Here is a 136442-nt window from a genome sequence, read left to right on the forward strand (position 1 = left end):
TGAGGAGGGCTGGGCGTGTGTATGGGCGTGTGTATGGGCGTGTGTAGCACGCACACGCATGTGTGCGTACCTGTGCATAGGTCTTCATATGTGTTTGTTGCATTGCTGTTTGTGCGTGCACATGCGTGTGCTTACACACGTGTGTTTGTGTCGGTACATGTTTGTGTGTGTTGTGTGCGAGCATGTGTTGGGGAGGCCGCGAGGCCCATGCTACGCCCATGGCTGCTGATGCTGCAAGGCTGTCCTCCTGGGGTCCTCTCTCCTCCAGCGCAGCCACCCCTGGGGACCCGGGTCTGAGGCAGACGTGCCAGGCAGGAGCCATCCGTAGGGCAGGAGGGGCAGCGCGCCCGCCACGCTGGCCACGGCAAGCGCAGATGGTGGCACACGGTGCCCACCTGCCTTGAGGCAGTTCCCTGGGGCCGCCACACCTCAGGCTGGGGGGGGGCAAGGCGTGGCTGCCGCAATTCCCTGTTCCGTGCTCAGTTCTTCAGCAGTAACCAAAACAAGAGGGACTCGCCAAGCCCGGTGCCTCTCCCCTGGGCTCCGGAGTCTTGTCAGAGGACAGAGGTCAGCCTGACAGCCTGCTGGCCCTGCACCCTATCCCCTCCCTGGCTCCCATTCAAGAGGCGAAGTATGACCAACAGGACATTTCGAGGCCCAGGAACTCTGGGGCGACATTATGTCCCCCTCGAGCCCACCCTGGGCTACACTGAGGTAGGTAAAGCTGCCCTGGCCACGGCCTGGGTGAGCCCTGGGGGTCCACAGCTAGGGAGGACACATGTCTCTGAAGGCACGCTGTGACCCCAGACTGGGAGCCAGGGAGGGCACTAAGGTCTGTGCGCCTGGAGGGGTCAGCCGGGCTGGGCCGCCCAAGGTGGAGGAAGCTGGCTTCAAGCAGGGACTCCGCCCCGTCCCCGTGGGTCCGAGGGGCTGGAGCGGGCGGGTCAGCGGTAACCGGGGGCAGACCCTGCCCTGGGGTGCCCAGTCCCTGGCGAAGACACAGGTCATTAAGAACCCAGAGTAACCCAAGGGCTCTGGAGGGAGCGGCCCATCATGGACGAGATGGGCAAGTGCCCTGAGGCGGGCACACAGGGCAGGCGCCAGGGGCACCAGGGTCCGCAGGGTCCGCGAGGGGTCCGTGCAGCAGCCCAGGGCCGGCTCCACCCAGTGCCGACCCTTCCAGCGACCATCCCGCTTCCCACTCAGCGCCCACGCCCTCCACAGCCTCCCTCCGGGGCAGGCTCCCCTTCCTCCTGCCGTTGCCGCTCCCCCTGCCGCCACCCCTTCTGCCCTGCGCCCACGTCTCTGTCCCGCCCTCCGGGGCCCGCAGGGAGCCCTTGCTCTGAAAAGCGGACGAGGTCAGGATTGGAGGCGTCCGTGCCTGCTGCTGCTGCGGGGCCAAGAGAGCGCTACCCAAGTCCCATCTTCTGGGGACGGAGTCCCCCACGGGGCAGCCCTCCCGCTCACCACAGCGGCCACCCCGTCGGTAGCCCTGGACGCTGGGGCCCAGCAGTTCCGCCATCTCTGGGGGATGGGTCAGCCCCAGAGCAGGGTGGTCTCGGCTCAGGGGCGCCCCAGGAGTCAGGAGGGCTGTGGGCGGCAGGGAGGCACCCCCCCCCCCGGGGCTGCTGCTTCCTTTTGGAGTCCCCTGCCCTGGGGCCTGCTAGGATCTCTCCAGTCCCCTGAGCTTTCTGCCTGCTGGGCGGGGGGGGGGGGGGGCTCAGAAGCCTGTCCCACCCCAAAGGGGCCTCTGCTGGAGGAAGCAGCCCCCTAGCTCTTGCTTCCGCTTTTCTGAGCCTCCCTCATTCTGCCCCAGCTGGGAGAAGCGCTCCTGGCTGGAGTCCAGGCATTGCTGGGGCAGGAGGGGAGTAGGTATGCGCCGGACACTGGTACTGAGGTTTGCTCAGTAGTAGGCCCGTGGAGGGTGGTCTTCGTGACATTCATCCGTCGTGGTCCCTGAGAGCTTTGCGGGAATGCTGCGATTTAGGGAACAGTAGACCGAAACGCTTCTCTCCCAGAAGCATCTGGCTCAGACAGCCTGCGGGTCATGCTTTTTAGTGAGGGTTAGGCGTGGGGTGTGATGCTGGGGTGAAGCAGGGATCCACAGTGTCCCTGAGGTCAGTTGCCTTCCACAGTAACTTGCTGCTCCCTTCCCTCTGGGATGAAAGGTGGGGGGCATTCATGCGGTAGCGGTTCCAGCCTGCCAAACACCTGTTCCCACCTGAGGACTCCCACCTGCACAGAGGGAAGGAGATGGCAGGAGGGTCCCCAAGGGGTGGGTGTGCAGGCTAGGTGGGTGGAAGGAGGAGGCAGATAATGCAGGACAGATTGGACATTTTGTGCGTATTTCCTGATAAAAGCGCGTTTGGCATGCCTACACTGCATTCCCTTTAGGGGCTGGTGCACCTGTGGGGGTAGCTTTGTGCTGTGGGGCAGGGCGGAAGTGGCTGGGGTGGGGTGCTCCGGGGGGAGCTCAGGAACAAGAAGCCTGCCTGCGCTGCAGGGTGGAGAGGAAAGGGGAAGCTGGGTGTGGGAGAAGGCAGGGGCCGCCAGGGGCTGGGGAGAAGACAGCCCTGCGAAGAGAGAGAAGTCCCTCACAATGGACTCCGGCAGGGACGGTGTCTGACTGTCGAGGCTTGCTTGTGTGCTGAATGTCTGTCGTGGAAATCCTTCGGCTGCCCCAGCCCGGCACCTGGGCAGCCCTCTGGGAAGGAGCACCTTGGGGTGGGGGGAGAGGACCGGCAGAGAGAGGCTGCCGGGAGTGTGGGTGGTCAGCGAGAAGAAAGCGCTGTGGGGGGAGATGGCCACCCAGCAGCCGGCCCAGGATGTGCAGGACAGGGGAGGCCCAGAGATGGGCCGCGACCCTGAAGACCGTTGTTGTGGGAGCGGAGTGTGCCGACGTCTTGACACCAGAGCAGGGCCTGGCACGCTGTAAAGAGCTATAAACAGGCTAAATATTTTTGTCTGGTGTTTTGTCTGTCATTTGAGGGGAATTCCTAAAAATGAAATTACTCAAAAAGTACTCAGGGTCTTGGCACACGTTGCAATTTGCCCTTCAGAAAGGCTCGCCGAAGTCCAGAGCAAGGAGCGTGAGTTTCCACCCCCGAGCCACGCCCCCTCCCGGCCAACAGCCGAAGGCAGATTTGTTTTCATTTTTGCCAATCTGGTGGGAATCAACGAGTTTTGAATGTAACTGTTAAGATCAGTTTTAGTAAGTTAACTGTGACAGCTCTTCCATCCTATTTACGGTTTCTCAACCCTAGCAGACAAATCTCCAAACCCTGCATCCTCTTGGCAAGTGGCTGGGCTCTCCTGTCCACCACCCCAGGACTGGACAGCTTGCCCAGCCGCGGAAGAGAACAGGCTCAGTGCTAGACTCACGAGTCTCGGTTTGTGCTGCGTAAGAAATCACCCCAAACCTTAGTGGTGTAAGCAGCACCTGCTTATTTACTCATAAATACGTGAGGTGCCCTAACTTATGCCATTTAGGCTGGACATCGCTGCTATGGATCATCTCTGCTCCACGGGTGCTGCCTGGGTTCCCAGCTGTGGAGTTAGCTGGCAACGAGTCCTCTCACGTGTCTGGCTGATGGCTGACCGTCAGAAGGGTCAGCGGTATAACTGGACACATGCTGTCCATCCTCCATCCGGCCAACCCTGACTCGTTCACAAGGTGATGGCTGTAGGACTCTCAAGAGAAGTTGCACAGGGCAACTTTTCAAGATCCCTCGTGGGAAATTCCATCTCACGCCTTCTCTGAGAACTCCCCTCCCCTGCCCTCAGAGTTTTGCCAGGGCCTCAGGACCTTACACCACTCCTGATAGATAAGTTACCCTGAGCCTGTCCACACGGCCTCCCTCCTAGGGTTCCTCTAGCTGCTTGTGGGAGAGGAAGAGGGAAAGCTAGTCAGGGTTCAGCCAGGGCAGTGGCAGGGGGAGAGGAGGAGGGTAGGACAGAAGATTGACAGGCCTCGGTGGTACTTGCAGAGGGACCAGAAAGGGCACAGGAAGCAAAGATGGTTCCAGATAGATTGTGTCTCTCCTCGAAGACATCTGGGTTGGGAGGGACGCCCAGCTGGGGCTCTGCCCTGTGTCAGAGCCGGCCGGTGCGGCTGGTCTTCTCACCCTGGCATCCACCAGTACAGAACAGGCCTTCAGAGTGGGCATGGCTGTCTGTGCAGCAGCACTCACCCCTGGGGGGGTTGAGGCGCTAACCTGGGAGGCGGGTCGTGGGTGGCCACCACCGCAAAGCTTCATGAGCTTGCGTCATCCTGGTGCAGGACCGTGCTCACCTCTGCTGCGGTGAGCACTGGTGGTACGGTATCATTGCGGCTATTTACATTCTCACTATTTTTGCTGTTAACTATTTCTTTTGGAGGAGATAAGAAGGGAGAATCAACATTTACTAGCAAATTTCCCACTTCGTGCCCTCTTCATGTCTTTGTTTCCGTGTCACATCTTCTCCCATCGGCCTGAAGAATTTTCCGTAACACTGGCTATTGTGCAGGTCTGTGGCAAACACGTTTTGTCTGTTTCATCTTATTGCGGTAAAAAAAATCACAACATCTAAGTTGTCCTCTGTCTATTTCTAAGTGTCCAATTCAGTGGCGTTAAGTACATTCACAATACTGCAGTCATCATCATTTCTGTCCACACCTTCTCCGCGGCTCCAAGCAGAAACCCTAAGCACTTACTCTCCATTCCTCCTTCCCGCAGCCCCCGGTAACCTCTAATCGGCTTGCTGTCGGTAGAAGTTTGCCTGGTCTGGGTAGTTGGCATGGATGGAGTCGCGCAATAGCTGTCCTTGTGTGACCGGCGTATTTCACTCAGCGTCGCGTGTTTGAGGTTGGTCCCTGGGGTAGCGGGGGTCAGTAAGCAGTGCATCCCTTTCCAAGGCTCACAGTGCGCGGCAGGGGTGGCGCACACGGACAGCGGGGCGAGTGCGAACGGGGCTCCCTGGAACAGGGGCGTGCAAGCGGGACGTGCTCCCTGCTCTCCTCCCTCACTTCTCTCGGGTGCCCGCCCGCAGGGAGACGCTGGGCCATGATACTCCTGCTCCTCACTTTCTGAGGAGCCTCCAGATTGCTTTCCCCAGCAGAGGCGCCCCTTTCCGCCCCCAGCAGTGCTGCAGGGCGTGCGCATCTGCCTGCACACTTGTTTCCACGGATCGACCGAAACCTTTCATGCTTTCGGAGGCTCCCGATCCAGGGACTCCTCGTTCTCGGTCTTCTCCTGTCCTGGCCCGCGGAGCGGCGTTAACAGCGCCACCAGATCGCCCCCGCAGCGCCTCCAGAGCCTAACTCTCCGCGGGTCCAGGGCTCGTCCTACAGAGAACCGCAGGCGCCCCGGGACCCGACCTCCCAGGCTACTGCCGTCGCCCCGCCCCTCGCTCTGCGCGCGCGGGGCCCCGCCTTTCCGCAGGCGTTGCCAGGACGACGGCGCGTCCCTCGCGGCCCAGCCAACGCCCGGGCCTGCCTGCAGTGCGCAGTCTCGGTGCTTCCGCGGGCCCCGCCCCGTCCCCGGCCCGGCCCGGCACGACTCCGCCCCGCCCCGCCCCTCCCCGCCCGCGGGGAAAAACAGTCGCGCGGCGATGACGTCGCGGGGGCCTGGCCGGGCGTCGCGGACTCGGGAGATGGAGGAAAAGGAGCAATTACGGCGACAGATCCGTCTCCTGCAGGGTGGGTCGGGTCGGGCCCGGGTCGGGCCCGGGTCGCGCGTCCGTCTCTTTACCCTAACCTCACGGCGGGCCCCTATCCGCCTCCCCGAAGGGGGTCGCTCTCCGCCTGCGGTGTCGACGGCCCGGTGGGGTCGGGTGGGGAGGGGGTAGGGTCGGGGAGGCCGTGGGGGACCTGGACCGGCATCTGGGCGGGCCAGGGTTAGCCCCTTGCGCGAGTTTCGCCAGACTGGTAGTGCGGGTCCTTCAGGCGCTGCGGCGGGTGGCGGCGGGGCCGTCGCTTAGTAACCGACGGGAGGCGGCCCCCCCCACCCCCACGGGCGGACACTTCCTCGGCGCCCTCTCGCTCCCGGGGCCAGACAGTGGGGCGGAGGGCTTGGCCTTGGTGCGGCGTGGCGGAACCCCTGGACGTCTCGTTTGGCTGCTTCCCTCCGTACACCCACACTTCCCTTGATATTCCAGGCCCCGACTCCCCAGGCCTCAGTTTCTCAACTTTTCCATTTTTAGACCCGACTTGAGGTTTCTATACTTAAAAAATTTCCTGTTTAAAGTTATTCCCATTAATGGGGCGCCTGGGTGGCACAGCGGTTGAGCGTCTGCCTTCGGCTCAGGGCGTGATCCTGGCGTTATGGAATCGAGCCCCACATCGGGCTCCTCTGCTATGAGCCTGCTTCTTCCTCTCCCACTCCCCCTGCTTGTGTTCCCTCTCTCGCTGGCTGTCTCTATCTCTGTTGAATAAATAAATAAAATCTTTAAAAAAAAATTAAGTTATTCCCATTAAGAGAAGACTTAAGGACTTGGAAAGCGTGTATGAGGGAGAGTCCAGGCGGAGGTCGAGCCTGTCCAGAGGCTTCTTGGGCTCCTATCATGTGCGCGCTGCGGTGTTACCGGGTCAGGACATGGCTTTCTTTGGGTCTGGGGACAGGACTTGTGATGGGGGAGTGTTGTAACTGAGGGGCTAGCTACTGGTTTGTTGGTTGAGTTCTAACCCCCTGGGTTCCCGCTGAGGCCTCTACCTCTCCTGCACCAGGACTGCTCTCCAGGAGCTTCCTGGGAAAGCCTGTGGTGGTGGTGGTGTCAGCCCACTGTTGGGGCTCCAGGCAGGCCTCTTCTCCCCTTAGAGGAGGACAGTGTGACATCCTTGTCAATGGTGGATGCGCACAGGTGTCCGTTGTCTTACGTTCATTGTCCCGTGTGCCAGGCAGGGAGATGATTAAGGCGTATTCCTGGCCCCCCCCTCCCCCGTGGGCAAGCCAGAGGGCCCCTGTGGCTGACTGGCTGCCTTGCTGAGACATTATACCATGGGAGCTTGCTGGTTTCTTCGTATCGAGGGACACATCCCCTTAAAGTACCGTGGAACCAGCATGATAATATTCCTGGCAAATTAGGGATATTATGCCACAGGAGTGCATCTTTAGGATAAACAACCAGAAATAGGACTGAAGTAGAACCGGTGGGAAAAGACTCATGGAAAAGATGGGCTGAGGGCATGTCCATGGTTCTCAGGCTCTAGGGGCTGCCTCTTCTGTGCTGCGGCCCGGCACGGACTCAGGAATGAGGTGGGGTCTGTGGGGCGTCTTGTCCGCTGATTCACTTCCTGGGTACTGTTGTTGATTTTCCGTTCACCCTCTGGTTAATTGAGCCTGTGATTCTGCCTTCTCAGGTCTGATCGATGACTACAAAAACCTCCACGGAAATGCGTCTGCCCCAGGCACCTCAGCTGCTTCCCGGTGGCAGCCACCTGCTTACAACAGCAGCAGGGCCTTCAGTGCCTGCTACCCTCGCCCAAGCCGGAGGGGCTTCTCCCCGAACCACGGGCCTGGATGGCGCAAGAAGTACTCCCTTGTGAATCGGCCCCCGGGATCCTCAGACCCCCCCGGTGACTGTGCTGTGCAGCCGCCCCTCGGGGCTGGGGGAAGCCAGGGCCCTGACCCCCAGCAGTATGTCCTGGAGAGGCAGGTGCAGCTTAGTTCAGATCAGAACATGGTCATCAAAGTCAAACCACCTTCAAAACCAGGTTCAGCTAGTGCTGCAGGGGTCCCTCGGGGCTCCTTGGAAGAGTTTGGGCCCCCCCCCTGGAGTGACCACAGGCCTTGGGAGGGTGAGGGCGAGCCTCCTGGTGGGCAGCGGCAACCCTCAAAGCCAGGAAGAGTCAAGGGGAGCTGCGGTGTAGAGGACCCCCTTCTGGTCCGCCAGAAGGAGCCTGGCAAGCCTCGGGTGGTGAAGTCCGTGAGCAGCATGAGTGACAGCCCCTCAGAGCCCCGGCGGACGGTCAGCGAGAGTGCGGTTGCAGTCAAGGCGCGCTTCCCATCGTCCACCCTGCCCCAGCGCAGCGGCACGGCTGTGGGCCGGAAGGTCGGCTCGCACTCTGTGGCCAGCTGTGTCGCCCAGCTCCTTGGAGATGGGAGAGTGAATGCTGGTCACCCAGATCAGCCGGCTTCCTCTGGTGTGGTGGCCGGCCCAGCTAGACCAGCTCCTGGACCCAGGCAGGCCCGAGAATCGTCACTGCTTGTGTCCTGTCGAACCCACAAGTTCCGGAAGAACAACTACAAGTGGGTGGCTGCTTCCGCCAAGAGCCCGCGGGCCGCGCGGAGGGCCCTTAGTCCCAGAGCAGCCTCGGAGAATGTGTGCAAGGCCCCCTTTGGCACTGCGGAGCAAGTGGAGAAGACGCAGCTCAGAGCCGATCCAGATGCCAAGCCCCGGAGGTCGGCTGCATCCTCCACGGCTGGGGCCTCCCCCAGCAAGTACAAGTGGAAAGCGTCCAGCCCCTCAGCCTCCTCCTCCTCCTCTTTCCATTGGCAGTCGGAAGCTGGCAGCAAGGACCATGCCTCCCAGCTCTCTCCAGTCCCATCCCGGTCCCCTCCGGGGGATAGACCAGCAGTGGGACCTAGCAGTTTGAAGCCCCTCCTCAGTGAGCCCCCACTCTCAGCTTACAAAGTGAAGAGCCGCACCAAGATCGTCCGGAGGCGAGGAAGTGCCAGGTAGGTGCCCCCGTCACCACCCCAGGGCTCCGTCTGGGCAGGCACGGGGCAGGCCTGCGCCTCCGCCGGCGTGGAGTGCAGAGCCTGTGCGAAGGCCCACCTGCGGGAGTGTGGGAGGGAGAGAAGCAGCATCCCCTGCTACTGGGTCAGGCCTCGGTGTGTGTGGTGACGTTCCTGTGCCCAGTACGAATGAGGCTGGGGTTCCTGCTCTCCCTTACAGCCGAGTAGTGGGGGCTTGGCCAGTGAGGCAGGTGGAGGCGGGTGCCAACAAGCCTCCCGTCTCTCCTGCTGGGGAGAGACCAGCGGCTGCCGGAGCAGCTTTTGCTCTGGGCCCACAGGGTTTGTGGATGATTGCTTTATACCCAGGCCAGACTTGGGGTGAGGAAACCGAGGGTGCACCAGGGAGGAAGTCTGCCTCCTTGGAGGCCAAGTGACCAGGTGAGTCACTGTCTCACTGAATAGGTGTCACTTCCCTGGCCGTCAACCCTCAAGGAGTGATGGGAGGCTTAAAAATGTCACTGTGGCTCAGTGCTTGGTCTGGGGTCAGGGCCTTAGGGCAGCTGTTAGCTGCGAGGGCAGACAGTCATTCCCGCTGCGAGTCCTGCTCTGGAGCTCTTTCCTGCTGTCTGACCTTGGTCTTTGGCCCTGCTCTCCCAGACAGGTGTGAGGTTACGTGGGCTCCCCCACCTTCTCTGGACAGTGGCCCTCCTCTGTTTCAGCCAGTGTGGAAAGGGTTGCTGTGAGAAGTTGCTCCTCGCGCCGAAATGGCCGGGGAGGCGGGGGGCAGCTCCTGCTCTGCCGTGGCTCCGTAGGGCCTCCCCCAGCCCCACTGGAGAGTTCGTCTGGCCTGGGGAGCCCGAGGAGACCTGGTGCAGATGCACCGGGTGGGGGTCAGCAGTTGGGGCCACTCTCCCACTGCCCTGGCTCCAGGCTCTGCAGGGCGGGAGGGCGACAGCTGTCAGACAGCCTCTGCTGATGAGGTGGGAAGGCTGGGTCCTGCGGGGGCAGGCTGCCTCCTGGGGTGGATTACCTGGTGCCGGGATCCAGGTGGGCAAGGGTGGAAGGGGACAGCCGCCCCACGGGGGGAGCCCATTGGGAGCTGCCTGCTTTTTGTCTCTGCAGCCTTCCTGGGGACAAGAAGAGCAGCCCCCCACCTGCTGCTGCTGCTAAGAGCCAGTTCAGCTTGCGGCGGAGGCAGGCCCTCCGGGGAAAGAGCAGCCCCGTTCTGAAGAAGACCCCCAACAAGGGCCTGATGCAGGTCACCAGGCACCGGCTGTGCTGCCTGCCTCCAGGCCGGGCCCACCTCCCCACCAAGGAAGGTATGACCAGGAGGAGGGGTTCTGGAAAGTTTGCTTAGCCAGGTGTGTGAGTCTCACCTCCCCGAGTCTGTGCTGGCTCTGCTCGCCTGTTAGGAGCCACCTTCGGCCTCCACCTTGTCCTGCCAGTGCTCCAGCCCAAGAACGCTCAGCCTGGTGGGCAGTGGGTGGTTTGGGCAGGAGAGCAGAGGAGAAGGACTGGGCCCTTGCACCCTGCACTCTGGGTGGGGGAGATGCCGCTGGTCAGACGCGTGGTGGCCTTTTTAGCGCATCTCTCCTGTAGACCCAGTCACGTCCTTCTTGGTGAAAGGAGTCAGAAAGTGGATGAGGAGGTGGCAGCCATGCAGGCCTGCAGGGAGAGGAGGGGTGGTTTGTGCTCCTGGGGCTCCCCTACCCTAGGCCTCTGCTACCTGTCCTAGGCCTGCAGGCTGGCAAGACCACGGGTGTACCCTCCTCTCCCTGTTGGTTGCTGCCTTTTCCTCCGGAATCCTGAGGTGGCCTGGGAGGAGTCTGTGTTGCCCGCTTCCTGAGTTGCTGGTGTTTAGTGATGGGTGAAGGGTTGGGGACCGTTGCGGGTTGTGGTCCCCTTCCTGAGAACAGCCTCCACTCTATGGTGATGGCAGCACACAGGGAACTGGCACATGCCGGTGATCTGGGGTGGGGGGTCGGACTCGGAACTTGTGCATTAATGGCTGTTTTGTGCCGGGCGTTTGGGGAGCCCGCCAAGGGGTCAGCAGGGCTTTGGACACATCTCCAGAGGAGGCGGTGCCTGGGCAGAGCCGAGTGCCTGTGTGCAGCTGGTGGTGGGAGAGTGGGGCACTGGGGCCACGAGAAGGTGTGAGGAAGTGAGGCTGGAGGGTGCTGGCCACACCCAGCTGCCACAGCAACTGTGGACCTCTTCCCACGTGGACAGAGCAAAGGGAGCCCCATGGTGTTCCCTGGTGGCCACGGCGAGGGGGCTGGATTGGGGGTTGGGCTTCAGCTGCAGGACTGACTGGGAGCAGACAGAAGGCTGTGGATGAACTGATGGCCAGGCTGTCCCAGGCCTGACAGGGGAGGATGGGTTGAGAACGCTCCTTGCTCTGGGAGGCTGGCAGGGGGTGGCTGAGTCCCCAGGGAGGTTGGGGCAGTCTGGAGAGAGGCCAGGAAGTAGTGCCCGGGGGCATCCGGGCCTTTGCCAGGATTGATGGCTCCCGCTCAGCTCCTGTGTCATAGTGTTGTCACAGCGGGCAGAGAAGTCTGGGTGAGTGGAGAAGGTGCCAGTGGAGATCTGACCCCGCAGGTAAGCGATCACACAGGGACGGCCACCTGTGGGCAGTGACGGCACTCAGGCCTGGCTGTGGCTGGTGGGCGTATCCACGGGCCTCTTTGCATCCTGCCTCAGGTGCTGGGGCTCCAGGAGGCATGAGGCTCTCCTGAGGCCTGCATCCTAGCCCACGGGGCACTTAGATATTTCAGTGGTGACTTGCCACAGGGAGAGTGGGTTGGGGCGGACGGAGACCGGATGGCCGGGCCAGAGCCTCGAGATGGTGGTGTTTCAGTGAGTCTTGGATTACAGGGATGTGGTGAGAGGATGTGGTGTGAGGTGGCTTGGGGAAGAAGTGTCCCCGTTGGAGGCTGCTTGCCCTGGCACCAGGGCGCTCTGGAGTGCCAGCTTCCGGGAGTGCTGCTAGGCATCCACTGGGCACCCGCTGGGCGTCAGGCCTCCTCTCTGGGCCTGGAAGGAAGTATTTGTAGAGGAAGTGCTGAGCCTGGCGTCGCGTGGGACAGGGTTACAGCAGACAGGGCCCGCCAGGGGCTCCTTGTCCTAATGCTGGGGTGGCACCGAGGGGGTTGGTGGGGCATCCCAGGTGGGCACACGGAAGAGGTCAGACTCTTCGGTCTGTGTTCTTGGTGTTGCCACCCTCCAGGAGTTGAGAAGAGCTGCCTTGACTGTGACCTGGCCAGGCCTGTCCTATCCCTGCCCCCCAGGGAACCTGGTTTGGGGGTGGACAGGCCTGAGCCAGACCGTTGCCGTCCTTTAGGGTGGGCGCCTTGGAGGAAGGAGAGCCATTCGTTTGAGGAACTTCTCCTGTCTAGTGTGCCGAGGGCCTGCAGCTGAGGACCCCTCTCCAGATGGGGCAAGAGGTGGACAGCCCCTGAGACCCTCCACACACAGGCGGACTTCTGTGCTCTTCTCACCTGCTCTCAGCAGGAGGGCCCTGGTGGGCCCGGGGCTGGAGTGGGCGCTGCCCGAGGCACGGCTTGCTACAGGAGCCACTGGGGAGAGCAGGGCCCAGGCCGCACGGGCAGCATCCTGGGGCCATGGCCTGGGGCTGGCATCCTCACGCAGTGACACAGGCCAGGATGCTCTAGGACACTCACTGGCCACCAGGTGGACAACGGCATGGAGAGTTAAGGGGCTGGCGGGAATGCTGGGTCTGCAGATCTGGGGGGCCGTGAAAGGCGGTGTGCGTCCGCCCTGGAGCTGTGCCTGCAGGCTCAGGCCCTGCTTGCTTGTGTTCTGTTCTTGTTGGGCCTGGGATGCCTGGTTCTCTTGTGAGCTGTACGGGTCCAGTCCGAAGATGTGCAGGCTGCCTCCTGCTGGTAGGATGGGCGCAGTGCGGGCGCCAGTGCTGAGGGAGCCGGCAAGGTCCCTGCCTTCCTAGTTCTCTCCACTAGGAGGTGAGCCGGTCAGCTCGTAGTTACAGACGGATGTGATAGCCAGGGCACAGAACGCCCTGGGAGGACTGTGGAAAGGTGGGGGAGAGTCCTGTTGGGACAAGGGTTTGGAGAAGGCTGCCACTCATTCATCCACTTGCCCATCCCTCCATCCATCCTCCACCCATCCTTCCATCTATCTGTCCATCCGTCCGTCCACCCTCCATCCACCATTCATTGTACATCTATCCAGCTGTTTATCCGCGTATCCATTCCCCCATCTGTTCTCCCTTTGTCTGTCCTCCGTCCATCTGTCCTCCATCTACCATCCGTCCATCCTCCATCCATCCTCCATTTTTCCTCTGTCCACCGTTCTTACTCCCATCCCCCATCCGTCGCCCCCATCCATCCAACAGGCAGGCGTGGAGTAGGTCTGGTGCAGGAAGGCGTGCTGGCCCCCGTGGGTGCTGTGCGTGCTGCAGCCACGTTGCCGTCATTGACAGCTCCCTGGGTACTTGTAAATAAGCTGAGAAGATACTCTCAGGTGGTAAATGTGCTCAGAGGGAAAGGAAATGGGGTCACGTAGCAGAGAGCTGCGGGGAGTGCGGGCAGTTGGCATTTCTGAGGAGGTGACCTCCCAACTGAGACCTGCGTGAAGGGAAGGAGGAGTGAACGGCACGCCCCTCTGCAGGTGAAGGGCACAGGCGGGGTGAGCTGTGCCGTGTTGCAGGAGCAGAGAGAGGTCCTGTGTGGCAGGCGTGGGGAGGGGCGGTGGCTGAGGCCAGATGGAAGGCGGGACCCGTGTGATGGGAGGGTCCGGTGGGCCGCAGTAAGGGGAAGGGGGTGGTTCTGGATACGTGAGAGGAGGGACCTGGGGGCCGCATGAATGTGCTCAGGGACATGACGTGGCTATGTCGGGGGCCCAGGAGTGTCCAGCAGGCCTGAGTCCTGGCAGTGAGCCAGGAAGAGCCTTCAGTAAGGTCTTGGATGCTGGGCCAAAGAGTGGGGTCCTCGTTCTCAGAAGTGGGCCGGGAGCTCGTGGAAGATGCTTGTGCACAGGCCTGAAATGCTGGGCGGGCGGCTCCAGCCACACCACCTTGAGAGCCTGAGACTGGTGGAGGTGGCAGTGGGGGGGACAGGAGTGAAGACGAGCGTTTCCCTGGGCTGAGGGCTACTAAGGAGTCAGTGGGTGGCTCCCCCAAGCACCTCCTTCTGCCAGGTCCACAGGCTTCCCTCTCCTGTCTCCCTCCTTTCCCTGCTCCACCACCTGGGCAGGCCCCAGCCGACTGCAGCTGCCTCAAACACAAGTTTTCATTTGATGCTGTGGACATTTGGGGTGCAGACCCTGGGCTCCGGGGCTCTGGGCCGGCCACCATGGCCTCCCTGTGGTGGACAGGCTGCTTCGAGGCTTCTCTTACCCGTTTTCCCTGACAGATCATTGACCCAGGTCCAGACTTCTGTGGAAGCTGTGTAGGGGAGGGACCTGAGCCCTGGTGGGCTCCTGCCCAGTGGAGGGAGGGAGGGGGAGGGGTAGGTCCCTTCCCAGCCCCGCGGAGCCGCCAGTGGCCAGCAGAGGGCGCACTGGCCCCTCTTATCTCTCAGTCCACCTCTTTCTGGTAATTGATTGCCTAATTTCCTCTTTATGTGAAAGAAAGCAGATATCCAGTAATTTGCAGCAATAACCTGCTAATGCTAGGCCAGTATCAAAACTCCCCTGTTCATTTCAAGTGGCAGATAAAACACTAATACATAATTATCCTTGCAAATTGGATTGTTTTAAATAACCAAAAGGCTGTGGCCAGGAGAGAGCGATCCCATCTCCCTGGAGTTCCTGTTCCCGTGTAATTGCCCCGCTCAATCAATTTCCCTGGCATTAGAAATTCCATCACAATCAACATTAAGCTTTATTCATTGTGATGGCTAAGAGCCGGGCCATTTCTCCTCTTTTTCTTAACTGGCAAAATTAATCAGGGAAAAGATTTTAAACATTTACCCGTGCGAAAGAGGTCAGCTCTGCCACTATATTGCTCAGCAGATAAGGGGGCTAATAAAAAGAAAATTGAATTACTAATGATCACCAGGAACAGAGTATATAAAACCTGGCAATCGCAGGTTCAGGAAAAGGGAGAATCAATTTTCTTGGGACAAGGTGCGCTCATTTTTTATTTTGGCGCATATTATCAGCAATTTAATTTGAGAGCGCATAAACAGGAGGAAACAGTTAGGGAATAATGAGCCCGGAGGTGTAAAGTGCCGCGGGATATATGCTGTACACAATTTATTTGGCACAACAGATAATCGCTTTAATTGAATTCAAAACTGCATCGTTCAGCAGCCGTGTGGCCGCTGGTGCCTTGCGCCCGGGGACTGAGCATTATGAAGATCTGGCCTGACTCCTCCTCCTGCTTTCCCCTCTCTGCCTCCCCTCCCCAGCTCCCCTGCCCACAGACCCTCCTGCCCAGTTCACCTAGAGTCAGACTTTGGTTGGGAGGTGGGGCAGGTGGCCCCTTGGGGACACCATGTGACCCCACCCCCACCCCTGTGTTCCCCGCCTCTGCCTCTAGCCTTCCTCCCCTGACTTTTCTCCTGGTGGTGAGTCTGTTGGCCGCTGGGGGGATCAAGAGATGACACCCGAGAAAGGGCCCCAGGGAGCTTCGTTTGCTGAGGACTGGTGGGGTTGACTGCATTTTGGCTGCACAGAGACCCTGCTTGATGTGTCTCAGGGTGGACAGACACTGGAGAAAGCGGAGAGAGAAAAGCCTTTTATAGACCTCAAAAATGGTTTCTGATTTACCACCCATGTAATTGTGGCAATTAGTGATCTCAGCTTGTGGTGTTTACAGTGCACACAGCTCACGTTGGCTCGTGCTCCGGTGCAGGGCCTGGCTGTCCTGGGCCTGTTCGGCTTGTCTCCATCCACACGGGGCCCAGTGCCAGGACTCGGGCCACCCTGAGGTAGAAGGCTTCTTATATGCAGAGTGGGTACTTCCCGGAGCATCTCACCTGTGCCCTAGTCTAGGGGGCTTCATAGTGGCCACAGGTCATGGGATTCCTACCTGCCACTTGGAAATGGTGGCCTTTGTGTGCCAAGAAGAAGCTGTGGTTGGGTGGGCAGGTGTCACCTTCCAGACCTCGCTCGGGTGGGAGGGCCCTTCTAGCTTACCTGGCTGGGACGGTGGTAGCCCCCCTCCTCCCCTGTGTCATCTTGAGTCTGGGGCCTGGCCCAGGGTGCCTGAGATGGCACAGCTGAGCAGCTAGTGCGGTGGGTGAAGGTGTGGGTCTGGGAGAGGTCGCTCAGGGCTGCAGGGACAGGACTGGGGGGGCCCAGTTTTCACTTGAGCCGGGCCTTGCATTGCCACTTCGCCTCTGGGTGAGAGCTTACCGCCCATCGCTCAGGCCACCGTATCGGCCATGTGGTCTGGAGAAGCTGCTGTCCCCTCTGTGCAGACAAGAAGCGGACTGTCCACTCACCCTAGGTCACTGGCAGAAAAGGCAGCTGTGGTCTTGGCCCCTTATCTGGGTCTTACCAGGTCTTCACCGTGCAGCTCCCAGTGACAGTCCCTGGTGGTGGTGTCCGGCTAGAAGCACCTCTGGCTGGGATCGCCCAGTCTTGGGGGGCCACCCTGCCGCTCTAGCCAGAATTGGGACACCTAAGGGGGACCCGTCGGCTCAGTTGGTGAAGCGTCTGACTCTTGATTTTGGCTCAGGTCACGATCTTGGGATCGTGGGATTGAGGCCCACACTGGGCTCCGCACTCAGCATGGTATCTGCCTGTTCCTCTCCCTCTGCTCCTCCCCTCAGCGCCCGCATGCGTGTGCTCTATTTCTTTTCTTTAAAATAAATAAATAAATAAAATCTGTTTTTTTTTTTTTTAAGATTTTATTTATTTATTTGAGAGAGAGACACACACGCAGAGAGACAGAAGATGAGCAGGGGTGAGGAGCAGCGGGAGAGGGAGAAGCTGAGCAGGGAGTGGGACAGGGGACTCGATCTCAGGACCCCAGGGTCATGACCTAGGCTGAAGGCAGATTCGTCACCGACTGAGCCACCCAGGTGCCCCTAAATAAAATCTTTAAAACAAAGAAGTAGAACACCCGCTCCCTATGTCCCAGGTTTCTCCAGGGAAGTACTCAGGGAGTTTCTCCCCATGTGAGCTCCTCTCGGACCCCCCTCCACTCCTCCTCCAGTACCTGGGCCCCTCACCAGGTCTCTTGGGTGGCCGTTGTGCCTTCCCCTGGCCCCGGAACAGGGCCACACAGTGCTTGCTCAGCGGTGGATCTCCCCATCTCCCCAGTCCCTGGGTGGAGAGTCTGTGGGCCGTCTTGCTCCTTGCCAACCCCCTCCTGGCTCCTTAGGCAGGTACCCCTGGCCGGCTGTCCTGGGGCTTGAAGGGCCCATGTTGGGGTTGCCCCCTTGTTCCTGGAGAGGTCACAGCAGGCCTCTCAAGAGTTCTGGGCATCAAAGCCTGTCTGGACATGCTCGGTTTGTGCAGGGACATTTGTGGGGTTCTTGCCGAGCAGGCACCAGTGGATGGGGGGCTCGGGCTGCACCCACTTTTGGATCTGTCCTCTAGCTGCCCCTTGAGCAGCTGCCAGGAGGGCCTTTTACGCAGTTCTCACTTGGCTCCCTTCTCTGAGGGCTCCAGGTGCGTGGAAAAGCCCAGCTCTCCCTGCCTGCTGGGCCCCACCCCCTCCAACCAGGCCTGTGCTTCTGACCAGGGTACCCAGTGATGGGCAGGGGGTGAGCCAGGCCACAGCACTGCGGCATCGCTCTCAGGAGGCAGCCTGAGACCCCGCTGCTTGCTGCTCAGCGGGCCCGTGTGAGGCCTGTGATGGCCTCAAGGCTGTGGGCAGGTCGGGGAGCAGAGCAGAGCCTCGGGCCTTGCCCTGGGCCTCCACAGGAAGGGGGCCTATTCTCACCATGGACGTTTGCAGGGTGCTCTCGGATGGCTGGGTGTGGCTGCACCCTGACCCTGCACTGCGGCCAGGCTGCTGGATGGACCCTCTGATCTGGGGGCCTCCCTGGGAGGCTGGCCGTCGTGGAATGCATGCTGCTGGGTAGTGCTCAGACTCCAGCGCACGGTGCCCGGAAGCCTGGGGGTGGGGGTGTCACTGCCTGCCCAGGGCCAGCCTCTGGGGCAGGACACGGTGCTGGCCTCGGGGACCTTCTTGGGCTGGCTAGCTGTCCTCTACTGATTTAGGCAAAGGCCACCGGTTGTAGCCTGTGGGGGAGTGGGAGACTTGCAGGGGACACCAGGGATGCCTCTCTCAGGCCCCATGTTGTGGGCAGGGCTGTGTGGCAGCCCTGGCCGCAGCCCCAGGAGGGTCCTGACTCCCACCACACAGCTGAGAGGAGGATGGAGGGGGCTTCCTGTGTCATCACGGCAGGGGAGGATGCTGGGGAGGGCCAGGGCTGGGTGACTTCCATGAGGCGCGTCCCTCCCGTCCCCCTGGGTGCTGGGATCTTGCTGAGGGGCCCTGGTTAGGAGCCTCACTCGCTTCCAGTTTCCACATCTGCGACGGGGCCAAGGGCCACTTCCGGGGCCGCTGTGCTGACCACAGGAGCCAGGTGGCCAGGGGCTGGGGGCAGGGCTTGGTGGAAGCCAGCCAGGTTGGCTGCCGGGGGTTCCCGCCACGGAGGGCTTTGCCTTCCGTGTGGCTCACTGGTGCGCCTGGCTCTTTAGTCTCACCAGGGCGGACGCGGCAAGAGCAGTTCCATCCGGAGCCCTGCTTCCATACGGGAAGGAGAAGGTGCTGAATTAGGTGCTGCGAAAGGCAGCCACAGTGATCCATGTGAGCCTTGCATGAGTTGTCAGGCGCATCGGAGGCCTCGACTTAGTGATTTAGTGCGTCGTGGCTGTGGTAATGAATTACTCCGCGAGAACCGGGGTGGGAGGGCACGTCTGCGTGCGTGCATGGCGTTCCCGTGGCCCCATGGGCAGGTCAGAGCCTCTAGGGAAGTCGCGGCCACTGCCGAGCTGCGGACTCCCAAGTGGTGTCCTGAAGCTGAAGCCTGCCGGGCCGGGGAACGGGAGCGCCCTCTGGTGGGCTCGGGTCTCCCCTGGTTGGGGACGGCGTGGGCTGCTTCTTGTGTCTGATGATCTGATGATCGGGATGCGCCGAGGGTGGTGCACCCCCAAGTGCAGTTTGAGGGTCCCTCTCAGCCTGGTGGGCTCACGGGTGCCTGCCCGTCAGCAGGCACTGGGGCGCAGGACGAAGGCTCAGCCCTTCCTGTCAGTCCTGCTGTTCCTCCTGCTGCCGCCCGTCGGGTGCTCTGTCCTAGCAGCTTTCTTGGGTCTGACCCCTCCCACCTCTGGGAAGGGGGCCAGCTTCAGTGGCCACCTGGTGAGAGGGTGTGAGTTGGCCTACCTCCTGGAGGTGTGGCCTTCCAGGTCTCTGGAAGTTGGCGCCTTCTCTGCGCGGCTGTCAGAATGTTGCTGGGCACCCTCTCCCAGGCCTGGGGTCCTGTTCCTCCTGCTGGAGTGCCCACCTAACTCCTCTGTACCCTTGCTATGGGCACCTGCCGTGGCACTGGGCCCTTGGTGTGCTCTGTGCTGGGGGATTCCTCCAGGGCAGGGCAGGGCTGCGTGTGGCCAGGGCTTCGCCTGGATATGGGTCCCCATCGGGGTCCCCGTGTTCCCACCTGACCGGCAGTTTCCCGTGGCGCATGTCCGTTGGCATGCTGGGGCGAGGTCCTAGCAGGAAGGAAGTGCCGGTTCCTTTGGCGTCTCCTGCCCCGTGCTGGGCTTGCACGGCAAGGGCAGGGGTTGGCCAGGACGGGGAAGGCCCGTGTGAGAGTTAACAGCTCAGCCGATGCCACCCTGCACGTGGGGCCTGTTGTCTTCTTGCTACTCATTCCTCTATGCCATTTCTGCCCCCGATAAGCAAATGTCACTGAGTGTCACCGAGCCCTAAGCAGTGCTAGGCATGTGGCCCCGGCAAGGCCCAACGGCATAGCGGTGAAAAGAAGTGACGGCAGCCCGGATGTGACTCTGTGGCAGAGAGAAGACAGGGAGGGACTGGCCCGCTGGCAGGGAGTTGGAGGGGGCTCCTGCCTGGGCCGGGCTTTCTAAGGGCCAGAGGGTGGAGAGGAACGTGGGCACGCCACGAGGGGCACTCTGAGCAGAGAGAACGGTGTGCGCTCAGGGCAGGTGGCAGAGCACGGCTGCGGCTTTCTTTCACCTGGACTGGCCTAGAATGAAGGGACACGGGGATGCCCACAGGTGGCAGGAGGGCCCGCAGCGATCTGACACTGCTGCCTCTCCCAGCCCCCGGGAAGGGTGGTCACGAGGTCCTCGAGTGTTAGGGACATCTACCTGCGCCGCGTCTGCTGTCTGCTGCCAGGCTCCTTCTGCCTGGATGGCTGTGCCCAGTGTAGACCAGAGCCATCCTGGGTGCTGGGCTCACAGGGAGGCTACCAAGGGAGGGGACAGAGCCAAGTTAAGTTTGCTGAGTGACGGCTGTCTAGACTGAGCCCGGGGTGACCCAACGCCCAGAGGCAGAAAGTGAGGCTGGGGAGACACTGGACCTTCCCCTCTGTGGGCAGCAGTCTGCACCTGACTGGGCCTGGGCCCCCTTCTGTGGCCTGCAAGCCTCACCTCCAGAACGTGTCAACACTCTGGGCCCCGTGCTAGCTGCAGAGCAGATGCTGGGCCTCCCCACGAGGCGGGGCCAGGGCTGGAGGAAGCTAACGGTCCAGATGGGGTTGGCAGGCACGGGCGTTGCTGTGTGACCAGCGCAGTCCAGCCGGCGGGGAGGGAGGTAGGCCGGGAGAGGATGTGGGGGCGCAATCTGCCCGCCCCCAGCCCTGTTCTTGTCCTCAGGCCCTGCCCTGGGTCCTTGGTAAGAATCTGGTGCAAGCTGATGGCCAGGTTGTGCCAGGATCCTAGTGCAGCGTCCAGGAGCAAAGCGGGCACACTCCTCGTAGGTACAGGCAGATGAGGGCACAGAGGTAGGTGGGTGCGTGGGTGGGTGGCCCCGAGGGGCTTGGGCGTTGGTTTGTCCGGTTCACTGCCAGTGGCCTCTCAGTGCCCTTTTTGTCCTGGGCTCACTGGGGCCAGTGGCAGACTCCTGCCTCGAGGGGTGAGGGGTTATACCTGGCCCTGGGAGGGCTGGGGGCTGTGGACCCTGTGTGCTGTCTGCTGCTCCCTATGGCATTTGGGGCTGGAACCCGGGCACTGGGCTGGGGGGTATGACCCAGCTGTCCCCTTGGCACCTCCTGGCCCGGACATTTTGTGTAACGGAGGAGGAGCAGGAGTGTGACTTTGGAGCTCCCCAGGAGCACTGCCGGACGAGCCCCGTCCCGTCGGGGCCGCTGAGATGCAGAGCGGCATCAGGCTATGGCTCAGGGACAGTAGTTCCAGGGAGTGGTGCTGGGAGCTGCCTGGTGCCTCAGGTGGAATTCTTTCCTGCTGAGGACGGCTGGGCGAAGGAGGAGGACACATGGAGGGACACGATGTCCCCAGGCTGGGTCTTCTGGTCCAGGCCTCTGGGGAGGGGACAGGAGCTGAGTTTGGTGGGGGACAGCAGTCCTGGGGTCTGTCCCCTTCTGGGAACTCTGCAGCTGGAGGATTGTGTCTTTGGTGCTTGGCCCCATGGGAGGAGTGGGGCAAGGCGGCTGTGGCTCCCGAGGACCTGCACAGAGAGCCCCCTCCCCTGCCTACCTCAGCCTGGCCCTGTGCCTACCCAGCAGTGACACGCTGGACTCCACCTGTGAGACTCCGAGAGCCAGCAGTGTGGCCCTGAATCAGGCCTGAGCCGCCCTTCGAGGTTCCTCTGGTTGGCATGGGGCTCCGAGGGGCCAAGGTGGGCATCTCACAAAGGAGGTCTAGAAACATGTCTCTCCTTTGGGGTTCTCTGTTGCCTGGCTTTCCTTACTCCTTGTGCTTTAAAGGGGAAAGAAAAGACCCAGGTGGGGGGGGCGGTTCATTGTCTGGATCCGGCCCATGCCGTGTTGTCCCCTTGGCTTGTGAAGGGTAGGGGAGTGGCTGGAGGCCACAGAGTCCCACCGCCCCTCTGTCTGTCCCGGGCAGTAGCACTGGCTGGCGTGTGTGCCCTCAGGGGAGGGACAGCAAGTGGGGAGCAGAGGCTGGGGGGTGGGGGCTGCTGTCCCAGGTCAGAGCCACTCCCACAGACCACAGCAGGCCTGTGTTTGGATGCAGTGTCCACAGGTGCTTGGATGAGTGGCCCTAGGTCTCTTGTGAAAAACAGGCAATTGTACAGTTATAAATATGTCCTAAGCATAGCCGTATCCCGCAAGTTAATGATCCCGGTTTTCCTCCAATTTTTTTTCTAATTTTTTTTGACTCACGGGTTTTTTAAGAAGGGTATTTTGTTTCATTTCCAAACCTCTCAGCGCTTTGACGGTATTTGTAGTTACTGTTTTCCAGCTTCACCCCACCTTGCATGCAGTGTGTGTGATTTCGGTCCTTCTCGGTGTGCTGACACTTGCCTTATGACCCGGCTTGTGGTCAGTTCTGGTCAGGCTCTCACATGCTCTTGAAGAGGACGGAGTTCCAGCTGCTGGGTGTGGGGCTCTGGAAGGCACGTGGCATTGGCCGTGTGGCTCCCATCTTCTGCGCACTGACCGACGGGGGCAGCAGGGAGGAGGTCTTGCCCCCACCCTGGTCCCTGAGAACGGGTGTTAGAGTCTTCCGCTGTGCTCGTGGTCCCTCGTTTCTCTGTCAGATCTGCCTTAAATAGTTTGAGGCCACTTTGCTGACGGCAAACCAGTTCGGAACCGTTACATCTCCCTGGTGGATGGAATCTTTTGAGGTTACGAAATGTTCTTATTTCCGGTAATGCGCTTTGCCTTAAAGGCTGTTTTCTCTGATTCAAGGGGAGCTGCGTTGGTCTTGTTTCAGCAGGTCCCGTAGAACGTGGGTGCGCACAGGCACGCGCGCCCGGCGGACACGTGAACGTTGTTTGTATCCTACGCAATCATGTATGTACTTTCAGCTTCTCCGTTATGTTTAGATATTTTTTCTATGCAGTAAATAGTTTTAATTGCCGTCTGAAAATGTCTTTCTAAAGAAAGATTTAGTGTGTTCACGCTTACTGTAATTACTAATGTATTTTGGCTTAAAACTCCTGACTTCCTTTTTCTTTCTTCCACTTTTCTGTGCTTTTCTCTCTCATCTGTTTTAAGAAGGCTCCATCCCCAGTGTGGAGCCCAGTGTGGGGCTGGAACTCAGGCCCTGAGACGGAGGTGTGAGCTGAGATCGGGAACCACCCCGGTTCTCCTCTGTTCTTTTTTTTCTGGATTTTTTAATTCCGTTTTTTCCTCAATTAGCTTACTATACATTCCTTTATTTCTTTTTTTAACCCGGAGGTTATAATGTGCGTTTTTTACTTAGTGTTATTGATACTGAGAGATTGACTGAGTGATGGCTTCCCAGGTAGCGTATGCTGCTTGGAGCTTGTGAACTCCTCCCCCTCCCACTTTCTGTGCTAGACCTGATGGGATCTTAGTTCTCCCTGTATTTGAGACTTCACGAGACCATTTATGTACAGTCAGCATTTACCGGAATTTACCTGTGTGTTTTTCTGCCTTTTGTCTTCGTTCCTCTTTCTGATCGAAGAACACCTCTTAACGTTTCCTTTAACGTTGCAGGTCTGCTGAGGACCTTTTCTCTCCACAGATGTCCGTCTGAACAGTCTATGTTTCTGCCTTCATCTCTGAACGGTTTTCATCGTGGAAAGCCATTGGGGCTGGCGGGCGTTCCCTTGCAGGCCAGGCGGCCGTGCTCTTCTGCTCTGGTCATGACTGGGCCCCTCCTCCCTGGTTTTCAGCAGCGGGCCATGGTGTGCTTAGTGTGCTCATTATTATCCTGCTTGGCGTTTGTGATATTTCTTGAATCTGTGGACTGATGGTTTTCATCAATTTGGGAAAATTTTCAACCATCATACCTTCAGTACTGCTTTTGCTCTATTCCTTCTTGCTTTTTGGGGTCTCAGCAACAATTCTACTAAACTTCTTCACCATAGTCTGTGTGTTTCCTCGCTCTTTTTTTTTTTTTTTTTTGAAGATTTTATTTATTTGAGAGAGCGAGAGAGAGCACGAGGAAGATGGAGAAGCAGACCCCCCCACTGAGCAGGGAGCCCGATGTAGGACTCAATCCCAGGACCCTGGGATCATGACCTGAGGTGAAGGCAGACGCTTCTCCGACTGAGCTGCCCAGGCGCCCCCCTATGCTCTTTATTAATCATATTTAAAGTCCAGCTTCTTTGCCGGAAGCTGGTGGGCGGGTGGGTAGGCAGGTGGTGGTGCTTTCCTTGGAGACCCCAGGGCTCTGTCCCTGCAGTCAGCCCCGCTGCCCGTGCCCTCAGAGGACCATGTTGACACAGATGGAGCCCCCTCAAGATGGGCACCAAGGATCGGCCTCCCTTATTCGCTGGGGTCTGCGCTGAAACCCTTTGCTTCTGTCCTGCTGGGATCCTGAGGGTGGCTCTGCCAAGGGAGAGGTGCCTCAGTTGTCATAGAAAGGGTGGTCTTACGTGGCATCCTCCAGAGGGCCATGTCTCTTCAGCTGTCAGAGCTTCTAGACCGGTGGTGTGATCCTGGAAACGGTGCCTGTGTCCGTGGGACCCCTGCTTTCTCATCCCCGTTCTTGGGTCCTTGGGAGGTGGTAGTGGCTTCCCTCAAGACCCGTTGACAATGACCTGTTTACTGTAAGGGCCCTTGCTCCCGGCTGGCACCTTTTCGGGGGTGGTGGCAGGCAGAGCATTTTTCCAGGTGGAGCCCAGGCTGGAAGGGGTTGGGCTGTGAGGGGCCCAAGAGAGCGCCGCAGCTGGGCCTTCTCTGGGGCCTCCTGGGATCGCGCGTGCGGCCTGGGGCTCTCTGTGCTCACACAGGTAGCTTTTCAATGACGAGATTTGGTGTGAATGCACAGAACGGATGGAATTTGCGAAGGAAATCTATAGGCGCACACACGGACCATAAATCCTGCAGTCTCTGGTCACTAAGCGTCCGGTTATTTGTTGGTTTGCCTGAGTGTCTCCCAGGCCTGGCAGGAAGGAGTCCTGGCCTCGGATAAGCCCCAGAGCCCTGTGCCCTTCTGGTGTCTCTGGCCCAGGGGGCCACAGGGGTCTGCATGATGCCAAGGTCTTGTCCCTGGCACACTTGTCCCCTCCCAGCTCATTCAGGTTTTGGGGTGTGGTAGGGACCTAACAGCAGTGTGGCCTCTTCCTGCCCTGCCCGTCTGTGGACCTCCCAGTGCTCTGGGTGCCTCCATCGGAACAGACCAGAGCCGTCCCCCCCCCACCTCGTGGCTGGGCTCCCCCTGGGCCTGGTGGCTGTGGGCACCCCCCCACCCCAGCATTCACTGGCCTGTTTGCTGTCACTCTGCGGGGCTCTGCGCTTTCTAAATTAATTCTGGAGCTGTTGTGCTTCCTTTTCTCTGTGTCTTCCGAGCCGCACGGATCCGTGATGGGCTGTGGCAGCTCCTCTCCTAATTGCCCTTTCCGCATCAGCGGCAGAGCGAGGAGGTGGCAGGGTGCGTGCAGGAGCACGGTGGGGCGCAGCAGCCTCGGGGAGCGCGCTCTCAGTGGTGCGACGTGCTCCCGTGGCCACCGCTCTGCAGCTGGCCCGCAGCAAGGCGGCCGTGGGAAAGGGCTGTGGCCGTGGGGCAGCAAAGGGCCCACCTGAGCTGGGCAGGAGCCGTGGGCCCTCCCCCCCCCCCGGCCCTGTGAGCGCAGAAAGCCTGTGAAGTCCCCACGCTGGGCACATACCAGCATGTGGACAGGGCTCTGGGAGAGGTGTGAGCCTTTTGGGATGTGAGCCTCTTGTAGAGTGAAGGATGGCCTGTTTCACAGGTGCCTCCAGGGCCAAGAGCTGGGCCGTTCCCCTCCCCTCAGGCCAGCTGTTTGCAGCTGAAGCTGAGAGCCTGCTCCCACCTCTCCGGCCCTGTGTCTGGGTGGAGGCGGCCCTGTGCGTGCGTGGGGGGCAACGTGGTAACAAACTTGGTGGCTGGGCTGCTGCTTCCTCTCTTGGGGTGAGGGGGGGCAATGCTGGGTCCTCTTGTATTGGGGGAGATTGCAAGATAGGATGAGGGCAGGGAGTTTGAGTGAGGGGCCGTGTGAACATGAGGCAAAAGACCCCCCAGATTCAGCTGGGCAGGGGCCTGGCGGTGGTGTCTACTCTGGACCTGCTGCCTCCCCGTTTCTCCATCGTGGGGGGTGCCATGTTGGCCAGCAGGGCCTGACGTATCTGGGGGAATGGGCCTTACGTCACAGTGTCTATGAAAGATGGAGAGATGGACCTGGGGCTTTGGAAAACCCCAACCCCCCAGCCCTGGGCCCCACCTCAGAATCTGAGCAAGAGTGGGTAAGGGAAGCTTGCTCTGTGTCTGTGTGTCGCTCAAGTGGGAGGTCTGGGGGAGCTGGGACAGGCCCTGGGCCCTAGCACCTCGCCGTGTGTCTGGGGGTGCCCTGCCGAAGCCTGGGGCAGTTCCGAAGGTTGCTCGTGTCACTGTGCTCCCGTCACCCCCGAGTCCGTGCCCTCGTGGCTGTCTGGCCTGCTGGCAGGGGGCCAGCTGGACCCCTGGCTGCTGCTGCGCTGGGGCTTCCCTGTGGCTCCTGGGACCTGCTCTGCCCCGGCTGGCACGCTGGCACCGAGCAAGGCCACCTGCGCGCTCCTTTAGGACCGTGTCCTGCTTCCCTGTCGCGGTTCTGTGGATTGCTGCTCACAGCTGCCTTGTCCGCAGAGCTGGCCTCCGGGTGCGTGCGCTACCTGCGGGCAAGGTAGGAGGCCTTGCGGGCGCTTCGGGGGAGCAGCAGCCATCGGGGGGCCTCTTTGGGGGCAGCACGCGGTGGGGCATCTGTCAGCCTATCCTTGCAGCTGCCCATGAGGCCGCAATCTGACAGCAGCCCCTGTGCGCTGACGGGGCTCGGCCGCTGCCTGCCCTGCCCACCCAGCCTGCCCCCGCGGGCCCTGTGCCCGCGGGCCCTGTGCCCGCGGCCCCTCCTCCCCTTCCTGCTCCTTCCTTCCTCCCCTGCTCCCCCGTCCTTCCCGCCCACAGAGGGCTGAGGCCTGTGTCTTTAGGAGGAGCCCCCTAAAGTTGCCCCCCCGCCCTTCCGTCGGCTCCTGCAGGGCCTCTGCTGGCCGTGTGCTGGGGAGCCGTCATGGAGGCGGGCAGCGCTGCCGGCTCCGGGGCTTTCGCCAGGTGCTGTGCCCGGAGGGCCCCGGGCAGAGAGGTGGGCCATCTTCGAGCATGACGGGGTGCCACCCGCCAGGCTGGGACCACCAGTGCTAGTCCAGCTAAGGCCAGCCTGGCAGCCTGGGTTTTGTGGGGGGGCATATGGTTTTCTGTGAGCGGTTGCTTGTTCTAGAGGCGTTATTTCCAGGCTCCCCGGCAGGCATCTCTCTTTAGCCCTGACTCTGAGGAAGCAGTGGGGAGGGATGCTGAGACACGGCCCGGCCGTGGTGAGCAGGTCGCTGTGTCCTTGCGAGAGGCCTTGCGCTACTCTGGGAGCTGGGACCGCAGGCCACCCGGCAGCTCCCCAGCTCCCGTGGAGTCTAGCCAGGCCTTGCCCAGGTGAAGTCCGGCTGGAAGAAGGGCCCCCGTGCCTGGGCAGGTGGCCCTCACGAAGCTGCATTTTCCTGGGACGGCTGGAGCCCGGTGCCGGTCATATGCCCGTGGGGCTGTACTGGCCACCCTGCGGGCTGGGTTTCTGTGTCTGCTAGGGCAGCTCGGCCTCTGTGTGCTCCCATCCCTGTGGGAGAGGACTGGGGGTCGGCAGGGGGAGGCACCTTCATGCGCGCCCTTCCTGTCCCGCGGGCAGTGTGTCTCCAGTGGCTTGGCTGTCAGAATCACTGTCGGGAGCCACAGGGAGGACAGGGTGTGCTCTGCACCTTACCTACCGCCTCACCCAGGACAGGCAACTGACTCTTTCCCCATGGATCATGGCTTAGAATGTGGGGTCGTCTGTCTAGGAGTGGTGGGCACTTTCTAGTACTTTCCTGCCCACCCAGAAGTACTCCAGCAGCAGCTACCAGGGTGGGGTAGGTGGGCCAGCCTCTGTCCCTTTAGCTGGACTGGCCCGGCTAGAGTAGCCTTGGTGCTGTTGGTGAGAGTGGACATGGTCCCTCACCTCTCTCTGAGGAACTTGGGACCCCCCCCACATTGCTCCCTGGAGCCTGGTCTCCTGGGGTTTCAGCGTGGCTGAGAGGGAAATGAATGACCTTGTACCTTCCAGGCTGTTTTCCCTGGGCTTCCTGGCCCTGGATGGGCCAGGCCCCCAAATGGAAGGGGATGCAGAGACGACAGAGGACTGGCCATTTTGTGAGGGCAGAGAGCACACACTCACAGGCCCACTGTGCGCTTAGGTGTTGGCTGACACCTGGTCCTGCCTTGGCAGTTAGGGCTGAGGCCTTGGGCCACTGCATTGGGCATGTGAGCCCTAGCCATGGCATAGGCAGGAGGCCTTGGAATGGGACCTTGGCCTGCTCTAGGGCCTCTCCTGCTGGGCTGGCTTCAAGTCCTGTCCCCTGGCAGCTGTACGGAGCCAGGCTGAGCATCGTCCCTAGGGAGGAGGTGCTGGGGTCAGCTCTGTGTTTACCTGCACAGGGGTCCCGGCGGACAGCCCCCAGCTCCGTGCTTGGACCCATCTGGATCACAGGTAGGACAGGCCGCCGGCACTGGGTCCTGCCAGGCAAGGAGACCTGCAGTGGATGGGAGGGAGAGCAGTTGGCATCAGGCAGGCAGGACTGTGGGATCATTTGAGCCCTGTGTCAGGCACAGATTGGGGCTGTCTCGAGAGGAGTTCAGTACTTCCTGTGGTGCTGGTCCCCAGAGCCCCTGCAACTCGGTGGCGGGGGGGAGGCCTTGTATAGGCTGGGCCCTGGCAGGGACCCCATGGGTGCTCAGGATTGGGCTCATAGGTGCTGCCGCTGCCTCTTCTGATGTGTGCCCTGGGGGTCCCTCCCTTCCTGGCAGGGGCTGAGGGGAGGCTCACCTGCCATGGGAGGGATGGGCCCTCTGTGCTCCCTGCCGTTTTCCCAGTGCGTAGTGGGTCTTGCCAAAAATCTGTTGAATGAATGAACGAGCAAGTTCCTTCTAGAACTTTCTGCAGGGACAGGACAGTGTTAGCGCTTCCTGGGGATGGCCTTTCATCAGAGGCTGGTCTGCGTGAGGAGGGGGGAGCCGAGGTCTGCACCTCTGGACAACTTTCCCTGTGCCCAGTCCATTCCTTCTCAACTCTCTTCTCTGGTTTTCAGTTGCCTTTAAAGCTTTGTGTTTTCGGTGTTCTCTTCTGAAGCCTTTTTGTGGCCCTGTCCACTTGGTCCCATGTGAGTAGTACATGGACCTCAGGCCGCAAAAGCAGGGGCTGAGGGTTGCGCTGGCCTGGCTCAGTCTCTGGCTGTGGACGACTGACCCTGAGTACCATGGGCTGAAGAGAATCTGCTGAGTCGGCCTGGGGGCTGGTCCTCGTGCTCCGGGGGCTCCGTGGCGCTGGACCAGAGGGCTGCACGCAGGCAGTAGCAGCTGGCCGGCCTCAGAAGGGTTGTGGGGTCCCCAGAGTCACCAAGGTCAGGGCTGGGCTCTGAGCACAGGAGGGCACAGGCCTGTCCTGTGACCCGGGGCCAAGAGGAGGAGGGGCGTGGGGTGGGTCCCTGGTCATGAGCTCTGCACCGTGATGCTGGAGCCGAGCCCCAGGACCCACCAGGCAGCAGAGTGGATTCCCAAGCTCTGATGGGATCCGGAACACTCCCTGACGTGTGCGTGCCTGCCCCCGCGTGTGCAGCCCAGAGGCGCTCATGCAGACACACCCACATACTCCCCGCCTGCTGTCCTGGGGTGCTGTGGTCCTGCCAGGGCTTGCTGAGCCCGAGGAGGGTCTGTCCTTGGTCCTGTGCGGGACGTGGATTCGAAGTGCTGGAACCTGAGTGGCTGCAGACAGGTTAAGGAATACCTGGTCCCAGGACATCCTGGCCTAGCTGCTCTGACCAAGGTCAGCTGGGGTGCCTCGGGGAGCGAGCTGCCTGGGTCTGCTGGCGGAGGGGTTGAGCAGCGGCCAAGCCTGCACCAAGGCGCTGCGTCATGGTCCCCAGCATGCTTCCCAGCCGTGTTCCTTCTCTGTGAAGGAGGGTCCTTCCCTGTGAAGGAGGGTCCCGGGGTGGGTGAGGCGTCTTCGTCGTGCAGAGCTGCCACCCTCGCTTGGAGTGCCTGGCCTGGAGGTTCGCTCCCTGCCTGGATTCCCCTAGCTGCCTGCCACATGGCCACCTTGACCTTCCTGGTGTGGGGGAGGGGTGCTTCCTGACCTCCCAGGGATGGGTGGGGCTTCCCTGCCCCCTGAGCCCCATGCCCGTGGGTGGGGTGGGTGGTGAGAAGTGCTCACTTTCCCCCTTCCTCTCCACAGCACCACGGTGAAAAGGGGAGGGACGACCCACCCCCATAATCTATAGCAACTGTCATGGAGCAAACTACTCCCATTTCATACAGACGGGTCAGGTGTCGGCACGATCGATGGCTCGCACACAATAATTATAGGAACTAGCGGCTTGTGTTGCTTGAGTGAGTTTGAGAAGAGTAGGGTCTCAATCTTCCCTCTAATAGGGCCCTGACAGTCCATGGCGGCGTTGGCGCCGCGTCTTGGGCTGACGGTGTCGTCATTAAACACCAGGTAGTGTGGGACAGCAGCGAGTGCGGCCCGCTGGGGGACAGGCAGCTGACAGGGGTTGTTTGTCATCAGCGAGCTGCCCACGTTACTCGGGCAGCAGTGCCGCCGGCTGATCGCTGACGTGTGGCCTGTCAGGCTGCCTCTGTGATTTGATAATCGGTAACTGTTGTCAGCAGCCGATCCCCGGCTCGGAGGTGACAGTGCTGCAAGAAGGCTGGTGGCAAGCACCTGCGGGCCACGGGGTGCAGATGGGATGCCAGCGGGGCCGGCCAGGCCGCTACCCATCAGACCCCCTCTCCCAGGTTCTGGGGTCCTCTGCACCTCGGTCCCAGAGGTGTGCGTGCTCAGGTCCGCATGTCCTCCTGGTGCCACCGCATGCTGGTTCTGGCTGGGACGCCCTGCCTGAGGGATTCTGGCAGGGCCTTTCTGCGGGCTGGTCTCTGAGCAGAGGGGAGGCAGAGCCTTCTGGAGAGCTTCCCAAGGAGCCTGTGGTAGCGCTGACCTCCAGTGGCCTTCCGGATGCAGAGCAGGGGCATTCTGGGTACCTGGGAGGGTCTCCAGCCCTCCCGTTTCCTTGTCCGTGGCCACCGCTGAAGACAAGGGCCTGACCATCTCATTGCAGCCTGGCTTTTCTAGGATTCGAAGGTCTGGGAAGCATCAAACACAGGAAAAGTGGAGTGATTTATTAGACTCATAAAAATTCATACTTTGTGATTCTAGTCATCCCACTACTGAAGCTTGTTAGAGCTCCGTCCCTGGCAGCTCCTGCCGTGAGAGCGCGGGGCGGGGCATCCGCCGCCTTCCGCCTGGGCTGCTGTCACGCCTCATTTGGAGAAATGGACGGGCCCCTGCAAGCACACGGATAGCTGTTCACAAGGCGGGGGCTTTGTTATGTTACATCTGTGCTCTCATGGGTGGGAGCACGAGGGCCAAGCCCTGTCACCTGTATGCCCCCTGCACCTGCGGGGCGTGGGCTGGGCCCATCCAGGGACGGATGGACACCAGGCACCACCAGGGGAACAGGGCACCTGTGTGAGAGGACAGGTGAAGGTCTGAAGGCACATTTCTGGCAGTCTTCACGGGATGGAGGGACGTGGGCCTCCCGGGAGCCGTTTTCCTGGCTGGTGTCCGTGGGAGTTGAGCCTCTGTTCTGTCTTTCCTGAGGGACCCTGGGCAGAGGCCCCTTGGCTCCCCGGCCTGGGCTCCTTCCTGCATCCGTGCACCGAGGGGCCGACACGCCCCGTCAGCTCTGCCACGCCCTGGGCATCGTGTGTTCTGTGTGGAGGGGATGAGGGCATAGAGGCTCCCCACTTCTGACAAGGATGTTCCGCCCAAGCTGGCTGCCACCAACCCTGCCTGGGTTCTGCCCTGAGGACAGCAAACGGGGCTGGGAGCTGGGGGGAGACCCTGAGCCTCTCGTGGAAACTCTTGTGTCGGCTTCCATACAGGCAGCAGTGGGCTCCCCGGCACCTGCCAGCGCTCGCCCTCCTGGCTGTGTGGCCGCCTGCCGGCAGTTGACTTCACGCTCCATGCGTGGGAAGTGGTGCTCATCAGTACTAATCTCCCGCGTGCCCCTGCTGCGCCCTGGGGCCGAGCGCGACCCTGGCTGACTCGGGGCAAGGCGGCTGGGAGGCAGCACAGCAGGAGCGTGTCCCCGGCACGCGCGTGTTCCTGCCCGGGGCCTGTTAGAAGAGCAGCTGGGAGCAGCCTGCTGCGGGCCCGCCTGCGCCTGGGGTGCTCTCTAGGCCACCGTGTCTGAGGCAGTGCGGGGGGGGGAGGGGGCAGAGGTTCCCAGAGTCCAGGGGAGGGGTGTGCACTTGTGGGATGGGTGGCAGACACCACGGCTGAGCCTGGCTGCAGAGGGGCCTAGACGGATGGGCAGGGAACGCTGACCAGAATGACAGATGGAGGGAAGCTCCCTGCTTCTTGTCTCTTCACAGAGTAGCGTGCGGACGGGGCTTGGGGAGGCCAGTGCCGCGGGTCCGCTGCTGCTCCGGTGCTGGGGCCGCTGGGTCTGCGGGTCCGGGAGGCCCAGACGGCACCTGGTAGGGCCCGGCGGCACTTGAGAGCGCTGCACGCAGGTGTGGTGAGGTGTGGGTGTGGACTCAGGCGTCCTGCTGGCTGCACAAGTGCGCCGAGCTAGCGCTCAGCTGGAAGGCGAAGCCCGTCCGACCGGAGAGGAGAACGAGACCCAAGCACATGCAGAATTTGAACAGCGGGCCGTGGCGAGGTGGAGAGCAGCGGCTGAAAGAACCGTCCACAGGGAAGCTGCCTCGGGTAGAGGCCACCCTGGAGACGAAGAAGAAGCCCTTCAGCTGGGAGGTCCAGGCCACCAGGAAGAGGTCTCTGCACCGCTTTGCTCCCGGCCCTTCAGCATGCGCGCTCTTGGATGGGTTCCCTCGCCCGTGAGCCCTGGGGGTGCTTGTACAGCTCACCTCTGGGGCAGAGAGACCTGTGGTGGGGCTAGCGTGGGTGCTGCCGTCACCTGTCCAGCACCTGTCTCCTGGGGAACCCCGGACAAGGCTTGGACCCTCAGGGCCGGGAGGCCTTCCCTGTCTGCTGCCCACCCAGCCAAGTCCTCTGGGGAGCTCCCCTTGGGGCCTGCTCTGTTGGCCTGGCCTCCTTGGCAAACGTCTTCTTCAGGAGCTGGCCCCAAATCCGGGGCGGGGTGAGCCCAGGCCGGGTGGAGAGCCCTGTGGTGGGCACAGGCTATGTTTTCTTTCTTCTGGAGGGTTGGCTGCCCAGCAGGCTGAAGAGGCGGAAGTCCCAGGGGCTGTTCCCCGGACGGGAGCTAAGCACAGTCCCGACTCTCCCTCTTGTCATCAGAGCCTACCGCGCCCTGTGGGCACCACATCCGCCCTGTTCCACAGCAGTGGTATCCCTGTCTGAAGGGGACCCAGCTTGGTGGGTCCTGCCTGCGGCTACCATAGTCTCGCTAGGAGCAGGCTGAGCATCCCGGTCTGCAGGAAGAGCCCAGTGGGTTTCCTGGGGTTGAGCTGCCTGCACAACTGCCTGGGGCCCTTTGCTGAATCCTTGCCATGTGGTAGGGCTGGGGGACAGGGAGGGAGAGGGGCAGTCCAGCCCAGGGTGGGGGACATGGCCAGATTGTCCCTCAGGGTCCTGGCAGAATGCTGCTGCTCGCCCCTAGCCAGGGGCAGGTGGTGTTGGCTGTGCCCCTACCTCACCAGCGTCAGTAGAAACCGGGCTGTTGGTGTCTTTCCCCCAGGTCCCAGGGCTGGATCCCATTCTAGCTGCTAATTTCCCAGTAGCATGGAGATGGGACCGTGGCCCATCCATCCTGGAGGTTGTGGCATGAGAGCCCGGGTGGGTCTGCGGGGGGCTGGCAGCCAGGCCACGTGAGCAGGAAATGACCACACATGGTGCGCACACACTGGTGCCGCAGTCAGAGCTGGCCATGCTGGGTGGCGCACTGTCATCAGAGAGGGGGGTGCAGAGTTGCTGAGTAAGCCCCCGGGCCGGCTCTCCCTCGGCAGCTTCCGCAGAGACCGGGGAGAAACTGGCCTGAGCCTCAGCGGGCTGGGGAGTAGGAGGGCGATCCTGGGAACCCCCTCCCTAGCCCCTGAGTACCAGAGCCTGCTCCCCGCAGGGCCTTTGGCCACTTCTGCAAGTGGCACGTATCCACAGAGCCTTTCCTGGCAGCCTCTGAGGCTTGCCCGCCCCTCCGAGGAGTTGCAGGCCCTTTTCACCCCCAGATGCAGCTCCGGTGTCACCGTCTCCAGGACCATGGGGGTCACCGAGGGGACAGCTCAGATGAAGTCCACTATCAGGAATGCCCTGGTGGATGGGCAGTGTCTGGAGAGGAGAGGCACACCTCACCGTTTACTCGGACAGCCCTGCACCCGGACCAGGCCTGCCGTGCCCAGAGGTGCTGCCCGGGCTGCCGCGCCTCCCGGGAGGTGCTCTGGGCCCTAACCCTCGGCCGAGAGGTGCAGGGCGTCTGTGCTCCTGCTGGCAGAGCCTCCCCCACCCAGGGAAGACAACGTCCTGCTGACTCGCTCTCTGGTTCTCCCGGGGTGGGCATGGCGGTCCTGCCAGGCTCCAGGCTCTGCAGACAGCTCAGATGCATGGGAGGGTTTCAGATGGGAGAACACCACTCCCTGTTGAGGGCTTCTCAGAAATGTGTGCTTGCTCTTCTGTTGATGTTTCTGTGGCCGTTTTCCCAAGAGTGCAACTCCACGGTTGTCGGGAGGGGCTGCCCAGCCGAGCCCCAGCCCTGCCCCACCGGGATCCTGCAGGGTTGCTCTGGCACACGGTCTGGGGTCTGCTGTGTGGCCTTCCTGCAGCCAGGGGGAAAATGGTCACGTGGCACCTCCTGCTGCCCAGAAGACCAGGGGCCTCGGGGCCGACCTGCCCCTCACCTGCCCCTGCCCCCGCCCCCCGTCAGATAACATGGGAAGGTAAGGGCCTGGAGGGCTGGGTGATGCATCTTGAGCCAGGTACCAGGAGCCTGCCTGGGCTCAGTCCTCCCACTGGCTCTCTGGGGACCCTTCCCCAGCTCAGGCTCTGTGGGCTCCTTGTTGCCCACCCTCTGTCTGGACCCACCTGTCCTGCTTGGCCCGGCCTGTGCCCACGTCCGTCCCTGTCACTGTCCCTGGGCTGGCGCAGAGTCTGGGAGCAAGGTGAGGCCTTGGCCGCAGGTATGAGCCTTTTGCCAGCCTTGAGGCAGTGCAGGGCGGGCCCAGACCCATGCTAGCCAGCTCCTTCCCAGGTTCCCAGGAGCCCTGGCCAGTCCACCTCCCCACTTGTGCCGGGAGAAGCCAGAGCGCTGCCTCCCTAGAGCCTGTGGCCATGCTGTCCCCTCTCTTTGGACCCCGGTCAGTCCCCTCCTCCTCCTCTCAGGCTGGTGATGTCACTGCTGGGTGTGCTTCCTGTGGGTCCTGCCTGTGGTATGCACCTCTTTGCACACTGATCACCACCCAGCGTCGTCACAGCTGTGAACCGGCGGTTCACCTGAGAGCCTTGCTCTTGCTGGAGGACAGGATTGTGGCCAGGGTCCGCCCTGGAGGCTGTGGGCGCTGACGGAGAGTGCCCGAGGAAGAGGCCTTGCAGAGGAGGGATCTGTGAGCGTGGCCCACCCCATCAGCTTTCAGCTTCCCGCTTCCCGGGCACTCGCAGGGGCCTCCTGCCTGCTTTCTGGGGCGCACCAGCAGCCCCACTGCCAGGTGCTGTCCTGCATCCTTGCCAAGGGGGGCACTGGGCTGGTTCCCATGGCTGGACACCCAGCCTGCTCTGTCCCCTCTTGTCTGCCTGATGCCAGAACTCCCTCTCCCAGGGTCGAGATCACCAGGGCCAGATCCTGGGCTGGGCCAAAGTTGGCACCTCATAAAAACTGCCGTGGAAGAAGGACCTTTCAGACTGCGGGAGAGCAAGTCTGGGGTATGGAGGCTGCCCTGGTCAGGTCGGGGCCCTGGGCCCATCCCTATGAGGGGCTGCGGGCAGGCGGGGGCGCTCCTGGCCGACGGCATGAGGACAGGCCAGATGTGACCTGAGCCGACTGGGAGTGGAGGACGGTTTATGTGGCAGAAGAGCAATCCATGTGGCTTCTGAAACGCTGAGCCACGACGCGGCCTTTTAGAACAGTCTTCAGCCAGCGAAGGGCGTGGGCTGTTTGGAGGTGCTGACATGTCAGCGTTGCCGTTGTGGAGAGCGGACCAGGCAGTATGCACAGGGAGGTGGGTCTTAGCAAATTGTGCACCAGGGAGCTGGGACCAGTGGAAGGCCCTCCCCATCCTCGGTTAGAGGGGTCTCTCTCCCCCACCACGCTGCCGTGGCCCTGAGAGGCTGGGGGTCTGGGGCTTGGCCTGGTGCCCCTCCTTCAGGAGCAGAGCTTGGTTTCTAGGCAGACTGGACGCTCTGTCAACAGGTCTATCCAGTCCTGCTCCGTCAGCACAGGTGTCTTGTGTGGCTGATTCTGGTGAATTCTGTGCTCAGGTACTGGTCACTGGCTTTTTGCTCGGCGGTCCCGTCCTCCAGCTGGGGTGAAGGGCGGGAGGCAGCCATGCCCTTGGGCTGTGCCTCCACCAGCAACACCCCAGTTGCCTCCTCATACTGCCTGGCCCTCGGAGGCTCAGGGGAGAGGCTTCTGGAACAGGGGGTGGGAAGCCCAGCTGTGGATCGACCTGTTACTTTCTTATGGCGTCCTCAGCCTGTTGCTCAGTTGGCCTGTTTCTGGAGGCTCCGGCACCCCCATTTATGGCCTGTTGCTAGAGTGTGGGGGACAGGAAGCTGTGGGACCTGGGACACTTGGTCCCTGCCCTTCCCCACCAGGCCTTTCCCGAGGGAGCCGGACATGGACAGCCGGATACTGCCTGGGACACTCACGTGGCCCTGGGTTGGCTGGGCCCATTTTGGCCGCTCCCTCCCCTGCTGGTCGAATCTTCAGGCAGGTCTTTGCACAGAGCCTTTATCTTCTCCTTATTCATTAAACAATTGTGAAATTAGCAACTCATTTTCTACCTAGTTATTGCCGTTTGAAGTTCCATAAAAATCTGAACTCCACCTCAACTCCTGCTCTGCACTGAAACAGAGAGAGCGCCGGGGCCTCTGATGGGCTCTGTCTCCTGTGCTGGCTTGTCTGAGCAGGGGCTGGGCGAGCTGGGGCCGGGGATTGCTGCAGGCAGGCTGGGCCGTGGCCCTCCCTTCTCTGCTGTCCGCCCAGTGCTCAGCGGCCTTGGGAGGGGCTGGCCAGGCGCCGGCGTGCTCCCCGTTTCCACAGCTGGATCACGGAGGACAGTACACGCCTGGGCTCGGCCACCGGACGGGTCCCAGGTGCTCTGGGCCTTGGTGGCCTCCCTCCCTGACAGCAGGCCTGCCCGTGTGTGTTGCATCTGTGCTCGCGGCACAGGAAGGCCCCTGGTGGCACCGTCGTCTCCCCCACCCCGCGCAGGGCCCCTGAGCATGGGAATGTGGGGAGGCTGGCCCCTGGGCTGACTGCAGGCGCACAGGCTCTGCTGATAGATGGGCTCATATCCCACTCAAATATGATGCCAGCAGTTTTTTTGTAGTTTGTCTTCCATTGCGGTAGTAAAGTTTTTAATTAGGAAAGCTAATGAGATCGATTAGTCATTAGAAGTGACCTCTGCACGGCAGGGCAGGGAGGGCTGTGTGTGTGGGCCTGATAACGCGGCGCCCGGGCCTCGTTGGCAATAAAGGCGCGAAGGGTTTGATTTGAGTGAAATGTGCCACAGGGAATACATCATGCGGAGAAAAAAAATTACAACCCTGGGAGCCTGTAATGAAGGGAATTAAACCCACATCCTATCTAAATAACATGATTATCTACACAAACCCTCCGCCAGCCGGGAGGAATGGCAGGCTGCTGCTGGGGCAGCCTTTCTAGCCACAGGGTCGGGGCATGGCCCAGGCGCCTGCACCACGGGGACAGTGCCTCTCGGCCTGTCTGTGCTGGCCACTCTACCTTTGTGCTGGAGCAGGGCCCTCGCTCCCTCCTGCCCCAGCTTCCTGGTGCCTGGGCGCCAAGCACGACTTCAGGACCCCCGCGCCTGTTGGGCACACCGCCCATCTCTCTCTCTGCGCTCGGCAGGGATGCCCTGGACGGTTCTCTCCTGGGGTCACTGTCATGAGCACTTGCACTGCCTGTGTCCATGCTGCCTGTGGAGGAGAGACAGGGACCAGGAGTGGCCTGCAGGCCACTGTGGGGGCAGAGCTTGGGCTGGTGTGCCCTCCCCTCCCCTCCTCTTCTCGGGACCATGGGGGGTGGAGGCCTAACGGATGGCAATGTGAAGGAACTGGCACCAGTTGGCCTTTTAAGAGGAGGTCTGCTTTATTACTTTGTGTTTTCCTAGAAATGGTAATCGGGTACTAGTAAGTAAAATGTAGTAAGTTCAGCAAAAAATTGACTTCGCAATAGGCCTATACTGTGCAGGAATGTATTATAAATACTGCTGCCTGTTAACTTGAATGCAGAGTCCAGGCCTTTGGGCATGGGGGCTGGGGGCTTCCTGGAGGAGGTGGCAGTGTTGTGCATTTGGAGGAGGGGAGCAGAGTTGGGCCAGGCTCAGGGTTCCCTGTGCTCAGGAGGAAGGGGATGAGGGTGGTGAGGCAGCAGTGCCCCCAGGCAGGAATCTGGGTGCAGAGTCAGGGCTGTGTGGCTCAGGGGGGCAGGGGGGGGCGCGCCACACATTCCGGAGCAGCAGGTGGTGGTTGCCCTGGGAGGCCCTTGAGCCGAGGTCAAGGGCTACAGGCAGGTGTGCTGTCCAGATGCAAGCAAGAGCTGCAGGAGCAGGAAGGCCGTGAGGTTAGCTTGGGGCTTGGGTGACTTAAAGGAAGTCTCTTAGTTGGGAACAAGCTGTTATTGATTTTCTTTGGTCTATCCTTGCTTGTAAGACCTTGAGAATTCAATTCAGCAAACATTTATTTACTGCCGCCCACTGTATGCTAGGCTCTCCCCTGTGTCCCAAGTGCATGTGGGGTGCCCGGAGCTAAAGATCTGCTCACTTTGGCCGCTCAGTAGGACCAGGTGTCCCTGGTGATGACATGTTGCCATTTGCTTTTGCTGAGCTTCTTCGTGCTCCCTGACCCCCCCCGGAGCTGCTGTTTTGGAGAGAGGGAGAATGAAGGGGAGACAGAGAGAGAGAGACAGAGATACGTGGGGGAGGGGGGCCTGTCCTGTTGCTGGGCTGTCTGGCCCGGCCTCAGCTGCATGTGTCGTGGCTCCCTTTGGTGGGCAGCTGCTATGGGTCTCTGCTTCCAGTCTGGGGACCAGAGCTCTGCCCTGTTCCTAGCACTCTGTGGGCCTTGAAGCCCCATGTCCACCCCCTGACAGGTGCAATGGGCTTCCACATCCTCCTTGGTCTGGCAGCAGGGGTAGACCCTCTGGTCTGGGGGCACTCCGGAGGACTCTGAACCACGCTGTGTCCTGGTCTTACCATGTGGGTGGATGGGAGCCCCGGCAGAGTGTGGGAGGACACCTGAAGGGAGGGGCTCGTCTGACATCTGGACCAGGAGGCACGGTGCCAGTTACCAGCCAGCTACTGGCTGTGTGGGTGCAGTGGTGCCTACAGGGTCGGCTGGTCCTGCTTGCCCCCGGCTAGGTGTCCCCTAGGTACAGTGGGCTCTGGCAGGTTGGGCAAGCTTAGAGAGCTCTGTGGGCCAAGGTGCTAATTTGGGGGTCCGGCTGTGGGCGAGAAGTCTGTTGGGTCCAGGGCTCCGGAAGATGATTTTTAGATGCTGTCTGTAGATCCATAATAGCTCCTTGTTGGCAGGTAACGGGGAGGTTCCCAGTCCGGGTCGGGATTTGTAGGTGCTGGAAGGGTGCATCCTTGGGGCTCAGGGGAGCAGGTAGAGGTCACGGAGCCCTGGCCCGTGCTGTCAGAGGGGTGGAGTGGCTGGCACTGGGCAGTTAGCAGGGGGGTCTGTGGGTTTGGGTCCGCCGTGTGCCTGCCCCGCTCCCTCTCCTGGGCCATCCTGGACCCCGGGCACACTTCATCCAAAGGGTCACGGGCCCACCCTGGTGCTGATGCTTGGGCAGCGAAACCACGTGTGTTTTCCTGGTGGCCTCATGTGATGCACCCCCCGCCCACGGCCTGGCCGCCTGGTGGGTGTCTGGGTCAGTTCCTCGTGTGGGTGTCTCTGTGGGTGGGAGCCCTGGGAAACCACCCACTGCTGGGGTCCTGCTGGCAGCCTCCCTTCCGAGCAGAGCTCCTGGGTGCTGTGCAGGCAGGTTGGATGGAGGAGCCCGCAGGGAGCCTGGGTCCAGCGCCCATCCGAGAGGGGAGCTTCCGGAGAGGCTGCTGGCCGTGGGTGCGTCATGAGAGGCTTCAGCGCCTGCGTCCTGCACTGCGTTTGCTTTAATTATCTGGGCAGTTAGAGCTGTATATTATGAGAGCCGGGCAATTAGGTACATTCCTCGAAGCTGTGGAGAAATTGCCGGCTATCAAGTGGAAGGGAACTCGGGCAAAACAGATCCCTGTTAATTGCATGAAACATTCAGCAAGAATAAAAGCTGTGGCATTCATCACCCCGCAAGATGTTATGAAAACAGTGGTGATTAAATACATAAATCTGTGTGAGCATGTTGGGGGGTTGTCCGGAGAGGGAGGTGAGCACTCTGCACCCCTGGCCTCCCGGACCCTCCTGAGGTCCCCTCCTCGCTGCTCACGGGAAGCTCTGGGGACTGGGGCCAGCCCCGAGTCTGGGGGCTTTGATGCTGCCTGCAGAGGGGCGCCAGCCCGTGGTGCTGCTCTCGTCGGCTGGCCTGGGGTGGCTTGGCTGCTGCTTTCCCTGCCTCAGTCACTGTGCGTCCCCAGTGCCCTGCGTGTCCCTGGTGCCCCACGTCTCAGGACTCCAGGCCCGGGCCCAGCTCTCCTGCAGCCCTGGGGATGTGTGTGCACTGCGGGGGGAAGGCCTGGGGGAGGCGAGAGGAGGCCCTGCTGACCTCCACTGACCACCTCTGTGTGGGTTTTCTCTGCAGCATCCAGTCTGCACACCCTGCGGACCCCTTCCACCAGCAAAGTGATCAAGACCCGCTACCGCATCGTCAAGAAGACCCCAGTACCTCCTCTCAGCGCCCCCCAGTTTCCCCTATCCCTGCCCTCCTGGCGGGCACGGCGGCTCTCCCTGTCCAGGTAGGAGGTCACCGTCCAGGCTGCCACGGGCCCAGGGCTTGGTGCGGGCTGAGCTTGCCACATGGAAGTGCTGGGTCCAGTTTGGTGGCTGAGGAACAGGCTCATTTTTCTGTTCCGCAGTCTCTGCACCAGACATACAGCCAGCCTGTGTGGGCCGTGTGCACAGACACATGCGCCCCCCGCCGTTGTCAGGAAACTGTTAGCTGGCAGGAGACGGCCGAGGGGGCAGCCACCGTCCAGACCACTGAGGCCACGACGGGAGCTGCGCCCGGGCATCCTTCACGGAGAAACTTCTGGTTAGAGTCTGGGCTCTGAGCAGCCCTTTGGAAGCAGTGACATACTGATTGTTCAGGGAGGGAGATGAGGCTGTGGCCCTCTCCGTGCCACCCCCACGCAGGTCCCGCCTACACTCCCAGCTCTGCAGCCTTACTCCAGGCTGCTTCTGGCTGACAGCATGCAGGGTGGGGGCAAAAAGAAGGGGTTCTTTTCTGGGTGCCCTGGGCCCAGAAGTGGGAGGGCTATTTGGGGCAGCAGCATTAGGGGACTGAAGTTGGGGGCCCCTCTCATGAGCCTGCTCAGCCTCAGGGCCTCAGGAGACCCGGTGTGGGGGGTGTGGCCCCTTCCTTTGATGGGGTGGGGGAAGGGGTGACTGCTCTGGCTGGTGGGTGGGAACCAGGCAGTGGCAGACCCCCTCCCTCTGTCCTGTTGCCACCCCCTGGGAGCCTGCTTCCTGGGGGAGCAGTGTGGGAGCTCCTTCTTCCAGCGTAGGCCTTCGCCTGGCTGCAGTGGGCACTCTAGGGCATATAACTTCTGTCCAGAGGCTGTGGGGCCAGGGATCGTTGTGTTCCAAGGGCCTGGACCACCTCTAGTCCTGGGCAGAGGCCGTCCTGCTAGCCCACCATGAGCCCCCCCACCGACAGTGGCGGCCGGGCTCAGGGGCTGTGAAAGGTGGTGCCGCCCGCCGGCCAATGGCACGTGCACTGGGCGCCCAGCCCCCCAGGCAGGCAGCAGCACCCACTGCCCTCCTCCCTTACCACGGGGCTGCACTAAACGTGGCCCTGCGGCCGATTTTTCTGGAGGCAATAGCTGGAAGTATATTTTAAATTAATTTTACTGCACTTTTTGTAATATTTTTGTTTTAAATAGATTTATAAGTATCTTGGGGGCTATTTCTACAAATTTATGAAGATAATTTTCACTCTCTCGATAAGGTTAAATTTACACCTGCTATTTCCATATTAATTCACAGTGCTAAGTGGGTCTAATTTTCTTCCGTTCTCCTATCTAGTGAGCATGGCCTTTCCTAATGCAATTTCCCCCTCACTAAATCACTGTGATCGGGAGTCATGATCGAGCTAAATTAACTTAAATTAATTTACTTAATAAGAGCCCCAGATCATCGTGAATGAGGTTCAGATTTATTGATTCTTGCTCCTGCCTCCCCTCCTGCAGTCTGCATTTGGGCCCCACATCCAGCCCCGGCAAGGCCCCACCTCTCCTGGGGGTGTGGCTGGGGGCTGGGGGTAGCTTTTGTCTCAAGTGCCAAGGAAGCCCTGGGTTTGGGTTCAGCGAGGCCAGTGCTGAGCTTGCTGGGCCCTGGGGGGTCATCGAGCAGAGACAGGAACCAGGCCCTGTGGGGCGAGGGCTACTGGGGGGGGGGGCTGGGTGAGCTCCCTAAGCAGTAGCCACTTGGTAACCAGCCAGAATGTCAGGCCCACTGGGGGAGAACAGCCCAGTCAGCGGCAGGACGGGGAATATGCCTTCGCCTCAGTGTGGGAGTTGAGGAGCAGGTGGGGACTGAGAGAGCCTTGTGGGTGGGTATGTGAGCTCTGACCCTGGGTCAGGTAGGTGGGGTGGGCTGTGAGGGGAGGCCAGCCTGGGTCTGTGGATGCTCTAGGCCAGGCCGAGGATGGACTGAGAATGGACAGGCCCAGACCCAGCTGCCAGCCCCGCATGACCACTGTTGCCCACAGGCTCCTCATCCCGGCGAAGACGGCACTGGGCCAGCTGCCTTGCCGTGAGGGCCATGGCTGTCCGGGTGCCCTGCAGAGGCCCACCTGGGGGTCTGGTGGGTGGGAGTAGTTAGGGAGTTGCCCTGGGTGGCTCTGTGCAGCCCTCTCCCAGGCCGTGCTGGGTGCCAGATGGCTCAGGTCCCATAGCCCTGGCTTGTGCTTGGTGGCTGCAGGCTCAGGCCAGGCCCCTGGGTGCCATAGGCCTTAGAGCTCTCACTGTGCATGCAGGCGTGGCTGAGCCCACCCTCAGGATGGCTGCATACTCGCTGAGCCGTGTGTGGAGGCTTTGCTCAGTGGGGTCTCCGTCTGCCCTGACCATTTTACCCCAGGCACAGAGCCCTAATACTTGGGGGGCCAGGCCCCTGGACTTGGTGGGCCTGCAGGCTAGGGTGTGGTGGGTGCTGAGGGCTGACTGGCTCAGGTCCTAGGAAATGTGTCTGCCGGGGGCTGGGCTTCCTTCGCCCAAGGTCACCTAGACCCTGGGGGGCTACCTCCTCAGCAGAGTGGCCGTCCGCCAGCTGCCTGGCCTCGCTGTCGGCTGCCTGCACTTGGGTTTGGCTCGTCAAGGCAGCAGAAAGAGCCTGTCTCCAGGGCCGGCGGTCAGTCTGCTGCCCACCCACCTGCTTCCTTCAGCTCCCTCAGAGCTGGGGGCTGCCTATGTGTGGTCAGTGGGTCCCAGGGAGGCTCTGGCCAACTGGCCTTGGCTGTGGCCTTGACCTCTGCCCTGTGCATCTGCAGGGTCTTCAACTTTTCCCTGGGCAGAAGGAGGGTTGGGCTGGTGCCTGGGCCCAGGCCAGCATGGATCAGGGCTGCAGTGGTGAGCAAGCCAGGCTTCTTGCCAGGTAGCTGGCCTGAGCGCAGGGACCGTGAGCCCTCCTTGGGCCTCCTGAACTGTACCCAGCTCAGAGGGGAACACCCCTGGGGGGTGTGGCAGACAGGCCCCAACAGTCCTAGAAGTTTCAGTCAGCGGTGTTGGGGGCTGGTAAACACAGGTGGGAAATAAGGCAGGTGACCCGATGGCCAAGAGCGCCAGTGTTGGCATGGGGTGGCCCCAGATCTCACCCTCCTGCAGACACTCACTGCAGGGAGGAGGCTGTGTGTGCGTGGAAACACTGCCTTCCTGGGGGAGTCTGCGGAGTGCCAGTGAGTAGCACATGCTGTGTGACCCTGGGCAAGCAGGAAGGCCAGGGCACAGGGCTCTCAGCCTTGGAGTCTCCAGGCATCCGGAGTGGGGCCAGCTCAGAGCCTGGCTCAGCACCGCCCTGCTGCTGATGGCCAGCGGCCTTGGCTAGTGCCTGCCCTCCCTGTCCCGAGGGATGACACCCCTCATTGTGGTGGGGGGATTGCCACACTTGATCCTGTGCCGCAAGGGGCCTGGCATGAGAATGACTGTGGAGGCAGCAGGGTCACTGCCACCTTTGTCCCTGGAGGATGGGACTGGGATCCATGACCCCCTCTCTGCCAGTGGGGTTGAGGAAAAGCAGGCCCCTCCGGGCAAGGACTCTTTTTTTTTTTTTTAAGATTTTATTTATTTATCTGACAGAGATAAAGACAGCCAGTGAGAGGGGGAACACAAGCAGGGGGAGTGGGAGAGGAAGAAGCAGGCTCATAGCGGAGGAGCCTGATGTGGAGCTCGATCCCATAACGCTGGGATCACGCCCTGAGCCGAAGGCAGACGCTTAACCGCTGTGCCACCCAGGCGCCCCCTGGCAAGGACTCTTAACTGCATGGGGGGAGGCTGTGTCCGTGGTGCCAACTGCTACCCCCTGGCTGGCAGGCTTCTGGCCTCGGGCCGCCTGATCTCAGGGGCAGCGGCTGATGGCCCCAGAGGCTGCAGGCCACATCGGTTCGGGGCCCACAGGAGGCCGGGCCGGGCCCCTAGGGCCTTGTGCCACTGGTACCCAGAACTGGCCCCGGGGTGTGGGGTGCCTGGGGGGCGGCAGAGGGTCCCGTGGGCGCCCTGGAGGGCTGAGGCTTGTGCTGAGCTAGGATTTAACATTTTTGTTCTCAGATTTGTGGATCTGCCTGTGCCCTCGGTGGCGGCTTCCAGCAAGGTCATTAATCTGAACTGAAGCTGAAATGTGACTTACATCCCTAAACTGCCCGTCACTTGTTTTCTCTTTCCAAATTCATTGGCTGCGAGCCGCGGAGTGACGGGAGCCGCCGCGCTTCAGGAGCTACGAACGGTGCCGTTGCAGGGGCTGCAGCGTGCGGGGCCGCCTTACTTTATTGTAGTGTGTGCTCGGGTCTGTGCGGTAAACCTGGAGTCATCTCCGGGTGCTTTCGCGAGGTTTGGGCTGCGATTTTGAAGGCTCCGAAGTGCTTTTCCGAAGTGATGTCTCATTAAAGAGGAGTTCAGCCTGAGGATGGGCAGCATCCCTTTGGGTGCGGCTGTGGGGTCTCCCGTGCTCCCCTCACGCCCACCCCTGGGGTGTCGTGAACCAGCCGCAGCCCCGCTCTGCCATCCGCCTGCCCCGAGACCGGGCTTTCGGGCACAGCCCTCAAGCGAGGCGCGCTTAAGCAACAGACGAGTATCCTCTTCGTTCTGCAGGCCGGGCGTCTGAGGTCAGGGTGCCGGCGCAGCGGGCTCCTGTCTGGGCTGCGCAGAGCTGCTTTCTCACCGCGCCCTCGCGCTGCAGAGACAGCGCTCCGGTGTCTTTTCTCTTTTTGTAAGGGCACCAGTCCCATCGTGTGGACCCCATCTTTGTGACTGTCCAACCCTGAGCCCTTCCCAAAGGCCCACCTCCAGACACCATCCCATTGGGGTTAGGGTTTCAACAGAGGAATATGGGGGGCACAACATTTGATCCGTTCAGGGAGTGTCTGCTCATCCCCAGACCTTCCCTGACCAGGCCAGTGGAACTGGGGCTCCCGCAGCCTCCTGACCTGTCCCAAAGGCTGTGGCAGTAAGAGGAGCTCTGCGTGAGCCCTCACGTGAGGGGGCTGCCCCCTCCATGTCACGGCCACACCCCAGGCCCTGCTCTGTGTCTGGCGAGGGCCCTGCTTGGTGATGTGCTCATGGGCCCCTCCTGCTCAGCCCAGGCCAGGACCTGTGATGGGGCTAGTAGAGAGCCTGGTGCTAGGGAGCGGGGCTCCCCACAGATAGAGGGGTGACACCATCCTGTGCCAGGGGTCCACTTTGCCCAGAGTACTCCCCTCCCGGAAGGAGGCAAGCAGATAAGTGAAGCAGGTACCTCCACGAGGTGCTCAGTGCTAGGAAGGGTGGACGGGAGCTCAGGACACCCAGAGAAGGCCACTCTAGGGGTGGGACAGCTGTGGTCAGTGTGGGGCATGCTGCGAGGGCCTTTCTTGGGGGCCTGGGGAGGGAGCCCAGAATGTGTTGCTCAGAAGGCAGAGGCTGCCTGGAGGGTGGTATTGAAGTTGGGACCTGGAGCCCTGCTGCTGGGCTGGCAGGGGTGTGGGGATGCATCAGGGGGGCTACAGCCCTTGCCTGGCAAACCCCCTTCCCAGGCTGTGACCACTGTGTTCGGGCCCAGGGCATGTGCTGTGGCCAACCTTGATCTTGACCTGGCTGGCATGTTCCTGGAGGTGCCCGCCTGCCCCCTGCCTTCCCTCTGACATGGAGCCTGGGAAGCCATTCACCGTGCCCGGCTCCACCTACCCCCATGCCCCCAGCTGCCCCGTGAGGGCAGCCTCTGTCCCAACAGCTTGAGAAGGGTTCCAGGCCAGGCACGGCTCCCACTGTCCATGAATGTGCTGAGTGACTGTGGCCAATGCAGCAGGATTTTGAATGGGTTCTGTTACAAACAAAACTGTCCACTTCAGGTGAAGAGAGCTGTCCGGCTGCTTTCACATGGGAGCCAGCTGGGGCATGGGTGTGGGATGCACACTCCAGGCCTGGCCTGCTCTGTGCAGCGGGCCGTCGGGGCTGTCCTGATTTTCTGTCAGATGCAGGGAAGGCCTGGCCTGGGTGCTTCTGGGGCTCTGCCCTGCTGGGTACGCCCGTGGAAGGGAGAGCGCTTTTTCCAAAGGGTAAGAGCAGCTCGGGAGGAGCCCCCGCTGTGTGCTGCAGGGACTGCTCTCTGCCCCACACGGGCCCTTCCTTGCTGGACTGAGGTGTGGGTATGTGCCTGCGTGTGGCTATCTGGGCTACATGTGTGTGACCCCCAGGAATGGCCTGTCCTGTGGGCCCTGGGCAGGGGCTGCTGCCCACTTTTCTGCTTGACGGTGACTGGAGAGCCCACAGGCCCCTGACCCTCTCCAGCCAGGGAGGATAGGGTGGGGGCATCACCATCCACATCTGGGGTTCCTAGTACTGATGGAGATGGCCAGGCCTGTGTGAGGTGGGGAGCTGCTCCAGGGTCCGAGGGGGGCACCTAGGGCTGAGCCTGGCAGGGTGACCTGCACCACACCAGCCCTCCTGGCCCCTGTTGCTCACCTCTGTGTCCGCAGTCCCCTCAGAGGGCAGTAGGGAGAGTGAGGTGAGAGCCACCCACCTGGTGTGGGCCACACGGGTGGCTTGTTGACGTCCAGGTCAGGAGCTCTGATTACACAGTGATCAGGGGTTCCTGACCACACCGATGGGCTTCTAGGCCCTGCGTGCTGTGGGAGATGGGCCTCGACCCAGGCTGGAACTAGGGGTGGTTTGAGGCCTGGCTCTGAACCGGGTGGTACCTGAGCGGTCTCTCTCCCTGGTTCCTGGGTGTTGAAGTACAGGCCAGTCCCTTGCAGGATGGGGAAGGCCCCCAGGCCGGTGGCTCAGGCAGCTCCTTCTCTGGCCACAATCTGAGGTCTTTGGAGGCTGCCCAGGTCAGGGCCCTGCCTGTCTGGAAGCTGTGGCCCAGGAGGGGACAGACCCTGAGTGGGCAGTCGCAGAACTGTCCCGGAGCCAGAGTGCTGAGACGTCTAGCAGGCCTGGGAGGTGTGCATCTCGCCCAGGCCTGGCTGTAATGGATGGGAGGTGGCCAGGCCTGGGCAGCGGCGGGGGGGGGGGGGGGGTCTCCCCTTGGTGGAGGAAATGGCACGCACAGCATGAAGCCTGAGCAGAGGCAAAGCAGGTCTGTCTCTGGCCAGCCTGGCAGACGCTGTGGCTCAGCTGCGCCTTGCCTGAGGCACATGGGCTCTGTGGCTGGTGGCTGGGTTAGTTTCTTCCGTTTAGTTTTTCTTGGTAACTTCGTTTAGTTTTTCTTGGTAACTTCGTTTCGATATACTTTTGTATGTAGGGAAGAGTTGCAAAAATTGTATTCCTCACCCAAGTTCGCTGACTACTTATACTTTGTCCCATCTGCTGTATCATTTTCCCTCTCCCTTTGTATATGATCGTTTGTGTGGAAATTGGAGACATGATGCCCCTTTACCGGCCCCTGGAGTGTGGTCCCCAGAGTAGGGAGTGCTGCCTGGCAGTGGAGCTGGCTGTGCACTCCCACGGCATTTGGGGGTTGCGTTTTTTCAGAGTCATGGAGTCTGGAAACGGCCCTCAGCCTTGCTCCATCTTTCGTGACCCTGATGATTTGGAGAACGGGGGCCAGGTGCTTCATACAGCCGCCCCTGGGCTTGGAGGCCTCCGTGTGTGTGGAGACTCCGATTCACCATTTCAGCAGGAACGCCGTGGAAGTGCTGGGCGGCCCCTTCCTGCGGCCTGGGGACCCTGGCGTCTGGCTGCCTGGTGGTGGTGTGAGCCCGAGCACCTGGCTGACGGCCCGGGCTGCTCACTCCAGGTGGTTGTGGAGAGGCCTGTCGACCCTGTGCAGAGCACCGCCTTCTTTACTGGGCCTCGCCCACGCCTTCTAGACCCTTCATGATTTCTTTTCTTTTTTTTTTTTTTAAAGATTTTATTTATTTATTTGACAGAGATAGAGACAGCCAGCGAGAGAGGGAACACAAGCAGGGGGAGTGGGAGAGGAAGAAGCAGGCTCATAGCGGAGGAGCCTGATGTGGGGCTCGATCCCATAATGCCGGGATCACGCCCTGAGCCGAAGGCTTAACCACTGTGCCACCCAGGCGCCCCCCCCTTCATGATTTCTGACCCTTTCTCCTTTTGTATTGGCTGGAGGGTGTCCTGCTGGGAACCACTGTCCCTTATCCCCCATTGCTTTGTACATTCGTTTATTTATTTCTAACAGTGCGGACTCTAGATTCTTCCTTTATCTGGTAGGCTATAATCTGTTTTCATCGCGGTTCACTTTGACCTTCCGTTTGTGCCACACGGCCTGGGGGCCCCCTTTGAGCAGCCCGGGTCCTTTCCACGTGGCTCCCTTGTGGCTTCTGGAATTTTCCCTCTCCCCCAGCTCGGAGCCAGCCACCTGTCTGCAGAGCCTGGCTCCCGGTAGTGCAGTGGCTCTCGGCAGCTCTCAGTCCCCCACCGCTGAGGTTCTCATGGCCCTGGGGTGACAGGGGTGCGTGGAAGGCGAGTCCCAACGGGGGCTGTGCATCTCTGCTTCCAGCCTCTCTTGAGTCTGAGTCTTTGCGTCCACGCACACAGCTCTCTCTGGGTTGGAGCCCTGGAATGCCTGCCCATACCGCCGGTTCTAGCTCAGCGCCGCTGCTCCCTTCTGCTTCCCCTGGGGCGTACTTGGGACTCTTCCCGACCGACCGGTGACACATGGTCCCTCATCCTCAGTCTCTGCAGTCACTAGAGCTCCACGTGTGTTTACAGTTCTTTTTTAGGTAAAATTTAGACCCGATGAGATGGATGAATCCAAACGTACGCTGGCTCTTTGAGTTTTGACAAGTGCATGCACCTGTGTGGCTTGGCCCGCCGTCGTGCTCAGGACGTTCGGCCGCGCAGAGCGCTCTCGCGCTGTCCCCGTCACCGGCCCACACCCAGGGTGCCTGTCTGACAGCCTGCCCCACGGGTCCGCAGGGCGTGACCCGGAGCAGCGCGCCCCTCGTGTGCCTTGGCTGCCTGCCTCTCCCGTGCGGCTCGGCCCCGTGGCTCCCGCACGCCCTTGTGCACCGGCACTTCACCTTTTACTGCCGAGTGTCCTCTGGGGTCTGTCCCGCACTCGTTTACTGGCTCTCCTGTCGGTGGGCGTGCGGGTTAGTCCCGCTCTGGAGAACCGTGGGTGAAGGCTGCTGACTGTTCCCACCCGGCCCTGTGGAGGCCAGTGTCCTCACCCCGGTGTGCGCCCAGGAGGGGGGCTGCGGGGACACGAGAAGGTGCGTGTCTGACTTCTTCCCAGAGCGGGGGTGCCCTTTCTGTCCCCATTATGGCGCTTGATGTTAGGGTCTTTCCAATTTTCCTGTTTTCCGTGTGGTGGCATCTCGTCGTGGTTTAATCTACGTTTCCCCGACTGGCCGTGACTGCCGACTGCCAGTCTCAGCCCCTTGTGCAGAGCGCAGAGTTTAGGACACCCCCCCTCCCTGGGGGACTCTATCCTGGCTCTGGTCTCTGTCAGCACTGCTCTGCCCCCATCCCAGAAGTGCCCCCAGGAACCCTGTAGGCTGTGGTGTCCCTGGGGGACCTGGAGCTCCCCGGGGGAAAGCCTGGCCTTTCTAGGCCTCTGTGGTCCTGTGCAGGGCAGCATGGGCTCCTGCTTTGTGCTTTCTGACAGGGCACATTTGCTGGACCCCTCCTCCACCTTCACTCACATACGTCCCTTGCTGGCCCCTGGCCCTGGCCTGGTTAGAGAACAGCCTTTCCTCCACCCATGGGGGACACCCATCGGCTACTGCCTGTCCTGTCCCCTTGCTGGGTCAAGAAATGAGAGCAGGAAGTGGGCCTGGGGGTGACAGAGAGGGTGGTCGCCAACTTGGAGGTGAAGCTCCTCTGGGCCTCCATGCTGATGGGCCCCACCCAGGCAGGGTTCTGGGGGAGAGCCCGTGGGGGTGACCCCCGGGCCCCACCTGCTTCCCCATGTAATGCTGAAGCAGGTCTCCTCCGGCAGGTTTTTTAGAATTTTATTTTATGAGAACAGGCGGTTACGGCTCCCCAAGTGCTGTAAAAGTTAATGTGATGGCCTCCCTGCGCCTCTGCTCATTTTTATAATTTTTTATTTTATGAAACAGGACAGGGAGCTTAGTGACTTATTACTATTCATTTCGTTTCAATGCAGTAAATATTGATTCAGTTGGGGGTTTTCAATTTAAACCACTCGGCGATTATATAAAATATTACTGGCCTCTGAAATTATGCTTACCGATCCCTTCGGCTGCTCATTAAGAAAGGAGTGCAATTGTAGGTCCCTTTGCCTTCATCATTCTAATAAATGGGCTGAGGTGCGTTTCTGCTCGGGAGGCGCCACAGAAACTGCTGGCGGGGGCCTGACAGCAAGGATGCAACTCTTAATTTGGAAGTCAGTTCAAAGCACGCCTGCCTTATTTATTTATTTCTGTGTCTGTTTGAAGCAAGCGGGCCTTTCAGCTGTCAGCAGCCCCGTGGCAGCAGGGCTGAGCATGTCCTCCTGAGGTCGGAGCACCTGCCTGAGCTCCTTGGTGGGGAGGGGAGTGTGGGGAGGAGCGGGGCTTGGGTGGGGACGTGGGCCTTGACCCCTCACCCCCTCGATGGAAGGTAAGGGAGGGGGACCAACCTTGCCACGGCCCCGTCGGCCCCGATGAACACTGTCAGAGACACCTGATCTCCCTCTGGAACCTCATCCAGAAGAGGTGGGCCTTTTCCAGGTGATGCTAGTGCCCAGCCCCTCGCTAGCAGAGCTGGGCCTGGGATGCAGACCCTGAGGAGTGAGGAGAGGGTCCCTGGGTGGGGGGTCTGGCTGGAACACAGGCTGAGATGGGCCCTGCTGCCTTCCTGCCATCTGCGCTCATGGTCAAACACCTGCCCAGTGTCGGGTGGCACATGGAAGCCCCCTCTGGCATCAGGCCCTCAGGACCCCAGCAACAGTCCAGCTGGTCCCTCTGGGTCCAGGGTCTGTTCACACATTTGGTCCCTGTCCCCACCTGTGTGGACACCTCTAGGACGGCCCCATGAAATGATGGAGGATAGTGAGAGGGTCAGGAGTGGGGGTGCGGGGCCTCCAGGGGAGGCTGCGCTTGGCTGGGCCACCAGAGTGCCACGTAGCCCCTGTGCTCCCGGGCAGGGGTGCACCGCAGCCACACTCCCAGCTGCTTCCTCCTTGGCGCTCCCACACATGGGCACTGGCCTCAGTTGGAGGATGTTGGCATGGGGGGGTACAGGTGTCTGGGATGGGGGGCCAGGATGGGGCTGAACTGCCATCTCCCTGTCAGTCTGAGCCTCTGGCCCATCCTCCTTATTGATCACATGGCCCCTGTGACAGTTGCCCCCCTGCCCCCTGCCCATATGGTGTTTGTGTCACTGCTTCCTCCCTGGCTATGGGGACTGCTGGCATCTGGCCTGGGGTAACGGGCATTGTAGCCAGAGTATTTGTGGTGAGACGGTGTCAGAGGTGGCAGCCAGGCTCTGTCTGTGAATGGCATGGGATGGGAGGGGCCCCAGGACAGGCCTGATGCTGAGGCCCTCGTGGGAAGGGAGGGGGCAGACATTAGAGCCTCCTCCCCTTCTTTGCTCCGTCTCAGGCTGGGATCTGCCCATCATGTTGGGCTGGTCACCTCCCTCTCTGGGCCCATGGGGAGCTGGTCCCTGGTATCTCTGTCCCAGAGGTAATGCTGCTAGGTAGGAGACCCTCGTGGGGTCAGAGCCACAAGTGGGAAGGCCTGGGAAGTCCAGTGTGCTGTGCCATGAATCCCTTCTGGGAAGGTCTCTGGCCCTGCCAGCCTCATGTCTGTGGCTGTGTCTCTGACCTGCTAGCTTCTGGCTGCTCTGTTTATTGTCTGCTCTTCCTCTGTCACTGCCTCCACTGTCTGTGTCCTTCCCATTGCTGCTCTCTTTGTCCCTGTTTCTCCACGGACGTGTGTGTCCCCCTGTCTTGCTCCCATTGCCTCGTGCTCTTTGTCTTTTGATGTGGGGCACGGCATCCTGGCACTGTGGGCATGCCGTGGGTTCCAGGAACAGGATTCCCTCCTTTGCCAGGAAGCCAGGACAAGTGGGTACCCTGGGCTGTTGGATCTCTGTTTTGCACACGGACTTTGCGGTGGCTGTGAGGCGGGTTCCAGCCCCTCTGGCATCCTTCCTGCCTCCCCGTTGCTGTACCAGCCCTGATGGGCCTGACTCTCCCCGACCACCTCCCATTCCTGACGTGCGCAGGCCCTGGGCCATATGCCCCTGGACGGCCGTGCTGGCTGGCTTGCTCCCCCTCGCCTGAGCCAGCCTGTCTCGCCTGCTCTGGTGCCATGTCTTGATCCATATGACATACAGATGGCTTCTCTGCCCTTTGGGAGTTGGCTTGAGTGGCAGAGGCCTGCCAGGCAGCTTTCAGGCCAGCCCACCGGGGGAAGCAGTGGGAAAGGGGCCAGGCAGGCAGGCGTCTTGCCCAGGCCTCACCCGTGGGGGCAAACCCCGAGGGGGACAAGACCCTGTGAGAGCTGCCACCGCTGCGACAAAACCACAAGCCATGGTGTGGCCTCCTGGGGGCCGGTGGCTCACAGAGGAAGAGACCCATCGGCCAGGGCTGGAGTTTCAGGACAGAATGAGAGAGAGTGTCCCTTTGGTTTGCTGGACGGAAGCTTCATTCTGTAAATAGCAGGACCGTTAGGAAGGAAGTCTCAGAAGGTCCTGTTAAGTTTCTCCCCATGGAACCCTGGGAAGATGACCCTTAGGCTGTGCCTGGGCCCCCTGGCTGCCACACCTGGCCAGCACCGAGGGCTCTCCTGTGACAGCACCGGTGACCCCTGGTGTCCCTGGAGACAAGGAGCAGAGGAAGCTGAAAATACTGCCTCTGACAGGAAGAAATAAAACGTCCTTGTCACCCAGCAGTACCTAGGTGCCTTACACAATCAAACAGCATTTTAAATACCACTTTTATCCTGGTTTTAGAGGGAGTAGTAAAGCATCGCTCAGATAATCAATATCATATTTAACTCTTTGCATATATCAACCTTTCAGCCTGCTCTTACCCCAAAACATGATTCCCCTCTCAGGGCTGGGCCAGGGACCTCTGAAGGCTGGTGAGGGAGACGTTGCTCTGAGGGTTTCGGGAGCCTCACGGCTGCTGAGGACCGTGGCTAAAGAGCCCCTGCAAGCAAGTGCTCGCTCAGGCCCCACTTTGTGGTACCAGCATCCACCCTGCCCTGTGTCATGGGCAGGTTCTCTGGGCCGGGGCATCCAGAGAGATGGGCCTTGGGACAGGTGTCTTTGCCCTGCCGTGATCCTGGCAGTGAGCCTTAGCCCCCTGCTGCCTACCTTCTTTCTGTACTCACCTCTCTCCCCCAACTGTGTGGCCCTCCATGAGTCCCTCCTAACTGGGGCCTTCCCTCACCCTTAGCTCTTCACCCTTTGCCCTTCGGGGCTCTGACCAGGGTCAGAGCTGCTGAGCCAGGCTGTAGCCCATCCAGTGCTAGGGCCCGTCCACCTCCTCCATCTCTCGCCTGGTACCTTCCAAGGCTGCCAGAGGGCCCCTGCGCCACTTCATGTGCAGACTGGGGACAGTTCAGGAATCTTTTGTTTTAAATGTTATGTCTTGAATGGGTGGGCGCTGCAGTTGCAGAGACCTCCTTGTGTTGGGGACAGGCCCAGTAACCCCTGCCCACAGGGTTGCCGCCGTGGCCGGGGGGCATACCAACCCCAGCTTCCACTGAGCCTGGCTCTTCGGGGCCCCTCTCCCCTATCCGAGAGCCAGCAGGCAGGTGCAAAGTGGTTTGATTTTCCTGTGACTTTCCTCCAAGTCAGCAAGGTTTCCCCGGCTGCCCCGCCCACTCCCCAGAGTAAGGAGCCCTGGTTTAATTTGCGGTTAGATGTCTGTTAAGATTGCGTCCACTTCCCAAGTCAGCACTTAATTGGCAAGGCACTTGATTTAACAGCGTGGGAGCCTCCACCGGAAAAATGGCTTGAATAAATCACCGCCTGACGCCAGAAAATAGATATAATCTCAGCATTAACTACATTAATAGTAGCAGGAGCCGAATTAAGAAAGCCATAAAGCATAGGCGGGGGAGCATAAATTATGGCCCGAGCTCTGTCCCCTAGGCGTGCCTCTGGCCTGGGGGCGGGGCGGGCGGAGAGGCGGTCCAGTCCCGGCCCCGCCCCACCAGCCCTGCCCCGCCCTCTCCCCCGCCCGCCCCGCCCAGCCCGGCTCCCCCGCTCCTGGGCCTGCTCCCCCCGTCCGCCGTGCTCCCCTGTCGGAGTCTGACGCATTGGGCGCCTGGCACAGAACACCCCTCCGCCCCCACTGACACCCCTCCGCCCCCACTCACCCCACCCCTGGCTCCTACCCTCGGGCCTGGCTTTGCCTGCGTACGTGCTACTGGGCGCTGGCCAGGGTGCTAGAGCGAGTCAGGACACGAGTGTTGGAGCAGGGAGTGCGCTCGCCTCCCACCCCCTCACCCCCCCACCCGCCTTTGCCTTCTCCCCCTCCCTGCTGCGGGCCGCGGACTGGAAGGCTTCTTGGAGGAGGCAGACACAACTTGATCACCAGTTCGTACCCCTCAGGCCTGGCAGTTGAAAGTCGCCTCTTCATTGTTGCTGTTCTGTCTTCTCCAGTTCTGGCTGCCGGGGCAGTGGGGGCGGTGTGCCCTGGGTCTCCCCCACCCTTCTCAGGGGGAGTCCCGGCTGCCACAGACGTTTCCACACTTTAGTGGAGGAGGATGCTATCCAGTTTTAATTTTGGTTTTATTCATATTGTTAAGTTCAACATTTTTTATGTTTACTGTTCATTTGCCTCCGGCCTGTTTCTTACAAGTTTGCAAGACTTGTAGGTATTCAGGGGGTCACCCTCTGTTTTCTCAGAGATGATCATTGTTTCTCAGTTTGAGTATTGCCTTCCAGTTTTGTTTATGAGGCTTTTTAGCAGATCTTTTTGCTCTTCTGTGTACTTAGATCTGTCAGTGTCTGAAGACTTAGTGTCTTGATTTGTTTGCAACAGCCTCCCCACCCCAAGGTTATAGGAGTTCAGTTATATTTTCTTCTAGTGCTGTGGTTTCAAGTTGTACATTTAAAACTTTAATCTACCTGGAATTTATTTGGGGTTATGGTGTAAGATGTAAGTTCAAAGTTCATCTTGTTTAATAGTTATCTGGTTGTCTCAAGCCCACTTATTAACTATCAGGCTTTTTCCATTATTTAAAAATGTCGCCTTTATCACGTACAAATGCTTGTTCCCAAACTTGGCTTTTTGCACAGATCTTCCTCTCTGATTTTCCCTTTGTGAAACGTTTGTAGTTTGTATCTTTGGTGGTCAGTTCTGTGAACTTTTCATCCTGCGTACCCACCCCCCAGGTCGGGCAGGGGGTGTGCACTTCCTGCCCGAGCTCCAGGTCTCTCTCGCGCCCCTCCCAGCACCCCACCTCATCCCACTGATGACCACTGCTCTGGCCTTTCTCAGTCTGGATGGGCTCTGCCTTGAGGCTCTCAGTGGACGGAATCATACGGGAGGTACTGTTTGGTGTCTAACTTCATTTGCTCACCATTTGTTACATGAATCGTCCGAACAGACTCATGGGCCGCGGCCCTGACCCCTGTGCGGCTGTGCACGGAGAAGGGGCCTTTGTAGAAGTGGTCAAGGTTAAATGAAGTCACTGGGGTGGGGCCCTAATCTGATAGGATTGGAGTCCTTATAAGTAGAGGAAGAGACCAGAGCTCTCTGTCAGCGTACGGGAAGTCCCATGTGAGGACACAGGGAGAAGGTGAGCACCTGCAAGCCAGGAAAGACACATGCTGGCACCTTGACCTTGGACTTCTGGCCCCCAGAACCATATGAAAATCGGCTTCTGTTGTGTAAGCTGTCCCGTCTGTGGTGCTGGCCATCAGCCCAAGCTGACTGAGACCCTGTTGTTCCCCGGGTCCAGGTGCGCCACTGTGGCTAGTGGTGGTGTGTTCTTTTCCCTCCAGGTGTGTGGACATGCCACAGTTTAGTCACTGTGCTCGATGACACGTTGATGGCATAGTTCTAGTCTTTGCTGCTCCCTTGTCTTGTTGGGCATGTCGCCGACTGACTCAGAGCCCTGGTTTCTGTGGACTTGCTCCGGCAGAGGTGTGGGGTGCCGTGCTGCGGTAGGTAAGGACGGTGCCCTCCCGCTGTGGCTGTCCTCTCCCGCACTCCCTCAGCGGGAGGGCACGCCAGCCTCCTGTGGCCTCGGCAGCACGTGCTGTTCTCTTGTCTTCCCCCTGTAACCATGCCGTGGGAGTGAACTGGCGTCTCACCCAAACCTTCTTTATAGAGGGGGAGCCAGGGCAAGGAGGGGCAGAGGGAGAGGGAGGGTCTCCAGCAGACTTCACGCCCAACGTGGAGCTACTGCAGGGGTCAGAATCAGGACCCTGAGATCACCACCTGAGCTGAAACCAAGAGTCGGACGCTCAACCGACTGAGCCACCCAGGCACCCCAGAGCCATTTATTGAAATGAGCACTCGGCCCTGCCAGTGTCCAGGGACTGGAGGCAGTGCTGTCTCTGCACTCTGTGTCCTTACTGCTGACGGACGTGCCTTCATCTCTCACAAGCATATGTTCTTCCAGGTGAACGTTAGAAACACTGGCTCAGTTTCTCAGCCTTCCCCAGCTGGTCGGCCTCCAGACCAGCCAGCTGATCTTACTCTTCTGCCCCGCCCGCTGCAGGGGGCCTGGCCGGCCGCTGGGCTCCCTCAATATGGAATTCGTGCTGCCTTTGTCCTTACGTCCCAGCCAGGTGTAGCTGGGGTCTTGGAAGGCTGTCGACTCTGCTGTATTTTCATCTTGCAGTTAGCCGCCTGTTCACTTTCCGACGCTTGGGAGCTTTCACTGTTGAGCTCGTGGGCCTTTTCCTGATGTTTGTGTGCCGTCTGCATGGCTCACTGAGGACCCCAGCCCCTTTCCAGGGGAGCCGGGCCTCACTAGCAGTGTGAGCGCCTTTGCAAGGTGGTGATGGGGGCCACCGGGCTCTTCCCTCCCCTCACTTCATGAGTCTCCTTAGGTGGCCCTGATGCATGGGGTCCCCGATGGCCAGGGCTTGTGGCATTCTGTGTGGCTCTTGTTATGTTTTCACTTTGTGACATGCCCGTGGTGTGAGCTGCGCTCCTGTGACCTTCAGCTCGGCTGTGTCCAGATGCTAGGGCCCCTTCCTGACATGTGCATGGGGGTCACCAGAGGGGCGGTGGTGACTCCTGTGGGAGAGCTGGGGGTGGGGAGGGCATGCCGTTGCAGGCGGAAGGAGGCCGTGGTGCTGGAAGTGAGGGGCACCGCACAGATGAAGCTGGAGAGGGGGGGTGCAGGTAGCTAGGGCCCTCTGCCCCGGAACAGAGAGGGAGGGCGGAGTGGCACGGTGGGGCCAGGCCCAGGGCCGGCCCCTCAGCTCGGAGCACGGAGTGTGAGGGTGGAGGCCCTGAGCTGGGTTACCACGCAGGCAAGAGGAGGCCTTGTGAGGGAGGGTGAGGCACCTGCTGCCAGAGGCCAGGACGTCCGGGCTGGTCAATGGGGCCTGGTCCGTGGGGCTTGATCATACCTGTCCCTCGGGGGAGTGTGGCAGGCGTGGGCTGCCAGGGCTCAGCCGGGGCACTCTCCGGCCTGGGTTCCTGCATCCCTGCTGATGCAGGTCAGAGCCACAGACACCAGAGTCTCCTGCGGGGAAGGCACAGGAAAGGGGTCGCTGTGTGGACAGTGTGTAGGCAGCAGGGGTGTTGAGGAGGTCCAGCCCAGCCAGCTCCCGCCAGGGACACAGGCTGGAGGTGGAGGCCGTCTTGGCAGGTCCAGCTTTGAGGGAGCCTGGGGAAGTGTCCCCAGGGTTCAGACGTGCAGAGCTCTGGGTCTGGGGGCTTGGGGGGATATGGAAGGAGGGTAGAGGTTCACCTTGGTTTGAATGTCCCTGTGGGTGTCCTCAGTCCTGGGCTGTTGTCAGGAGGGTGGTGGACAAGATGGGCCATGTGGCTTACACAGGGCTCCCTTGGGGGCTCTCAACCAAGGAGCCATGAGCCAGGTGGGGTCTTGACCCCCCAAGTCTTCCCAGAGAATGCTAAGCAGGAGCTACAATGGATGTGCTGCGGCCTGAGTTCTGCCCCTCTGTTGGCTTGTCCCTTGCATGGAGTTCTGGGGGCAAGGGCCGTTTCAGGGCTGGAGGAATGTTCAGCCGGGACTCGATGTGCATAGTGAACAGGGTGAAGGGGGCAGGTTGGGGGAGGGGGGGCAAGAGGAGACAGAGGGAGGGAGGGAGGGAGAAAGAGGAGAGACACAGAAGGAGCAGGTAGAGAGAGACCTGGGGCGTGGGCAGGAGGGAAACAGAGGAAGGGCCAGCCCTGCCCCTCATCAGCTGTCACGGGCCAAGGCAGTGCTGGGCTGACAACCCAGCCCGGAGGGTGACACCCGGGCGCAGAGGCTGGAGCGCCCTGCCAGGGCCACGCAGCCTAGTGCCCGCCCTCTACCCCTCGCGAGCTGGACGCTGTGCTGCACGGTGGGGCCGCTGCGGCCCGGTACTACGTGGTTTTTGCAGCTAACATACAGAACACCAATAGCCGCAGCTGAAATGGATTTTTAAAAGTGTCATTTTATGGAGAATTTTACTTTCCATCTTGTTGTTTATTAGGCTCTTAAAGGGAAAGCTTGTAATGCATCCATTGATCGAAATACCAATTGAATAGATGTGCGCACATAAAACAGTCCCAGCCCCGCATAATGGGGCCGCGGCATTTGTAATGGGGACGGCACAATTAGTGTTGCCCGCCAGCATGCTGGCTCGCCAGGGGCGCCCTGAATCACTTCTGCTCATTCCTGGGGGGCCACGGGACAGGGGGTCCCTCACGATGCAACAACAGCCTCTGTGCTGAAGCCTTTGGGTGACCCTCCAGGTCAGCCCAGGAGCCGGGGAGTCAGCCCCCCCCCCCAGGACCATGGTCAGGTGCTCAGCCTTCACTGTGGGCCAGCCCCTGTCCAGGCACATCCTGTCCCTGCTGTAAGCCCACCCCTAGGTCACACAGCCCCCCAGGCCTCCGCTCCCACCCAGGCCCGTAGCCCCTCATCTGCTACCAGATGTGCCCTGGAAGGCCGAGCCGTGGGCTGCCCTGGCACCAGGTGGCCTGGGAACGTGTGGCCAGCACCCAGAGCCAGCTGCAGGGTGGATGGCCCCAGCCAGGCATGGAGCCCCAGCCCTGACTCATTGGGAGCCTGGGGTCCTTGGAGCTGGCTGTGTGTGTGTGGAGGAGGGTCTGAGGAGGGCAGGTAGCCACAGGCGTCATGATGCCGGTGCCGTGCACTAGGTCCCTGGCTGCTGAGCCCTGTTTCTGACACCCTTACCTTAGGCCGGCCCTTTGGCCATCCTCTCCCCTTCTGCCCTGCTGGTCCTGCATGGGCCCCTCCCCCCAGAGCTCTCCCCACAGACTGCCCAGCATCACCAGCCCCCCGCCCCCTGCACCGGCTCCAAGCTGGGTCTTGCTCTGGGGGCAGAATGGGCATGGGCTGGGGGGGCTGGGCCCCTTGCACGCATGTAGGGGCGCACTCACACCCTCCGAGCGGAGCTGAGGTGGCGCCCGTCAGCGTTTCCGTGGAAAGCCCACTTAAGCACTTTGCAGCCTGTCACGGTGGCGGCTGAGCCTGACCTACTTGGGATTCGCTGTGCAGAGCCGCCTCCCCCGGGCACTCTGCTTCTGCTGACGGCGCACTCCCTGCTCGCCTCGAAGCTTCACAGAACCGTGCTCCATTTCCTGAAAAATGCTTCCCCGCTTGTTTTCTCTGCTCCCCAGCCAGCTTGCCCACCTCCTGCACTGTCACCACAGGCTTGCATGGACTGACCTAGAGGCTGCTGGGTCCTCGGCCATGCACTGCCCCTGCCCCATACACCGGGGGTTGGAGGTCAAGCTCTGGCCAGGAGCCTGGCTGAGCCCCTCTGCCCTCCACCCATGACCTCTGCCCTCCACCTCCCCCACCTCTGCCTGCCCAGCCCTGGACAGTGGCCGCGGCCTCCCTGCCTCAGTTCACCCACCCACCGTGCTCACGCCCGACGGTCTTTCCGACGGTCCGGGCTCCCGTGTGCTTCCTCCAGCAGCACGGGCTGTGTGTTCAGGCCCCTTTGTTCCCAGAGAGCCTCTGCTGCCTGGTCTCCTTGCCCGTTGTACGTGTCCTCTCTGCATCTGTCACCTGACCTGAACCCCAAGAGGACCAGCGTGTGGGTCCCCAGGCAGCACCCAGCCCCCCTCCTGCTGCCCGTTCTCCCGGCACATGTTCACACAGCCCCCCACAGCAGCGTGGCTCCCAGGTCAAGGGCACTGCGGTGAGCCGCCCCAGGTGCTCCGGGCGCATTACTACACGGTGCCAGGCTGGGGGCCTGTGACAGCGAGCTGTCGGGGGGTCAGGGAAGGCTTCCCGAGGATGTGACGTCTGAGTTTGGTCTCAGGGGTGACCCTGATAACGGGCGTTGGGTGTGCATGGCAGAGGCCCATGCAAGGCCGAGCAGGGCACACACCACACTCACATAGTCCACAGTGCTTTCCAGGAAGCAGAACTGCCCAGTGTGGCTGGAGTCCTGGCTGGTGGGGGCGCGTGTGGGGACAGTGGCCCATGAGGGCCTGACAGCCCAGCCTGCGGGGTCTCCTGACAGAGCTCCCCACGAGGAGAGTCGGGGCCGCTGCAGGGTGTCAGCAGAATGGGGACAGAACCTGGTCAAACATGCTGTTTTCAAACCAGCTGGTGGGATGGGGTGCAGGGACCACACGAGGGAGCTGGAAATCAGGGTGGGGGGCCCCCCAGCCTGCATCTCGGAGCGAGAGAGTGGGCCAGCTTTGGTGAGGTAGGTTTCCTTGCTGACTCTGGTCACTGGCTGAGGGTCCCAGGGAGGGGAGGGGTCTGTGTGAAAGGTGGGGAGCAGACTGTGGGCACATCCAGGGTCCAGGAGCCTTCCCTGAGGGGTAGGGAAGAACCCACCAGCAAAAACGCCTCTGGGTGCCTGGCAAGTTCCTGCCAGCGACTTCTTTGGTCCTGCACATAGATCTGTGCCCAGCCTTCGTGTGGCCCCTTGGCCTAGCCCTGTCCCCAGGAGGAGGGTCTGTCCCACCCTCTCTGGGTCCACGTGGCCTGGGATGGGCTGCCTTAGGGCCACGTATGCTGTGCTGTGTCCTCAGGAAAACCTGAGGACTGAGTGAGTCCGAGTGGGGGCTGGGGTCCGCTCAGTTCCAGTGTGGCTGTGCAGGGCAGCCTGAGGCCGTATTTGTTGAAAGGTGCCGTTGGACCTGGTGAGGAGGCCTGGGCATCTGGACACCGCTCCCAGTTTCGGACTTGCCCTACCGAGGGCCTCCCAGAGGTTGGAGCCACCTCGCTTACCCCTCGTCTATTACACCTGAGTCTGCTCTTGATCAGGAGTGAACCACTCCCTGGGCCGTCACCTGACGTGGCCCAGGCAGGCTGCCCATCCTCACCTGCGGGTCTGGGGTGCAGAGAGCAACACCCACCACGGGGCCTCAGGAGGGGCTGCTGTTTGTCAGCTCCTGCGACCAGGGTGGGCACAGTGCTTTTGCTCTCAGGTGCACCTGTGTTTGGGAGCTGATCTGCCTGCCATGCCTCTCGTTCACACCCATGCCCCTGCTGCCAGGCTGTGTAGCCGACGATGCCTGGGGTGGGCCCTTCTCACCCTGTAGCCTGAGAAGCAGACCCAGTGGGCAGGGGCACCCTGTGTACAGTGTTGGAGGCTGTGGACCTGCCGTGGGCAGTGGCCACGGGACGCTCGCAGAGGAGAGAGTATGGGTGTCCAGGGTTGGCCCTCAAAGCCCTTGGAGGGCGGGGGAGCCCCAGCAGACTGGGTGAGCGGGCCCTGCAGGCCGGCAGGGCACACACCACACTTATCCCTGGCTTCTCAAGGAAAGCCTCCCTTGGTCTGGCCCAGACCCTGACGACCCCTCCTCTTGGGCGCCTTTGCCCTAGGACCGTCAGCACCCGGCATGGCAGAGCACCTTGCCGCCTCGACGGCCGCGGGCTGGTACTCGCCAGCTGCTCCCCAGGCCCAGACCCATGGACAGCTTTTCTTTTTAAACCTACTTTTGTGGTGTGTGTGTCTGTCTCCCCATTACCACTGCTATTCATTTAAAATGTTATCTCCCCCCACCCGTTCTTCTTGCCCCCCGGGGGGGGGGTGAGGGGGCCCAGCCCTCACCCTGGTGTAGTCAAGGTTATGGTGATAAATCCTGGGGCATTGTCACTTCTATTCGGAGTAAATTGGCTGCCCGCTTTCGGGCTGAAGGAAAGATAATTTGCTGTAGTATTTCAAATGGATTAGAAATGGATTTGAAGGGAAAGTTCATGCCTCCCATTACAAAGGCGAGAAAGAAGACTATCTTAAGGCACGGTTCCCTCCCTGGCCTTCATTATCCACGCTTAATACCTTTCCTATTTTCCAGCGTTAATGAAATTTCCTGGCGGCGTGGGCCTGCCGGACGGATGGGAGAAGCCTTTAGATCGGAGGCTCCTGTTGTAGAAAAGGAATTACAGGGCCCTCGCCGCGAGGGCAGGAGCGCTCTCCGGGTCCTTGGCCCGGCTATTATCTCATTAATTTTATCCCCTCTTCTCAATACAGTTGGTTTCCAAAGCCTGTCCTCTCCATTAGGGTAACAATTTACCGGAGTGCCGTGACACCTATGGCACTGAAAAGCTACAAGGCAGCCCCTGGCCCGCCTGGCGCCCGCCTGGCCACAGGTCCCGAGTCAGGGAGCGGGCCCCTCAGGGGTGAGGGAAGGGCAGAGATGGTCTGTGCAGCTGCAGGCTGGGGTCGCTTTCCCTGGGCAGGTGGGCCCTTCTGCAGCCCTGGCTAGCCCTCCCCAAGTTCTGTGGGTATGTCCACCTCCTCCAAATAGCCCCGCAGCACCGCTGGGGGCCACAGCCCCACACCCTCGGACACGCAGGGTCCCTCGGGCATGCGTGTGTGCAGAGGCCGTAAACACTGGGCCAGGGCGTGAGAACAGGAGAGCTGCTAGGCCTCGAAACTGCTCCCGTTCCCCCCCGCCCAGGGGCCAACAATCATCCTGTAATGGCCCTGAAACCCAGGGGGTGGTTTTTGGTGGGAGAGGGGGACAGATCTTTCAGTCCTGTTCTTCCATAAAAATAACTGTGGCGATAATCAACAACATGCAGGGAAAGAGGTGTCGCCTGAAATACGCCTCTTGGCCAAAACTGTAAATCATGAAAGGTGCTTCTCCGAAGAAGGGCATAGGGTATGTCTGGCCCTAGTGCCTAGTCTGGGAGCCAGGAGGGCATCCCTGGGGCTCGCTCTTCAGGGCGCACTGGTAACAGCCCCAGGCTGAGGCTCCTCACCGCACGGAGCTGTGGGATGGGCCTGGATGGGACCACCCTTGGGGCCAGAACATACTCTATGCTGAAGCTCCTAGCTCCTCCTGCACCGAGATCCTGTCTGCCTCCACGTCCACAGGTCCCTCTCTGGGCTCGGCCACCTCTTGCAGCTTCAGCTGTGTGGCTCCCCTGGGAGTGGTGGTCTGTCCCTGTCTGGCCTCAGCCAGCGGCACGTGCCCACGGGTGAGTTTCCTCACCCCTCGGAGGGCTGGGTTTCTGGGGATGTGGGGTCCTGAGACGCTGGGCCGAGGTGGGTAGGTGAGGCGGAGGTCTGGTTGCCCACCTGCCCCTCATGCTTTGTTTCGTTCTGTGGCGCAGATGGGGGGATGGGTAGGGGTGGTGGCCCAGGAGGGAAGGGTCCATGCCCCAAGGGAAGAGGCAGCGAAGAGTGGTGTCCTTGGTCCTGTAAGCGGCTGCTGCATCTTCTCACTGCAGGGCCTGTTGGGAGGTCTGGGGTCTGGCCCTGAGGGGTGAGTGTCTTACGTGCATGGGCTGGGCTTGCTGTCGGTCCATTCAGCCTCCAGGGCTGCAGGAGTGGAGGCTTTGGGTGCTGGCCCTGGCCCACATGCGTGGATGAAGGGGCAGCTGCCTCATCAGCGGTGAGACCCCTGAGGGCTCTGGACACCATGGGGCTGGGCGCTGGGGCTGTAAGGGGCCTGTTGCTTTCCGGCTGAGCGAGCTGAGGTGGCCCCTGGCCCTAGGCTCAGCTCTCAGTTGTGGGGATTAAGACTCGGGCCAAGCTGTGCCATGTGGACAGTGACCACAGCTCCCACAGAGGGCTCACAGGATTCTGCAGCAGGGCCAGAACAGAAGGCGACCCTGCCTGGCCCCACCCTCCTCATACCTTGGCCTGGCCTCTGAGGGAGCCAAGGGGAAAAGGCAGGTGCTCACTGGACACAGATACCCTGGGACCAGCGTGGGTGGAGCTGGAGTCCCAGGGTCTGAGGAAAATCTGGAAGTCTGTCTGCCTCCCCCAGAGGATCCCTACCCACCCCCCTTCCTGCCGAGACGCGCCCTGTGTGGGGGCAGCCGGAGCCTGTAGGGTGTGGACAGCACGAGCCAGGCCGGCTGGGGTCCCTTGGCAGGACTTTTTCCCAAGATTGGTGTTTGTGAACTTGAATTTTAATTAAGGGAAACTGGGTTAAGTGCCGTTGGGCTGCGGCGTCCTCCTCGGCACTCCCCGCCTGGCCTTTGTCCTTACGCCGCAGCTTTGGGTCCCCTGAGCACCCGGCTCACTTGCGCAGAGTATCTCTCTAACGTGCCCTCAGAGGCTCTGCGCTGGCAAGAGCACCCCCAGCTTGCAGAGATACCAAGGCCCGGGGGACCCTGGGGCCGCGGGGTTGGGGTGGTAGCCGCACCTCAGGTCCGGGCAGGCCCGCTGTGGGCAGCCCCCACCAGCAGCAGCCTGTGTGCCAGGATGCCCTGAGGCCTGTCCTGGCCCTGGGTGCCCCGATGGAGATGGGGACCTGTGCGCTGCCTAGGGGGTGGGATGCAGGGCCTTGGGGAGACCCAGAAGGGCAGGTGGCATGGCCCTGCATGGGGCTGATCACCGTCCTGCTTCAGCCAGGTCCCGGTGGCCGGTGGTGGTGCCTGCAGTGAGGATGGCTCTGCTCACGCCGGCCCCTCCTGCTGCTTGGAGGCACCAGCACGCAGAGGCCGGGACTTGCCAGTGGGGCACGGTGTGTACTCTTGGTGGTAATAACATAATGAGCAGAGTCTGAGCTAATATGGAATTAAGGTCAATTTGCATAAACAAATTACTGCTCAAATGCGTCCTGAGGGGGAAAGGCCCCACGCCCTTCTGGAGTCATGAAGCTGGCTAGTCTCCATGCCAGGCACCCTGAGTGGGAGGGCCTTGTCCCCTCGTTTCAGTGGCAGCCTGCCCATGTGACAGCTGGGGGAATGGGTCAGCCAGGACAGCTGCAGGCCCACAGTTGGTGCTGGCATGGCACCCCCAAGCCTGGGGGCCTGCAGCCACAGCCCATTGTAGCTGTGGTGTCTGCAGGGGGATGTTTCTCGAAGCGGGGGCATCTGGGGCCTCCTCCTGACCCCCTCTGCCCTTGGCTTCCTGGTCCTGGATAGGGCCCAGGACCTGGTCAGAGGAGAATTGGGAGGGAGGGAATGGGCAGGCAGCCACCGGGGCTGTCCAGGCACAGGTCTGCCTTCCCTGCCTGGATCATCCACTCAGCTAATCCCAAAGGCTTTCCCAGGCCTCTTCCAGCCCGTGACTTTAAGGCATCTCCAGTCTTTCCCCCAAGCAGCTTGCCTGGATGGGGTCTGTGAGGCTGTCCCTTCCCACTGTCCATGCTGAGTTCCCGTGTGGTGGACAGAGGGGACAGGCAGTAGAGCCCGCTGACCCGAGAGCATCTGCCATCCCAAAGGCCTGGGTGGTGTGCGCTGGGGCAGCATCTGGTGGAAGATGTTCCCGGGCAGTGGTGATGACCAGCAGCTGTGCTGCGGACCCTCAGGGGACTTGCCCGAGCCGTGGAGCTCCCTCAGGATGCCCTGCCAGAAGGCCAGGGCCCGGACGGTCCTGTCTCAGGGGTGTATGTGCTGAAAGGGGGAGGCTTGTCCCCTACCTGTGCCTTTCAGCCCAGCTAGTGGGGTTGGGGGGCCCCCCGTGCCTGGGGGGGTGAGGAGGGGAGGGGACAGACTGGGGGCCCATGAGGCCGGACACACCGGGCTCTCCCTGTCTCCGCAGGTCTCTGGTGTTGAACCGCCTGCGCCCCGCTGCGGGGGGCGGGAAGGCCCAGCCCGGCTCTCCTCGGTGGCGGAACAAAGGCTACCGCTGCATCGGAGGGGTCCTGTACAAGGTGTCGGCCAACAAGCTCTCCAAGACCTATGGCCGGCCCAGTGGCGACGGTGGCAGCAGACCCCTCCTGCGCACAGGTGAGGCTGCTCAGGGTGGGGGCCCTTAACTCCCCAGCGGCATCGTGGACGGCGGCAGAGGCGTGCCGGTGACCTGCGGCAGGCAGGCCTGGGGCTCCTACGGAGCCGATGCGAGTGAGTGCTTCCCACACGGCCCCGTGCCAGGCCGGGAGCTCGTGTTAGGTTCCCTGCTTACAGAGCCGCTGAGGCTGTCCCCGCCAAAGCTGACGGGGTGGCCAGAGCAGGCAGGGCACACACGGGGAGGCCTCGCAGCCTCCACGTCCCCAGGGGAAAGCCCCCCCGAGCGCACCACCTCTCGCTTGGCTGAGCAGCCCTGATTTTCCATGTTTTGCTCCTGGACAAAGGAGATGAGCCAGGTATGGTAAACACGGCCCTGGCGAGTGAACACCTGGGGCCGCGGCGCCCCCTAATCTCATTGGCAATGCCTCCCAACTGTGGAGGCAGCCGCCGCCACTGCACACGCCCCCGCGGCCTGGGGAAACAGGCCGAGGAGAAGGAAATGCTTTGGATTCGCTTATTATACAAATTAACTAGAAAATATTTTGGTTTCAGTCCAATTTTACCCCCATCCTTTTCTATCAAGAAAAAAAGGGTGAGGTTGCAGGCAGTGTGGGGACTGCAGAGGCCCAGCTGCTCCCAGCCCCTGCCCTGCGCACCCAAGGAGGCAGGAGGGAGAAGAGGCCAGGCCCAGGGGAGAGGCGGGGCTCTGGGGCCATCTGTAGGTTGGGGGCCCCTTCCCGGAAGCCCTTGCCCAGCTGTGTCCCCAGGGCCTCTGTCTGTGGGACTGCAGGGAGGGAGGCATGGGTGACTGGCTGCCTTTTTCCAGGCAGGGTGCTAGGCTCCCCAGGAGAGGCAGGAGGGGGCCCGAAAGCCATGGCTCTGCTCTGCCTCTGTGCCTCAGTTTCCCCGTCCCCTTCCTGAGGGATTGGGCTGTGTGATCTAAGGGCCTTTCCACCTTGGCTTCAGCTGGCTCATCTGGTGGAGGAGCAGGTCTGCACTGGCTGGACCTTCTCATGGGGCCCGAGCCTCTGACCCCTGGGCGCAGCAGGCCCACGGCATCGGTGTTCGTGGTCTATGAGGCCCCACACGGAGCTGCTGTTTCTGGCCAGTCCAGTGTGTGGAGTGGACGGAGCCATGGAGGGCTTCCGGGCAGCCTCTCTGCAGAGAGATGTTCTGCGCGGCCCCGACTGATGCGGTCTCTCTGTGGGTCACACGCCCTGGCCCCAGCCTCCCCCAGGCCTTCTTGGTGAAAGGCACCGCCTGGCCTTTCCCATCCATCATCCTCTCTGTGCCCGACTGCCACCCCTGACCCCATAAGCCGACTCAGCAGGCAGGACCCAGGCTCTGTTTCCTGTTGTTCGCCTTTGGGAGCTGGATGGAGCTTACTGGGGGGGGCGTCCATTCTGCTGACATTTTGACGGCCAAGCATGTCACAGAGCCACACCCCCTCGAGCACCCTTCTCTCCTGTTAGCCCCAGCAGTGCTGTTTGCTGCTTATTCATGTCAGGTCTGAGGGACTCCTCCCTGGCCTGGCCAGACATCATTGGCCGTCCTGGCATTCACACTGTCTACATGCAGGGACCCAGAAGTGCATTATGGTTTGGGGCCCCCTGGCCCTTGCTGGGACCCTGCTGCCCGTGTGCTCTGCGCTGCGTGGGGGCCCCTCCACATGGACCCTGATCTCCAGTGGGCTGGATGGGCCCTTGGGGTGGGGTTGTACCCACCACCTGGCTCCTCAGGTCCACGGTGGGAGGAGAAGCACACGGAGATAGAGAGGAAGAGGCAGGTGTGAACCGCTTGGCAGTTGCTTGAGGGGAGGGTAGAGAGTAGAGCCAGAGCTCCTGGGAGAGCCCAGGCTGCCACCGCCTCAGAGCGGTAGAGCAGGCGGTGAAAGGGGCCAGCAGTAGGGGCTGTGGGGCGCTCCCTCCCTCCACAGCCCACGCCTCACCGCACCTGAGCAGGCAGCTGTCCCACGTCTCACTGTGGAGGACACCTCGCCAAGCCCACCCCCTGCGGGTGCTGACCTCCACGCAGTCACGGATTCCCCTAGTGCAGGGCGCGGTGCGCGGAGGGGTGCCCTGCTGTGCACGCTGCCCGGGCCTCCAGCCCCTCCTCCCCCAGCCTCCTGGTCCCAAGCAGTACAGGCAGGACAGAGGCCTCTGGGGCCAGGCGAGTTCCCAGGAGGCCCCGCTCCTCGTCGGCTGAGTCCTGGGGCTCAGCCCTCCCCACTTGAGGGCAGCCAGGGGCAGGTAGGTGGGATTGGGAACACAGACCGTTGGGTGGCCTCTCCCAGGTATGAGGCAGAGCCAGAGCCAGAGACCACCAAGAGACCACCCCCCGCCTCCAGCTGCCTGACCGCCATATGGGCGGCCGACTCCTTGCTGTGAGGAAGGTGGGGTGTTCCCGGCTGTGTGAGTGCCCGCTGACCAGTGGCCTCCTTAGACAAATTATAATTAAAGGAATAAATTTTCTCCTTTGGTGTCAGCACAACTTTGACCTGGGCAGGAAAGCACAGCCTGCCCCTCCTCGAGAGGGGCAGGGGCTCCACCTCCTCTCCCCCTGACTTTTCCTCGGGCTCCTCCTGGCTGCTGGGCTTCTCTGGGACAGTGTCAGCCCCTGTGTGGGGTACGCGAGCCATGGGGAGGTGGGTATCCGGGAGAGAAGAGCAGAGCCTAGTCCCCACCCTCCTCCCCAGGGATCGAGGACTTCCCTCCGGGTCCAAGGTTGGCCCAACCAAAGGGCCCAGCCCTGGGACCTCTCCCGGCGTGCAGCCAGGTACGGGCTGTGACGCGTGCTGCCTGGGGCCGGGAGTCTGTCTCTGTCGCTGCTGTGGAGCAGAAGCCCCAGGTCCATCTGCTAGAGCCATCTCCCCCAGCCCAGGCTCCAGGGCTGGCTCCCAGGCGTGTTCAGAGCCCCAGGCCCTGGAGCGAGGCGGATTTGTGGTAGGCTCCTGCCACTCACTGGCTGTCACACACCCCTGGGCAGGTCACAGGTCCCTGTGCCTCATCTCCTCGTCTGTGACCTGCTGACCCCACCCTGTGTGCTGAGAAGTCACACAGAGTGGCATGAGAGGGATCAAGAGAGGGCTCCCCGCCTCCCGAGCTGTGCGCCCAAGGCCCTACCCTGCTGTCTCCCTCCCTTCCCGATGTCTCTTTCTGGGGCTCCCTCTGCCCAGGGCCATGATTTCCTGGGGAGGAGGAGTCCCGCCAGGGTGCCGTGGGGCTGCAGACCTGCCCGGCTGCTCCCCCTGACCCCAGAGCCCCTGACTTAGGCTCCTGCGCCTGGGAAGGTGAGCCGCTGCCTGGCGGGGCGGGGCGGGGCGGCCGAGCCGAGCTCCCAGTGTCTATTTTGGGAAGGTCCCCGGGCAGCGCAAGCGCTCCGAAGGCTCGCGCCTCCTGCTCCGTGGCTGCTGAGGGTTTTCAGCTGAACCCGGTCGCACCCTCAGCACCTCGCGGCCTCTTTCCCAGCCAGCTACTTGACGCGCATTTTTTAACACTGCACAGCAGTCGAGTGCCGCCTCCCACTGCGAGCCCCACACTGGCAGTGTTTAAGAGCAAAAGGTGGCGAGGGGAGAGGGAAGTAAACCCGCCCCGCCCCCTCAGCAGCCAGGCCAGGGGCCCAAGTCTGACAGGCAGACACATGGTGACCACGGTCCCTGGCGGAAGCAGCTGGCGCCACCGCGGCACCGGCAGCCTGGGTGACAGCCTGGGAAGCCATGCTCACCGGCCGCGATCCGATGACACTGTCAGCCACGGGCTGGCAGGTGTGCGGCACCATGTGCCACCTGGACCGGCCTCCGACGTGGACCCCCGATCGGTGTCCCCAGCTTGGGAGCCAGGACACCCCTGTGGCCTGGGGCTAGCCAGCTGCTCTTCGGCCCACCCCCCACCCCCACACCAAAACCAGCCCTGTTGGTGTTTCAGCCCCCTGGGCCACCGAGCAGAGCACCTCCCTCCCATCGGGGGTCTCGCTGCTCAACCCTGGAGCCACCCCTTCTTCTCAGCTTGAAGACACTGAGGCTCAGAGGGGCGGACACTGGCCAGAGGGCGGCGGCCCGGGAGGGACTCGGCAGCAGGCTGGATGTGGAGAGGAGTGCCTGAAGGTCCAGCCTGGGGGTGTGGGGGAGTTTGGACGTGGACAGGCTGCGTAAGGTGTCAGAATGCTTGTGTGACCAGGTCTGGAACTCATGAGAGGGGACTGAGCTGCCTGGGTCCTGGCAAAGGTCGTCCTGGGGAGGTCGAGGGAGGCGCCTCCAGGTGGCAGGAGGGCCACCTGCCTGGGCCTCCCATGCAGCTCTGATGGGGCGGCTCAGGGCCAGGCAGTTTGGGGACATCCCTTTTTAAGCCTGGAATGCTTTGTCATTGCCTCAGGTCCCTAGAATTTCTGAGTGATGTCACTTCTGCCTCTTACCACCAGATTCATTTCAGCAGCTGCCTGAGGGAAATTGAATCTGGCCTGAGAAGGTTCATGTGTGTGTGTGTGTGTGTGTGTGTGTGTGTGTGTGTGTGTGTGAGAGAGAGAGAGAGAGAGAGAGAGAGGAACCGTGGGCCTTCGTGGCCATCTGAGCAGCCTCTGGCCCCCACCTGCCCACCTTGGCTCTGGGGGGTGGTGACCTTGTGCCTAAAAGGGAGGCAGGGGGCTGTACATCAGTCTGGACTCCCTCCACCTTCTCATGCAGGACAAGCATTGCCCACCTGCCCCTCGTCTGCTACTGCCCTAGCCCCAGCCCCCCCCCCAACCCCAACTGCCCTGTCTGTGGGCATCCTGTCACCTGCTCCCTTCTTGTCACCACTGTCCATCTCATGCACAGCTCCCCCTTGGGCCAGTCAGTGAGCTCAGAGAGCACCTGATTAGTCTTTGTGCTTAGGGTTTTGGGGAATGGGCACCTGCCATGGCCCATGAGGGCCTCAGAGCCAGATGTGCTCGTCCAGGGCCTATGGAGGCTGAGGTCAGCACGGAGGTCCCTGTAGAGCCTGAGAGTGAAGACCTCAGGCTTTGCAGCTACGTACTCACTGTGATGTTTTTGTCGGATAACCCTGTCAATACGTAAGAATCACTACTGGCTCCTACGAAGCCAGGGGGCATTCGTGGACCCCCCCCTCAGGTCCCATATCCCTGGGCCCTGTTCCTGGCAGAGGGACGTGGTGGGGAGCCCCCCCCCCAGCCCACCTGCCGATCCTGGGACCACCTGCCTTGAGACGAGGCCACCAGCCAGCTGCCAGATCTGGTCCCTGGACAGGCCGCCACCCTGCACCGGGTGGGGGTCTGGTAGGGTCCCAGCAGTGTATGCGACCCAGGCTGAAGGGAGCGTAGGCGGTTTCCCTTAGGGGGCAGCAGTGCCTGCACCGAGAGTGGGAACCCTGACAAGGCTGCGCTGAGCAGCTTGGTGGGCAGCGGAGAGCCTGGGGCCCGTGGACCTGCCATGATGTGGCCCTCTTTCCCCACAGGCCGCACGGACCCTACCAGCAGCTGCAGCCGCTCCCTGGCCAGGTACGTCCCTCAGGGTTGGGCCTGGGGCTCACGGGTTGGGTGGGAGGGTCCCTCAGGCTCACAAAGCTCCACCCCCATCCACAGCCGGGCCGTCCAGCGCAGCCTGGCCATCGTCCGGCAGGCAAGGCAGCGGCGGCGGAAGCAGCAGCAGGAATACTGCATGTACTACAACCGGTTCGGCAGGTGCAACCACGGCCAGCACTGCCCCTACATCCACGACCCCGACAAGGTGGCCGTGTGCACCAGGTGCCCTCCGTCCCACCGGGCCGGGGGGGGGGGGGGGCGGCGCAGGGGGCCATGCAGGCGCCCTGCCTCTGGCTTCCCCTGCGCCTCTGACCCTCTTCCCTCCTTTGCACAGGTTTCTCCGGGGCACGTGCAAGAAGACAGATGGGACATGCCCCTTCTCCCACCATGTGTCCAAGGAGAAGGTGAGCTCCCCCAGGCACCCGGCCTCCCTGCAGGCCCCGCCCCACGGTTCACCCCAGGCAGGGCTGCTGGCTGTGTGACCACCCCTACCCCGTGCCCCGGGGTGGCATCCCCCAGCTGCCACCCAAGCTGGGACCCAGCCCAGGCTGGGTGAGAGGTTGGCGGGGTCAGGCAGGGTGTGCTTAGAAGGGCAGCCGAGGACAGGTGGGCGCACTGCGGGGTCCCTCTCTCGCAGGCCCCTCCCCTTAGCCACCGTGAGCATGGGGGACCCCCTCATACAGTGCCCACCGTGGGGGCAGAGCCAGGGCAGTGCTGGGGCCCTGGCAGCAGCATGCCAGGAGCCCTGAGATGGGGGCTTAACGCGGGCTGGGCTGCCTGCCACCCACCCCCACTCTGGGGCCGCAGCAGGGTTAGAGGAGGCGGGATCGGGCCGAGGCTGCCGCTACAACAGCTTTTCCCCTTGAGGAACTTGAAAAGAATCAGCATTTTTCTCCCTAATAGAGCTTCGAAACTCTGTTGTGAGCAATTTGGAAATTCACGTCGAGTTTCAGGTTCATTAGCTCCGGCTCCGAAGCCGGTGCACATTCTGAGCTGTCTAATGTGGACGCCGCACTCGCGCCCTGAATTAATGTTATTGTTATTTGTGTGGACGTGGTGGGTGCAAACAAGGTTAATTGAAATGAGAATGCAGTTTCCTCTCGATAACGGCCGTGCTGACAGCTAGGAGGAGTTCCGTTTGCTGTAAGAGTTGGCTTTATTATCCCTTTTTATTAGGGCTAATTTGGGCTCTATATCAAAAGCCACATTAAGGGAATTGTTTGCAGCCGCACCACCGCAAGCCCCAAACGGGCCAGCCCTTCTCCCCTGTGCGCTGCAGTTAAAAGACAATTAAAAATAAACTCTTCACGTTAAATCACCCTTTGTTTCTTTGCTTTCTCCCTCATTCCCTCCCTGGCCTCCCCCCTGCCCTGCCCTGGAAACCCCTGCATGGGGTTCCTGGCAGGCCGGCCAGAGCTCAGTGTGGAAGTGTGAGGAGCCAAGCCCTGGGGTGCCCACTAGTGGAGACCCCCGCGGGGAACAGGGGCTGCAGTGGGGTGCGTGAAGGCGGGTCTGACAGGAGAGAGGAGGAGAGGCGAGCTCCCAGAGAGGCTCCTGCAGGGGTAGCAGGCCTGGGGAAGGTGGGAGGCCCAGGGAGGGGCCCCAGAGAGGAGTCGCCTGACAAAGTGGCAACTGCAGAGGTCAGGGTGGGCAAGATCAGAGATCCTTCCTCGCTGGCCCTCAGGCCTCAGCTTCCTCCAACGGGGGAAGGTGGGCTTCATTTCTCTCTCTCTCCCCCAGTCTAGGGGCCAGGGACTGCTGCGCTGCACAGCCCTGCCCAGGCTGCCCATTGCATGTTCCCTTCCTGCCCCCCGCCCCCGCCCAGGTCTTCCCTGGGCCCACCTGCTGGCAGCCAGGGCACTGGAGCCAGGCCCCCTGCCAGGCCTCTGCAGTGCCAGCCTGTGGTCAGTGCAGCCCTGGGCTGCTCCAGGGCATTTCCCTGCCTACCCACAGTCCATCCCTAGGCTTCCCTGGGTGGAAACAGGTCACCAGCCCATGGACACTGCCAGGTGTCCAGGCAGCTGGGAAATTGGCTGAATCTCTAGGCCCTGTAGGCTGTCGCCCTACCTAGAGCCCCCATGCTCTGTGTCCCCCTTGCGCTTCCAGACAGCAGCCCCTCCTGGCCTATCCCGCCATGGCCCCACTGCCTGGACACTAGGCAGTCTCAGAGCAGCTGACAGAACATCTGGACCTCAGCCATCCTGCAGGGATGTCTTCACCTGGGCTGTTTGAGGGCACGTGTGCCTGCCCAGACAACTTTGCCTTCTGGGGAAGCAGGGGGTCTGCCTTTGGGGTGGGCAGCCCTCACCTGGCATGGCCCCAGGTGCTCTTGGCTCCTGATGACCCCCTCCTGCTGGCCAGCAGTGTGTGTCCCTTTCTCCCTAGGCGGGGGTCTCTGTGTGGCTCACACCTGGCCTTGGAGCCCCAGGCAGGCCCTTCGAGTCCAGGCGTTTTACCTGTGAAGTGAGGTGCAGGCTCCTGACGGAGGGCTGCTGGAGGCGGGGGCCACAGTAGCACTGGGCAGACTGGGCCCATGTGCCAAAGGAGCCGCGTGGGTCTGCTGGCCCTCACCACCGTCCCCTTGCCCCTACAGATGCCCGTGTGCTCCTACTTCTTAAAGGGGATTTGCAGCAACAGCAGCTGTCCCTATAGCCACGTCTACGTGTCCCGGAAGGCAGAGGTCTGCACCGACTTTCTCAAAGGCTACTGCCCACTGGGTGCAAAGGTGAGGGGCGTGGGGGGTCGGCGGGCAGCACCCAGTCCCCAGCAGTGGGCCGGCTGTGCTCCTCAGGATCTTCCTTGGAGGTCGCGTAACCCCAGGGTGACGGGGTAACCCCCGTGGAAACGGGCTGGTGCAAGGGGAATGAGGAAACCGGGTCGCGAGGGCCGCCTGCGAGCTGGCAGCTCTGCTTCGCCTTCTCTTCGCGGGCACGTCACTGCGCTGTCGCCCTCGCCTGTCAGCGAGAGTGGTGCTGTGGTGGGAAATTCCCGACAGCCGAGCACGCTGGCTCCTTCCCTTCTCAGTTACCGTCCTGCTCTCCAGAGGGGACTCTGTCGCCCTCCTCATCCCCACGTGGGCCTGCGGGGCGGCAGGGCCCTGGGCTGGGAACCCCAAGACAGGCCTTTTTAGTCCCAGGGGCCGCTGGGGCCTGCAGTCTGGATTGGGGCGACCGGAGCTGGGGCTTCCTGGGGACCCCCAGTGGGCAGGGCAGCAGGCCGGGGCCTGAGCAAGGGGAACACGCATCAGTGCGGGGACAGCCTGAGACCTGACCATCCCCCACCCCCCACCCCCATTTCACACCGTGGGGCCCGTGTCCCTTCCTTCCCCACGTCCTCTCCCTCCTGCCACAAGGCCAGGGTCTGGGCCTGGCCAGGCTTGGCAGACCTGGGGACCCAACCTGGAGCCAGCGGGTCGCCTTGAAGGACGCCCAGAGCCCTGGCAGGGAGGCCCCTCCCCGGGAGGTGGGGCCCGGGTAGGGTGGGGTGGCGGGACCCCCGCGGATGCTGTGCGTGATTAGTGTAAGATATTCCAATGTAAATGAAAATATCAAAGTGATATTTAAGTCCTGCTTCTATTAGTGGAAGTGCTTACTGCGTCCCTTTCGGCGTGTTGGCGCTGCGTGTCTGCCGCATGATGGATAGCGGCTTGTAATTATATATGGGGGAAAGCGCTGAGCAGGCCAGATCCAGCGGGAGGCGAGGCAGCAGCCTGGGCCGGTGAGGGTTAATTTTATTCTCTAAATAATATAAAAAGTGCTGAGTCGTCGCCTTGTGCCTGATGTACAAGTCCTCAAACGGGCCCCAGAGAGTTTATAATATTCCACTGAATCAAGTGAAATTGTTAACCTTGCTTCATAAAGCCCTGGCTTGTTAAAGAGGTGCGCTCCCTTTTCTTGTGAATCATTTAGGCTGGGAGTAAATCTCTGCTCCTTTCCCTCTTCGGGGGCCACACGTCTGCTGCGGGACCTGCCGCTCCGGCCCCCCGGCCCGTCTCCTCTCCTTCCCTCAGGAGAGTCCCTTCTGTCCCTCAGCTGCTCAGGACACATGGGCAAGGACAGGAGTCCTTCCGTGGGATGCCCGCCGCCTCGGGGGGCCTGACACCTGGACGCCATGGTTCCAGCAAGGGCGGTGCCGTGCTCACTTGACAGGGTGTCCGCTGAGGGGCCTCCCCTTGTCCCCTCTCTGGCTAATGCATGTTTGAGGGAGACACTTGGAGACTCCGGACGCCCTTATGCTCACCTGCTAGTTTTCATAGCCCCTGGCGATTCTCGTCTGCCACCTTCTCTTTCCCAGCACCCACTTGTTCCCATTGAGGCCTGTGTGTGTGCACGTGTGCGTGTGCGTGTGCACGAACGTGTGTGCGTGTGTGTGTATGTGTGCACGAACGTGTGTGTGCACGAGCGTGTGTGTGTGCGTGCATGTGCGTGTGTACTTGTGCGTGCGTGTGGCTGTGGCCCTGGGCTCCTGCCGTGCACAGTCCGCGTCCTGCTGAGCGAGGCTCCCGTGACCCGCGACGTGTGCTGCGGTCACTCCGTATGCTCCGGCTCCACCAGAGGCTGCTGGCCGCCAGCGTCCAGAACTGGGAGATGCCCGTGTGCGTGTGGTGTCAGTCCGTCGCTGCCCCATATCAAACCCGGGAGTCCGCCTGCCACCGCCCTTGCAGCCCAGTGCTCTCTGCTGAGGCCTCTGCTGGCCTGCGCATCAGTGCATGGCCTGCACGGGGTGCTCTGGTTGCTAGCGGGGCTCCTGGCAGTCCGCTGAGCTGCTAGGGACGGCCCTCCACGGCCCCTGCTGTCCTCTATGTCGTCCTGCCTCACACAAGCTCTCATGTCCTGCCAGCATCACCCTTTGGCTTCAAGGTCCCAGGCCGAGTTTGTATCACTGGTTGGCATTGCTGGTGGTGTCCTTCCTTCGGCTGAAATCCTTCCTGTGTTTGTGGGGGAGAGTCCGTGTGTGTCACCCTGCGGTCCTGTTCCCGGACCTGCCCCGTCCTCCTCAGTGCAGTGGGCCTGAGAGGAGGCCCCGGGGCAGGGGCTCAGACCCTAGCCCAACCCCGTCCCTACCGCATGAGACCCACCGCACCTCACTGCCTCACCCCTTGGGGCCTCCACTTCTTGTTCAGTAAAATTAGGCTGATGGGAGTCCCTGCCGCAGCGGGGATGGTGGCAAGTAGAACTTTCTTTGCCGCCTTTGGAGCAGGCCTTGGGCAAGTGTTAGCTCTTGTTGAGTTGGCTGTAGTGTGAAGTCGGATACCACTTAGGCTTCATCCGTGGAGTGGGCCCTGTCCCTCCAAACTGCGTACGAGACTCCCCTGCTCTCCTGTCTGCTTCGGGTGCCTGTTTTAAGAAGCCCAGCTTCATGGAGGTGCAGCTCCAGTGTCACCGGTTCAGCGCAGAGGCGGGGTCGCGCAGCAGTCCCCAGCATCCAGTTCCAGAGCACGTCTGTCACTGCAGACACTCCTCCACTCCCCTTGGGGTCAGTCCCATCTGTGCTCCCCCCAGCCAGACAGTAGTGATCTACCCGCCGTCTCTGCACACGGGTCTTTTCTGGACGTGTCCCACCTGGAAGTCCTGCAGCGCACAACCTTTGCGGTCCGCCCTCTCCCTTCTAATCTGGTTTTGAGGGTCAGGCCCACGCTCCTTTTCATGGCTGAACAGTGCACCATTATGGGCAGAGAGCCCGTTGCGTTCGTTCATTCGTCAGGGGGTGGACGTTTGGGTTGTCCCCAGTTTGGGGCCATGTGAACGTTGGTGTGCGAATCTGTGTGAGCACACGGGCTCTCGTCCTCTGGCGTAGACACCTAGGAGTGGGGTTGCTGGGTCGCGTGGCGGCTGCAGGCCTCACTACGTGGTTTCTCGTGTGGCCGCGCTGCCTTACGGTGCCACCAGGAGCGAATGCGGCTTCATTCGGTCACGTGCTGCCAGCACTTGTCACCGTCTGTCCTGTTGACCTCGGCTCTCTGGCGCTGTGAGGCGGTCTCACTGTGGCTTCATTTTGCGTTTCCCTGACAGCTAATGATGGTCAACGCTGCGTGTTTCTTGGCCATTCCTTTATCTTTGTTTACGCTGTTTTATTGAGGGGGAGCTGTGTGGCTCAGGCGATTGCGCTTCTGACTCTTGATTTCGGCTGGGGTCATGATCTCAGGGTTGTGGGATCGAGCCCCCATGTCAGGCTCTGCGCTCAGTGGGGAGTCTGCTTGAGTTTCTCTCTCCCTCTCCTGCCTGCTGCTCTCCCTGCTCCTTCTCTCTCTCACTCTCTCTCAAATAAATAGTTCTAAAAAAATTTTTTTTAATAAAATCTTAAAAAAAACCCACAGTTTTATTGAGATAAAATTCATGTAGCATACAATTCACCTATTTAAGTGTACAATAGAATGATTTTTGGTATATTACATTATTAAATTTTTTAATTGTGATAAAATAAATATAATGTAAAATTTTCCGTTTCTTTTTCTTTTTTAAAAATTTTTATTATTTGAGAGAGAGAGAGTGAGCACAAGCAGGGGGAGGGGCAGAGGGAGAGGGAGAAGCAGGTCCCCGCTGAGCAGGGAGCCCGATGTGGACTCGATCCCAGGACCCTGGGATCCTGACCTGAGCTGAAGGCAGACGCTCAGCCGACGGAGCCATGCAGGCGTCCCCGAATTTGCCGTTTCTATCTGTACAACGCAGTGGCATTGCTCGTGCTCACGGTGTTGCACGGCCACCACGATGGTCTATTTCCAGAACTTTTTCATCACCCCAGGCGGAAGCCGTAAGCATTCAGGGATGACTCCCCACTACCCCTGCTCCTCAGCCTCGGGCCCCGCCGAGCTGCACTTTGTCCCTGTGGACCGGCCTGTCGGTAGGTATTTAATAGCGGTAGACTCCTCGCGTCTGTCCTCTTGTGTCCGCTTCTCTCACTCAGCGGACTGTCGGCAGTCGTCCACGTGGTAGCCTGTACCTCACTCCTCTGAGGGCCCATAACATCCCATTTACATCCGGACCACACTCGGGGGGACGCTTGGGTTGTGCCTTCTGGGTCCGTAGCTCATGCTGCTGGGGACGTGGTCGTGTCAGCCTCTCTTCAAGTGCCTGCTGTCACGGCCTTTGCATGGATAACCGGGAGTGGAACCGCAGGACCATCTGGCAGTTCGAGGTCGAGCTTTCTGAGGAACCGACAAGCTGTTTTCCGTGATGGTTGTGCTATTGTACGCCCCTACCAGCAGCTTACCTCCTCGCCAGGTCTCTGTTACCCCCTTCTTCTAATAGCCGTCGTAGTGGGTATCTGGTTGTTTAAACTTGCATCGCCCTGAAGACTAAGGATGTGGAGCACCTTTTCGTGTCCTTGTTGGTCATCGGTACATCTTTGCAGAAATGTCTGTTCACCTCCTTTGCCCATTTTTGAATGGGGTTGTTTGGGGGTGTTTTGTTGTTGAGTCATAAGACTTCTTTATATGTTCTGGAAATTAAACCCTTGTCAGAAGAGGATGTATGACTCTTTTCTCCCATTCTGTCTTTTCACTCTCTTGACAGTGTACTTTGATGCATGAGTTTTTCATTGATTAAGTACAGTTTATCTGTTTTTTTTCCATTGCATGTGTTTTGGGTGTTATATCTGAGAAACACTTGTCCAACGCAATGTCAGCGAACCTTTTCCCTGTGTATTCTTGTGAGAGTTTAATAGTTTCAGTTCTTAAGTTTAGGTGTTTGATCCATTTTGAGTCAATTTTCGTATGCGGTATAAGACGAGGGCCCAGCGTCAGTCTCCTGTGTGTGGGCAGTTTGCCCAGCACCATTTGCTGAAAAGGCTGTGCTTCCCCCACTGGCACCTTGTTGAAAGTCTGTTCGCCATGTATATGGTGGTTCGTTTCTGGGCACTGTGTTCTGTCCCATTGGTCTCTATGTCTGTCCTTAACCAAGCGTTTTGATTATGATAGCTTTGTAATAAATTTTGAAATCAGGAAATATAAATCCCTCAATTTTATTGTTCTTTTCCAAGATTATTTTGACTATTCGGGGGTCATTTGAGATTCCATATGAATTTTAGGGTGGGCTTTTTCTTTAAAAAAACAAAAAACGGGGGGTGGCTTTGGAATTTGGTAGGGATTGCATTGACTCTGTAGGTCATTCTGGGTGCTTTTGTCATCTCGATAACAGGAAGTCTTCCAGTCCATGAACATGGGATGTCTTTCCATTTATTTAGACTTTCTTTAATTTCTTTCAGCAGTATTTTGTAGTTTTTAGTGTGTAAGTTTTTTGCCTCCTTGGTTAAAATTATTCCAAAGTATCTTACATTTTTTGATGTTATTGTAAATGGAATTTTAAAAAATTTCCTCTTTTAGATTGTTCTTTGCAAGTGTGTAGTAGTAAGTTGATTTTGTGTGTGTGTGTTGATTTTATATTCTGGAATTTTGCTGACTCCATATATCAGCTCTGACAGTTTTTTTGTGGGTTCTTTAGGGTTTTCTATATGATAACAGAGATAATTTTCTTCCTTTTAAACTTAGATTTTACATATTTTTAAAATATTTATTTAGCCTAATTGACTAGAATTGCTAGTACTGTGTTGAATAAAAGTGGCAAAAGGGGGCATCCTTGTCTTGTTCTTCGTCTTAGAGGAAAAGCTTTTAGTCTTTCACCATCATTGAATGTGATGTTAGTTGTGGGCTTTTCACGTATGATTTTTATCCTGTTGGGGATGTTCCTTTCTATTCCTGGTTTATTTTGTGTTTTTATTGTAAAAGGTGTTGAGTCTTGTCAGATCTTTTTTGCATCAGTTGAGATGATCATGTGGTTTTCTTCTTCCTTCATTCTGTTAAGGTGGCCAATCAGTCATATTGACCACCTTGAATTACATTTATGCTGATTGATTTTTGTATGTTGAATATCCTTGCATTCTAAGAATAAATCCCATTGCTGGGGCGCCTGGGTGGCACAGCGGTTAAGCGTCTGCCTTCAGCTCAGGGCGTGATCCCGGCGTTCTGGGATTGAGCCCCACATCAGGCTCTTCCACTATGAGCCTGCTTCTTCCTCTCCCACTCCCCCTGCTTGTGTTCCCTCTCTCGCTGGCTGTCTCTATCTCTGTCACATAAATAAATAAAATCTTTAAAAAAAAAAAAAAAGAATAAATCCCATTGCTGAGTTCAGTTTTTTAGTATTTTGTTGATGAGTTTTTGCATCTATATTTATGAGGAATTATTGATCTGTAGTTTCCTTTCCTGTAGTGTCTTTGGTTTGGTATCAGGGTAAGGCTAGCCTCATAGGTTGTTTGGCTATTTGGAGCTGGGAAGGATTCCTTACACTTCAGTTTTTTGGAAGGATTTGAGAAGAATTGGTGTTCATTCTTCGTTACGTGTTTAGTAGAATTCACCAGTGAAGCCCTCTGGTCTCGGGCTTCTCTTTATTGGTAGGTTTCTGATTACTGACTCAGTCCCCTCACTGTAGAAAGAGCCAGTCAGAGTTTCTGTTTCTTCTTGAGTCAGTTTTTGTGGATTGTGTATTTCTAGGAATTGGTCCATCTCATCTAAGTTGTTAAAATCGTATGGGTAGAATTGGTTGAAGTACGCCGTAATTATCTTTCTGATGTGTGCAGGGTCTGTAGTGACCTGTTTCATTCCTGATATTGGATATTTGTGACTTTTACCTTTTTCTTTGTTCGTTTTGCTAGAGGTTTGTCAATATTATTGATCTTTTTAAAGGGTCAGCTCTTTGTTTCATTGATTTTTCTCTTATTGTTTTTTTTTTTCTTTTTGGTTTTATTGATTTCTGCTCATATCATTACTTTTTCTTTCTGTTCCTTTGGGTTTATTTTGCTCCACCACCCCCCCTCCCCGCCCCAGGTCTTGAGGTGGGAATTTTGACTATTGATTTGAAATATTTCCTCTTATGTATGAATTTAGTTAGCTGGATCCTACAAATTTTGAGATGTATTTTCATTTAGTTCTGGTTGTTTTTGTTCGTTGTCTCTGCCCACCCCTTGAGACTTTCTCTTTGGTCCACAGATTATTGTTTGGTTTCCAAGTGTTTGGAGATTTTCCTGTTATCTTTCTGTCACTGATTCCTAGTTGTGAGTCTGTGATGGTGAAGAATATACTCTGTATGATTTTAATTCTTTTTTAAGTTTTTTTGGCTTTGTGTTATGGCCCAGGATATGCTTGGTATATGTTCTGTGGGCACTTGAAAATAATATATACTTGACCCTTGTTGAGTAAAGTGGAATGTGTTATAAATATTGATAAGATTTTGCTGGTTAAAGGCATTTCTGAATTATTCTGTATCCTTGCTGATTTTCTATTTAGTTGTTCAGTCAGTTGTTGAGAGGGGGGTGTTGAAGTCACCACCTATAACTTTGGGTTTGTTGCTTTCTCCGTTCATATCTATCAGTTTTTACTTCATGTATTTCGTAGCTCCTATTTTGTGCATGTAAATTTAAGATCGCTAGGTCTTCTTGATGGAGTGATGCTTTTATCAGTATAAAATGTTACCTCTCTGTAATTTTCTTTACTCTGAAGTCTGCTTTATGTGGTATTAATGCGGCCACTCCTGCTCTCATTCGATCAGTGTTTGCGTGATATAACTTCTTTCCCTGCTTTTGATTTGAGCTCACCTATCACACTGTATTTGAAGTACCTTTCTTGTAGACAGCAGATAGTTGGCTCATCTTTTAAAACTGACTTGTCAGTCTTTGTCTTTTAATTGGTATATTTAGGCTAGTTACACTTAATGTAATTATTGCTATGTTAGGGGTTAGGTCTGCAATTTGATTTCTGTTAGTTTCTGTGTTTTGTTCTGTTCTTCATTTCTGTCTTTTTGTCTGTTACTTGAACAATTTTATTGTTCTTATCACTGGTGTTGTCATTTACCAGTTCAGTTGAAGTGCAGAAACCTCACCTTCCTTTATGTCCCTTTACCCTTCTCCATCCGTACCTGCCTTGCATATGTCTTTCACAGACATTTAAAACCACAGCAGACACTGACAGTTTTTGCTTCAATATTCAAACATAATTGAGGAGACTCAAGGGAAGTCTGGTGTGTTTACCCATATTTTGGTCATCTCAGTCTGCCCTTCTGGTGTTCCAAGGCTTTGTCTCTTATTGTTTCCTTTCTGTTTAGAAAACTTACTATAGCATTTTTAGGGCAGGTCTGCTGGTGACGAATTTTCATGGTTTTCCTTCATTTAAGAATGTCTGGATTTCCCCACATTCTTGAAGGATTTTTTTTTTTTTTTTTTTTTCTGCATATGGGCTTCTGAGCTGATGGTTCTCCGTCTCAGCACTTGTAAATGTTATACGACCTCCTCTGGCCTCGATGGTGCTGAAGGAGAAATCCACTGTCATTTGAACTTTTCCCCCACAGGTAAAGTGTCACTGTTCTCTGGCTGTTTGGAGGATTCTTTGTCTGTAGCTTTTACAAGTTTGACTGTGGTGCAGTTTTTGGTGGATTTCTTTGCTTTTTACTGTTTTGGGTTCACTCAGCTTCTTGAATCTGTAGGCTTATGTTTTTTGGCAAGTTTGGGATATTTTCAGCCATTACTCTTGTGTTCTTTCTCCTCTCCTTCCATAGCTCTGATTGCATGAATGTGGTATTCCCACGGGCTCCTGAGGCATTCTCCATGTTAGAAAGTCTGTTTTCTTTCTCTGTCAGGCAGATTGGTTAATTTCTGTTATTCTGTCTTCCAGCTCATGGAGTCTTTCCTTGGTGCCTCCCTTCTGCTGTTGAGACCATACACTGAGTTTTTTTTTATTTCAGTTATTATACTTTTCAGTTCTAAAATTTCCATTTGGTTCTACCTTTTATTTTCTTTTTCTTGGTTGAGACTTTCTATGTTTTCGTTGTTTTAGCAGGTTTTTAATTGCTTGTTGAAACACACTTGTGGGGGGTACCTGGCGAGCTCGGTTGGCGGAGTGTGAAACTCCTGATCTTGGGGTTGTGAGTTTGAGCCCTGTGTTGGGTATAGAAATTACTTAAGAATAAAATCATAAAAATAAAATAAATAAACACATTCATGGTGCCCCTTTAAAATCGTTGCCACACCTCTGCTACTTCATGCTGCCATATGTGCTGTTGTCTGGAATTCCATTCAGTTCAAGGTCTGTACATTTTTCTGTTGTGATGAGCTACTTTTTATTGAAACCTGGATGTGTTATGAGGGTCTGGATCTTATTTAAACCTCCTATTTCAGCTAGTGCCCTGTGACACCGTGGGTGCAAGGGGAGTAGAGATCCAGGCCCCCCAGTTGGCCTCCACTGACTCCTGAGGAAGGGTTTCCCTGTTCCTCCTGGGTGGGTGGTATACTTACTTCCCGCCAAGCCTCCACTGGGGCTTCCCTGACTGGGAGGGGAAGGGGCCCCCGCATTCCCGCTTCTTCAGGGCCACCTCTGGCACCACCCTAGCAAGGCAGGTAGGGGCACTGGGGGCCGGGTCTCCCCACCCAGTCTTTGCTGGCCTGGGTGGGGTGGACAGTGTGTCGAGGGATCTGGCTGGACTGTCCCTTATCTGCACCTGTGGACACTTCCAGGTTGCTTCTTCAGTTCCATGTCAGGAATGACAAAGCAGAAGAAAGTTCCGGGGACCCACTGCCACACTGGCCTGTAGGTCCCTGACAGACCCTTCCTGTGGTCGTCACCTGTGTGGTGCCCAGTGCCCCCTGCCGCCTGCTTCACTGCTCCTCTGGGAGGCTTATTCACTGCGGGGAGCCCGGCACGGACTGTGCTCATGATTTATGTGTTTGATAAGCTGCTTGTTTGTAAAACTGTGGATTTACGGAGAAGTTGCAAAGCTAGTGCAGAGTCCCCATGCACCCCTCCCGCAGCCCTTGCTGTGGCCGGCCCCCACCAGCAGCAGGCTAACCGTCCACATCGGAAGAGTAGCATGGGTGCATTCCTGCCAGCCTGACTCCAGGCTCGGTCTGCACTCTGTCTGGTTTCCCACTAATTTCCGTTTTCTGGGGCAGCCCATTGGATTTGGTTACCGTTTTGGAGTGAATGACTGAGTGAGGCCTTGACCCAAATGACCGCAGGAGTAGACGAGGATGGGCGCCTCCAGGGGCTGCTCAGAGGGAGAGTGGTTGAACACAGTTAGAGGAGGGATGGGGCGGGGGTCCGGGACTGTCTCCAAGCTGGGGAAGAGGTAGCTGTGGTGTGGGAGCATGGGAAGGAAGACGGTGAGTCACTGGGCACAGGGGACGTTGATGAAGCACCCCACTGGCACTGCGGGCAGAAGAGGCGGGAACTGGCCCCCAGGAAGGACAGGTGGCGATGGAGGCCAGTGTTTGGCCGGCTGAGGATGGAGACGAGCCAGCGAGACCGGGAGGAGTGGGAAGGCCAGGGCCCCTGCACAGCACCGTGTTGGGGGCCGCCGTGGGAAGGCCAGGGGCCTGCACAGCACCGTGTTGGGGGCTGCCGTGGGAAGGCCAGGGCCCCTGCACAGCACCGTGTTGGGGGCCGCCGTGGGAAGGCCAGGGCCCCTGCACAGCACCGTGTTGGGGGCCGCCGTGGGAAGGCCAGGGGCCTGCACAGCACCGTGTTGGGGGCTGCCGTGGGAAGGCCAGGGCCCCTGCACAGCACCGTGTTGGGGGCTGCCGTGGGAAGGCCAGGGCCCTGCACAGCACTGTGTTGGGGGCTGCCGTGGATGAGCTAGATGGAAGATTCGGGCCCGTTCTTGGGCAAGGAAGAGCGTGCTGTGGAGAGGCAGGCGGCCCCCCTGAGTCCCGGCAGACTGGCCGGCCTGGAGCAGGCAGCCAGTGGGGAAAGGGCCCTGGGAAGGAGGTGGGGACCATGGGAGCCCCGGTGGCTGTGGGGGCGAGCACAAGTGGGCATTGCACTTGGTCCTGGCCTCTCGTGGCCTCACGCCTCTGGAAGGTGCTTCATGGAGGTCCGCTGACGGCCTGTGGGGGTCAGAGCATTAGCACTTGTCGTTAGCAAGGTGCAGGCCACCAGTCTGGGGGGTAGGCGACCTGCTGTCGTAGATGCTGGAGATGGTTTCCGGGTGGCTTATGCCCACTCACACTTGTGGACCAGTTTTCTTGCCAGTGCTTGGCGACATTCAACCTCTTTTTTCCTCTTTGAACGATTGAAGGACGAAAAGTTACTTCACTGTATTTTTTAATTTGCCTTTACTGGACTTATGAGGCCAAATGCCTTCCCTGTGTTTAAACCTTTTGGGCCTTTCCTTCTGAAAAATACGTGGGATTTTGTTGGTTTCTTTAGGTGAGAGTGGGGACAGTTTTCCACTGGGTTGGTTTTCTCTTGCTGATCACAGGGAATTTATAAGGTATAAATATGAACATAAAAATACATAAATATAAACTATTCTGGACATTAGCCTTTTGTCAGTCACATAAGTGGCAAACATCTTTGTGGTTTATTTTTTCCCTTCTTCGTGGTGTTGTTTTGAAGAACGGAAGTTCTTAATTTTAGTGAAAATGATTGTATCAATCTTTCTTTACAGCTTGCACCTTTGTGTCTTGTATGAAAAATCCTGCCACCTTCCAGAAGTTTGGAGGGCCTTCCAAAAGCCCCGTAGGCTGGCCTTTCACACGTGGGCCTGTCTCCTTTGATCTAAGTGTCTGATGTGAGGTCGGGGTCCAGTTTCATTTTGCCCAAGCACCTTGCATTGGAAGGCCCATTTCCGGTAGGGTTCGTGGATGGGGCTCTGTCTTGGGGCTCTCGACTCCGCTCTGTGTGTATCCTTGAGCCGGTTCCGTGCTCACCGGAGTCCTTGAGCCTCACGGTAATTCCTAAATACAAGGTAAATTCTTTCACCTTGTTCTTCTTCATAGGTGTTTTCACCTTTATCCTTCCAGAACTATGTTTTATTTTTTTTTTTAATTTTTTTTTAAAGATTTTATTTATTTATTTGACAGAGACAGCCAGCGAGAGAGGGAACACAAGCAGGGGGAGTGGGAGAGGAAGAAGCAGGCTCCCAGCGGAGAAGCCTGATGTGGGGCTTGATCCCATAACGCCGGGATCACGCCCTGAGCCGAAGACAGACGCTTAACCGCTGTGCCACCCAGGTGCCCCCAGAACTATGTTTTAGATCCAATGTAACTTAAAAAAAAAAGTTAGAAATTTGATTGAGATTGTCTTGAATCGGGGTCTCTGTTTGGTGAGCGCTGGTCCCTGTCTTTCCAGGCAGTCTCTGGGCCTGTGAGCCGGCATCTGGCTCTGCTTGCACAGGCTGCACCTCGATGCCTTTTACTGAAGCTCTTCTTTGTCTCCGTGACATTTGTTCCTGTCATTTTTATTTTTATTATTATTATAAATAACGTGTTTTGAAATTTTATTTTTTTCACTGTTCGTTGGTGTGTAGACATGCAGTGCTTTATACTGATTTTGTCTCCAGGAGCCCTGCTAAACGGTATTAGTGATTGTTCCAGTTTATCCACAGACTCTCCGGTTTGCTACATAAATAGAAATGTATCTTTTGCAGATAATGGTCATTTTCCCTCCTTTGAGCTCAAATGTGTTTTCTCCCTTTTCTTGCCTCTGCCCCAGCTGTGGTCCCAGCACCGTGCTAATTAGTGATGGTAGTGGGCTTCCTGCCTTTCCCCGCTGTGAGTGATGCTTTCTGGAAGGTTCTTTCAAGAAACCCGTTATATTGGGCCACCTGGTGGCCCACTTGGTTGAGTGTCTGACTCTTGATTGTGGCTCAGGTCGTGATCTCAGGGTCCTGGGATCAAGGCCCAAGTCAGACTCACCCTCCCTCTGTCCCTCCCCCCACTGGCACTCTCTCTAAAATAAATAAGTAAATCTTTTTTTTTTTTTAAAGAAACCCTTTGTATTAAACTAAGGAAATTCCATTCAACCAGTAATCTGCTAAACTTTGAATTAATGCTGAATTTATGAAACACTATTTGTATCTGTTGAGGCCACGGTATGATTCCACCCGTGTAGTCTGTCAGCGTGCTGATTGCCGTTTGTTGATTTTCTCAGTTAAGCCGACCTTGCATTCCTGAGGTAAGCCCAGCCTGGTCCTGGGGCGGCAGTGTGTCCGTGCCCTGCGGGACTCTGTCACACCTCATGTAGCCGTGGGTGAAAATGGCCTGAGTGCCCTTTTGTGGTCTCGTGTGGTCAGGTTTTGCTCTCAGGGCCGCTGCAGCCCTGAGACAGAGTTGAGAGTCGTCCTCTCTGCCCCCGGCTGCGGACCGCTTCCTGCAAGGCCGGCTTACTGGACGAGCAGTGGGGCCCCAGGAAGACCCTGGGCTGCAGCTTGCTGTGTTTCTTAACTAGTGATTCACATGCATTTATGGTCCAAGGAATATTTGCTCACGTTTTTTTTTCTTGTCAGTGTTTCTAGAATTTGTCAGTTTCATCTGCGTTTTCATGTTCGCTGGCGTGGAGGTTGTTGGTTCTGTTGCCCTGGTGGCTCTTCCTCTGCAGTGCCAGTCCCAGGGCACACTTGTCCTTCCTAATGCTTATGTGTCCCTCTTTATTTCCTGATTCATCTTACCAGAGAACCGACTCTTTGCCCTCGGTTTTGGCTGCTCGTTCGTGTCTTCATCTGTCTCTGCTCTTACCTAGTATTCCCTTCCCTCTGCTTAGCACGGGGCATTCTGCTGTCCCCCCACCCGCTGAGCCGGGCCTGCTCCCTAACCCCTAACGGAGCCTGAAAGCCTGAGGACATCTCTCCGTGGTTTCTTATTTGACCTGCAATTGCTTAGTAGTGTTTTTGCTAATTTCCAGGCGTTTGGGGTTTTCTGGGGCTTCTGTTCGGTGGTTTGGCCTCGCTCTTTCCTCAGTGGGCCGGGTCTGCATGAAGATGTGAGGCCCTTGGAATTAGAGACACAGTTTGTGTCCAATATCCTTCTGAGTAGCTTTCTGCCATCATTGTACCTTCTTGACAGCTCTTGGAGGATTCAAGAACATTCTTCATATCCGACCCTGGATGTGTGGTGGTTCTAGGGAGGAGGGTTATAGCTCAGACCAGCACTGCCCAGTAGGAAGGTCTGCCAGATGTGAGCCACATGTGGGATTTTAAATGTTTTAGTAGCCACCTTAAAAGAGCAAAAACGGAACAGGTGAAATAAATTTCAGTTATTCTGCCCCACATTTCCACATGCAGTCAGAGAGGAAACATAACTGTGGCCTTTTACGTTCTTCCTTCTTGCCCAGCCCGGCCTCCTCTGATCTGGCAGCCCCATGCTGCCGCAGAGGCTCGGGGTCGCCGTGTGGCTTGTGGCTACTGCCGTGGACAGCCCAGGGGCAGACGCCCTCTGGCCACCTATCTGCGTGCACTCGGCATCCCGGGAACTGGCTTCTCTTGTCTGGTGCCAGGTCTTCTCCACGCAGAGACCCTTCCTGTTCCCTCCCCCTGCCAAACTGCCCTCCTTCCCCAGCAGACCCCACCCTCTGGACCTCTTTGAGCAGACCTCACGAGGCTTCAGCTCTGTGTGAAGGGCACAGGGGAATGAGCAAGTGAGCAAACATTAGCCTTCTCTTGGGGGCAGGGATGGGTCTGGCCCCACCACAGGGCAAGCTGGCAGGGGGGTGCCGTGGGTGTTCAGGGGTCCTGCTGCCTGCCCAGATGGCCCTGCCAGTTCCAGCCTGCTCCCGTCTGCATGCCAGCCCCCAAGCACCAGTGTGAGGGGTTTCTAGTCTGTTGGTGGCAGCTGGGGGGCAGGTGTGAGGCCAAGAATTGGGCTGGTGCTCAGATTCTGCTCCAAGAATGGGCACACGCTCCATGGGGTCCTCAACCAGGCTGTCAGTGCTGGGTGCTGGGTGCTGGGAGCAGGGCCAAAACCGGGGCTCCGAGGACGGGCTCCCAGGAGGAGCTTGGCCGGAAGTGGCTTCAAGGCTGTTCTCCGAGCAGTTCAGCCGGGACACAGCCCCTGTGCTGGGTGTGAGCGCCGTGGCCACTCCAGCGCCCAGGCTGGCTTTCAGCTCAGTTCTGGGTGGGATTGGCAGAGACTGTGTTGTTCCTGTCGCCTGATCCAACATGAGGGGCAGTTGCTACATTCCGACTCTCCCAGGTCATGCCCACTGAGCCAGCTGCAGGGGTGGGTGGAGATCAGAGCACCCCTCCCCTGGAAGGGCCTCAGGCAGGAAGTAGGTGTGGAGCAAGCCTAGAGAGCTGGGCCCGATCACTCCCAACAGCTCCCGCCCCGGAAGCAGGCAGGCCAAGGAAAGGCCAGCCATGGGCAGAGCTCCATGGCTCCCTGTGGGCCTAGTGGGCAGCGCTGAGGCCTCGTGCTGCCCCGAGCACCTGCTGAGCGGCACGCCCCAAACTGGGTATAATTAGCCACCGTGACAGGTGTGGTGGATCGGGTGTGCGCTGGCCTCGGCCGACCTGGGCACCCCTGGGCTTGAAGCCTGATCCCCATGCAGTAAGGTCCTCCCAGGCACTGAGCCTACCCCCACATCCCCATCTTCTGCAGTCAGGAGGGGGGATTAGTGCCCCAGGAATCCCTATCCCAGCCGAGCAAGACCCCCCCCCCCAGGCCAGCCCGGTCCCTGCCTTCTGTCCAGGCCCAGGGCCCGTCTGGGCAGCGCTGGCCCTCGCCCTTCTGATTGCTCAGGGTGCATGGATGGTGGCAGTGCAGGCTGCTCTGGCCTGGGGGGCCTCAGGCCCGGGGGGGAGGGAGGCAGAGCAGGTGGGGCCACCCCCCAGGGTGCAGAGGCCTGGACGGGCTCCCCCAGCTGCGCCTCTTCCCCCCACAGTGCAAGAAGAAACACACACTGCTGTGCCCTGACTTCTCTCGCAGGGGCCTCTGCCCCCGGGGCGCCCAGTGCCAGCTGCTGCACCGCAGCCAGAAGCGCCTCGGCCGGCGGGCGGCCCCAGAGCCGGGTGGTGCACCTCCCAGGGCCAAGGCCTCCTCCAGCCACGGAGCCAGGTGACGGGGACAGCGGGGGCTGTGTGCGTCAGCTTGGGGGGGGGGGTCCTGAAGCAGTTCCTCCCTGCTCTTGGAGACATGCAGGACCTGAGCGGGGAGCCCCTATACCCCTTCGCAGCCCTTAAGTCTTCAGACCCAAAAAGAAACCTCAGTTCAAAGTTGGGGATCAAGCTGAGGACCTCCCTGGCCCAGACTGGCCTATGTGGGCCTGCCTGGTCCCTGCCTCAGCTACCCCACTCGCACCCCCAGAAAAGGGAAGATCCTGGGTGAGGCTCGTGGCTGGGGCCACGTTGTGCTCACCTGTCCTGTGAGTGGGCTCTCTGGCAGGTGAGGACAGGGTCGGTGTGGAGCCGGGGCCTGCTGGCCAGGCTCACCCCAGCTGCCTCAGGTCAGAGGACCCATGTCGTCATTGCCTGTCCTTTGGGACCGAGGGCCGGCCTCAGACCTGGATGGCGATGCCCCGTGGCTGCTGGGACAGGTGCCGCACAGCTGGTTGGCTAGCGCCCTCTGGACCCCAGCCCTGCGGAGCAGCCGCCCACCCTCACACTCCTGCTCCCCTTCCTTTCCCACAGGAAGTCCTCGGCTGCCCAGCGCCCCACCAGACAGACGCCCATCTCCCCTACCTCCGTGGCTGCTGGCTCGGCCTCCCCTCCCTCCTCCCCACGGGTGTTAGCTGCAGCCTCAGGCTCTCCCCTGTCATCAAAGCCTCCCTCGTCCCCCTCTCCCTCCTCCTCCCCCCTCCCCTCTCCCTCCTCCCCCTCCCCCTCCTCCCCCTCCTCCCCCTCCCTGTCCTTGGACCAGGAGGAACTGTCTCTCCAGGAGGAGGCTGTCTCAGCGGCGGGCTCCGGCAGCCTCTCCAAGCTGCCTTCCTTCATCTCCCTGCAGTCCTCGCCGAGCCCAGGAGGCCAGCCCAGGGCCCGGACCTCCAGAAGCCCCCCAACCAAGGACTCAGGTAGGCAGCTTGGCCCCTTGGGGCCCAGCATGGCACAGCCAGGGGCTCTTTTTTCAATGCCCACATCAGACCCACCGAGTCAGAATTCCCAGGTGGGGCCTGGGCTGGGTGCTGCTGGGCCACGCCCCCTGCTGGCAGGTGCTCGCCTCCCGCCCACAGGGGCCAGGCCGGCCGAGGTGTGAGCGGCCGCAGCCGCCGCCGCACAGACCACCCCAGCCGAGGGCTGATTTAATTAGAAAGCACCCATTTCTGTTAATTTGTTCTGGAAGATCACCGCGCACTCCTGGAGAGAACAGATGTTCCCTCTCCCCCGATGAACATTTGGGGCTTGGTAAATGGCTCCACTCAGCCTTGTTTAGGAGAGAAAAGAGGATTTTATGGCTGCAAACGACCCTTTCTGTAAACATTTTACAGCTCTCCGCGCGTTTGAGTGACGATAAACCCCACGCAGCTCGGCGGGCTGCAAATTTGCGACCATACGGCTATCATTTTATTGTCATATTTCACGGTCGTAACGTTAATGGAAGATGCTTGCCGCAGCCTTCTCTAACGGCTCCGCTGAGCACGCTCAAACGCCTGCCTCCGAGGGGCCGGGACGACGGTGCCTGTGTGCAGCCCCCACTTCAGGGCGCAAAGCTGCGGCCAGGCCCTCCACCTGCCCGCCTGGGACCAGGACACCAGCTACTTCCATCTGGGCAGGCTGCACTGGGGTGGGGAGGGAGCAGGTGGGGGCCCCAAGGCAGCCAACCCCAGGGTCACTGGAGGCCGACAGGGTGGGCAAGGCCTAGGAGAGGCTGCAGAGACCTCCGCTGGCCTCCGAGGCTCCATCAGCCTTTATTTCCTGCCAGCCCTCCCCCGACCTGGCCAGGGCTGGGAGCTAGAGGGGTAGGTGGAGGTGGGCCTGGGAGGGCTCCGGGTCAGGAGACCGGGCTGCACCCACCCAGGCAGCTACCCCGTGGGGGCCATGGCCTACAGGCAGAGGCCAGTGAAGTCTGTAGGCCTGGAGCCCTGGCTGGCTGGGCCTGGCCTCTGGGTTCTGGCTTGGCTGAGCAGGTGACTGGAGTCCTCAGTCCTGACATGGGGGGCCCAGGAGGAGCGGCAGGCTCACGGGGACACGTAAATGGTGCCGTGCCCTGGGGCAGCTCTGTGGTCAGTGGGGACGGCAGCCTGAGAGGTGGCCTGGAGCATTCATAGCAGAGGAGAGGCATTGAGGCCCAGTGAGCACAGGGCACGTGGGGCAGGAACCCCCCCTCGGACGTGACTTTCCGTCCTCAGGCCCCCTGCTCTGCTGTGGGAAGCCCTCCCTGCCCCCAGGCCCTGTCCTTCTGCACAGGGACCCAGGTCCCTCCACCTCCCCAGCCAGCTGCTCGCAGGTGCACACGGTGCGGCTTCTTCCAGTGAGCTGGAAGGCACGGCGCAACCGTCACGTGCGGGTCTGGCAGCCTCGCCGCAGGTGTGAGCGTGCCCCGAGTCGTCGGGCTGCATGCAGGCAGCACGTGCCTGGTATTTATGGCCACACCGGCAGATTGCCGTGGCTCCCTGCACCCCAGGGCAGGCGGGGCCTGGAAGGCGGCCTGATCAATGCCACTTCCCCCCACTGTGTGGGCCTGGGCTGGATGGAGTCTCCCCCATCCTGACCCAGAAGCTTTGGCAGTAGGGGCACTCCTCCCTGGCTAGGGGGTTCCTGGCACCTGACCTTTGCCCCTCTTGGAACAGGGAAAACTCTGCACATCAAACCCCGTCTGTGAGGGTCCAGGGGGCCGGCCCGCGCCTACCTCAGCCCCTCGTTCCCGCAGAGGAAGGAGGCTCCACCTGCCCCTGCCCCGGAGGAGGGGCCGCCTGCCACCGAGTCCCCCCCGGGAGCCCCGGGGTCGTTGCTCTGCCCGCCTGGCTTTCAGCCTTCCGTGACCAGTGTGCACCCAGGGCCTCGCCTTGTCCTTGGGCCGGGCTCCGCCCAGCCAGCCCCTCTGCACACCCACCTTCCTCCCACCCCCACCCCTGGGTCCTGAGCCTCGCACCCAGGATGTGCTCCAACCCCCAGCCCAGAGGGGTGCCAGGCAGGGCTCACCGCCAGGCCTGTGCCCACTGTGGGTGTGAGAGCAGCTGTGTCACGCACCCCCCACCTTGCCCCAGGACTCCTGCCAGGCTCCCTGGTGGGTGTTTTAGGTTCAGCAATAAAGGTTCTGTCCTGTGTCCGCTTGGCTCTTCTGACTGCCGTCACATCGCCGCCCAGCCCCACCTGCACCAGCTCGGATGGACACACGCTGTCCACAGACCCCAGAGGTGCCCCCTCCCAGCGGTGCCTCGCGGAAGAGAAAGGGCTGCCCACAGATCTTGGCGGCTGCAGGGTCTCTGTACAGGAAGGTCGGCCCTCCTCCCCACCTCCCTGAAATGGCTTAGAGGGCTGGGGCAACCTTTCCCCCATGGCCTGGGCCCGAGAGGAGGCCCTGGGGACGTGTTGGATGCAACAGGCTGGAGCCAGGGTCCCTCAAGCTGAGGTTCCATCCCCAGCCCCTGCTCTGGGTGTCGGGAGAGTGGCTGGGCCGGGGAGGGGGAGGGCGGGCAGCCGGAGGTGTGGGCGTTGCTGGAGGGACGGGGTGGGGGGGGCTGGCCGAGGATTTAGCCTCCCCTCAGGGGCCCGGGACAGGGTTTGGGCTGACAGGGACCCTGAGAGGCCGGGGCCAAGGATTGGAGGGACACAGGAGCATCCTGGAGATGTCCCCTCTCACTGCCCCATCACTGCACTCGTGAGTGTGTCCCAGCACCGCCCTCCCTGGCTGGCCACAGGCTCCACGTCTCAGCCCGCAGTAGGGTCTGCTGCAAGACCACTGCCCCTCTGCCTGTCCCTGTGGGCCCCGCTTGCAAGGCCCGGCACTGGCCGGCACTGGCCGCAGCATGTGAGGGCCTCCTGTGGGTCCAGCGCAGGCCTCTGCCCACACCACGCCCTGGAGGGGCCCACCGGCCAAAGCAGATCCCTCCTCGGCCCAGCCCCACGCTCCACCCCCACGAGGCCATGATGGGAGCAGGGAGCGGGAGGGGTCCTGCTCCCCGCCAGCCAGTCCGTGACTGAGGGGTGGCGAGGATCCCGCTGGTTTGCGGCAGGGGGCCTGGCTGCCGAAGAAGGAGAGCAAGAGGTCGCAGTCAGTTGTGGCAGTGATGGCTGCTGCCCCCGCCCGGGACCCCACGCTGGCAGCCCTGGAGCCTGAGACCTGTGATTGGGCAGCATGGTGGATTCTGGAGTCAGGCCTGGCTGGAAAGAAAGGGACTCCCATTTCTCCCCATCAATAAACAGTGGAGTCCCCACTGTGGGCCAGCTCTCGTCCCCCAGCCGCCCCTCAGCCCAGGCCTTCGGAGGAGCGGGGTGGACAGCGCGGTGGGGGCTGCACAGCTGGGGGCTGCAAGCCGCAACGGCAGGCAGTCCCTGGGGCTGGAGCCCAGGCCGCGGGCCGCTGCCCTGTCTCCTGCCCCCTCCTCCCTCGGGGCTCCCTCTCAGTGCCCACCATGACCCCCCTACAAAGGCTGACCTTTGATGAGGGGAGTGGCTGGGGGGTAAATTCTCCCTCCTCTGCCTGGACAGATAGACAGATGGCTGGAGACACGGTGGTTGGTCGGCCTGATCTGAGCTGTGGCCCCTTCAGACCCTCACCTCCCGGCCTGCCTGCTCTTCCCTTCACAGTGGACAAGGGGACATGCACCCCAGGCTGCGGAGTGGGCAGCTGTGTGCACTGTGGGTGGGCTCCCCGCTGGGCAGCTGGGCCACTGTGTGCTGGACGGCCGCCGGGGCCGGCTCCTCCCAGAGCCACACTTGCTCTAGCTCGGCCAGGGTCTCCTGACTGCCCTGGAGCCACGCAGCCCGTGCAGGCCCCATGTGAAGCCCACCACCAGAGCAGCTGGTCTGACCGCCGTGGGCCAGTGTGGAAGGCTCAGGAAGGGCTGGCACTCTGGGAAGCAGGAGACGCCGGGCCAATGGCTGCCCTGTTCTGGGCCTGGGCCCAGCTCCCCCACACTCCCTGTGACCCACTGGGGACCTTGTTGGCCCGGGCTCTGCCTTTTCAGAGTCCTGGCTCCTGGGCAGGCCGAGGGGTGGGGGTGAGGGAGCAGTTCCTCTGAGCAGACTGCACCCACTGGTCACTCTGGGCTTCTCGTGCCAGGAGCAGGCCAGCAAAGACCCTCGGGGTTGAAGGTGCTGGTCACTTCACACCACCCCAGACTAATCAAGCTGCCGGCTGAGGGTGACATGGATTCCAGGCAGAGACTCTGGCCTTTGCAGAGAGCACAATGTGGGCTCCTCCGGACCTGGGAAGAGCCACTCCCTCTCCTGGATCCTACCGTCTCTGGCCCCAGGCCCATGCCCTTCCGTGGACTGTCCCGGGGTGGCAGGTTATGGGGACTGTCAGAGATTGGCTGCACAAGGATGGGGGGCCCCACGTGAGGGTGGCAGGCTGGCCCTGGGCCCCTGGCGCTGGCTCTCGCACACAGCAGCCTCCTCATTTTAAGTGCACGTGAGTCCCCTAAGGGGGGAGGGCACTGGGCCCTGTGGTCACTGAGCCCAGACAGGGGGTGTGGGGGAGATGGGACCCCGTCCGGGGGCTGAGCAGTGGGGACCGGACAAAAATGACCCATCCAGACCCCGTGCAGCACCACACTTTCTGCCGGAGCGTTAATTGACATCGAGGGTCCGGAGCCCCGGGCAGTACGCGCGGCCTAGGCCTCGAACAAATGCGGGGGCTGGCGGCGGCGCCCCCCACACCCTGCAACAAGCTCCCACAGCCCCTCCCACTGCTCCTGGCCGGCCTCTCACCTGCTCCCGGGGCTCCCGCCTCTCTGAGACGAGCGGGACCTGCGAGCTGCTTCCAGGCACAGAACCTGACTGACTGTCCCCCGCTGATGGAAGCCTCCAAAGGCTCTCCTCCTGCGGCCCAGTGGGGGCAGCTCTGGGGCCTGGGGGAGCCCAGGGCATCCACCGGCCCCCAGGCAGCAGACTCTAGGAGACGGCCCTGCCAACAACGGGCCGAGCTGGCAGGCATCCTGCACTGAGGAACCTGCCCCGTGAGACCCTGAGAGGGAGGCTGGGGGCCGGCGATCAAGGCCCGCAGGACTTCAGACCACAGACACTGTGATGGAGTCGGTAGACTCGCGGAGTCTGCTCTGTGGCGACAGGAGATGCTGCCACACTGCGTGGTTTAACGATCGGGTTACTGCGTGGCTTATTTCTGCCCTCAACCAGAAACTCGCACTCTGGCAGCCCCGCAGAGATGCTGTAGCCCTGTCGTGTCTCGGGGTGGGCAGACCGCCGCCACACCTCGGCTAACGGCTAACCTAACGGCCAACCAGGCACTCGCAGAAATGCCAGGCGCACCCCCGCACCCCGCCGCTCTCTTGGACCCTCCCCCGGGGAACCAGCCTCCACGCTGCGAGGAAGCCCGACCAGCCCACGGAGCGACCGCGTGCAGACACTGTCCAGATCCCGCCAGCAGCCTCCACCCTCGGCCAGGCCTGGGCCGGAAGACGCTACCAGTGGCTCCAGCCATCAGCTGTCCCATCGCCCCCGCCTCCACGTCCTCCCGGCTGTGGGGCCCAAGCCCGGGTCAAACCACCCAACACGGAGCCCAGGCGCGTAATGAAAAGCCGCATTACGTCCTCACGCTGCACCAGAGATCTCTGGGCCACCTTCCTGACGAAAGATGCCCCCAGGGCAATGCAGTAGGTACTCAGCGAAGGTTTGTGGGGTGCGTTTAAGGATGAGCCACGGGCGGCGCCTTCTCTGGGGCAGCTCGGGGCTGGCGGGCTCCTCTTCTGGCTGCAAACGGGCTGTCGAGGGAGCCGAGGGGATGGCGGTGCTGGGGCTGAGGGCACCCAGCACGCCTGTCCGCTTTTCCTGGGGCGGATGGGGGTGGGCCTGGGTCCTCACAGACTCCGCTCCCCAGCCCCTGCTGAGGAGAAAAGGAGCGGGCTTGGAGCCTGCCCCCGAGCCCGGAAAGGCCAGCACCACCCCTGGGCTGAAGAAGCCCATCCTGCCCACTCGGCACAGTGCCCGCAGGGGTGACCCCTCCCGAGTCTGCGGGCAGGGACTCTGGTGCCCTTTCCCACCAGCCTGACCCGGGACCGACTGGCGATGAGAGCTCTGCAGAGGCCGTGCCCGGAGAAGGCAGCAAGAGGGGCGACCCTCTCGGGTTCCCTCTCTCTGGGAGCTTCGTACCATCACTCAGTGAACTTCGCTTCACTGTCGCTCAGTAAACCTTGCTTTGCTGCCACCCCCCCAAAGGCAGCAAGAGGCTGGGGGGTCATGGGCCTCCTGCTCCTGAGGCTCCCAAGCCGCCAAGAGCTGAGGGCAAGCCTGCTGGCCTGTCTGACCCCAAGGCCAGTGCCTGAGCCGGTCAGGGACCCAGGGCCCTGCTTGGCCCCAGGCCGCCTCTTCCCCAGGGCAGTGAATGAAGGAGTGGATGTGGAAATGAAGTGCCAGGTGACTGAATCTGCATGTGATCGAAGGGGGCCCAGCATCCCTGAATTTAGGGGGACCTGTCCCCACTTAGCTAGACTTGGTGGTGGCTGAGTGTGGCCTCCCTTGGAACGCGGGGTGGGGGGCTCTGAAGGGAACCCCAAACCCTGCAACGCGACTGGCAAACCATGTAGCTTGGAGCTCAAGCACCAGTCTTGCTTCTGCCACTGGCTGAGCCGGGTCCCTGCAGGGGCAGGAGGGAGGGTCCTCGCAGTGGGCCTGACCCTGCCTGCCCAGCAGAATGCTGCTGGCAGGCTTGTGTGGGCAAGGAGGAGGGCTGAGTGGTGCCCTCCTGGCACCGCGGAGCTGGGCCGCCCCATGACAAATTAGGAAGTGGGGTTTTGCTCCCACTTGTGTGATTTTTTTGTTATTATAAGATAATAGGCATTTACGCCTGGAACAAGATAAAAACAAGCTGTCCTAGTGACTTCCTGCCCAGGTCCTTCCAGAATTTTCTTTCGATGCACAGATGGTTATATTTAAGATTGCATTTAATTGTGAAACTCCTGTAACAGCAGTATAGAAAATTGGGGGGAGGGGCCCCAGCACTCCAGGCGGTGCTGAAGTAAGGCGGGATCCCTCCCACTCCGATCCCTCCCACTCCGTCCGCCCTGGAGCGGTCGCGTCCAGCCCCCCCCCCCCGCCCCGCTCCGAGAGCACGCCCCGCTGCACGGTCGTGCGCGCCCGACGCCCCTCGGCCGCGGGCCCGAGTGTCTCCCACCCCCGCGCCCCCCGGGTCGCCCCCCTCGGCTCCCCGGCGCCCCGCCCCCGCCGGTCCGCAAGCTTCTCCCTCCCCACCTGCGCCCCGCGGTGCAGCCTCCGAACGGAGGTGCCAGCAACTTTGTTGACTGAATTCCTGAACCCGCCCGAACCGCGGAGCTAAAAATAACCGGCACTCCTCTCGCCGCGCCCGGCCGGGCCGCGTCGTGGCCCCGGTGTCGGCAGGCCGGAAGGTCCCGGCGCCGCCACGCTCGCGGGGCTGTGGGGTCACGGCCCGCGGGGCGGCGGGGAGACCGAGTCACCGAGGGCCCCGTCGGCTCCCCGAGACTCTCCGGCCTCCCCGTCGCAGGCGCGGGCTGGAGGCCGCAGGCCGGGCTCCGTGTCCCCGGCGCTGCGCGTTCGCCGCACCCCTCTGCCCCGCGCCCTCTGCGCGTGCAGTCCCCCGCGGCGGCCACCAGAGGGCCCTGCCCCCTCCTCTCGCGTGCTGCCGGTCATCACCCCTTCCCACAGCTGTTCCCCGCAGGAGATTGACAGCTGGGCTCCGGGTTGCCATGGGGATAGGCAAATGAGGGCGGCGGGTCTGGGGCTCCGATTGGCCTGGGGGCTCTCGCCCCTCCCAGGGAGGCGGGACCGAGCGCCCTGCTCTATAAAGGGGAGCGCGCGGCGCGGCGCTCTGCCGTGGAGGCGGGGCCGGTAGGACGCGGGCGGAGCGCGGGGAGCCCGAGCAGCCCGAGGCGGCGGCCTCACTGCTACCCTCCCGGCCACCCGCCCGGCCGCCGACGCGCGGACTGGGAGCGAGGCCACCCTGCGCCCCCTGGGGTGCGGCCGGGGCCGCCTGAGAGCCCCGACCGGCGGCGTCCCCTGCGGCCGCCCCTAAGTTGGCCGCGCGAAACTTTTCCCCGCGCGTCTGGGCGCCGTCCCCTCCCGAGACCCGCCGCCCGTGGGGAGGGAAGGGGGGGGAGAGGCCCGCGGCTCCCCCCCCCGCCTCCCGTCGGGGCGCAGCCGGGCGCGGCGGCGGGGCCGGGGCCCCAGGCGATGGCCGCGGAGCTGGCGATGGGCGCCGAGCTGCCCAGCAGCCCGCTGGCCATCGAATACGTCAACGACTTCGACCTGATGAAGTTCGAGGTGAAGAAGGAGCCGCCCGAGGCCGAGCGCTTCTGCCACCGCCTGCCGCCCGGCTCGCTGTCCTCGACGCCACTCAGCACGCCCTGCTCGTCTGTGCCCTCCTCGCCCAGCTTCTGCGCACCCAGCCCGGGCACCGGCGGCGGCGGCGCGGGGGCCGGCGGCGGCGCGGCGCAGGCTGGGGCCACCCCGGGGCCGACGAGCGGGGGCCCGGGCGCCGTCGGGGGCGCCTCGGGGAAGCCGGCACTGGAGGATCTGTACTGGATGAGCGGCTACCAGCACCACCTCAACCCCGAGGCGCTCAACCTGACGCCCGAGGACGCGGTGGAGGCGCTCATCGGCAGCGGCCACCACGCTGGGCACCACGGCGCGCACCATCCGGCGGCCGCCGCAGCGTACGAGGCTTTCCGGGGCCAGGGCTTCGGGGGCGGCGGCGGCGCGGACGACATGGGCGCCGGCCACCATCACGGCGCTCACCACGCCGCCCACCACCACCACGCCGCCCACCACCACCACCACCACCACCACGCCGGCGCGGGCCACCACACCGGCGCAGGCCACGGCGGCGGCGGCGCGGGCCACCACGTGCGCCTGGAGGAGCGCTTCTCCGACGACCAGCTGGTGTCCATGTCGGTGCGCGAGCTGAACCGGCAGCTCCGCGGCTTCAGTAAGGAGGAGGTCATCCGGCTGAAGCAGAAGCGACGCACGCTCAAAAACCGCGGCTACGCGCAGTCGTGCCGCTTCAAGAGGGTGCAGCAGCGGCACATTCTGGAGAGCGAGAAGTGCCAACTCCAGAGCCAGGTGGAGCAGCTGAAGCTGGAGGTGGGGCGCCTGGCCAAGGAGCGGGACCTGTACAAGGAGAAATACGAGAAGCTGGCGGGCCGGGGCGGCCCCGGGGGCGCGGGCGGGGCCGGCTTCCCGCGGGAGTCCTCGCCGCCGCAGGCCGGGCCCGGCGGGGCCAAGGGCGCACCCGACTTCTTCCTGTGAGCGCCCCGCGCGAGCGGGCGCCGCCGGCCAGAGGCTCGGACTCCGCGGTCCGGCGGGCCCCGCGCGCCCCGCCGCAAGGTCCGCAGGCGCGGGACTAGAGTCCCCGGACCGCCTCGCGCCCGGCGCCCTCCTGCCTCGCCGGCCGGCGGTGACCACGACCCCTCTGCGCACGGAGCGCGGGGGTTCCCAGGAAAGTTGAGCCGCAGCGAACTTCCTCCCCGGCGTCCGCCTGTACATATGCCGAGCGCGGTTCTCCGCTCCGACGCCGCCCGCCCGCCTGTCCCTCGTCCGTCTTCCTTCTTGCGGCCTCACCTTCCTTGCCCGTTTTTACTACTCCTTTTTAAAGCGACCTTATTTTCGAAGTATTTCTATTTATTTTGCTCGGTGATTAGGAAAGAAAACCCCGGAGGAAGCTCCCTCATTCCCGGCCGGGGTCCACCCTCGGACGTCCGCGTGTCCCAGCATGTGTCGCTCGCTCGCTCGGAGGGATCCGGTCCCTGCCTGCCCTCCTGCCCGCCTGCCCCCAACCCTGCCACCGGCGTCCCCTAGAGATTGAAGCCAAGGAATATTATCTATGCTGTGTTCAGTCCTGCTGCCCTACTATACTCAAGGGGGGGAGGGGGGTTGGGGGGTCGCCGCGCTCTGCGGGTGGGGGCTGGCCCAGACTCCCCTGCTGCTATTTCTCTATGCACCAGATCGTATTTATGACTCCCGGGGAAATATATCTTATTTTAATCTTCAAGAGAAGTGGAAGAAGAAAAAAAAAAGTAACGCACAGTATTTCTAGCAAACAAAAATTTTTTTAAAAGGAGGTTTCAGCCTGAACCTCCTGGCATGGAGGCGAGTGAAGGAAGTGTTTTTATTTTAATTTAAATTGTGTTTAATTTTGTTTGTGGAATTTTTTTTTTTTAAGCCCAGTGGCTTTTTGGACTAGCCTGTGGGGAGATCCCTGCAGGACTGCCAGGCCCCTGGCCTCCAGTGGGTCCTGTGCTCCTTCCAGGCCTGCTCCTGCCCAGCACTCTGAGCAAGAGACACTCTAAGTCGTTCAAAGTTTTCTTGTATTGTTGGGTTTTATTGGATAATTTTTTCATTTGCTATGAAGCCGAGAAAGGGAAGAAAAAACACAAAATAAATCCGTTTAGATCCAAAGTCACTGGAGCCTGGTTGGTTTTTCTGTGGCTTTCATTTTTGCCCTGTTTCTCCCTGAATAGAAAGAAAAGGAGGTCCGCGACCAGGGCCCTGCCTTAGCTCTGGGTGAGCCGCCTGGGCCACCTGAGAGACCCTAACCAGAGTTGTAAACAAGGCTGCTCTCAGCTGGCGAGACCTGCGGGCACGCGCCCTGCCCGCCCTCTGGGGCCGCCCGGTGGGGAGGAAGGCCTCAAGGTGGTGGCCCCAGGCTCCCACTAAGGCGGGATGGTGGTGACGCCACATGCAGTGCCGGTGCGCGCCGGTGGCCGGTATTGTCCCCAGTTCTGAGCCCGCCGTCTCCCCCCCAGGGGTGGCCTGGCCTCTGTCTTTTAAAGGCCCGAGAGCCCGGGCTGCGGGGGCTCTAGGGAGGAGCTGGACTTCTGGAAATCTCACATCCTGAAGGGTCCCGGGGCAGTTGCAGGACTTGGGGGACTGTGAGCCCCTTCACCACGGGACGGAGGCTGGCGAAGGTCTGCCGCTTGCGCATTTAGAGGGACGAGCTTCGGGGGCAGCCAGCGCTGTGCTGCTTCCCCGTCCTCGTCCTTGGGGTTGGGACAGCTGCAGTTCTCGGTGAGTGCCTGGCCTGAGCCTGTCCGACTGCCTCAGTCTGACCCAGAGAAAAGGTGAGTGCTGCCGCCTCCCCTTTTGCTTTAGAATAAAGCTGGTAGCAAGACCGTTGGGTCTCCATGGGGGTTTGAGCAAATCTCCAAACCCCGGGGCTGAGATCTCAAGCCCGCAGGAGGGAGTGAGGTGGTGCATCTGGGGGCGAAAACGCTGGTGCAGAGAGAAGTACGAATGGGGGGGTGCGGGGATGAACTCAAGGACCAGGTGGGGAGGCTGCCAGCCAGCCCAGCAGGTCCCAGCCGGCCTCGGGACCTCGAGGGGATCCCCGGAGGCGGTGTGTCCTTTCACATATGGGCGGGGTCTGCTGGCGGGGTTTTGACGGGGACACCTTAGTTCTCACTGTTGCCGCCAGAAGAGCCGCCTGGGCGTCTTCCTCCTGGCAGAGAAAGCAGGCTCGAGGACCGGGCCGCTGGGCCCATCGAGGGTGGGGGCAGGGCCGCCGGGCCCAGAGGCTGTCTCCTTGAGGAGGCAGTGGCGGCAGGGAGCTGCGCTCACCCCCTCCCTCCAGCCCTCCAGGCGTCCCGGAGCTCTGACCGCAAGAACCTGGATTGGGCTCGGAGCCCGGGATGGAGGGCCCCCTACGACGGCCATCCCGGGGCTGCTGCCCTCGGTGGGTTTCTCCACATCACTGGGCTTGGCGTCACTGTCCTGTTCTGTCTTCTGTTTTCTCCCTTCTCTCTCTCTCTCTCTCTCTCTCTCTCTCTCTCTCTCTCTCTCGTTCATTCCTTCCTCCCCCATCCGACTCCCTTCTTTTGCCCAGGAGAAAATGAGCCTGGAAGACCGGGATGTCAGTGTGGGAGGGAGGACGGACGGACTCTACTTCTTGATTTTAGAGGCAGATCTTTTCCTGGGAAAACAGCCCGTCTGGGGAAAGGCCCCTCGGCTCCCGAGCTCTCCTGTGCGCACCGGCTGGGAGTGCGGAACCCAGGCCCTCAACCTGCTGTCGGCCGGGGTCTGCGGGGCCCTCCCCGGGCCGGCTGCCCACCACACTGGCAGCGCTGGGGTCCTGAACCTCGGCTTGCCCCGCAGAGCCCCCAGCGGGCCAGGCCCCCCTGGGGAGGGGCTGCTGCAGTCAGGCTGATGCTGGGGACGGGCAGAGGACCCGCCAGGAGAGAGGGTCCTCCGGGGTGTCTGTGTGTCTGTGAGCGCAGAGGGGCCCGTGGGTACATGGGGGCAGTGCGAGCTTGGAGCCTCCTGGGCCGGGGCAGGGGTGAGCACAGTGCCCAGGCTTTGGAGCAAGCCTCCACTCCACACGCAGACCCCTGAGCCCTGCACCCCCTCTGAGAGGGGTGACCGACACCCTCTGCCTCCATGTTCAAGGGGGGCCGTGGTGGCACCCTCACCTCAGCCACTCAGCTCACAGGTTCCATGCTTTGTCCTCCCCGCAGAGGTCCCAGGAGCCATCTTTCTGATGGAACCCTTCCTCCCGGCCTTGGGGCCTCCACCCCCTCTGCCCCCCCAACCCCCCACCCTGCAGGCATTCATTCATTCCTTGGTTACTTCATTCAGTCTGAGAGTCCCTTCTCTGTGCCCAGCCTGGCAGGGACCCCAGCAGGGACCAAGATGACCACCTTGGCCCAGAGCTCCAGAGGGAGATAGCAAACTCACCGAGCCGACGAGCCGACGAGCTGGTCAGACTGCCAAGTGCCAGAGCAAGGAAGGAGGTAGGGGTTTGGGTTCGCATACTGCAGGGGAGGGCTGGGGCATCGAGGCAGGTGCAGGTAGCCTAGAGGGTGGCAGGAGGACTCCTGGGCGGGACAGACCAGAGGGAGACTCATGACGGGCCTCCGCTCGGGGACAGGGCCGCGCACACATGCTTGACGTGTGCACCCTCACCACGAACACAGACATGCACACGCTCCGTGCACACTAAACCCGTGGGCCCTGGGCAAGCCCCCTCCCCCGCTCGTTCCCCGCGTGGCTGCCCCAGCACAGTGGCTGTCCCTGGCGGGAGGCCACTCTCCCACACCCTCACCCACAGCAGCTGTAGTCCGCTCTCGCTGCAACTCCCAGCACCCTGTACCCCAGCCCGCCCTTGCCGTGCCTCTGCCCAGTGGTCTCTGGGGGCAGCGTCATTCCAGGCCCCCACCCCACACAGAACACCCACTTGAGCATTGTCCTCTGCGCCTGCGAGGGTCCCTACACCCCAAACATGCACACGCACCTCACAGCTGCCATCTTGTCCTCCAGCTGGTTAGGGTTCCAGGAATCCAGCTCCCAGCTGCTGGCCCTGGCTGGGCCCCAGGGCTGCTCTATGCTGGGGGCTCCCCACTTCCATCTGCAGCCTGCAGCCCCCAGCCACTCCACTGCCACCAGAGCCCCGTTTTCTGCAGCCCGTCACTGTGCGAAGGGCCCCCGCTCTGGTTTCCTAGTTATAGCTGGCTCCTAGGGTGGCCGAGTGCAAGGCCACCGTGTCCTCTTCCCGCTTCCCCGGGAGGGTGGGCGCACACAGGCAGGCAGGCAGAGGTCAGAGTGACAGGAACAGACACGTGTGTGTAGACGTGGCCACGTGCATAGGCTAAGACATTCAAACGCACAGATCTCGACCCGCCCGCCACACACACGTCCACATGCACGCTCACGGCTAGGCACGTGTGGGAGCACAGATGCACAAAGGACGGCACACACACATGTGACCTGCACACAGGGACCCCGTGGGTTGTGTCTGCCCCGGTCCCTGCACCGCCTATCCTGGCCAAGTGCCTCGTGGGCTCTGACACCGGCCACCCCAGGGAAGCAGTGCCCTCAGCCACCATCTGCTTGCTTCTGCCGGACCCCAGGACCCCGCAGCCCCTGCCACCCGCCCTGGACTCTTCACTGCTTCTGGCCCAGCCTGGCTCCTCAGTGCCGCCCGTGAGGGCCGGAGGCCTTGTTCCTTGCCACGTGTCCCTGAGAACAGAAGCCTTCCCTGGGCCTACCCATCCCCTGGGGACCGATGTGACACAAAGCCCAGCCTCCGCCTCAGTGGGGCCCTTTACCAGCTGCGCGGGATTGGAGGCTCGGTGCCCAGGGCTCATTCACTCAGTGGGTCCTGGGTGCAGCCTGGGCGGGGCCCCCATGGTGGCCTGGAAGGGCTCAGAGGCCCACCTGCAGACAGGGGCCTGGCTTTGCGACCCACCTACCAGGCAGGGCCTGGAGCCTGGGGCTGGTGGCCCCTTCTGGGTCCCAAGGAATGTCAGAGCACCCCTTGTCTGTGGCCATGCATGGGCCTGTCTGGCCCAGGGCCTGGGGACCTGGGGCAGCCTGAGCCGCAGGAGCAAGCCTGTACCCACCCCCAGGAGCCAGGGACTCCTCTCTAGGGGCTCTGGGAAGCAAGCAAGTGGGAGCTTGGAGCCAGCCACAGAGCTGACAGGCTGGGTTGTCCCTGCCACTTGGGACATTTGGGGGACAGGGAAAGGCCCCCAGCCCCCACTGGCCCCCACAGGGACCCCACCCCACCCCACTGCCCCAGGCTCCAGGACGTTTGGCCATGACAGTGGGAGAGGACTCTTCCATTGACTCAAAACTACTGATTAAGCACCGACTGTGTGCCTATTCCAGGAGGCAGGGACAGAACAGCAATTTGACACAGCGCCATTCCGGCAGGCTGCAGGAGTGGAGGCCTGCGGAGTGGGCGCTGAGGAAAGGTGGTGGGCAGAGACCCAGCCCTGGTGCCCAGAGGAGGCAAGACATGAAGAACAGGTGGAGGGACCTGGCGAGGGTGGTGGGAAGCAGGTGAGGAGTGGGCTGGAGCAGACTGCGCAGGGAGGGGGCAGGTGGGAGCGGGCTGGCTGGCCCACTGCGGAGTCATCAGGTGGAGGAGTGGAGAGGGTGCTTGGAGCCCGGCCCCCGCGGGGGCCACAGGACACTTCCCGGGACCCGCCAGGGAGGGCTGGGGAGCAGGCGGGGCCAGAGGCGGGAGGCTGGGGACTTGGGGCCGGGGAGAGGCTCGGCGTCCCCTCGGTGGTGGTCCGCAGCGAGGTGGGAGGCCGGGCACTGGACGGACAGGGGAGGCGGGGTTGCGCACCGATGCCCACCCTCGGAGCTCACACGCACACGCACACTTGCGCACAGCCGGGCACCAGCGGAGCAGGGACAACTAATTTGCTGTCGGAGGGCTCAGCGCGGCCTAATGCACAGTGACACCGCTCAGCTGCTGGGGACTCCAGCTGTCACGGCCCATTAGCCCGCCGCGGTGGAAGGCGACCTGTCAGCGGGGGCGAGGCCGGCCTGGTGCCCCGGAGCTCAGCCGGGGGGAGCTGTTCGCTTGTCCTCCCCCCTCCTCCCTTCCCCCTCCTTGCTCTTCCCCCTCCTCCTCCCCACCTCCTCCTTCTCCCTTCCCTGTACCCTCCACCTCCTCACCCTCCACCTGCCGCTCCCCCTCCAAACCCCTCCCCTCCCCTCCTCTCCGCGTTCCTCCTCTCCTTTCTCCACTCGCTCTTGTCCAGGACCCTCCAAACCCCCTCCCCTCCCCTCCTCTCTGTGTTCCTCCTCTCCTTTCTCCACTCCCTCTTGTCCAGGAAGCCTCCAGGCTCAGTGTCCCGGCACCGTCACCCAGAGAGTTGGCTTGGGGTGGAGGAAGGTTCTCAGGGCGCGTGCGCTGTGGCCGAATCCTGCTAAAATGCAGATTCCCTGGGCCTCAAGGTGGGCCGAGAACCTGAATTTCTCAGTCACTCAGACCCAGGCCTCAGGGCCGGGGGGGGGGGGGGGACGGTAGAGGCCACAGCTAGATAGTTTTCTTTTGGGGGAATGGGATCGCAGGAGGAGGCAGTTTTCTTGGCAGCGGGGGAAGGGGGTGGCGGCTTTCACACTCGGAGCCCCGGCCTCTGCTGGCCCCCCACCTCCCCTGAGCCCTGGGAGGCTGGAGGGCTGGGCAGGAGGAGCGGGCAGTGGGTGTGGCCGCCCCCCCCCAGGGTGGGGCATTCCGGCCACCCACCCCAGGCCTACTGCTGTCCCTCGGGGTCCTGGCACTCCCCGAGCCTTGTCACCTCCTCCACCCTGCCCTCCCTGACTCTGGTGCCCTTTCTTACCATCACCCTGGTTAGGTGTCCTGAGGCCAGCTGGGATCAGAGGCAACTGCCCCGGTCCCTGGGCCGCTGCCTTCCCAGACACACCTCTGAGGCCCTGGGGCTTGCCTCTAGGTCCCAGTCCGTCCTGCCGGCTGCTCCCTTGGCCATCCCCACAGAGGCAGGCTCCTCCAGCTCTTGCCCGGCCGCCCCACCTCCCTGGCACTTCCCTCCCCTCGGGTCACTTTGCCTGGTCCTAGCTCCCAGGGGACTGGCCTCTCCTCCCCTCCTGTGGGTCGTCCCCTTACTGCCCTCCCTCCCACCATATTCTCAGAGAAAGACCGGGAAGCACGTGCCAGATGCCAGATCCGTAGGACCTGGTGGCCTCCTGGGAGTGTCCCTGGGGGTGTCGATGAGGGCTGGGGTGCAGAGAAGCCCAGGATTTGCCTGAGTTCACTCAGTGGGGCCCAGCTGGACTCCAGAGACCGGGATCGTCCACCTCTGCAGGGCACTGGCCCTGTCTGGGGGGCGGGGTAGCCTGAAGGCGCTGCGCCTGGCCCACCCAGACTCCCTCCCCAGCGTCTCCGGACGGATGCCTCAGGTTTCTCCTTTAGAAGCCCCTGTGGCTCCTGGGTGCCCTCAAGCCCCAACTCTGAAGGCCTTAGCGCTCTCTACTCCCTGTCCCAGCCTTGCCCACCCTTCCTTCCTAACTCCACCCCCCCACCCTGAACTCCCGAGGTCAGCCCCTTCCTGACCCCCAGTTCCCCTGCTCTGCCAGGGAGCACGGGTGGAGGGCAGCAGGCTCTCCTGCGGGCAGCGAGCCGTGGAGAGCTCCTCCGGCTCCCACCCCAGCTCTAGCCCCACAGCACTGGAAGCGCCCTCTCCTCCGGGGACCGCAGAGTTTGGGGACCCTGGACGGCGGGCTGGGCAGCCGCAGGGATCGGAAGCCGCGCTCAGCTGCCCCAGGGCTTCTGTGTTTGCGGCTGTGGAGCTGGGGCTGCGGCTGCCGCGGCGGGATGGCGGCGGGACGCGTGCAGCTGCCACGAGTGCAGACGGCGCTACCGGCGGCGCTTCCAGAGGTGTGTCTCCGTGTGCGAGACGTTCTGGGGCCGTCCCTGGGTGGGAGCCGTGAGGACAGGCGGGGTGCAGGCGGGCGGCTCGCAGAGCTCAGCGCCGCTGGGGGGAGAGCCGGTCACCACATAAAGAAGGAAAGGATAGAGTGAATCGGAGAGGGTCCCACGCCCTGGAGAGAGGGAGGCAGGGCAAGGAGGAGGGAGCAGGGAGGGAGGAGGGACGGAGGAGGGCACGGGGAGGTGGAGGACCTGGGGAGCTCACAGGTCCAGTGGGGGTGGGAACAGCATAAGGGCCCCTACTTCTGTACAGAGTGTGGGGGAGAGAGAGCGGGGGCGGGGGGGGGCGGCCACCGTGCAGGGAGGGGGGGGCTGGCCTGGCAGCGAGGCTCCCTCACCTGCCCAGGGGCTGAGACAAGGCCAAGCCCTCAGTCTGCACGACTGTGGCGTGGACTGAGGGTCACAGGACCTGCTCCCCGGGCTTGCTCAAGGATAGAGTGGACGGTGGCAGGCCAGGGGTGGGGGCACACGGCCGCCCGAGGGCCTGGCCCTTCGCCCTCCTGTTCCTGCTGAGGGCAGGTGCTCACGGGGGTTCTGGGGCAGCCCGGGGTAAGAGCTGGGCCGGAGGTTGCCCCATTCGGGCCTCAGCCTCCTCATTAGTAGCCTGGGGTAACAAAAAAACCCCTGCCCCGATGGGTGTCGTGAGGTTCAATTTGGCCCCAGAGCCTCCCTCCACACCCCTGACAGATGCCTGGCATCCGTCCCTCCATCCCACCGGCCTCCCAGCTGGAAGAGAGCAGAGGCAGGCCCTTGTGTGGGGGCGTGGGGGACACCCCGCCAGCCCTGTGACACCGGGAGTGCAGGAAGCCAGGAGAGGACCCAGTGTCCCTTCTCTGGAGCCCAGCGGGGCTGTCTGTGCCGTGGAGGTAGGTGGCCGTGGCGTGGGCTGAGCCAAGGCCGGGCCTGGGAGCCTGGTCAGGTTGGAGCGACACTGCCCCCGGCTCCCTGCGCTCCTGCACCTCAGTCGCCACCCCACCCACACGAGGGCGCGGACAGACAGGGCAAGTCACCCGGCTGGAGGCAGGCCTGACCCCACTCCCACTTGTGCCCCTCAGCAGCTGGAGGTGGGGGGAATAGATGTCTCTGGGCTTAGTCCTGTCACCTGTGGGAAAGAATGCGCTCCCCCTGCCCGCTCCCACATCCACACGGGTCCTTGTGGGGGACTGATGAGGAAAGGCAAGTCCTCTGTCATTCTGGGAAGACTTCCTGGAAGAGGAGGCTCTGTATGGAGGGGAGGCCATGGAGCAGCCTGTGGCTCTCCAGGTGCGCTGGGGCAGAGTCTGTGGAGGGAGACTGCCCCTCATCCAGAGGGGGAGACATCTTGGCCACACTTGTGGAGGCCAGCACCTGGCAGGAGCTTAACCTTGGGCTCCTGGTCCTGGCGGGAGGGGGCAGGGAAGGAGGGGCAGAAGGGGGCACTCAGAACCGTCCAGCCCTCTGCTCCTCCAGGCACCTCCAGCCGGGTGCGTCCCCACCCCGCTGCCCCTGCACAGACCTGCGCACCAGGGGTCGGTCTCAGGGGACAGGTCTGCTCCCACCCCTCAACACTTCCTGCTGAGTTTGGGGAGCTGAGTTCAGCTGAGTTCAGAAACCCTGGGGTGTGGACTGGGCGCTTAAGCCACATCAAAATTATGATCCGGGAAAGCACGACCTTTAGCCCCGGTCCACAGTTCATGCCCAGGGGCCTCCCCACTGCAGCCGAGGGGCAGCAGCTGGAACCCAGGGTCCGGACCGGCCGCCTGGGGTGAGCAGAGGATGATCACTAGAGCTGGCTGGACAGACAGAGCACGGGGTGGCCGGACGGGCGGGGTGGTGGGACCGTGGCTGCAGAGAAGGTACGGGTGGGCGATGACGGCGGGGGCGGCTTGTGCAGGATGGACGGCAGGGGGCAGGAGGGTGGGCACGTGGGTGCTGCAGGAAGCAGAGGGGCGGCCCTGCAGGGGGGTCTGCACACGGGCTTCTCACTCCTCTCTCCCCTGCCTCCCCTCAGAGCCCTCTTCAACTCCTGCACCCCTAGTTTTAAGAAACCTGTATCACCGTAAGGGACCCCTACTGCTCTGCTCCTCTCCCCTGCTTGCTTCTCTCCTGCCACCTTCGAATCCACCGCCCATCTCTGACTACAGAAGGCTGGCCCCTGGAGGGCAGGGTCTAGGTCTTCACTGCTGCTGCCTAGAGCCCGCGACAGGGCCTGGTGCAGCCTGACGGGCCCCAGAAACAGCCCTTAGGACCAGGTGCGGAGATGGGCTGGCCCAGCATCGCCCCCTCGGCCCCGGCCCTCCTGCCCGTGGAGACCTTTCCCACCCAGAGCCACTGGCTGTGGCCCCACTCCCTCCAGGCCAGGGTCTTGATACCCTCCCTCCCTGCCCTCCCCTCGCCCACGCCCTGGAAGGCGACCTGAACCACTGTCCCTCAGAGGCCCAAGACTCTGGTTGCCTCTTCCCCAAGATGACATCTACGTCCCACCTGCTGCCACCAGAGGCAGCCCAGGCCTGGCCTGGGGGGTGGACCGACCACAGGGGAGGGAGGGGTGAGCTGCTCTCAGCTCCAGGCTGTGCAGGGGGCCCTTCCTCCAGCAGGCACCACCCCAACGTCCCTTGGCCACTGGCCACCGTGGTCTTTCCGCTCCCAAGACGGCCGCGTTGACCACTTTCCTGTCTGTCTGTCCCGCACACTGCCCCTATCTCTATTCATTCTCTGTCACTTTGGTGGCTTTTGGGAGACACCCAGGAGCGATGCCCGTGCCCCCACTGCTGTGTCCAACAGAAGTCTGTGCTCCTGGGATCTGAAGGGGCTGTGGGTGTCTCTCCAGGAGCCAGGATAGGCAAAGCCCGGATGCCCTCCAAGTCCAGAGCTTTCCCCGGGGCTACCAAGGGCTGGGGTGAGGGTGGGAGGCCTGGAGCAAGGGCCTTGGGGTGGCGATGGGAAGGGCAACCAGAGCCTCCGCCAGCTGGGCAGGGGTGAGGCCCAATCCCAATCCCAGGCTGGGGCCACAGGACCTGCCATGGCCCCGGGGCCTGCAGGCGGGGTGGGGGGTGAGACCAATGAACAGGAGTGCCCCTGCCCCCCCCATCGCCTGTCCCCATTAAGGGGACAATGGGACAATAAGCACTTTCCCCTTCTTCATTTCCCCTGCCGTCTGCTAATATCATATTGATGATGATTTCTCTTTAATGGGCTATTTGCGGTAATTATGATACACTGAGTGAGTAATTGTATCTGACTCCCAGCGCCCACCACTGGGGGCGGGTGGTGGTTCCCAGCCTTCGGCCCTCTCAGCCCAGGTAGCTCTGGGCTACCCGGAGACCAGCCGCCAGCACTGGATCCTCTGGCACAGGGTGCTCCTTGGCTTCCCCCGCAGGGGGGAATGCAGGCCTCCGAGCCTAAGACTCCGGTCTCTTAGCTTCCCAGAGCTCATGGGGCCTCCCTCCCTCCCTCGGTGACTCCTCAAAGGGCCTGCTGTGGGGTGGGGGCCTCTGTCTCTTCTGGGACATGAACTCCACCAGCAGGAACTTCCCAGCCCTGCTGATTGCATCTGGGCATAGGCGCACTGCAGGTGAGTCTCGGGCAGACACCTGGGGGCAGCTGCCCCAGCCTCCTGTGTTAGGGCATGGCCACCAGCCCCTCAGACCCACCTGGGAGGTCCTCTGCTCCCCACCAGAGCTCCCCACTGTTTCCCACTCCCATTCCCCAGGAAAGCCGCTCTCTCTTTCCTCTCCCCATGCTGTCCCCCCAGGTCCCTGTCATCTACCAGGCCCAGGCCCCGCAGGACAGAGGACAGTGGGGTCCCCAACAGTGGCTGGACCCTCCTGTGTGCCTGGGACGTGCCAGCCCTGGTAGAGCTCAGACGTCGGATAGAGCTCTGCCTTAAGTTTCCCCAGGCAGATGGTGAGGTCAGGCCCAGGTGTCAAGAGACACAAGAGCCCCACAACCCCACTGAGTCTCTGACGAGGACCCCCAGTCCCCACCAAGCAACCTCCCCACCCAGGAGCACACACCCTGCACTGCCCTCCCCGGACAAGGAGGTCTTCCTTCAGACTTGCTGGGCTGTGTTCAGGCCACTCAAGCCTGTGAGGAGCATCCCCAGGCAGGGCCCCTTGCCCTCCATCACCACCACTTCCACCATCACCTCCACCATCATCACCTCCACCATCACCTCCACCATCACACCTCCACCATCACCTCCACCATCACCACTTCCACCATCACCTCCACCATCACCTCCACCATCGTCACCTCCACCATCACCACTTCCACCATCACCTCTGCCACCATCACCATCACTACTACCGTCAACTCCGCCACCACCACCTCCACCATCATCACCTCCACCATCAGCTCTGCCACCACCATCATCTTCACGATCCTCACCACCACCATCACCTCCCCACCGCCCTGATCGCCACTGCATGACTCATCAGTACTTACTGTGGATGCGGGGTCTTGTTAGACTCGTGATCGTGTAGTTGGGAGATAAGACATGACCTCCTGAATTTCTGAGGAAAATTAAGTGCCAGATTGACTCTTTTTGCCCACTGCACAGTGGACAGGGAAGTGTCTCTGGGGCTGGGACGGTCCAGGAGGGCCTTGCGCCCAGCCACCGCGGCTGGCGGTCGGGAAGAGCCCTTGATGAATTGGCCGGCATGGCCAGGCAGGTCAGAGAGCGTGCGGAGGAGAGCACGCCAGGCACACCTGCTGACCCGGGACAGAGGCTACGGGGTGGGGTGGGGGGGAGCAGACTCACACACACCTGCTCCGGAACCCAAGAGAAAAGGAAGGGTAAAGGCATGGCCTCCGCTCTGGGGGAATCCAGGCCATGCACCCAACCTGCCTGGGACAACTCCAGGGAACTGCGGTCTGTGGGCAAGGCAGGTACAGGTAGGAGCCCGAAGGCTAGAATGTGGAGTGGGGAGGACTCAACCGTGGAGACCTGGGGGGAACTGGGCTGAGGATGTGGGAGCACCCCCCCCAAGGGCTGAGGGTCTCTTGCCTGCCTCCCTTACCCCTCTACTCACCCCACCCAACCCTACTGCCGATGGCCTGGGTCTTTTCGTGTGTCTTTTCTGGTCAATAAACCTCGGCTCCTGGGGGGCCTGGGGGTGGGGGCTGACGGCGCTGCCCCGCCCCCACCAATGCACTATGTCATAATTAAGCACGTGCAGTCTAATTAATTGAGTGGTCAGGATGCTAATTAGCAGCTTGATTGAGACTGGAGGAGGGTGAAGGGCAACCTTAGCAGTGAGCACCCCCCCCCCCACAGGGTCTGCTCTCTGGGCCCCCAGCCCTCAGCCCATCTCCCCCTTCCTCTTGCTCCTCCCCAACCCATTCCTGCTCTCTCTCATCCTTCTGAGTCACCTTCCCAGCCTTCTCTCCAGCTCCCAGCCCAGCCCCCACCTCGAGGCCCTCGCCCTCAAGCCAGCCCTGCCCCTTGCCCCGTCTTCATGGCTCTGCTCCCTGCATCCGCTGGCCCTGGGCCCATGGCCTCCCTTGTCCCTCTGCCCACCTCCGACAGACAGGCCTTTGGCCGTGTCTCCTGATCAGCGTGCCTCCCTAAAGGGTAGCCGGTGTGACTTGGGCTGAGGCAGTAACAGAGCTCACTTCTCACACAGCCTTCTCGGGTGAGATTGTGTCCTGGAGCCTCTGGCCACCAGCCGGGACCGACCACAGCTCCCAGGGCAGGTTTCTCACCCCTATCCAGGGTCCTGGCCTGTGACCACCCAGGCTCCTCTGGCTCTCCCTCCCCCACTCCATGTAGCCACAGACCCTTGGGGGACTGGACACGAGGGCCTGACAGGAAGGTGACTGTGGTCAGACCCCCACACCATCTAGCCCATCTTCCTTTGAGTGGCCCCTCCCCCAAAGGCTCATGGGGTGAGTCGAGCCACTGGAGGGGTTAGGAAGGCTGATGAGGAAGGGGAGGGGTGCTGAGCCTAGCTGGGGAGTTGCCGGGTTGGGGGTCTGTCCCAGAGACCTGGGCCATCCTTGTCCAGCCCACAATCCCCGGGACCCCATTCCAGACAGGTGGGAGGACCTACTTGTCCTTTCCCGTCCTTTCCCTGTTGGAGCCAATGGGCAGGAGAGGAGGACGAGCCCTGCTGGAGGACAGCACTTTCCTCATCTGGGAAGTGGGTGGTGGTGACAAGCCTCCCAGGGGTCAGAAGTAGAGCTGGCATGGGGTCAGGCCCCTTAGGGCTCTGCTGATGGCCTGATTTTATGGTGAGGACGGCAGGGGGTGAGGATGGGAGCCCTCCAAGCGCCGCAGCAGGACTCTCGCCGACTGAACACGGGCAGGTAAGCCCCTCAGGGCTCAGCGGCTTTGCCTGAGGCGGGGCTGTGGGCGTGGGGGAGGGGCAGCGGGGGGGTCTCCAGGGGCCAGGGGTTGAAACTGGAGGTGAAAGTCCTCAGGGACCAACCTGAGGCGCCTGGTAGCACGAGGAAGGATGGGGGATGGAGCCAGCCCCAACGCAGGGGCCCCGGTGGGCGGAGACCGGTGCTTGAACCGGGCTCAGAAGGCCCCAGAGCGGACACTTCCGGGGACCAGGAGCCAGGTGGCTCTTCTTTCTCGGGCTGCACGCGGAGGTCAGGGTACCGCACCTCTCCGCACCCTCCCCTCCCCCGGCTTCTCCCCCAGCCCCTCCTCCATCCGCGGCCCGGCTCCCGGGCCGGGGGCGTCACCCAGCACCAAGGGGGGGCTTCGTGGTCTCGCCCAGCGGTGGGCACGGCGGACTTGGGGAGCGGCCGGGGACGCGCCCAGATCCTGGGCCCCTGGCCTGGCGCGGTTCCACGGCCGACAGATGGCGCGGGCGGGGTGTGGCTGGCTGGGTGCAGGGGCGTCAGATGGCGCCGCCCCGGGCGGACCCCCGCCCGCCGCCGAGGAAGCGCGCTGGGGCCCTGGGCTCTGCGCATCTGGAGGGGCCGCGTGCCCGCCGCGCCGCGCGGGTGGCGCGGGAGGTGACACGCCGAGCTGCCACCGCCGGTGCCCGGGGCTGTCCTGGCGCGCGCGGGCGGGGCGAGGTGGGAACCGCGCGGGCGGGCGCAGCTGTCTCCCGGCATCTGCGCGGCGGCGGCCCGGAGGCCAGTGCGCATGCGCGGCGAGGGCTCCTCGGGACCCGGGCGGGGGCGGGGGTGCGGCCGGGCCGCGAGGACTAGAGCGGGCGTCCGGGTCACGGGCCGCAGTGCCCCTGCGCCCGCCTTCCTGCCCCGGGCGTCCCGTCCCGTCTCCCCTCCCCCCGTCACCGCCCCAGCGGCTGCGGGTCCGCAGGCTGCTCCGCCTGCGGTGTAAGGTTCGAGATGATGCACGCGAAAGCCTAAGGATAAGATGATGGACATCCTTAGAGATAAAAACGTACAATGGAGGCACAAGAGGGGGTGGAGGTCGGTGTTCATGAGAGAGATGCGGAGCACGCTTGCCCTGCTCCATGAGGACCCCTCTCTCGGGCTCCGGGCTTCCTATCATCCTATCACGCTCGTGTTGTCAGAAAGTGGAAAACGCACCTGTTTTCCTGGGGGCTTGTTCCCACCAAGACTCCCACGCCAAGGACCCTGCTGGAAAGACACCCTATAGGGAAACACAGTGTGCATGGGAGGGGGGCGGGGGGGGGGGCGCCACGGTGTCCCATGGAAGCTTCCAGAAGGTCCAGCTTGGCCCAGCAGGAAGTTTCTGCAGGGAAAGCTTCCGGGAGGAGTCAGCGGGCCAGCTCAGGGGCCATTCTCTGGGCAGGAAGGAGAGGTGCACAGGCCTGCCTTGTACACATGGGGGACCCACGCCTGAAGCAGGTGGCCCTGGGATGAGAGCTGCTCATTCAGTGAGGGGGCCCAGCATGAACATTCACCTCAGTGGGGTGGGGGCTGGCGCTCTGTGTCCTTCAGGGCGTGGATACCCCTTAGCTTAGTCTGTGCCAGCTCTACCCAGGCCGGTGGGAGCACGGGCACAAGCAGCAAGCACGTGACTGGCCGGGGCCTCCACGGGACAAGGGTGGGAGTCCCAGATCACTGGCTTTGCTCCTGGGTGAGAGCTCTAGGGGCCCAGGGGAAGCAGCGCCCCACCTCTCTGGGCAAGGTACGTGTCTGCGACCAGCCGTGAGGCCCCCAGTATAGGGGCTTCCCTGGCCCCAGAGCCTGCCTCCCTGAAGCCTCATCTCCGGCCTCTTCTCCTCCCTGGTGGTGGGCTGAGGAGGCTGCTGGAGGAGGAAGAAGTCAGAGGTCACAGCAGCCAGGGAGTATGTGACAGTCACTGTGGAGAGGGGCCCCTGGGCAGAGCGCTCTTCCTGCCCAGTCCTGTTGGGGAGGCCAGGCTGGCCTCCTGGGTCCCCAGATTGAACTAGACCCTCCCCTCACCCTCCTGGCTGTTGTGGGTGTCCATGTGCTGGGTGCTGTGGGCAAAGTGAGGGGGCGGAGGAGTGGGGGTGTGTGTGCCAAGGCCTTGGGGGTAGTGGGGGATCCCCAGAGGGGTGGCCTCCTACCAGGCCCTGGAGGAGATGTTGGCAGTGTCTTTTGGGGAGAACACTCTGGGCGGGAGGGGCCTGAGGGGAGCAGGCGTGGCGGGTGCTGCGGGCAGCTGGGATCAGACAGCAGATGGTCTTGGGGCCTCATCCTGGGTCTCCTCCTGAGCCCCTTGTGGCTGTGACGGGACATCGCAAGCGAGACTCCTGGAAAGGGAGCGCAGCTTGGGGTTACCTGATTATCTGAGTGGTGGGGGTCGGGGACACAGGGGGACATACCTGGAGGCAAATGACTGGTGTGGGGGCTGAGAGCCCAGAAGGGGCATCTGGGAAGGGCTCTGCAGTGAGGCCTTCTTTTATTTTTTATTTTTTTAAAAGATTTGATTTTATTTATTCGACAGAGATAGAGACAGCCAGCGAGAGAGGGAACACAAGCAGGGGGAGTGGGAGAGGAAGAAGCAGGCTCACAGCGGAGGAGCCTGATGTGGGGCTCGATCCCATAACGCCGGGATCACGCCCTGAGCCGAAGGCAGATGCTTAACCGCTGTGCCACCCAGGCGCCCCGAGGCCTTCTTTTAAAAACCACTTGCACCAACACATTTTTATTAAAACAAATAGAATTTAATTCCAACCCACGTTTACTCTGTTTTCAGCTCAATAAGTTTTACCAATCAAATCCATTTGACCACAGTGGAGTATATTTATCACAGATAACACATTTTGGTGAGGGGGGTACGCAGGGGGGCTCCAAAGCTGAGAGGGGCTGCAGGAGGGAGGGAGGGAGGGGGGCCAAGGCTGCAGCCAAGTCTTCTGGCTATAGGTTTCCAGCCCTCCCGGATGGTCTCCATCCATAGAGTGGTGGGTGGGTCCTGCGCCCGGCTTCCTCAGAGGCTCCCCACTGCAGTGCCCAGCCCACCCCAGGAGCAGTCCAACGTGCCCTCAGTGGCAGGCCCAGAGATGCTACCGCCTACTTAGCTGGGGACACCTGGCATCGGGCCAGGCATGCAGGAGGCCAGTCCTTGGGGTGGAGGTGGGAGGGGGCGGTTCAGGTTGGGAAAGGGGCGGTAACTTGCTGGAAGTGGGCATCCATGGATAAGGGGGCATTCCCAAGTCCAGCAGCTAGGGATCTGCCCAGAATTTGCCCTTGGGGGTATGGAGGGGGATGCGCAGAGACCAGGCTGACCACAGGGCTAAATCACGAGGGCCTGGGAAGGTGCAGGGACTGAGGCCAAAAAGGGAAGGCTTCCAGGGGAGGTGGCATCTGAAATGACTTCACAGGTGACCCACAGCCAGGGCAGAGAAGCCAGAGGCCAGAAGCCTCCCCTGGATGGAGAAGGCAGAGCCCTGGCTGGGTGACCGCAGAGCAGAGCCCCCCTCCCTGGTTTCTGACCTCGCCTTTGCCTGCCTCGCCTTCCCTCCCTGCGGAGGGAACTGGAGCTTCGGGGTTGGGTTTCAGGCCACTCTGCTGGCCATGAGTAATGCAGCTGGCCGAGATTGGAAAGTGACCTCAGCCCAGGGTTGGGGGGCACCCCCAGAGCCTCCTTCCTGCCCTAGCCTTCCTGCTGCTAACCCAGACACTGGGGTTCTCTGCACCAGCCCTGCCTGGGGATCCAGCTGGTTGCGCACGTATGCCGTGGCCTCCCTCAGCCACCAAGCCAGGTGCCCCCCAGGCTACATGTATGTGGCCAGGACCACTGCAGCTAAGGCTGCTGGGCGAGCCTGGGGAGGGCAACGTGGGGGTGGGGCGCCCTGCTTTGCACGGAGAGGTAGAAGCCTCCCCAGTGGGGCCACAGCTGGTCCCCCAGACAAGCAGGAGGAGCTGGGCCTGCCAGGCTCTGTTAGGGCCGCACATCAGCAGGAGACTTTCCAACCTGAGGACTAAGAGAAGAGCGTAAAAGCTAGGGGTGGGGGCAGGCCACACACTAAGAAGGGAATGAGGGAGGCACCAGAGGACAGCAGAGTGGCCCTTCACGGCCAATTTGCAACCGGAAAGCATGCAAATTCCGTGAAGGCCTGTCTTCCTTGTGTCTTTTCTGAAGAAGTGGGTGAACAGGAAAGGTGACCGGAAGCCAGGAAGGAGAGACATAGCTTCCAGGAAAAGGGACTCCAGTGCAGGACAGAGGCCCAGGGAAGCAGCCACAGGACAGGGACCGGGGTCATCCCAGGGCAGGGGACAGATTGCAGGCAGTAAGTCCCACGAAAGCCCACGGGAGTTGCGGACACCACGTGTGGGATGAGCCGCTTCCAGCAAGGACACAGATGAGTAAGTGAACGTCACGGATGGGGAGGGTGCCGGGGCGCGGGGTCACTCAAGGACCAGGACCACGACGTGGCGGGGTGCCGCTGGCACAGTGCCGGCCGACCGGAGAGGGTGCTCTGACCACGGTGGAGGGCTAGGGGCTGGGACCCCTCTTCTGTGGGAAGAAGGCAGCTGGGAATGAGCACGGCTGGAAAACCAAGGAAGAGCCGCATTCACAGACTGCTCAGGAATACGGAGAAAACGCCCGTGAAGCCAGACACGGAAAGACACGGGGAACCTGAAACGCACGTTGCGAAGTGAGAGAAGCCAGTCTGGAAAGGCTCCACCGTGTGTGACTCCCAGTCTCCGACGTTCCGGAAAAGGCAGAACCCTGGAGACCGACGAGTGGTTGCAGGGGCTGGGGGGCGGGAGGGACAGTCAGAGCACAGAGGGCCTAGGGCAGTGAGACTGCCCCGTACGACGGTCTGCTGGTGGATACACGTCGTTCCACGTCTGTCCAAACCCACAGAAGGTCCGGCACCTGGAGTGAGTCCTGAGGTCAACTAGATGCTGGGTGATGAGGCTTCATGACGTGTGCCCGCGTGGGTCCATCAACTGTGACGAAGGCGTCACACTGAAGTTGTTGGGAAGGGAGTGAAGGGGTATATGGAAACCGTATTTCCCACTCATGTCTCTGTAAATATAGAACTGCTCTAAAAATGTCAATTCTCTAGCAGAGGAACCAGCAAGTGGATGTGGGGGCAGGGATATCCCATTGGACCGGGAAGGGGCTCCCTGGGGGCTTGGGATCCACTTCCCTCAGAGGGACCTGACCTGCCTTCCAGTCCCCAAGTCCCAGGTGGGGAAACTGGTCTCCTTCTCTCTTGCCCCCCCCTCCCCTGACCAGCAGGGCGGTAGTTCATTCCTGACCCTGACCGCAGGGGGCACTAATCAGGTGCAGGGTCTTCGGCAAGGCTGCCCTGCCCATACCTGAGCCTGCCTTCCGCCGACTCGCAGCTTCCCTGCCCGGGATGCACTTCACACCCTGTCCGTAACCCTGGAGGGGTTTCCACAGACAGAGGAAGGGGAACTGACCACCCTGACCCCCTAGGGGCTCGGACAAGCCTGAGCTGTGGGGCCGGCCCGGAGGCCCGCCCTCTCCCCGGTCCATCTCCACAGGACCTCGGCACCCCTCCTCACTCAGGCTGACACAGGCCTCTCCGCCAGCTGTCTCCACAGCCCAGTGTTGGAGGCGGGCAGCCTGGTCTCCTCTGCGCCCTCCCTGCCCCAGGTGGTGGGGCATGGCGCACTGTCTCTGCGGGGCCTGCGGCCCTCCTCAGCCCTCCTCCCCCTGGCACGCTAGCTGCGCTGGGCTCTGGGGAGGTATGCTGCCGTCTCTCCCCAACCCTGAGTGGCTCCCAGTGAGCTTGTGCTCCGACATCTCCTGGGCCGCCATCATCTTGAACCCCATCCTCCGCCTGAGTCAGACCCCTGGCCTGTGGACAAAGCCATCCCCCAGTGGTGAGCAAGGGCACGGCTGCTGACGGGGGCCGTCGTGAAGGTGGGGTGCAGTGCTGAAACCCAGCTGCTCCCTCTCCTGTTCCCACAGCCTCTCCTGGGAGACCCCGGCCCCCAACAGACTGGCAGGCCCAAGGTCAGCGGTCTTGGTATTGACAGCTTCCCTCTACCCCAGGGCTGGTGTGGGGGGAGGGACAGATTCGGCTCAATAAAGCCCATCTTGTGAGACAATAAATTTGGCCATTGACCCAGCAAGCAGACATCGATAAATGAATGGTTAATATAAACATTGTCCTTCTCAAATTAATCCGGGCCGCAGGGGCGGGGCACAGGGCACGTGGGAGGTTGAAACACGAGGAGGGAGCAGGACAGGACCAGGTGTCTCCACAGGGTCAGGGCTGCCCTTCCTCCGCCCCCAAGCAGCAGCGTCCCGGCAGGTGCAGGCCCGGTGCTCTGAGGCAGCCAGGTTTCGCAAATAAAAACCCAAGAGGCCCAGTTGTCTCTAGATTTCAGATCAACAGCAAAACATCTTTATTTTAACTATTTCCTGTGCTCCATGCGGAGAATCCTAATACTAACACTCATTGCCCCTGGGTGACATGTGCTTTAGCTGGGGACCCTGACAAGGGAGTCCTGTGACTGCTGAGCCTGACAGGGTCCCCACCCCCCTCCCGAAGCGCTGACCAACAGTCCACTGAGCACTGGGAGCCCAGCCAGGGCAGGGGCTCCCGAGAAACGTGGGCCTGGAGGGCCACTGTCATCATCGTGGTGCAGCACCGCTGTGACCTGACTCCCTTCCACGGCCCTCGTCGGTGTGGCCCCTGCTTCCCCACCCAGACGGAGGAGGGGATGCACTGGGGACCGCCTCCCAGGCTGGTGCTGGACACTGGCTACCTGTGAGGTGAGTGGCCCCTCTGCAGTGGGGCCTTGGGTAGCTCAGGGGCTCAGCACCCTCCCCCTCGCCTCCCTGGCCTGCAGCTCCTAGTCTGAGTCCGGATGCCACCCAGCAAGAGCCCCACAGATAAATACACTGTGTTGTATAAATAAAGCACAGCCTGCGGGGCAGTCCTGACCCGGGGCAGCCGCTGTGCCCGGCCACACCACCTCCCGTGCCCACGGCTTGCCCGCAGCCTCTGGGAAGAGTGAAGGAGCTGCCAGAAACTCTCCCTGGCCCCTTCTCCCTGGCCGGCACCCCACAGCCAGCAGCGGCTGAGCCCAATGAGGCCAGTGGCTGGATCCTGTCCCAGGCCTCCTGGGGTCCGGCCAGCCTGCTATGCACCCTCTAGCCCGGCTAACGGGCAAACTGAGGCCCAGAGCCCAGCCGGGTCAGCCCCAGGCCCCCTCCGCTGGGTGGGCCATGAGGGCTGAGGTTGCCAAGCAGCCTGACCCTGGCTCCCGAGGGCCCAGGCAGCTGCTCTTGCGCCAGCCGTGCTGCTGGGGGATGGCCCTGCTGCCGCCCCTCCAGGCATGTTCCCTGAGTCCTAAATGACATCCTGCCCAAACAGTCCTCTTGGAGGCCCATGGGGGTGGGGGGGAAACTGCATTCAGAGACCCCCAGCCCAGACCAAGGTGGAGGAGCCTGCAGACCCCAGGGTCCATGATTGATGGAGACCTGGGGGGTGCAGCCCGCCCGAAGCTGGACAGATGGAGAAGCAGCTGTCAGCACCTAATGGGCCCTTGACAAATAGGATGGGGGGGGTGCAGAGGGAGCTTCTTATCTGTCCCTGCCCCCAGCGGGGCCCCAAGGGCAGGGCAGTTCCCACCGGGCAAGAAGGGGTCATCGTGCGGTCCGCATGGGACGGGACACTGGACAGGGCCCTGCACCCCTCTTCCCAGTTCTTTGACTGTTTCTAGTGGCCCTGGGGAGAGGCGGGGGGCTGGGAGAAGAGGGCAGAGGTGGCCCCCCCAGCCTCACAGGGGGATGCTGAGCTCAGCGCTGGCTGACCTAGGGCTTCAGGGACCATTAAAAACACTCTGGGCTGCTGGCCTCCTGGAGACGTCAGTTTGCTGCAGCTGCTGTGGTTACCGCTGCGAGCCCCTCCCCCGTGCCTCACCGGCAAGTCCTCCGCTCCCCGGGCTCCCCCGACCTGGCCTGGGCAGGACACCTGTCCCTTTCCAAAGCCTGGAGGACAGGCCACTGGGTGGAAGGTGCCAGCCGCAGGACAGATGCTACTGGCGGCCCTAGGAGCGGCCGAGCTCTGAGAGAGGGGGAGTGGGGGTGCCAGGGGACAGGAAAGTTCCGGAGCTGGGCGGCGATGAAGGTCGTAGGACAAGGCGAATGTGCTTAGTGCCACTGAGCTGTGCACTTAAAAACTGTTAAGACGGAGAATTTTCCGTCCCATCTATTTTACACAAGAAAAATTTGTTACCTCACAGCCTCGAGGCCCTCCTGCCGCCTCCGGTCCCAGCCAGGCCTCCTTCCAGGGCTCTCCTGTGGGGGGGGGAACAGGGTGAGAGGGGCCCTGGGGGCCGGGGGTGGGGGGGGACTCTCCAGGCCGGGCTGGGACTGTGGCTTCCGGAGGGGCTGTCCCTGGGCCCGCCAGGATGGGAACCCGCACGGGAGCCCAGGGAAGCAGAGCAGGGCACTGGGGGTCGGCTGGAGGGTCCTGCTGGCACTGCTCAGAACGGAGTGGGGCACAGTGACTTCTAGCTGGTTTATTGCAGCTTTCAGCCCTGCAGTCAACACACTCCTTGCTGTCAGCCAGCTGGGTGGCTCTCCCAGCCCGGCCCTTGCTGGGCCCCAGACAGGCCCGGACGACCCCACGGGTGGGTTCTTCGCCTGACCCTTTTGCTCCCACAAGCTTGTGGCTACAAGTTGGGGGTCCTCAGGCCTGGGGAGGGGACCTTGGCCAGGGACTTGGGACTGAACCTGAGGAGACACTCTGTCCTGGGCTGGCCACCCGGAGGGGTCACAGCTCTCTGTCCCGATGGCAGACCGAAGGCCACGCAGGACGCGGCCAGCCCGCAGACGACGGAGGGCGCCCTGAGCCATCGCTCCCCCGGCGGCTCTGCCAGTGTGTATGAAACCGCTTGTTCCGTTCTCCCAGTTAGAACAACGGCCACGTTCCGGGGTAATTAACTGATTTTCCTCTTTAGGAATATTCACGAATACCAGTTCCAAGAACAGGCAAATCCCAGTCCCCAGGCCACATCAGTCACGCGGGGACAGCTGGACGCAGCCCGAACACAGCCTCCTTCCCGCACCATCCCGCCTCCCCTCCCAAGCCCACTGTGCACGTGGGGGTCACCCACAGCAGGGGGTCTGGAGGCAGAGGCTGGGCCTGCCCTGGGGGGGGGTTCCAGTCAAACCCCAACAAACTGCCCTAAACTGGCCCAGAGGAGAGTGTCTACGTCCTCCAAGCCCTGCCCAAATGCTGTGGGACCCCGGACAAGTCTCTGAGCCTCTCTTGGCCCTCAAGCAGAAACCTAAGTTCAGCCCCACAGACCCAAGAGGCCGCATCAAGGCCCCAGAACATCTCCCGGTGGCCTCCTCAACCCACAACCCACACAGTGGCCAGGTGAGCTGACGGCGGCTCTGGCCTTGCCAGGCCCTCCTCTGTGGCCTCTGTGGCTCCTATGAACTGACCCCTCTTTACTGCCCGTCTCCCCGGCCCACTCCCCACACCAGGCTGATTCAAGCTTCTTCACTTAGCCCAGAGAACACGTTCATTTTTAATGAGGCTCCACACCCAGCACAGAGCCCGACGTGGGGCTTGAGCCCCCGACCCTGAGATGGAGACCTGAGCTGAGAACTAGTCCCAGACTGAACCCAGCCGGCAGACCTCCTAGTCATTCTTCCAGACCCTTTGTAGACCCTCTTCCCATCAGAACGGGGCCTCCCGTTTGGGTGACTCCCTCCTGCTGCGTGCACACCGAGCCCCGATGCCGCCTGGGCCGCGCGGCTCCGATGCCCCCGGCCCGCTCCGGCCCCGTCCACGCGAGCAGGGCGCTCGCTGAGCTGGGGGCCGGACGCCCAGGCTCTCCTGCGGCGGCCGGTCAGCCCGCCCGGAACTGGTTGGTGGTTAGCTCATTTATTAAGTTGGACTGAAGGACAGATCACGTGCATGAAAAGCACGCAGGCCCAGACATGGCACGAGGGGAGCGAGCACGTGTGAGCCCCGCTCTCCTGCCCCGTCCCCACAGTTTCGCTTTGCGGTGCCCAGCACGGTCCCCGGGGAAAACTGAAAGGTCAGCTGTGTTCGGGGCTTGGGGCAGACATGAGGTCTTCCCCATCTGGGATGCCTTGCTCCAGATTCTGGGAAGTACCTGAGATGCCCCCTGGGGAGTCAGGTCGGGCAGGGGAAGGGGCAGGGAGGGGGCAGGGAGGGGGCTCCTCGACCCTGTCCCCTCACCCCCCAGAGCCTGGATTTGTGACCCAGTGCATGAGAAACCATGGAGGGAGCAGTGGGGGCTGTTGAGGGCAGAAAGTGCTGAGGGCCAGAGGGAGGGGAGGGTCAGGAGGCAGGGGTGAGGGTCTTGGGGGGGGCCGGTTGCCTACTCCCTACACTCCTGACTGCCCCACTGCCCTGACCATGACCCCCTCCCTCACTGGCTGTCAGCCCTCCAGTGGGCCTGTGGGAATGCCTGAGGCCAGAGAGCTCTGGCCGCAGCACCATGACCAGGGCAGCGCCTGGCCCAGCTGCCTCGACCCCAGGCCGGCCAATCTCTTCTCAGGGTGCCCCCTGTGATGTGGGCAGGAAGCCCTGCCCGGCCAGCCAGGGCTGCTCACAGGGAGTCGGGAAGGTCGTGGGCATGCTGGGTGCGGAGCTCTGTCCCCATTTCTTGGGGCCTGTGGGCACCAGACCCTCTGACCAGGCAGCACCCCGGCTGTCTGCTATCAGGGCCATTTGGCCTCTTCGTGGACAGCCCTGTCCACAGGGGCGCTCACCTCTCCATGTCCCCGCGTTACCTGGGACGGCCCTGCCAGTTAGAAAGGTCTCTGGCCTCGAGCGCCCCCGGGGCCTGGTCGGAGGCTGAGGTCTCCCCCCCGCCCCGTGCCTTCCACCCCACAGGGGATGCTCAGAGGTCAGCCATCAGCCATCCCAAAGGGAAGGCGGGAGTCCCGGGAGTGAGGCCTCTCAGAGGCCCCCGGGCAGCCTTGGGGTGCCCACCCTGCCGGGCCTTGGAGGCCACCTGCAAGATGGGCAGGGTGGTGAGGCTGGGGGGCCACTAGCTGACCCCCCGCTTTTTTCTCAGGGTTGTGCCCCCTGGTGGCTGCAGGGCCCAGCCACTGTCCTGCCGAGGCTCCCCAGGGTGCCAAGGACAGCGCCGGGATGATCCGCTATTGATGAGACAGGGACAGGATGGGGCAGGCTGGCCCGCCTGGGTCAGCAGATCCGCCCCAGGCTCAGGATGTGCCTGGCCATTGATCGGATGGACGCTGGCCTGGCTGGGACCTGAGGGAGGTGGGGGCCACCCATGCAGTGTCATCGGGGGGGTGAGTACAGATGTGGTAATGAACACCCCTCCCTGCCCCCACCACGTTCCTCTGGGTCCACCCTGGGGGCCAGGCAGTCCCTGATGCTGCCCTGGCGGGGTCCCAGTGGGGAGAGCTGAGGCCTGCCCGGCACTGGGCGGCCAGTGTTCCTCCGGCTACAGCGGCCCAGCTCCCAGGCCCGGCCGTCACCCCAGGATGCCCCTAGAGCACTGTCTCTGCTGGGCAGGGGGCCCTCACGCCAGCGAGGAATGGGGCTGTGACCCCACACCCAGCAGGCAATGCTGCTGGCCTGTTCTCCGGGGCTCCCTGACCGGAAAGGCCTGACTCCCTCCTGTCCTGGGGTCCTTGGGCCCCCGAGACCTTCTTAGGTATGAGGACATACAACCCTCCCCCAGAAGCTGCGAGGGAAGGGGACGGAGCTGGGGGTGTGGGGAACGTGGGCTCCGTGAGACACAGCCGCGGGCCAGGACGGGCAGAAGCAGGGAGCGGAGAACCCACGGGGAGACCCAGAAGCAGAGCAGGGAACGGCAGAGGTGCCCGGACAGGGAAAGCGTGGGCTTGTGACCTGGGCCCCCATGGCTCCTGGGTGCCCCTCGGAGGCGGGACTAGCCTCAGGTCACCTTGGGCCAGCTCCACACGGGCCCCCCTTGGCCTGCCTGCCCTCTGCCAGCCTGAGTGATTCATGGCTGGTGCGCGTCATCCACCAGATTGATTATCGGAGGCAGGTTCCCTTGGTGAGGTCTGGGAGCCTCTGGAGCCAGGCGGCCAGGCCACCCAGAAAACCGCAGACAGGGCCTCGGCCCCCTGCCCACACCCACCCTCCTGCCCCAACCTATGCCACTAATGAATTGGGATTTGGTCCACAAAACCACAACCCGCCGCAACCAGACCGTTTGGCTCCAGCAGGACTGGGTGAGTGGTGGGTGTGCAGCGGGAGCCATGGCACAGAGCCCCCCGAGTGGACGGCCCCACTGGCCAGGCCCTGCAGGGCTGGGGAGCGGCGCTGCCTCCCGTCCTGGGTGCTCATGGCTCAGGGCCAAGTCACAACCACCCGGAGGGAAGAGCCCTGAGTGGACCTCCCTCCACCAGCAGGGTCCTGGGCACGTGGCCTCCTGCAGCGAGACCCAAGCTGGCAGGTGGTATGGGGGGCCTGCAGGGTTCCTCCAGCGGCCCCAGCCTCCCTGGGCTCTGCTCTGCCCCAGGACCCGAGGCCCCCAAACACTCTTCCCCACCCACATCCCCAGGCCCAGGTTCCTACCCCCACCTGCTCCAAGCCCACCCCCTAGCTGGGACGCCACTCTGCCTCTCACTGGCCCCGGACTCCGGCCCCGCTCCCAAGGGCCCTGCCTTTTCCCTGCCAGGCCCCAGCAGCCCACCCACTCCTAGGGGGCAGGGGCCGGGACTGAGCCCCGTTTGGGCAGCTGGCAGCCAGCAGGGCAAGCCCAGGACAGGGACGGGATGAACGGGTGAAGGAATGCCCACGCGGCACGTGGAACACGGCACCTCAGGAGCCTCAGGGAAGAGGACCTCCTTGTAGATTTTAGGACAGGCGGGGGGGACAGGCGAGGGGACGGCTGGGGGGGCGGGCGGGAGCCAGGCGAGGTGGACCAGAGGCCATGTGGCCGGGACTGGAGCAAGCTCATGCCAGGGGCCCCGAGGAGATGGACCCAGGTGAGGGGGCCACCTGCCCTCCCCGCCCTGCTGGGCCCTGGGCTTTCCCCGCGGGTCCTGCCTGCCTGAGACCCGGCCCAAGGGAGGTGGGTGTCAGGGGATAGGAGGGGAGCTAGCCTCGCCTCTGAGAGGACTCAGAGTGGGAGGGGCAGACGACAGATGCCGCTGTCAGGCCAGCAGTTTTAAGGCAGAGCTCCAGGAGAACAAGAGGGAGATGCCGAAGTAATGGAAAACCGACCCAGCCTCCAGCCAGCACAAACCCCCGCCAGGCCCAGAGGGTGTCAGCAGCTTGCTTCTGGGCCTGGCCCCTTCCTCTTAGTGGGGAACGGGTCCGCTCCAAGCGCCCGAGTTCCGGCGTCAGCCAGAACCTTCCTGCTGTCCCAGCCTGGGTCCCCGTGACCTCCACGCTGTGACAGAGCCCAGGGCCTCCTGCCCAGCTGCCCACCTGTGTGCTGGGAGGAGCACGCCAGCCCCCTGCTCTTGTAGGGACCCTGCCTTCCTTGCAGACCACCCACAGCTCAGCACTGTCCACCACAGCCGCCGTCCCCGGAGACACTGACCTCGGCACCACAGACTTCAGGCCACGAAGAGTCACCGTGGACCGCCCTCGCCACCACCTGGCCAGCCCCTGCACCCCGTTACCGCGGACGCCACCCCCACCAGCACGTCACCAGTCAGCATCCCCTGTCCCATCTATACCACGTTCACCACCCCATCTCCGGGGTCTCTGGGTCTGTGTACTGGGGGAACCCATGCTGACTCGCCGGACGGTGCCCAGGGCTGGGCTCTCCGAGGGGCTCTGGGGTGAGGAGCCCTGGACCAGCTGAGACTGGGTGCCGGGGGCGGGGGCGGCAGGTGTCACTCTCAGAAGTAAGCACTGTGGGGTAATGAATGGCCGGCGGGAGGGGGCGCCGCGGTATTTAACGGCGGCCATCGGATCGTGCGGCCCAGCCTGTAACCGGCACATTATGACGGCTAATGGATTTTTGAGGCCAGATTGATTTTTCATTAATTTGGTAAAAATCTTTTTCCTCTCTCCTATAATTCTGTCTTAAAACGCTCCTCCTGACAGCTCGATAAGTCACTCTTGCCTTAATGCACGTCTGGCTCGTCATCGTCGGGCGGGGAGGGTGGGGGTGGGGGGAGGCGGGGGAGCTGAGGAGGCTGGGGGGCTGCCAATCATCTCCAGGTAAATACTGCATTATGTATGGCCCAGGGTGGGCCTGGGCATAGAGCTGCCGCCGGCTGCTGACCGTGCTGCCCCCCGGGGCGGGGCATGTGGGGGACCCCACTCCCAGAAGGGGTGACCTGCAGAGGCCCGCCTCCCTGACCCCAGAGGGGCTGAGCGCTAGTGGGACCTGCCCAGGACTTTGGTCCAGCCTCCTCCCACCAGCCTGGCCTAGGCGGCAGAGCTGACCCCCTCCTGTCCTCCCACTCCCCTGCTCTCTCCCCACCGTCTCCCCCTCGCCCCCTCAGCAGCCCCCGTCTCCGCTCTGGTACACCGTCCCCTGCTCCCCTCCTCCCCCCAGGTCTCCAGACTGTCCCTGACCCTCCAGCCCATCCACCGTCTCCCAGGGCTTCAGGTAACCCTCCCGCCCCAGGCCAGGCCCCACAGCCGGTGTCCAGGACTAGTGGGTCCCGGCTTGAGTTGACCCCATGTCAAATCTGCGTGACCTCCCGGAATCACAGTCCAACCGTACCTGGCCCTCAGCCTCACTTCTGGGGCGGGTTCTTGAGGGGTGGGAAGGGAGGGGAGGGGAGGGGAGAGGCTGTGCGGGCAGGTGCTCCTCTGAAGGCCCACACGGCTGGGGAGGACCCAGGAGGCGGGGAGGGTCCCTCCTGCCTCCCTGCAGCTGACCTGGTCGTCCAGGCTGCGTGCTGTCCTGCCTGCTCCGTGCTGTGCCGGTGTGCAGGGGGTCTGCGGGGCCGTGGCGGGTGGGCTCATCCTGAGCCATGGGGAGAGACTCAGTTGTGAGCATGTGCCTCGTGAGGGATCCAGGACTCTCAGGCAACACTGTCCTTCTCTGGTAGAGCTCCCCACAGCCTCTTGTCACAGTCTGAGCTCAGGCAGGGAAACTGAGGCCCAGAGACACGTTCCCAGCTGCTTTCTCTGCAGTGTGGGAGGGGGCGCCCTCTGTGTCCCTGGGGACAGCCCCTCCGGAGCAGAACTCTAGGCCCAGGTGGGTAGCTCTGCCCCACCCCTCCCTGCCTCCTGCGATAGCCATAGTTCCCGGCGGTGAGGAGGATGCCCCCACCCTCAAGCTCGAGCTCCTCAAGCAGACGTGGGCGGGGCGGGGGGGGGGTGCCAGTGAGCGGCCAGGCTCCCTGGAAGAGGAAAGGCTGGGCTGGGAAGGTGGGGAGATGAGACGGAGGAGGAAGTGGGGTTGCCAGCAATAGGCGGTGGCGGGGGGGTGGGGGGGTGGGGGGGAGGGGGGAGCAGCGCAGGGAGGGGAGAGGGCTTGGGACACTGAACTGGCCCAGCTCCGGGTGGCGGTAGGGAACAGCCTCAGGAGGGGCAGGGCTGGGGCGAGGGGGCCCCATCGTCACTGGAGTGTCATGCACGCTCTGGGTCAGAGGCACAGAAGTGACGGTCCCTGGCACCCGCCTGGAAGGGACGTGCTCCTTGGGGGGCAGGTAAGGGCAGCCCCAGAGGTAAAAGATCTTCCCCAACTGGTCAGAGCTCTGCGTGTGCTTTGGTCAGCACCGTCCTTTCTGCCCTGCCCCCTTCTGGACTGTGAGCCAAGGGACCGTCTGCCCCCAGGTGGCTCTCGTCGCCCCGGGGCTGTCTGCCCTGCTCCCTCCGAGCAGAGGTGGTTCTACCCAGGCAGATGCAGGGCGGGGCAGGGGCCTTCTGGGCTGTCCCCAGGGGCCTGTGGCTTCCCAGTGGCCTTGACGGTGCTTCTAAGGCAGTGCCCTGGAGCTCCCCCTCCTCTCCCTTGCACAGGAGGCAGCTGGCCACAGAGAGCCAGGAGCAGGCTGGAGTCACGCAGGGAGGCGAGAGTCAGCCCTCACCCTGTCTCCTCCTCAGGCTGGGAAATGGAGGCGCCCAGTGGACAGTAGGGACAAAACCCAACGCTCTCTGGCCCACGCACATTCCGAACCCTGGCCAGGCCCACCCTCACCCTGCTGGGACAGCAGCACTGAGCAAGCATCTCCCGGGGGGCCCAGGCCCCTGCTGACACTTCCCCATCCTCTACCCCCTACCTAGTGGCCACACGGACTGGTGAAAATTCTTCTCTGCCCTGGTACGACCTCCCCATTCCTGGCTGGGGGCAGCCTTGCCTGGGCCTCGGGCCTCCCTTCTGCCCGCACCTGCCACCACCTGGCCCTTCAGGGTCTGCAGCCAGCTGAGCCCCTTCCAGCTGGGGCCTTGGGCCGAGCCCCACCCCTCGCTGGTGGGCCCCACCTTCAGGCCCCAGCCTGGCTTCTCCAGCACCCAGAGAGCCACGCAGAGCACGCAGACCTTGACCTGGGCCACGTGCCTTTTGCGCCTCGGCTCCACTTCCTCAGACAGTCCCAAACGGGTCTGTTTGCCCACGTGGGAGTTTGGTGAGGTCGACTGGCCTGCGTGCCAGGTGAGTGCAGACCCCTGGCCGCAGAGCGAGAAAGTGAAGCTTGAAGAGGGTGTGGCCACGGGGCTATGTGCGTGGCAGGCACCGGGCTGAACGTGGCCAGCCCCCCAGGCCTCACACCCCCTAACACACACAGCCAGGGCCAACCCAGGGTTGGCTGGGCTGTTCCGAGGCCCTGATGTGGCTTCACACAGGCCCCAAACGACTGCACAGTCCTGGCCCGAGGGCTCAGCAGCCATGGGGAGCACCGCCCTACAGACCCTGACTTCTTCCTTGCCCTCGGTGCCTGTTCCCCGCCCCCCCAGCCGCGCAGCCCAGGCCCCTCTGTGCCGGCCCCAGTCTATCCTCGATCCCCTAAAAGGCAAGGTTGGCCCGGGAGCCTCTGGTGGGGCCTGGATCAATGCCACACCCCAGCCAGAAGGAATCCCAATAAGCAGTGACCGCTCCCCACCCTCGCCCCACTGAGGCCACACGAAGCAGCATGGCAGGGACCATGGCGGTCTGCAAGGTCGGGACACAGCTCAAAGCCGCTCTGCCTCCTGGGGGCCAGCCCCATGTGCTCTGAGGCCAAGGGAGCAGGGCCAGTGGGGCAGGGCGGGACATCTGTGGCTGCCTCCTTCGCTCGGTCAGGTTCCAGCCTGACGGCCCCAAACGCAAATGTCCAGGCCATTTGCCTCAGGACCCAGAGCGGTAGGGGATTCCAGGCATGGGGTGTGTTTCTCCTGGGCAGCCTGGGCTGAGCCCACCACCCAACATGGGTCACGTCCTATCCCACAGAGGGACGCACTGAGGCCCAGAGCCTCGAGGATGTGTGTGAGGCTGCTGTCCGGCTTCCTGTGGCCGTTCTAATAAATGACCGTAAACCTGGAGGCTTACAACAACAGAGATGTGTTCTCTCTGTCCCCCCCCCCCCCATTCTGGAGCCGGGAGTCTGACATCGGTGTCTGTAGGGCCCCACGGGCCTGTCCCTTCCGGCTTCTGGTGGCCACAGCCCTGCAGCTTCTGCCCCCAACTCCACACGGTTCCCCTCTTCTGTCTCCCACAGGGACATGTGTCGGGGGGCTTAGGGCCCGTCTGGGTCATCAGAATGACCTCCTCTGGGGATTCTTTACTCAATTACACCTGCGAGCGAGTTCACAGGTTCTGGGTGGACGTATTTCTTGGGGGTCCCTCTTGGGTCCCTGCGTTCAGGGAGCAAGTTTGGCTCATGGCAGCTTCTCCAGCAAAGGCCCTGCCTGGAGTAGCACCGCAGCCGTGGGCCTTCTGGGCTCAGGCCTCTCGGGAAGGACGTGCCGACTCGAGCCCCGCCTCCTGGCCTCCATGCCACCTGCGCCCCAGACCTCTGACCCAGCCTCCAGGGCACAGCCCATGAACTTGGCTCTCCCGCTGCTTCTCAAACTTACCACCTCCCACACACCCCGCTTCTGGAGCCACCCTGGCCGGCCCCCAGGTAGCTATGCGCTTTCGGGGTATCTCACCACCTTATGAACGGATGGTGGGTTCCCGGAGTGCTGCCTCCCGTGGCCGCAGCCCAGCAGTCAGTGTCCAATGCGGCGAGGGTGGGGAGGCCACTCTCTTATCGGGGTTCCTTCTGGCTGGGGTGTGGCATTGATGCAGGCCCAGCTTTGGAGGTTCCTGGGCCAACCCTGCCTCTTAGGGGATGGGGGCCTGACTGAGGCTGCCGCAGAGGCCCCTAAGCTGAGCTGGTGGGGGTGGGGTGAGCTGGGACCTGGAGGACAGTGAGTGGAAGGGGACAGGGAGCGGAGGGAAGGGGTCCCCCACCCTGCGGTCCTCACCCCCCGCCCTCCTCTCCCAGCTCTCCCGTGTGCACTGCGGGGGCCCCGCCCCCCCAGTCCATCCTAGCCCGAGCCTCCCACGCCGCCACCAGGGCTCCCTTCCGCTGCGCCTCTCCTCACATTAATCTCTGCGAGGCTCTCTGCTGACCCAAGCGAAACGGAGTTTGCCTTTCCCCCTCTCGGCAGTTTTCTGTTGGCAAAGCAAAAAGGATCACCGAGCACTCAGCCCTGACCTCCCTGCCCGGGGGGACCACTCTGGAAAACGAGATGTCCCTGCATGGGCCACGGTGCTGCCCAGGCACACGGGGCCATCCGTGCCCACGTGGCCCACCCACTGGCCTGCTCTGTGCTGGGTGCCAGGGAGAGAGGCAGGGTGCTGCTGCTCCCTGGGGCAGTCCTGGGTGCTGACCCTCCCTCCCCAGGGGCACATGTGTGGGACACTCCCACCGGGTCTCTGAATCTTCCCAGGTATCCACGGAACTTGTGGAAGAGATGGTGTGGTGCCTGCCCGTGGCCCGTCTGTGACACAGACATCTGTGATGCGCTTGAGCCAGGAAGTGGGGCTGGAGCCCACACCACGAAGCGCGGCCATATCCGAGGAAGGCTGAGAAGGTTCCAGCAGGACCGAGAAGGCCCGAGAGCACAGGCAGAGGGCAGGCGTGGGGGCAGGTGGGCTCCCCACACACGTCAGAGCAGAGTGGATGGGCCGGGGTGTGGGGGCAGCCACTGGAGCTGAGAGAGGCCTCGGCCAAGGTGGGCTCTCCCGTGTGTGACCGTCGCTCCAGCAGGACAGCCCCAGGCCTCCCGGGCTGCTGGGCCACCTCCACTCAGGCTTGGGGAGGTGCTCACCCTCAGCGCCAGCGCCAAGGCCACTCAGGTGGGGGCCAGCTCCTGCTGCTGGCCTGGGGCTCCGCCAGCTCAACCACGGGGGTGGCCTGGGGAACGCGGTGGGGGGGGTGCGGGACAGGGTGGTCGGTTCCTGCCCACCGCAGTGTGGGTGGACGCAGGGTGACACCCCTCCCCTTCTCCGAGCCCAGAAACACTGGCAGGCCTCTCCAGTGGCCGGAACATGCGGACTGAGCTCCTGGCTGGCCCTGGGTGACTCTCGCGGGTCTGCACCCCTCGCTCACCGCACACTTCCCTCTCTGGAAAGGAGGTTTGTAACAGCCAGGAGAGGTGACTCCACTCGATGTCCGTCCCTGCCCGGCCTGGGTGAACGATGGGCCCTGCACCGCCTCCCGCAGCCCAGAGCTTGACCCTAGGAGCACCCAACCCAGGGGGCGGCACCTTGGCAGCGGGGCCTCAGAGATCCTTGGGGAGCTCCTAAGCACGGGGCTGCCCTGACCCCTTTGCCAGACAGGGAGCCTGGTCCCAGCCCCAGCGGCTCTGGCTGCAAGGAACCCCAGGCACAGGGGCCAGAGGGCGGGCACCACGGGCTGTCTGTGGTGGGGAGCAGGGCAGTCTCTGCAAAGGGCCCCCTCCCCCCCAGCCGGGTGCAAGAGACGGGCGGCAGGTTCTGTCCCCAGCCCACGCGCCCTCTTGGGTCTGGACTGGCCGCCAGAGGTAGGGGAGTCGCAGCACCCTCCTGGACGAGACCTGCCAGCCCCGTCATCCCTGATTAGCAGGTAATGGCCTCCTTGACGCACAGTTTTATTAATCGAATTAGTAAGTGCCGAGGTGACCTTGGCTGGTTCTGCCGAGAGGGGCGTCCTCTCAGGGAGAGCAGGTGGGTCGGAAGGGTTGCACCTGGCCGCCCTCCGCCCAGGCCACGGCAGACGGGCGAGCCCTGCCCCTCTCCAGAAGGCAGCCCTCCTAAACCTCCATGCCACCCCCACTGGGCACCCCTACCCACTCACCCCCACCCTGCGGTTAACACTACAGATGACGGAGGGGAGGGGAGTGGAGGGTGGCCGGAGACCAGGACAGCGCCGCTCCCACGGAGGGGACAGGGACGAGAGCGTGCAAGGAGAAGCGGGGGTCCCCGCTCGCAGGTGGGCTTCCACGGTCTCTGGTCTCCGGCGCCTGCGGCTGTCCCTCTCCAAACGCTGTCTCCAGCGGCCGCTCGAGCAGGCAGCGGCCGCCCCCTGGTGGCCATGCGGACACCTGGCCAGTCTGGCCCCAGGCCTGGCCCCCAGCCCAGCCCATCGCTCCCATGGGTTTCTCCCCTGCCCACCCCTGTGCCCCCAGCCCTCTGGAGACCCCAGGGCCCTGCCAGGGTGGACGGAGCTGGCGGGCTAGGGGTGGCGCGGGGGGCCAGGCTCGGTGGGAAGAGCGGAGGAAGCCTGGAC

The 136442-nt window shown here is 61.5% G+C and overlaps 2 protein-coding genes across 4 annotated transcripts; both read left to right on the forward strand.

Annotated features, from left to right (window-relative positions):
- Nucleotides 1–5561: 5561 nt before the first annotated feature.
- Nucleotides 5562–94421, forward strand: ZC3H3 (zinc finger CCCH-type containing 3). Of its 3 annotated transcripts, none has more exons than XM_045777209.2 (12): nt 5562–5677; nt 7337–8654; nt 9777–9973; nt 40682–40835; nt 66768–66955; nt 72403–72445; nt 72530–72691; nt 72804–72873; nt 75063–75194; nt 91104–91276; nt 92162–92228; nt 93945–94421. In XM_045777209.2, the coding sequence occupies exons 1-12, from the start codon at nt 5590–5592 to the stop codon at nt 94134–94136; spliced, it is 2784 nt and encodes a 927-aa protein (XP_045633165.2). In that variant the 5' UTR covers nt 5562–5589; the 3' UTR covers nt 94137–94421. The 3 variants fall into 3 exon arrangements, with proteins under 3 accessions (XP_045633165.2, XP_087720661.1, XP_087720662.1); XM_087864535.1 differs by having other exon boundaries at nt 91849–92228; nt 93945–94127; XM_087864536.1 differs by lacking the exon at nt 72530–72691 and having other exon boundaries at nt 91849–92228; nt 93945–94127.
- A 5713-nt stretch (nt 94422–100134) lies between these two features.
- MAFA (MAF bZIP transcription factor A) lies at nt 100135–102709 on the forward strand. Its single transcript, XM_045777247.2, has one exon. It carries the CDS (start codon nt 100483–100485, stop codon nt 101554–101556), a length of 1074 nt encoding a protein of 357 aa, XP_045633203.2. The 5' UTR covers nt 100135–100482; the 3' UTR covers nt 101557–102709.
- The last annotated feature ends 33733 nt before the right edge of the window (nt 102710–136442 follow it).

Source organism: Ursus americanus, chromosome 9 (genome assembly GCF_024610735.1).
Source record: "Ursus americanus isolate L20-20 chromosome 9, mUrsAme1.1.p, whole genome shotgun sequence".
In the NCBI taxonomy this organism is placed as follows: Eukaryota; Metazoa; Chordata; class Mammalia; order Carnivora; family Ursidae; genus Ursus; species Ursus americanus.

Excerpts from the sequence above, each read along its gene's own strand:
- MAFA (XM_045777247.2), top strand. The coding sequence starts at position 100,483 with ATGGCCGCGGAGCTGGCGATGGGCGCCGAGCTGCCCAGCAGCCCGCTG.
- ZC3H3 (XM_087864535.1), top strand. The coding sequence starts at position 5,590 with ATGACGTCGCGGGGGCCTGGCCGGGCGTCGCGGACTCGGGAGATGGAG. Across the intron at positions 40,836-66,767 it reads CGGCGGCTCTCCCTGTCCAG|GTCTCTGGTGTTGAACCGCC; the intron begins GTAGGAGGTCAC and ends CTGTCTCCGCAG. Across the intron at positions 72,692-72,803 it reads AAGGTGGCCGTGTGCACCAG|GTTTCTCCGGGGCACGTGCA; the intron begins GTGCCCTCCGTC and ends TCCTTTGCACAG.